The sequence below is a fragment of the Archocentrus centrarchus genome, chromosome 8 (genome assembly GCF_007364275.1).
Source record: "Archocentrus centrarchus isolate MPI-CPG fArcCen1 chromosome 8, fArcCen1, whole genome shotgun sequence".
NCBI classification, from domain to species: domain Eukaryota; kingdom Metazoa; phylum Chordata; class Actinopteri; order Cichliformes; family Cichlidae; genus Archocentrus; species Archocentrus centrarchus.
Genome location: NC_044353.1, coordinates 20,600,594 through 20,744,772, shown reverse-complemented (window position 1 = coordinate 20,744,772; position 144,179 = coordinate 20,600,594). Strand labels below are relative to the sequence as shown.

Below are 144,179 nucleotides of genomic sequence, written 5' to 3'. Positions count from 1 at the left end.
TAAGAATGACGAATACAAGTATCAACAAAAAGTACCTTTTATTTAAAAAAAAAAAAAAAGTCAGCGAATGAGTTAGCTGTGCATGTGCGAGTGAAACTCTAGTTAATAGAACAACAATTCTTTTCACAGCCTCTCTCAAAAATGATACACCAATAATGATACAAAACACAGTTCTGCGGACAAAACTCGGAGCATGGCGCTCTGTACGGTTTACATACAGCATGTCACACAACATTACAAACCAAGGCTGTAAGGAATGATATCAAATTAAGGACATAGTCAGAAGCAAGGTAACTGTTGGAGTCTCTGGAGTTGATTACGGATTGTGTGCTGCCCGAAGTTTGTTAATAATTTCATGTCATATAAAAATACTGACAATAAGCATTAGAAGGCACAAAAATGTTTTATGCGACTGCAGCAGTGAGTTGGCACTTAATGGCTGATGATAAACTGGCAAATACTCGCACACTTAATTTCACTTTTAAACCCTAAATACTCTTCTTTGAGTAATAGTTGAAAGATAAATTTCAGTAAAAAAAAAAAAAGTTTTACTTATTATTTATGTCACGGGTTATGTATGCAGCTCTTTCCCAGGGAACTGGCTCACACATGCATGTGCATGTTTGACACCGCGTTATCTCCCTGACACACGAGCGCGGATGCATGCACGTAGACATAATCTCGTGTTGTCCATCGACGTATACACAAAATCCAGCTGACATGTCACTCAGAGTGTGTGGTGTTATTTTACCCCATTTCCTTTAACCCTAGATCATGACTAATCGCAATTTGCCAAGCGTAGATTTCAGACACCTGTTCTGTCCTGGGTAAGTCTGTTGGTCCCGTCTGTTTGAGTGCAACTTGGAATGGAGATGTTTCTGGAAAAATTGGTCATTAACTGAATAATATCAAACACGGCACTTGTACTGTCCTTCACCTTATTTACCTAGTTTTCATTGAAAGCCAAACAGTACTCTAAATAACCAAACCCACATTATAAGTGTTCATCTACTTAAGAACAAAACCAATAATGCATGAACATAAATAGATATAAGACTTTTATGCCAAAATGACACTAGATTCATAGGAGCCAGTTATTTAAGACTGATCCACTGATGCAAACAGTGTGTGGCAACATGGCTCTGGCCGTTAAATTTTACTGAAAATGCACATAATTGGTCGTGTGTACATTCACAGAGTTTGGCCAAATCATTTCAGTTCTGCACAAGTCAGTGTCAGGCCTTTTCTTTACCTCAAGTGTGCGCACGCACACATGCAATCTTTAACTGGAAAGAAGGGTGTACAGGATGTAGGCGTAGGTGATATGTCCTCATGGAGGAGTCTGGCTCACCAACAACACAATTGCTCTTTGTGTAAAAAGTCTGTACAAGTGTGTTTTTGTCGCAACAATATAACTCTGTATAAAATCAGCAGGCACTTTTTCTTTTGTCTGTCTCAGGTTCAAATGGTCACATTTAGCCTACTAGCCCCTACACACACTTCTCCATCTCCTCCTTCTTACTTCCTCCGTTAGTAGTGCATCAATCTGAATGAGTCTCTGGTGCGAACAGGCTGTTTCTGGCCTCTTAAGGTCGAGACAGTGTGGTGTAGACTGGCTGGTCCCAGCTGGAGGCAGTGGGGCTGTGAGCAGGAGCCATGGAGAGACTGTTGAGAATCGGGCTGCTGTAGGGTCGCCTGGATGAATGGAAGTAGGGGTACTGGTAGAGGCTAGAAGGATAGCTAGAGTAAGGGTTGTAATAGTTAGAGCTCTGAAGGTCAGTATAGTCACACTGGGAAGTGGAGAAAGAGGCTGCAGCCGAGGCAGCTGATGTGGCTGATGTGACACAAGCCTGGCTACTGTAGGAGCCATAATCAGAGTGTGAAGGTGACCCGTGAGAGTGCTCGTTGTAGTGGCTGGGGCTCAGTTGCTCTGTTTTAATATGGAGACGGTGCTGGCCCACCTCGCTGGTGGAGGCAGAGGAAGAGGACATGGAGCTCTTTCGGCTCCACGTTGACCCATTGCTGCTTGCGTGGCTGTACGAGGAAGTGTAAGAGCTGCCAGGCAGTGGAGCCTGGCTGTGGCTGTGGTCTGAGGAGCCTGAGGCATGGCCATTGAGCGGGAGGTACTGGTCAAACTCATGAACGTCAAAGGTCTCCATATTGCTGATGACATCAGTGCTGAGCTCAGAGATGTCTACATTGCTGAAGTCAATGTTCTGCCTGCCGCTATCAACAAGACGACGGCCTTCGTGTTTCAAATCCTGTTTTACCCCATGGTGCAGGTCTGTTTTAGGAGTAGTGGGTGGTGTAGGTGGGCCATGGGGCTGCCCTGAAAAATATACAAATCAGAAATAAAATGTGAAGGTTTGTCAAATACAAAATTAATGAAATAATTAAAAAAAAATCAGCCTGAAACTACTTAGCTTTTAAAATAAAGCATAGAAGTTGCTTTCAGCATTTAATGTAAATAATTTCACTACATACCTCCATGTTCAGGATGGTGGTGTCCATCGGTCATCCCTCCCAGTCCTCCCATCCCTGGTTCAGCTTTATACATGTGATGAGCCAGTTCTGCTCCTGAGTCTGAGTCGCTCTGGCCTGGTTTCACATTCTTTCGTCTCCGAGGCTGGTACTTGTAGTCTGGATGATCTTTCTTGTGTTGAACCCGAAGCCTCTCTGCTTCATCTACAAATGGCCTCTTTTCACTCTCTGAAAGCAAGCTATGTTGAAAAATAAAATAAAATAAAGTACGGAAAAATTATTGAGCTGAACTAAACACAGACACAATCCTTAAATCTGAAGTTACTTTAGAACTTTTGTTTCCTGAGAACAAAATCGAATAAAACGTGTATTCTTTCCTGATTTGGTCAAAAACTATTTAAATCCAATCCTAAACCATTTTGACATATTTTCATATCAGTACAAAAAAAGAATATTTATAATATTATAATGTGTCCGCGTTCAAAACTGCACTCACAGTGTCTCAGTGTCCTTAGTGTTCTACTTTTATGTTAACATTTACATAACATCTTAATGAATTATATATATATATATATATATATATATATATATATATATATATATATATATATATATATATATATTTTTTATTTTTTTTTTCTTTTTTTTTTTTTTTTCTTACCGCCAAAGTTTCCCCAGCGTCTTGCTGAGTTCTGCATTGTGCAGGTGTGGATACTGATCCGCGAGCTTTCTGCGGGCCGCTTGCGCCCACACCATGAACGCATTCATGGGTCTCTTGACATGAGGTTTACTCTTCAGAGATCCGTTTCCTCTCACGGGCATCGGTACCAAGGACCAGTCATACCCCTTTAGAACCTGAGAGACAGCATCTCGTATGCAGGCAGGGAACCTTTCATCATCTTCGGAGTCCAGTTTCTTGCCCATACCGGCGAGCAGGGATCCTTGACCATCGGAGCCTGTCGGTGAAGACGGAGCATCGGAGTCGGACTCGTCCTGGGACATGGAACTGTTTGTACCCGATGGACTGCATGGCTGGTCGCCGACACACTTGTCATGCTCCTCCGTCATTTTTAACATTATTTGTTCAGTCCTTTGGAAATCGAAATTCAGAAGTTGCCACTGAGCTCAAGCGTTCACCAAACTGGCCAGTGCGCTTTTACGCGCGTTGCGCCAAAGTAAATTCCTTTAGCTGTTTCAGTCAGTGCGAGTCTGTTGTTTTTCCCCCGCTTTCCTGTTTGTTTGCCTTATTGTCCTGGGCTGTCGTGGAGGGGTGTGCGGTCGTGAAACTTGCGGTTCACACTGTGAGCTGAGGAGCTGCATGTTACAGCAACTTGAGTTGGCGTTTTAAAATCGTCACTCTACCTTCGGCCTCTGATTGGCTGGAACAAATCGCTACTTTCTCCTCATTGGTTCAGGATCTACGTGGGCTTCATTATGATAATGATTTTTTAATCGGTGGCACAGCTCTGTTTTTGTAAAGTTCCTCACGCTGTGTGACAAGCAGATATTTCAGAAATTACGCATCTCCACATTTATTTCTGAAATCAGTATAAGAAGCACAACTCGACAAATGATTGTTGTCATGTGTGCTATGTTGGTATATTTTATGAATATTTACTTTGAAAAAAGTAATGAATATTCATGTTTATATGACATTTAATTAAAATTGATCATCAGAAGAAGTTGTGACATGCAAAGAGTAAAATTAAGATTGATATATATTTGCATAAAAATACTCAATAGGGTGAAGTGTCCAAAAAAATGTTTTGAAGCATTGAATAGCTTTTAACATTAATTTACAGCACAGTGATAGTCACAGCAATAGTTAGACACCCTTCTACAATAGACAACTGATGAGTGTTTTCTTTCTTTCTTTTAGCACAAAACGTGCACTTGTTGCTTCTACAGTAAAACTCATGCAACAATGTTTAGCCAGGATCACCACGTGATATTAAGCCATTCAGAACTTTTATTTAAATTGCTGCATGTGAGTATATTGGAAGAACTAAATTTGAATCTAAACAAATCATCATGGCTCTGAAGCTCAAGTTTCATCCCAGAAGAGACCAGAAAAATAGTTTGTAGGTTTGATAACAAACTTCAGAGACCTGTTCCAACTCAAATGCAACTTTGACAAATGGTCCAACTTTACACACGGAAGTTAACATGTTCTGTTTGTTTGTGATCCATAATTCACTTCTCACCTCCAGTGAAGCATGCTTTTTATGACACAGAAGATACTGAGAGCAGGGAAGATACGAGGTTAGATTGAATCACAGCCTTTGTTAAAGGTGTCTTTGTTCATTGTGGGATGATTTTTATCACTGGCCTTCCCATGAAAAGACAAGGTATGTTTGTGCTGGACGGCAGTTTGCTTTGCTCAATGCACACTGCAGGTGGCTGAGGGAAGCAGAGAGTTTGTGGAAATAATAGAAACTGTGGTCTGGTTATACAGACAGTGTTTTTCAGTGTGAAATGCGATGGCTTGCACTGAAAGGTAAGGGGTTTTTATTGTTTGTTCTTTTATTATTAGCAAACTAAATGGTAAAATAGCCTAATCAGTGACTTTGTATTAACCTTAATGTTTGAAGAACAATGACTGTATGGTCCATGTAACTCAAAATGAGTCTATTTTTCTTGAAAATGCCATTCACAGTAGATACTGACATGCTCAGGCTTAAGCTGTCTTTCTTTCTAGCACCTGGTTTTAAACACTTAGCTGGGTTGAGTTCTCTATGTGTGTGTGTGTGTGTGTGGTGTGTGTGTGTGTGTGTGTGTGTTCAGACAGACAGGACAGCATCTAGCTGTCAGATGTGAGTGGCAGTAGCCTCTCTCTCTCGTAGCGTGCAGAGAAAAGTATTAAATATCCACAAGCATTTATGAATAAGACTCACATAGATAGAATTTTATTGCTTTATCCTTATTCACCTGTTGCTTGTCCTGGTGTAAAGTTGCTGTTATTGTTGCCAAGTAGAAAGCTCCACTAGTTCAGTCACAGTTTGTCAATTCTCATGAGGTTTAATTCTCATCACTTTTTACCGTTTGTACATTCCCTCTGGATTTCCAATCAAATGATCTTATTTGGGTCGCATAAAATGGTGTAAATTTGTGCTCTAATTCACCTTTGAAACTGAATCAAGTGTTCCTGGCTCAAGTCCCGCCCTCCCACTAAATTTCATGGAAATTCATTTTTCCGGATTGAGGTGTCCTGCTGAAAGACAAACAAACAAGCAAATAGATTTCATTGAGTATGATGTAGTTCCAAAAAAAAAAAAGAGTATCTCATTTGTTGTTTATTTCTGGGGAAAATTAGGGGATGCAATGTGTTGTAATAACATTTTAATAGCTCTAAGTTGACGCAAGTGTGACGCTAAACATATTAAAACTCACTTTAACATTTAATGAAAAGGCAGAAGAAAAATAAATCCCGAGCAACTCAGAAGCTTCAATCATCCGTTCACAGGCATGACGGTCAGTACACATCAGTAGGAGTCCAGCATGAGTGACAGCTGCCGTCACCTTCCACTTTGCAGTGGGATCGTATTAGTTTTTTGGGCAGACAGAAAGAAGGAGACAGACTTAAACAGACTCCAGCCTTCCCTCTTAATGTCTCCCTGTATTGTGGCGAAAACTCTGGTCAGAGTTTGTGGGCTTTGGGCTCTTGATTAGAAAAGGAAGGAACAACAGAGGAGAGGCAACCGCGCATGAACCTTAAGTGTCCTAAAGAATGAAGGAAGGTTTTCATTTTCCTATTTTTTGCAAGATTCATCTCAAAGGAAAGACTCGGGTAAAGATTTTCAGACTTTTGCAGAGCATGTTGGCCCATTTCTCCTGGGCCCTAGTCACTTCTACCCCACATGTAAATTATACTCTCTGGCTTCTAATGTGCATACAAAATTAAATTACACAGTCACCCACAGGAATCTTGCTTCCTTTGGTCTCTGCTTCTGTGTTTTAATACAGTTAGGCACATTTCTTCATTCAAGCCAAGTTATAATGCTGAGCAGTTAAATTGGCATAAATTGTCACAGCATTGTATCATTTAGGAAAGAGTTTTAGATGTGTAACTATGATATGAATCTGAAGTTCATTAGGTCATTGAGTTCATAAATACTTTATATAAAACATTTAAATCCAAATTTTTGTGCATGGTATATAAATCCTGCAGTACTCGAATCCTGGAAGAACTTCTTTACAATTTCCTACATGATGATCAGTTCTCTCTGCAGCCACCACAGCACCCTAAGCCTAACCCAAACAGCAGGCCTTGATTTTGTTTAATAATCTCCCTGATAACACACTGAGTCAGTGTAAACTTGGTGAACTGTGGAGACTGGCATGCCCTCCCTCTCACCCAGACAATCCCAACCACTCCATAACCACATGTGGAGCAAGCTCCTGGGCTGCTAACAAACCGTATTTCACCCCTGCACCGCATCAACCAGACCACTTTTCTTTGGTTTCACACTCCGAAAGAAGGTTATTTAGGGCAAAATTTACGGTTACAGCAAATGCCAGAGGAAAGCTGAGATGCAGGTTTCAAATATGATTTATTCAGTTAGAAAATCCAACATTTAACAGTTTTGAGGAAATTATAGGATAAAATATTTTTACATCTTCAAGTGAAGACATGCAGATTTTCCAGTTCGGTTCACACACACACAGTAAAGCAAACTCTCAGTGATGGATGTGCACACTCCTGTTTTCAGATCCATCTCTACTCATCCCACCCCCCCAGAACCTAATGACAGTGGATGTTTTCCATTTTGGTCAGTGGCCAAATGTATTTTCCAGGTTGTCTACTTAGCGAGGTCGAGGACCCGGGGATGCTTGACTCCACTGGTTCCAATCACAGTCCAACCCCCAAGACAGCTGCTGTGCGTTAGGACCTCCCATTGACCTCTGACCTCACGCTATCCTAAATTCATTCCATTAAAACACCATAATGAGGGGTTTACTGGACCAATTGCAGGTTTTATTTAAACCCATTAGTAGATGCAAAAAAGGTGCAGGCAAGGGGTTGCATAGAATGGAGTTTTGAAGAGATTTAAGGGGGAGTGTTTGAAACTGAAGGAAACAATTAGTCCAAAACATCTCTGGGTGTGTTTGGCCCACAGCCACTCTCAGATTTTAATGTCAGGAGTATAAAAAGAGCTCAAGTGTTTCCAGATTATTTCGTGTGTTTTCTCCCTGACACATAACTGCTTAGTGAGACAGTGGTTTTGCTTGTGATAGTTGTATATGTTCATATGAATTAGGGATTATGAACAGGGAGCTTTTGGAAGTGGTTGTAGTAGCCGGTTGGGAAGAATTATGTTAAGACAGTTCCTTGGTTTTTAGTCACCCCCAGGCCTTTCTAGAAATCTTTGATCTAAAAACTGTCTGTAGGTATCCTGGTTGTGCACATTTTGAGAAGTACAGAAAAGTTATCACTGTCAGCATAATAGTTTCTTGAAACTGAGTAAAGGTAAAGCTCTGGGTGGATTCCTGGAGAACAGATCAGCAAACCTCTCACACATGCACAGTAGAAATGACAGCCTAACTGCTCAGATGTTCAGATTGGACAACATTTCACATCCCAGCATATCTTGTCCCAGCATTTTCCCAGGAGTGAGGCGGTATGTGGGTTCCTTTTTTTATACTTTGTGATCTATACCCTCATGATTCTTTCTTTTTTCTTCCCTGACTTTAAGGCATATGTTCTGAGTAAAACTTGTGGTGTGCTCAGTTTTCCACATTGTCTACTTTTTTGATCCTTGATTCTCATAAATCATCTCTCTAATTTGCCTGAGAATTAGATGGTACGGGACATGTAGACATTAAGAACAGGGCTCAGGGGCGGCGAAAGAACAGAAAGCCCACCCCTTGACTTTACGGGAAATGAGAGCCTGTTCCACAATACCAAGTCTATTTAAAGGACTTCTCTGGCTTTGGGGACTTTGCTTCATAGTGTTAAGATAACTGTGGTGCATTGTTTATTATTTACAGATAATTAAAACAAGAATAAAAAGCCATTTACACGGTTCATTTATATGTCCCTGAGCTCATGTTTGCATGGGTTCGTATGCTTACACATGCAAGTGCACTAAAACAGTGTGCAGTGGGAAAACGCAGTGCGCACACTAACCAGAATGAAACCTAAATCTCTTGTGTACAGTTCATATATTACAGCATAATTTATAAGCTATTAAAATGATTGTTGGTGAAGTGGCTCAAATTCTCCAATTAGGCTTTTAGTGCACCAGCCAAGACTTTCAGTGTTTATGAGCAGCAGTTAGTCTGCGTGTCTCCAGCCTGTCTGCAACCTGATTTTGCAAAAACTAAGAAAAAGGCACATAAGTACACCTGTTGCTAACAACATGAAGAAGAATAACCGTGCTTTGATCATCTTGATGAGCTTTGTAGTGTATGGTGTTACAGCTCTGAAGTTGTTTCCATGGCTTGATGTGGGTTCTTTTAAAGTGAAAACTGGTTAGTGCTGCAGCATTTGCTCATCGGCGATTCCCCCACAGGGCTCATGTTAGAGAATATTGCATCACTTTTGTACATATTGCATTTGTAGCAGCAGACTTGCAAATTATTAACTTCTCTCTTACAGATTAACTGTTAATGATTTAGTTGCCGAGCAGCATGAAGAATAAGAATGAATATTTAAAGCTGCAAAAACACACTGGATACTTCAGATCTGTTGTCAGAAAGACTCATATTGTGTGAGGGCCATAGCATGTGACGTTCAGCTCATCAGGGTAGCAACTCATCTAGTAAAATCTGAGCTTTGTTAAGGATTGTCTGAATAGACCAGAGAGTCGGTATTGTGACAAGTAAATGGCCAACGCTGGATACATCATCAATTAGCCACAAACAGCAGAGAATAAACAATTAGCTTCAGCTGCTTCCTTATCCACAAAGGGTTGCCACAGCTGGCAGCACCACATGTTTGATTTGGCAGATTCTCACACTGGTTTAGTTTTGGTTTGTTTTTTTGTTTGTTTGTTTTTTTTTTCTTTTGCTCATTATTTTGTGTGATTTCATATTTCATGTTCCAAGTGAAGGTGAATATATCACATGCTGTATAGCTTCCCTACTGACGGTTACACAGACATCACTTGCCTCAGGCCAGGAAAGAAGGAAGCAATTGCTAACCGTTTCCACTGGTTGTAGATGCAGAGTATTTCCTGGTTACCACTTCACTATTTCTAACTGTTTGCCTGTCTGTTGCACACATGCAAAGCAACAAAGAGAGGTGAAGTCATGTGTAATATTCAGAATCACTCTCACAGTAAACTTAAACTTAAACATGGATGTGACGCCCAATAAAGTTCTTTTTGGTCCAGAGCTGGTGGTGTCCAGCTTCATAGTGTGGGAATCCAAGATCACTTCCTGTTCTCTCTGAAGAGCTGCACAGGTGTAGCTGGGGACAAAAGATTCAGTGGAAATACTTGTGTAGCAGAATGTTTAGAGTCTTTCAGATGAAAAGTCTGATATTTCCATTCCCAGAAGAATTTGACTTTCTTTAGAAGTATTATAATATTTCATGCTTCTCCACCTATCGCAGTTATTTATTCTAAATATGACTATTTGCTCTTCTCCAATAAGTTATCTATGTTTTGCCAACCTAATAACTAACCCTTTAGGAGTTTTGTATGACTCAGATCACTTGAGGCCACAATATCACATTTGGTGAGTGTTTACCCTCATCTCCCTGGTGACGCTGTTCCGCTCTTATCAGTGTGGAGATGAAATTACATATTAGCTAAAAATGGTCAAATCACCAACATTTGATTCCACTCAACACACTCACCTTGGATTACCTCTGTGTTAATGTGTCTCAGTCCTCTTTTCCTGTTCATTCAGTCACTTTTAACTTCAAAGATAATTATTTCTATTATATATATATATATATATATATATATATATATATATATATATATATATATATATATATATATATATATATATATATATATATATATATATATATATATATATATATATATAACAATATGATTTTCAAGCCAAATATTTTCAACTTTTTACTAGTTGACTGCCTACAGTATTTAAGCCAAGTTAAGAGGACATTACAAGACCCCATTTTTACCTTACCTTGTTGGTCAACTAATGACCACCCTGGGACAGCTTTGGCTACATTTAATGCAGAGTATAAATCTACTCAACTACAGGGTCCTTATGGTGATGTGCAAAAATCAGCTTCCTTGTGTGGATTATATGAAGAATATGTCATTGCTGGTTAGCTTGATTGATGACTGCATTTTTTCTTTGGATGCCTGTTTTATTGGGAATTTGTCATTATAATTTGACAAAGGTATGACACTTTGAATCCAGGCAAAAACCTAAGAGTAAAACAGCTTAATCTTCTTTCTTGTAGAAAGTTGAAATTATTAAAATAATTTTATGTGTACAGTATATTTGAATATGCATGTTTGTGATGGCATCTTTGCAGCTCTAACTGATTTTGTAGAGAGTGATTCATCCACAAATAACTCCATACTTTTGGATAAATTGGAACCAAATTTAAAAACAGTCAAGAACCTTGTCTCCCCTAACCAATTGCCCAGTTTCAGCTCCATTGGTTCCTTTATAGCCTGAAACTCAGGTACATATATTTATGATGGCTGTAAAGTATGCTGCTGTAGTTAATCTACTAATGACGTCTCTGTTCCACTGCTACCAGTAAGTCTGGGTTCAGACTTCAGGGACCAGTTGCTGGAGACAGGATGGGGGGGGGGGGGGGGGGGGGGGGGGGGGGGCATGGTCTTGATTTGGGGGATGCAAACATGGGGGGCTAGGGGCTAAAACTGAACTGCGTTTGTGGTTAAGAAAGTGGAAGAGACCAGGCCTTGCTCCATTTTTTTTTTTTTGCAGTGTGAAGTGCAAAATGACATGCATGTGACATGGCATATTTCAGAGACATGAGATCTATTAAAAGTGAGAGTTCCAGGAAGAAATTTTGCTAATGGGACACAAATGGGCCACACTTCTGAGCTCTTGTCACTTTCTATTTGGGAGGCAGTTTGTTGCTTTCTTTTTTCTTTTTTGCAGACATTCATTTGCAAAGATGCTTTGCATACACCTCATCATAATATCCATTCATCAAAGCGTGCAATCTACTTTTGCATACATGCCTGTGCACAGGTGAGTGTACGCTCATGTCATTTATGTGGATATGAGTTGGGGTTTTTTTTGTTTGTTTGTTTATTTGTTTGTTTGTTTGTGCTTGGTTGTTGCTGGTAGTGGTAAAGTACCTGCCCCTGCGTGTAACTTTGCTTGAAGATATAGGATGATGCCCCAGTGACACTAGTATACACAGAGCAGAACAGTCACTGCCTCTTCCCTCTTTCTGTCTCCACTGTCCATCTTCCCTCCTCCTTCCTCTCTCCTCTCCTGGTTGCAGTTGTATTTATGCGCCTTGGGAAGATTACAAAGAGGTGCTTTGTGAGGGGATGCAGCTGCTGAAATCCGACTAGATCCAGCTGAAGAGAGAAGGGAGCAGGTGGGTCAACAACGCCACCCTGCTGTTCCCAGAATATCAGGCTGCAGAGCTGTGCCTCCCTCCCCCACACAGACACTCTCACACACACAAACACACACACATCTTCAGTGCACCCCTACCCCGACCCATCGCACACAAACATTATAACATGTCAAAATAAAAACATAGTAACACCCACAAAACAGCAATACAGCAACATGCACATGTCAAAGGACTCTGTGGAAATACAGCCCACTCAAACAAGTGTGTTTAACAAGAATCATTCATACAGTGGGAGAATTTTGGCAGAAGTTAGAAAGCTACACAAATTATTTATTCACACATACTTAGTACTGTGCACTAAGGCCCTATGCTAATTCTAGGTCGCACCCCATGATTTAATTAGCAGTAGCAATGACATAGGCAGTCCAAGTGCTGTAGAAACCAGAGGAAGATCCTGTCAGCTTTGTGAAGCTAAGATGTTAACAGGTCAGGATGCTGCCAAAATGTTGGATTTCTGCATCACAATGGGGACATTGGTAAGATGACCCTCATCCGGCTTTGTGCAGCTCAAAAAGCGGTGCTAGGAGATGGAGAGAGGAAAGGAATGAAAGAGAGGAGAGGAAGTCATGTAGGCGAGCGTTCTCGCTCCTGGTGAAGGGGATCAGATGTCCCACCACCAACCTCACTGCAGGGGACACGATGTTGGACCAAGGTGACATAAAAGGCACAAAATTTGCTTTGTTTTTACTTCTTTTTTTGTTTTTGTCTGCACAAAAACTGGCGATACCCCAGTGTAGACACAATGAATCTTGCTGACCTTGAAAAATCCAAATGTAGATGATGTTTCCACTTTGCTTTATCATCTCCATCTACACCCTTAATCAGCTCCAGATCCAGACAAACTGCATTTTTTTTTTCACATGAGCATTCTTTATAGAAACACCAGCCAAATTATGGATGAATTTTTGTATTAACTTTGCATATGTGCTCGCTCTGCCGTCATGTCCCATAAGCAAGCTTTTTGATAATCATAAAAGAAATATGCTAATGGGATGCAAAGCAGTTGTGCTGCACTGAAAGCTGTGGGCTTTGTGAACTATTCTTCAGCTTTTTGTTTCTCCTACTGAAGTTTCTCTGTATATTTAATGAGAGTTTTGACGCACATGCCTCCCTCCCCATTGCCTCAGAGTGCCTGGCCCCCCTTCATGTGTGCAATAATTCAGCCACATTGATAAGAAGCTCTTCTGTGTCTCCCTGAAAATGCTTGAATGTCATTTCATACACCAGGCTGTACTCTGAAAGAGGCCGCTGTCCCACACACTTAATATTCTCAGCTGTCGCCGTATTCTGCATGGTTTTCCTTAAGTGAAAACCGTGCACCTCAAAAAATAAATAAATAAACATAGACATTTTTTCCCTCCAGCTGATTCTTCCACTTCTCAAAACAAAAACAAAATAAACATAAGCAGGCAATATGTCACCAAAATTATCTGTATTTCTTCCCTCTAGTGTGTCTAAATGACTTCATTTTTTTTTATGGGTCAGTTATCTTCCACCATTCATGTTGTTATATCTTCCTGTAGACTTGAGTTCAGTGACATGATATCAGCTCCATCACAATGCTGTCACATACACCCTGCAGACCTCTCACTGCCTCTTGCATCAGCGAGCAAAGAAAAAACGCGGCTCCCACTGTTCATGCAGTGCTTCAGGTTGTTATTCTTTTTTCTAATATGTCACCCTGGTTCATGTGATATCGAAGAAACAACACATTCTGGGTCATTGTGGATTTCTTTCTTGCTCAGATAACAGTTTGTGTGGGAGAGTGATCGTCATTAGAAGGTGGATCTCTGCAAATGCAGACTTTCAGCCATCTGGAGTTCCATCTCTACACATGTTTTAGAGTGTGGGAAGCTGCAAGAACGTGTCACTGGTTTATATCAAATCACTAAATATTTCATCAACTCCGAGCTCGATCGTGGGTGTGTGGAAGTTATTCTTTGAGTGGTTTTCCTTTTTTTTTTTTTCTTGTGGCCAATTACTCTCCCATCGCTGTCATTTACCTTCATTTACATCAATTCATTTGTCATATTAAATTTGTTTAAGCCGTGCAATCTGCGTCCAACCCACGTTTCTGGAGTTTGACAAAATGAAGCCATATGCTGCTGATATGGCACTAATCAGATGCGTTTAGCTTAGCACTGTCTAATGTTAACCAACTCGAGGCAGCGGCAGAAGATGAGCCAGCTCCTACCTCTCTCCCATATCTATGCTATAAGTGTAATAGTCTACACATTTCCTAGTGAAGCATCAGGCCTGATTGCCGTCATTCTCACATCTGCTTCCTGGAATAGCAGTGGGGAAGTCTCCAAAGAGCTCCCAGTGGAGTGTGGGGCATGTGTGTTCACATATGAGGCAAGAGCTTTGAGACGGGGGCTTGCCGGTGTGGTTTATTTTCAAAGGGTTGTGCTGAGGATGTGTTGAGAGGGTGAGGAGTAGAGAGAGTTCTCTGCACTCTGGTTTGGGTTTCACCTCCCCGGGACACAGCTGGGGAGTTTAGGTTAGGAACCGGGGGATGGGGTCCGCAAGGATTTCATATTTAGACAAAAGCACAAACAATACAGGATTTTATTTTATGTGCGTATTTTGGAGAGTGAGGGGTGCAACCAGTAAAGTGCACAAATTTGTTCATAATGTTATAATCTTATTGTGAAATGATTACTTAATTCTTGTTGATGCTTTTATGACCTGATACACATGGTCTTGTGTGAAATGAGAAAAATAAAAAATAACATGCAAACAACCAAACTGAACTTCAGCAGAACAGGGAAGTAAATCATCCACACCAGTGCTGGTTAACTGTCATATTTGCACCATTCATTTCCCTATTTTTCAGCAGCCACAGCAACATAGGCAGCGATAGGCATCGCTCCAAGTGGACCACTTTGCATTAAAAAAAAAGCTCTGGCAATGTGGAAAATGCACAGAGGTAAACTGAACTTATTTGGTTATTCAAAGCTGGCACTCTCTCTTTTCTGGTCTACATCACCATACATGTGTATTCTCCAGCTGTCACAGTAGACTGGGAAGTTTTGAATGCAAAATAAGATGCAAAACTAAAAATTTGCATCACTGCACAGTTTCAGTACAGAGCCGCCAGGCCTCACAAGTTAAACATGGATATTATTTAAGATGGGGTATTTAAGTATTTGGTGTTAAATGTCTAACTAACTGCTCAGTGCAATTTTGAGCAAGTGGAGCATGTGCTCCTTCATGCAGATACGCTGAGTTAAGCTTTAAGAGGAATGTGTGTATGTCAGTTTAAAAGATTCTTAGAAGAGATGATAGGAAGTAAAGCAACTTGTTGACTATAGTGTTTGACCGTATTAGTTTAAATTTAGTGGGTGGTTATTGACTGGCATTTTGTTTTGACCAACTTTTGTTGTCATCATCTGCTTGTCAGCATTCCTCCTTCCCTATGGTTGCAATTATGATTCTTTTTCCACGCTTTCATTTCTAAACCATTTTAAACATCCTATTTTACACCCACCTCCCCGGGTTACTATTGCCATGCTGTACTTTATGTTAAGAATGCATATAGGAAAGCAGACAGACAGCGTGTCTGGATATTTTTTTTCTTCCCCCTTTTTAATGATTCTTACAGTTTCTCTGCATTTGCTGCATGGTGTTGCCTGCCAAACACTGAGAGTGCCACAGTGTGCTGCTGGTGTTTTTTCAATCAGGCTGGTGCGGGCCTGGGAAGTATTGTCCGTGCCTTGTTGAAATGCAGGTGCCAAGAATATAATTTTCCTTAAGTGCTTACAACTGTAAAAACCAATGCTAAGACTGAAAGTAATTACAGATCATTTAAATTGGACAAAAAGGTGAAGCAGCGAGCTTTTTTTAGGTTTTTCGCAGAACTTGAGAAACATTCTGTGGTCTGTCTAATATATGTTTCATTTGAATGGTTTAATTTTTGACTTGGTAATTTATATTGGCTGTGTGTAATTCCTCTGGGGGAAATGCCACTGGCTGTGGTTAACCCGAGTACTACAATTAGTGGAAGATGTACTGGGCTTTCATATCGATGCTAATTTAAAAAGCAAAATGTTGAATGAAAAGGACAGGAACATCTAGTCTTTAACATCTCTTGCTGGCTGTCATTATAACTGATTGCCTCTGTTTAAACTCATCTGTTTGACTGTCTAGAGGTTGGTTTGTCTTTGCTAAGAGATGAACTTGAGACTATGTTGTTTTGGCTCAGCAGGTGGGGCTTCACCCAGCTTGTGAGAGCATGACGTTGCACCTGTCAGAGAGGAAGGCTTGTCTGTAGGCTGTGGCTAGGGAGACCCCCAGGTCAAAGTCATCTTCTGGTCTCTGGCACGCCTGAATTAAATTGTTTTATTTAAAAAGTAGGTTGAAGATGGAGAATTTCCCATCTGATTCCCCCGCCTTCTCGCTGCTCTCACTGCTCCTTGGATCTTCCCTTTTCCATCACCCTTCAAACAATTTCAGACATTAGAACATTTCTGTTTTCCCTCTTAACTCATCCGACTATTGGCAGGGTGATTACAACCTGATTCATATTTTCTGACTCATCTCTGCTGTGAAATCCGCCTTCTTGGGACTAGCTTGCCATTGGCTCCCTCAGGTCCGAAAGAGTAGAAACTGTTTCTCTGGTCTCTTTCTCTCTCCCCCTTCCACTGAATGTTGAGTCATTCTCTGGGAAAAGCAAATCAGCACTCAGCAGAGATTCCAGAGAATACACTCTCCAGTTCTGTTGACGAAGGGTGAGGTTCTTCTTCTTCTTCTTCTTCTTCTCACCTCTTGAGGCAGGACCACACAGCATGTGAAAATCTGCTCCGCAGACACACCTCGGTTTCCATGTGCAATAAAACATACATGCATGTTTTCCCACAACGAATGACTTCACATGACAAATGAGAGATACAGAATCCCCCCCCCCCCCCCCCCCCCCCCCCCCCCCCCCCCCCCCCCCCCCCCCCCCCGCTTTGTTGTAGGAATAACTCAGGATTGATTCAGTTTGTGCATATCTCTGGAAACAGGTAGTGAATGAAAGTGACCAGTACTGGCGCAATCTAAACAACTGTAAGCAAATAAAAGATTTGCCTGGAGTTGCAAAAAAAAAAAATTAAAATCTATTAAAATCAGATGTGGATGTCAAAAATGTACCTCATTTTCACTCCTCATGAACACAAGTTTACTTCAGCTGTACTTGCTTTTGTTGTCAGTTCCAGGAAGACTCCAAATTTATATCACATTAAATTTGGAAGTCAGACTCAGATAGAATTTTGTAACGTCATTTGTGTTTGCGTGTGTCTGGTGTAACTAATTGCATTTGGTTGGTATATTCAGCCACTTCATGTTTGTCAGAAATGATTTGAATTGACCACCATGGCATTTCTTGAAAAGTCAAACCCTCGATTTCATTGAACTAATCTCTTTATACCTTCCGTATTGTTCATTTTCCTTAAACGACTGTAACCACTGAAGCAGCCCAACCATTGCAGCCTGCAATACAAGATCTTAAAACACTAAAGAAATCTGAGAAACCAACTTTCTAAGAAGCAAAAAAAAAAAAAAAGCAAAGGCTTCAAAATATAATAAAGTCACAGCTTAATGAATTCCCCATGACACAATTAGAGAGAAGTAAGTGTCTTAGCCACTGTTACACAACTTTCTCCTAAAGTGGGCAGTGTAATGGAGGTGGTAGAATGGTAAATAAGCATTAAAAAAAATATCACAAATACCATGTAATGTAATATATACTGAGCCACTGTGGCTGTGGTGGTGAGGCAGTGTTTAACACTTGACTTGAAAATCCAAAGAACGTGATGTTTAATTGTGACTAAAGTCATCAAATGGAGTTTTAGGTCCCAGGTGAATAATCACAAAGCAGTCATTTCAACAGATCTCTACTAAACAGTGGACTAGGCATCAAGCATGCAGAGGAGTGCCTGCCGTCATCAGTGTGCTTCCATTTATAGTCCTCCTGTTTTCACTTTTGTCTTTCGCTCCTTTCTTTCTTTTTGGTCTTTTCACCCTGTCTTTCACCCAAGGGATGAGGTTGAAGTGGCGCTTCTTGAGTTTTATTTCCAAAATGTGCTTGTTTTGTTGTGTCTAGTGTCTGGGCTTTTGCAGAGCCTTGATGCTGAGCTGAAACATAATATAATCCTGCACTGGGCACATGGCAAGAGGTGGTTTTTGGGATCTTTTTAGTGGCTGGTGGCTTGTTTATTCTGGACACTACAGACTTCCTATTATGGGTAAAAGTTTCAAAAGTCTTCTATTATGGTTTTCTGCGTCTCACTACTGACTTTTGTCTAAATTTTCCTTAAATACAGCTTACTAAGTGTTTTAAGTTTTAGATGGAGGGATAGAAAACTTGTTGGAATTGTAATAACAAAGAAGAGAAACTGACTGCATCAATAAATATTCTACTACTGTTGGCTTTAAACCTAAAAATCTATCTGATTTTCTAACTATAGAGCCAAGGCCTCATCTCAAAGCACTTATCTCCTAACATCCTAACATCCACATAAATTCAGTGGATGGGGATGGAAATGCACAATAACTTTTTACTCTTTTTTTTTTTTGCATATTTTCTTAAAATTCAGTTAAAAATTGTGCTATATCTGGATTGAAACTTGATAATGGACCTTTTGTGAAGCCTGTTTTAGGGACAGGCCACATGATTGCAAGACACCTAAATAAAATTCAGTTCATTCATTTAATCATTCATTCAATAAAGGTGGCGGTTAAGAGTCTGTCACTTTGTTTTTCATGAAGAAACAGTATAATCTGCTTGGATCATACTGTTTGGGGTTACATTGTGTTCCAGTTAGGAGAAGTTTCCTTGACAAAAAAAAAAAAAAAATCAAAGCATTAATAAAAACTATCTGTATTTTGAATCTATTATTTTACCAAAATACAGATAAAGGCACAGCTTAGCATCAGTGGTTCAACAAAGACTACATTGTGGACCAGGAAGATTAGCAATGTGATTAGCCAAACTCATGATGGATATTTTGATCTTTTCAGTGGCAGTTAGGTGGCTGGAAATGGTTGATGGTAGGGTAAGACAAAACAAGGCAAAGGCAACAGTAACTCAAAGAACCATTTGTTAAAACCAAGGTATGAAAAAGAGCATTGCTGAATGCACAACACATCAAAACTTAAAGCAGATGGGCTACACTGGAAGAAGGCCACACCAGGTGCAGCTCCTGTCAGCAAAGAACAGGAAACTGAATATACAGTGCACACAGGATTACCAAAATTGGACAACAGAAGATTGTTAAAAACACTGCCTGGACTGATGAGTCTCAATTTATGCTGCAACATTTGGATGGTAGGATTAGAATTTGGCATAAACAACATGAAAGCATGGATCCATTCTGCCTCGTATCGACAGTTCAGGCTGCTGGTGGTGGTGTAATGGTGTGGAGGATATTTTCTTGGCACACTTTGGGCCCCTTAGCACCAATGGAGCATTGTTTAAAATTCAGCCTGAGTATAGTTTCTGACCATGTCCATCTCTTTATGACCAGCCTATCCATCTTCTGATGGCTACTTCCAGCGGGATAAAACGCCACGTCACAAAGCTCAGATAATCTCAAACTGGTTTTTTGAACATATCGATGAGTTTGTTGTCCACAAATAGCCTCCACAGTCACCAGATCTTGATCTGAAAAAGCATCTTTGGGATGTAGTAGAATGAGAGATTCATCAGATGTGCAGATGACAAATCTGCAGCAACTGTGTGATACTATCATGTCAATAGGGACCAAAGTCTCTGAAGAGCAGCACAGTTCTAGGAAAGTGATCGATGACTGTCTTTCATTGCATCAAGCATTGCTGAATCACTATTTCACAACAGTATGATATCACAATGGATCACAAATTGTAATTCCTCCCTATGAGTGTTTCTTATGACAAATTTCTGTGGCTCTGTTGATTCTGGAATAACATAAGTCAAGTTGACCATATAAAGAAATGTATACAACCACCTTTCAGCTGGATATATAATTGGTAATCCAAAGATACATTTTGGGATGGCACTTTAACAGCAGCTTCTTCTGACAGACTGCACCGCAGCTTTCTCCGTCTACCTGTTAGGCCTCAACACACACATGCAGTCACACAAAATACTGTGGGTCCCCTGGCCTGGATGGGCTGTGGGTAGCTTGTAACCCAAGTGTTTTATTAGTAACTGGTCCAACACAGCTAATTGCTTCCTGAGGGAACCGCCTCCCTTCGCTCAGTCAATGATGAACAGCCCACATTATGTGTCTCGACAACCTTGACAATTTTTTTTTTCTTCTTGGTCACAAAACTTTTTATTGCGCTGCACTGCCACAAATCTCCAGTTTTAACGTTCCCTCAAACCAGGTTTTAATTGTGAAGCAGTTAAAACATTCAAAAACGATTTTGTTGCTCTAATTTATGTTTATCAGTTTGAGTTAATGTTTTTGGTAAGTGTGTGTGTGTGTGTGTGTGTGTGTGTGTGTGTGGTGTGTGTGTGTGTGTGTGTGTGTGTGTGTGTGTGTGTGTGTGTGTGTTGTGTGTGTGTGTGCAAGACTTTTAAAAAATTATTTTTCCAAAAATACAGGATATTCAGATTTGAATATTCTGTTTCTTCATAGCTTTGCTTGATTAGCTTTTCTGTCACCTATAAATATTAGCTCAGTGTGTATGTTTCTTATTTCCAAACTGGGTCATTCAGATTCAATAGAAGTTGTTTTCTGGTTGTAATCATATTTGTCACTTACTTCTTCAAAAGCCTTTTTTATCTTCCCTTTCTGGATTGAATAAGTTTCTTATTTTATAATCATTTGCTTAGACTATTAGCTTGAACAGATATCTCCTTTTCCGTGTGTGTGGGTTGATTCACGTCACATGCAACACACATGATGTAAGCTTGCAATATTGGGCTAAAACCATGTATCATCTGGTTTTTGACCTGTTACTCCCAAAAAGAAAGTCCCCAATATATGTTTGATCATTTAATGTCTGTGTGGGTTGACATCAGATTTGTGAGGGCTGAGAACTTTGCTTCTTTATTTACTTTGTGTGTGTGTGAGAGAGCACATGTGTGTGCTGGTATTTATTTGAAATATGTCTTTTCATCCTCTCTAAAGCTTTGTTCTTGCAAATCTTAATTACAAATGCTGAATTTCTGATCATAAAAAAAGTCACTGGTTTCCGGACTCTTCTTGCTGTATGCTCGTCTCATATGTGTCTTTGATGATGCCATTGGGAGCTATGAGATGGGTTTCAAAAGGCTACTTTCCCAAACAGGATATAGATGATGTGTAGGCTCATGATCTCTGGAGCAAGGATCAAATGATGTTCTTCCACCCCCCACTGCTCCCTCCATCTCTGTAGGGTGGGGTCCGGATGGATGGCCTGAGGAAGAGGAGTGTGCTTTAAGGTCAAATTGTCATAGTTGCATCACCTTTATTTCCTCTGGCTTTCATTAAATATACAGTCATGTGAAAAAGAAAGTAGTACAGGGAAAACAAAGTTACACCCTTATTGCTTCATTAGGAATTCAAATGTAAATAGCAGCTAGGTGCTGTTATTCAAATGTGCTTGGTTAAGTGGTCATCAGCAAGTATGACCACCTCTATAAAAGCAGAAGTTTTTGCTGTTTGCTAGTCTGGAGCAATCAGGTATATATTAACACAATGTCACAATCTACTCAAGAGTGGACATCCCAGCAAATTCACCATAAGTTCAGACTGTGTAATGCTCAGAGAAATTGCAAAAAAACCCAAGATCTACATCTCAGACTCAACAGACTACATGGCTTGTTTGGAAGGGTTGCCAAGAGAAAGCCTCTTCTCTCTAAAATGAACATGGCAGCACCACTTTGGTTTGCAAAGTTCCATCTGAACAAAGACTTCTGGAACAATGTCCTTTGGACATATGAGACCAATGTGAAGATGTTTGGTCACAATCCACATTCCAGAGTCAAATATTTGGGCATCTGTCTGACAGCTACGGCTTGGCTAGAATTGGGTCATGCAACAAGACGATGATCCCAAGCACAATAGCAAATCTACAACACGATGGCTAAAAAAGGAAAGAACCAAGGTGCTGCAGTGGCCCAGTCAAAATCTAGATCTCAATCCTTGGAGAGATGTGTGTAAACAAATGCCCACAAACCTCAATTAACTGAAATAATCTGAAGAAGAGTGATACAAAATTCATCCACAACACTGTGAGAGACTAACAAAGTCAAGGTAGTTCTACAAACTATTGAATGATGAGAATTAAGTACACCCCATACTTAGTTCTCACAGGACTGCATAGAGTCCTGTGAGAACTTTCTATTTTCACATGACTATAAAATCCACATTGTCTCATTCTTGGTGTTATTTTAAAGGGAGTGTTCGGAGCAAAATCAAATTTAAATGCTTTTCCTCTGGCCTATAGCACTGTTTATCTAGACTGCTTAGGTTACCCAGTACTGGATATACTGGCTGCAGAGATTTCTGCCTTCTCTTACATATAACAGAGTTAAATGGCACTTGGATGTCAAAGTGCAAAATAAATAAACACACATCTTGAAAATCTTCTCATGACCAGGACACACACACACACACACACACACACACACACACACACACACACACACACACACACACACACACACACACACACACACAAATCCACAAAACTTGACAAGTTTCAACCAAACTACATCCACCAACCAAAAGAAGAGCACAGCATGCTGACAGTGCAATACAGCTGAGGAAGCTGTTAATATTTACATCCAGCTATGCTGTCACGAGAATGGATGCATACTTCCTTCTGCGGTGAAATAGTTGGCAAGTCTTCAGTAGAAAAATCTGAAATCCAAAGATTAATCTCTAACCTACTCGTGATTTTTGGAAAAACACAGTTTTCAAATGTGTTAATTTGCAGGTTTGACAACTGCAAGACAAGCTGCATTATATTAAAGAGAAAGAAGACATCTCTACAGCATATATCTCAAGACTAGGGAACTCCAAAACAATCTAGTTTGACCAGATGAAAAAAGTAAAATTGATTTTGGGGTGAACTAGCTTTAAAACCAAATCATATCATCTTTCTTCGGCACCTCATTTTGACCCCTAGATGCAGAACTCTTTAATTATTGTCATAGTTGCATATATAATGGTAAATCATGGCTCTGAAGCCATGTTCAGTCAAACTGTGGTAACAAATGCATATTTCTGGTTTGGATTTGTCAGGACCCCTCCTGTGCTTTTTCTCTGAAGTTCAGAACCGACATCAAATACAGAAATACGTTATTGACATGGATTTCTTTTGTGCCATTTTTTTCAGCATTTTTCTTCCTTAAACATGACAGAATCTGAGACGTCTGTCTCAATATGGACTCATCTGATGGATCTGCCCTCTGGAGTGCACTCAACATATGTTTTAGCATTTGTGCAGCTATTGTTTTATGGAGGACAGAACTGGTACTGACATGGGGAGCAACACAGTGAAGGCGAAGACTCATTTAACACAGACAGATTTCTCTGCCTAGTGTTTTGGCAACATTTTGGGCAAAGCAACTGGATGTGGTTAATAGGAGGAACACGGGAGGAGGAGAAGTCACTTTTGCATTAGTAGAATCACATTTTGAGATAGATGCAGCATTCCAGGACCTCTTTATTTGATTACTATAATGTTATAAATGCAAGAATGTACTCTGATAAATGGCAAAAGTAGCTGATGAATTAGTTATTCCCGTCAGCAAATACCCACGCTAGCTTGCCCTCCCTGTCCTCGTCCCACGGGCCACATTGCCTCCTCAATCTGCAATATGGAGCATAATTATACTAATTTCTCTCTATTGCATTAGCAAGGGCCTGGAGAAAAGAAAGGCTGTCTTTCTAAGCAGGAGTCTTGACTATGCAGTCAGACTCCTTGCATGCACCTCAGAGAGCAAGTACAGGGGGAGGCTACATGACCCCTGGTCACCCTCCCCACACACACCCACCCCTTCATTTGCCTGTACTTCCCTCTCTTGCTCCATTCCCTACATCTCTTGTCTCTTGTCCCACTTTTTTTCTCATTCTGTGCTTTCTTCCCACACTGACCCATTCATCTGATGTGAAATGAATCTTAGATACTCAAAAAAGGGCTTCTGGTACTTTTTAAACCTAAAAATTTACTTACTCTTAGTGTGTGTATGTGTGTGTGTGTGTGTGTGTGTGTGTGTGTGTGTGTGTGTGTGTGTGTGTGTGTGTGTGTGTGTGTGTGTGTGTGTGTGTGTGTTCAGCTTGTGCTGAAACAGTCCCAAAGTTCACTCCACTGCTGGAGCAAGGCATCGTTCTAAACACAGCATAAATTCATACCTATAACCCCTAAATCCAACTAAATGAATATGATTTCCTATTTCTGTGTTTCCTTCTTAAGAAGAACCAGTCCACCATGACCAGGTCACATCAGATCGGCCTGGTGGATGAGGGACTCTGGGGGACAGCGGGGTGCTGGTAGTGGGAACACTGCCTCAGTTATGAAAGACGCCATTGTCCTATCTGGCTCGCCAACATAGAAAATGAATAAATCAAAGTGGAGAGATCAAGAGTGGAGAAGAAGAGGGAACAGAGAAAAGGGGGGGCTATCTGACATCTGCATTTTTAAACTGGGCACTGAGCTCTAGAAGAATGTTGTTATCATCCACCCGCAATTGTTACAATGGTGAAGAATTGTGCATTACATTATAGCATGATCGGACATCTGAAAGGCTCTAAACCCCCTCTTTGCCTCACACTCTCTACACTCATGAGGGCTCTACTTATCACTGAGTTGATATCAGTCCAATCCCTGTTTTGGTCATGCCTATGGTTTTAGACTTTTTGCCTAAAACCATATATACATATATATATATATATTTTTTTTTTTTTTGTTTTGTTTTGTTTTGTTTTGTTTTGTTTTTTTTGTTTTTTTTGTTTTTGGTGCGAAATAAGTTTGTTACTCCAAAGTCTGTTAGGGTAAATAGGTTAAAGCTTTGATGATTTCTCTCCACAAGTCTGTAATGATCAATCAGATAGGCCAGCCAGGACGGTTACAACAGATACTATTTTTGCCTTCATATCAAGCCATTGCAGTGATGTATGCAGGCACAGTTCTATTTCTGTTGATTTGATTGGGGGGATTAGATTTTAAATCAAACATCGGTTTTCACTGACAATATTTGATGTTAGTGCTGTTGGTACCATAAATAGATAGCCTTTTCAGTGGAAAAAGCTAACAAGACTTGGATTCAGCCACTGAGAATCGTGCTAATTTAATCATCAGAACTCAATATAAATGAAAAAAATGTGACTTTCTGGTCAAAGGATTAAAGAATAAACATAGTAGCGAAGACAGTTTCTTTTTTAAACTCAAGGTAGCCATGACTGAAATTTTTTTTCCATGTATTCTTTTTCTTTTTTCTTTTTCATGTCCTACTCAGAACAGTATTTGGATGTCTGTTGTGTGGATTTCCAAATGTAGCTGACTTCAAACAGCATGAGCGGCTGCTGCTGATCCTCGGGTTTGCAGAGTGTATGAAGTCCTTCCAAGTTAAAAGACCAAGTCTTGGCCATTAGACATTTGTGTTGAATTCAAGGTCAAGTTCAAAGTCTTTCTTTATTTTTTTTTTATTTTTATTTATCTTTTTAGTGTGAAGTCCCTTATTCATTGCATAAGTCTACATCTGTGATACAGTCAAATATAAATACAGTCTATCTGTAGAGCTGCATAAAAAGATGTGTAGTATTTTTTGAGATATTTTTAAGATTTGTTAACCCCCCTTCATTTAAAGGTCATTTTTTGGAAGCCATTATAGACCACAAATGGTGGCATGTCAGTGAACTATCACCTTCTGGCTACTCTACATATGAGGGGCACACAGGGCAGCCTGTCACCCAGCCTCTGCCTGACCTCTGCAGTTGCACAGCCAGTCCACACCAGTATACTAGTAGATCCCTTTAACAGCAAGACAGCAGCTGGCTTGCTGATTCAATTCAACATTTAACACAGTGGGACTTTGCTACTGCCTTCAGTCCCAGGTGTGTGTGTGTGTGTGTGTGTGTGTGTGTGTGTGTGTGTGTGTGTGTGTGTGTGTGTGTGTGTGTGTGTGTGTGTGTGTGTGTGTGTGTGTGTGTGTGTGTGTGTGTGTGTGCATAAATGATGACCACACAATGGTCGCCCTGTGTGACCCTGTGCATCTGTGTCAGCCTGGACAAGCTCTACTGTCCTGCCTGCCGCTGGGGTCTCTCTTCAGTGTTGACGGCACGCTACAGGTGCCCTGCACATCTGGTGCTTCACACGGCCAAACATATCTGCTGAGGCACTGATAAGTTAAATTAAGATGGCCCTCAAAGGTATACACTATCAAAATTAGCAGAAAGGCAACAAAATGCCTTCAGTTGCTACTCTAAGAAGTGAGAGAAGTTAAGTGACTTTTTTTTTCAGGACCACAAATGCATTCATTATTTGACCAGGCCACAAGTTCATGACCAGACTTCTGGTCATTAATGAAAGACTGTGTTTGGGGCAGGATTCTGAACAGTCATCACACTGTTATTTCATCTAACACCCCCCCACCATCTTTCAGTACCAAACACATTCTGCACATAATCAATGCTCTGTCTAACAGCAACCTCTGTTTGCTAACTGTGGATGGGTAGAAAAGTTTGGTTGAAAGGAGCCATTTATAGATGTTTTTGTACGCTAAAAGAATATTTGTGAATCATTTGGCTGCTTCTGAAACACAGTGGCACCCTACAGTTGTAGCTGCTCATTTGTGCTTCACTCTGCATACTGCTGTTCAACCCTGCTTGGCCACAAATTGGAATATAAACTGCTCACTGGTCACAAAATGAAAAAAAAAAAAAAAAAGACATTTGAGCCTAGCCCAGCCCAGTTATGCAGTAAGCTATGCAAATAAATCATCTAAGTTTGTTGCATATTTCTGGCAAAAGAAATTGCAACGGATAGCACATCAGGGTTGGTTTGTCATACTGAAATGCAGAGGCACAGCGCGCAAATGCAGACTAAAGGTTAAGCAGTTCACAGGTGCGCTTCCTCCTTCACCTGTGTGAATATTTGCATGAACATTCAATGAGGAACCATCATCTGTGTTTAGTCTCTTCCTCATTAACCTGTAGAACAGGTTTCTTTTTTTTTTTATAGCAGAACTGTTCCAAGAGAAACTCATGGCATAACGTTTCAATGATTTATCCAAACTCAGAATACTTTAAAGGACGTTTTTGCAGCTTTATTAACAAAATCTGTGCACGTGTGTGTGTGTGTGTGTGGGAGGGGGGGGGTGGGGGGGGGGTGCCTGCGTGTGCATGTGTTTCAGGTATTTATTCATGTTGTGGAAGCCTAAATATTGTGACACAGTTACATAATGAGGGAATAACATTTTAAGCAGAAGATATGTTAGGTCAAGGTTCAGGTTAAGGATGGATAAAGGTTAGGGCTGGACAAGTAGAGTTTATGGTTAAGGTTAGCGTAAGTGTACAAGAAATTAATGAAAGTCCTGTGAAATCATGAATACAAGGCTGTGTACGTGTATGTTTCTATGCTATTATAAGTTCCAGGTTTGGTAGGTCAGGTCACAGGACATGACAGTTGGCTGGTGTAAAGCAGCCTCTAGGCTACTGCAAGCCCCCTCTCACTCTGGGTGGCCTGTGTTTACGAGTTCCAGGAGCAGATCATCACTGTGCTGAGAACATGGTCCATGCAAAGGGACTGTGATTGGGTCAGCCCCGGAGGAGCAACCAGGAATTTTTTCCTCACTGTGCACATCTTAATGTGTGTGTGCATGCTAACCGATGTGTATTTGTGTGTTGATTCAGACTTCCTGTGTGCAACAGTGCGGGGGAACTGGAGGTGGGGGTGAGCTGATCCTTGACCCTGACCACATGTCTTGGTCTGTTGGTTGATCACCCACACTTCCGCTTTGCAGAGCCTCTTTGGACTAAAGAAACCTCCAAACTCATCAGCACCACTGCTGTGATAATGACGATCATCAGCAGTGTTGTGCAAGTTCACACTTTGCAAGAACTAGCTAAATGTTTAGTCACGCTGAATAAAACTAACTTTTTATGTTCATGTTTTATAATTTAGTACTTAAGTTCACAGTCAAAAAGCAAACTAGTTCATGTTTATGTTTATCAACTGTTCTTTTTTGGTATTTCTCCACATATCCATCAGTACTATCATTCCCACTTGCCAAACTATTATACAATCAAGACAGATTACATTTAAAAACCACAAAAACTATGTAAGTATATGTTTTTCTCGTTTAAACAATGTGTCATAAATCAGAGCAATGCAAAAGGTGCTGGTGTACAAATGTAATGGAGCTCTACAGGAACTGCAGCTGTTGGATCATGGTCTTGTCTTTCAGTAATTATTTCGTGCTGTCATCAGTCAGTGATTGATGACACCAAGAAATAATGGATATTTCACAAGATTGTTCAGATGCTTCCACTCATGGAGTTGTTTGAAACTCATTGTTGATGTTGCTGATGCAAACACAATTTGCACAAAAGTTTTATTACAAAAATTTTCTCAGAACGTTTTAGCAGTGGTATCAACATAAACAGCATGTTGGGTTATGGATTTTCCAAACTAGCTCTTGAGAGGCGTCATGCAGCCATGTTGAAAATGAAGTGTTTACAGTCTGAAAGGTCACGCTGTACAGCAAACAAAAAGGCCCAATGTTATAGAGTGTGGAACATGAGCTATTGTCACTACCTTTACTCTATCATCTCTCCACAGCTGGTGTGAATCAGGTGTGAATTTGACTGCTGGTTTCCAAAAGTTTGGCTGCATATAATAAAGCAGCACAGATGTTGGAACGGTGGGGGGTGGTGGGGTGTTCCGGCACTATATGACAATCTGACATGCAATTTGGACAGTCCATAAATCCCGCTTATGTTTCAGGTCTCTGGCAGCTCCCATGGCAGTGGCTGACTGACAGTTCTGTGTCAGTGCTGTTAGAGGGTATGCTGTCAATTTCCATAGTGAGTTACACACAATGTAGCTTATAGCACAGCATATTTTGCCACTTTTTGTTTTGTTTTGTTTTTTCTACCACAGAGGGCTATTCCTCTCTAACATTATTTGTTTTTATTTTTGTTTTTGTTCTGCTTTTTACTTTTTCAGGTATTTGTAGCTCAACTTTAAACTTTCAGTATTTACCGGGCAGATAGCATAGCAAAGTCATTTAGTGGGTACTTGGTGTAGCAGCTGTGCAGATGTTGTCAGCACACCTGTATTAAACCTGTGAAACAAACAGTTGCTAAATTTTTATGGATGTGTAGTTAGGATCAAAACGAAGCCCAAATTTGGTGATTGATGTGGTCCGAGGAACAATTAGAGTAGCAGCAGTAGCAGAGTTAGCAGGTACTGTATAATCCCATCGCAGGATCAACCTAAGACAAAGTGGTGGTGATAATAATAAGAGTATATTTTTAGACTGTTTTGTAAAATACAGAGAAAGGTTGTACAAAAAATATCAAAAATATACAGACACTTACTATTACACTCAAAGTACAAGGTAGTAAGTTAGCATAAGTTCCCTCACTTTGAGTTTAGCTAGTTTAATCTGATTCTTTTTGGATGGATAAGGTGGCAGCAATAAATAATGTTGGTAAAATTTACAGTAAATGTGGTCAAATAATATGTAGTAAGCCTACATGCTTATTTATTCAGAAGATTGAATTCATTTCAGAATTCTATCTGTTTTAGACATTTTTCTTACCTTGTGTTGCCTTTTCAAATATGAAAACCTTGATAATCTGCCATGTTGCTTGATCACTGGTGACCTTTTAACCCCTGGTTTCCCTGAGAACTTGGTCATTCCTGTGCTCTCACTCACACAGCAGTAGTCACTGGCTCAGGTCAAACCAACCACAAGGCTTTCTTTGACTGGGCCTAATGAGTAGACTATGGTACAGGATTGCAACCAACATAGAGAGGTTTGCTTCCATTACTCTTCTACTTACTGGCGAGTGAATCACAGATTATTCAATTATGTACATCTCCGCTTTCCAAGGATTATGCCCACTCCCATTAGTGCACACTATTCTATTAATGTAGTTAAATACAGTTAAATTGTGTAATCACAGAGGCTGCAATTAGTGCAGTGTGCTTGTCAATAATGGGGATAGTATATCCGCTGGCAGAGCATACTCCCCCTACAACATCCCAATTCCTGTAATTAAATGCCGGGGTCTGCATTTTGGTTTATTCAATTTACTTAGACTGATTGGCCCTGGCATTGACTGATGGGTAAAACAGAGGCAGCGTGTTGGCTCAGACAGAGAGGGATCTGGCAAAATGTGTGAGCAACTATCCTATAGCTGCTAGGTGGTCATGATAATCTACCCAGAAGGTCAAAGGGCAAAGAACTGTAAAGTCTCTTTGCACCTTCAGACACAAACACCAGAGTAAATTTGCTTTTCTAAATAATATGCCTTTTTTTCCTTCAGTGCCTGAGATTTGTTTATGTGCAAAGCCAACATTAGTAGGTTGTGGGAGTGTGTGTTTGGAGTGGCATTTACTGTGTTTATTTGGTCAGGGGTGTCAGACAGATTAGCTGGTGTGTTACAGGTGCTATAAAAGTTGTTGCTTTGGACACGGCTCATGAACAGCATAATGACTCCGGGTTCATGTTAATCTCACTCTGCCTGGCTCCATATTGGGCTGCTGGACAGTTTAGTTGCCAGACTAAGGCTGAGATGACGCAGAGACAGAGGACAGCTCCACAGCATTACGCCTACTGGCACAGGTTGGGGAAAAGGCCAAAGAGGGAAGGAAAATAAAGAAAGGACTGAACAAATTAGAAATTGGATATCATAATTCAGTTCCTTATTTATTAGCTTTTTTCCTCTCCATCACTGTTCTTCCTTTTGTTATCTGCGTTCCTGTCTTCTATCTACATATATTGAATGTTTGAGATTTTAAAAAAGGTGAATTATTTAATGCAGAGCAAAGGCAAGCACAAGAATATGCAGAGGTTAGAGAGAAGAAAAGGCATAAAGGAGAGGGTTTAGTCGCTGTCTTCTCCTCAGGGGGAGGTAAGAGTGTTGTGGAGTACATGCTGTTTGTTTTATTGGCCTTTTGAGGGGGGTAGAGACAGAACAATTGTAGCCTTGTAGCTTATTTGTGGATCATATTCAACTCTTTGAAAGATCATTACAGGTCACAGATCTGTCTCTTAACCCAGCACTGCCTTTTACGATAACTTATTTTGTTTCTATAATCTTGATATTTTATAGCATAATGAGAGCATTTGAGAAAACCGGTGCATCCTTGGTTGGAGTATTGCCAGGCTGTCAGCCATGGTTCTCTAGTGAGGTAGGGCTTTTGCCTAGCCAGCACATAGACTAAAAACTTAGATGTAGTTTAGAACCACAGTGTTTACGAGGCACAACACTGGTGTAATCCAAGTAATTGTTTATTACAGGCCTCAACCTATGTTATAAGTAATTACTTTCGGGTGCCCCTACCCTGTAAAAATCAGTTTTGTTTCCTGTCTGGCTGCCTTAACACCACAATCTAAGCTCCTCTTTTTAAAACGTATGTATTTTACTGCACCTTGTGAATGACATTACATATAATTGTTGGTTTTCTGTTAGCTGCACGGTTGTAAAATACATGCATATGCTATTAAGGATCATTAGAGCTTTGATGGTGCAGAGCAATTCCTCAGTGACACTCCATCACCTGTGCCCATAAAATTCTGCGTGCCAAGCCAGTGGGGGAGGATTTTAAATGTGGCATGGTGCTCTAATAGCCACTTCCTTATGTGGACGGCTAGCCAAATTGCAGTCATGAGCAACATGCACGACATAGGTCTTGAAACACATTAAAATGAGTTAACTGGGATAGGGAGCAAATGAAGGAGGATACCATGGAGAGGAGAGAGGAGGAGGAGGTCACTATCGCACACTCACCTCGATGGGTTTGTTATCAGGCAGCTGAAGCATGTAGTAAAGCTGGGAGCTTCCAAGCTGAAATCAGCAAGGCTTATGTCATATTTAAGCCTCACAGGCATGCAAGTACTCCTCTGACATGCATACAGTAGGCATGCGTGCAGGGATAGCCAAATGTGTGCACTGAAACCCACACAAACTGTGATTGCAACTATCACACATGCGTGCACACACTCAGCGGGGGGGCAGATACTGCTCACACTCTGATTCACTCTGTTGTCCTTCTGTGCTATGTGAAACCAATTCAACAACAAGTGAGCTGTCAAGTTACTGATACCTGTTCATTTTTTATTCTGTTTTGGGCTTAGTTTCCTTTTTTTTTCTTTCTGCCTTTTATTTTCTTTGGTCAGTTTCTTATCTGTTACTCTTTAATGCTCATGAAGTAGCTAATGAACAGTCAGGGAAAATTAAATGTGGAGATCATCTTAAATTCCCTTGCCTTTTGTTGAGTAGCCATAATTCAAGAGACTTAAGTTTGGCGCTGAGGAACACACACACAAACACACAAGATCATCCACACACACACTGATAAAAGGACTGTACAGATGACTATGTGCACATTACTGTACACATAAGTGCAAAGACGCATGTGTGCGCATTCACACAGCTGCACATGCTTAAGCAAAGCCAGCATCTGTTGCAGATACATCCGTCAGTGCTTTCACATCTGTGTGCTCCAGCTCGAACCTTTGGCTCCAGCCCCCACACCCCGCGCACGTTCCCCTCAACTGGGTTTGGCCTCGAGCCACCCTCCCTTATTTCTCCAGCTGAGTGATACATACTCTAACCTCAGACAGCCATACAGTCCTGTAGCCTATTTAAAGTATTCCTGAAGGGAATGTGATACGGTAGGTTTTATTTGAAACATCTTTTTTAATTAAAGGGGAGACGTGACAATTCCCTATAACTGCACTTCTAATGGCCCTAACATGGAATGTCTTCTTTTTTTTTTCCACTGTGACACATGTTCAGAGCTTTTCTGGCATGCACACTGAAGTAGCAAATGTTGTCCAGTAAAAAAAAGTCCATCCTCTGCCTGAAACTTGACTTTTCTTTGTAACAGCCTCACAGACAGATATAAATCACTGATATTGGCTATTTAGAGCATTGTTTACAGACAGTGACTGACATTACAATGTTACAAATGTGTATAGATTTTCATTTTCAGAAAATTTTTTATGTCTTTTCAAATGTTGTTACTGAGGCATCAACGGGGGGCTGAGTTTCGACTCCTGTAATGTTGTTAGCTGGGCATCTCAAACTTACCCCTGCCCTGAGGTCACCAGTCATAAGCAAGAGGGAGAGGGAAAGACTGCAAACAGTGTGGAGGAAATTGTGCAGAATGGATCCCATTGTCGTAGCCCCACAGGCCAGAGGGTGCTGTCTCATCCAGGAAAGTATCACCATTTGGACTGCGCTCGTGGCCAATTGTGTTTTCTTGGGTGTCTGTGCATGTGTGTGTTTATTTTTCCTGTGAATGCTTGTATGTGTGTGTTTGGCTACACGTGCATGTACAGTATGTGTTAATGTGTTTCTTCCCAGACATATCACCATGGCAACTGCTCTTTTTGGTTGTTCACATGTGATGTGACACCAGCTGACACCACCACATGAGCAATGTGAAGCTTCTTACAAGCTCATTTGTAAACTTGTCTTCATCACTGTTGCATCTAAAGGTATTTCCATAAGTTGGCTGTGAAACCCAGAGAGTACGTGCAACTGCATGTGCGAGTTGGTGGGTGGATGGGTTCGTGTGAGATAGCTAATGTGAATTTATGTACTTGCGATCAAATTGATACAGATTGCTATAATCATATCTGACTGTGACATGATACTGATTTCCTGCCAGCTCTTATTCATACATCTCAGCAAACCCTTTCCCCTTTGCCTCTCCTTTAAACTGGTGTCCACTGTGTGATCATACCTGGTTTCAAGATATTTGGGTCAAGGGAAAATCAGCCTTTAATAAGTAAGGGAAAAGACTTAAACTGCCAACATGGCAGCCACCATGTACACTGTTCAATTGGCAAGCTGACAGCCAGAAAAGGAGGGATGGGATTAGAATCTAAGCAAAAGTAAGAGTAATTTTTCTCCCAGACTTGCTGTTGAAAGGAGACATGTAAGAATGCATATGTGAAAATGTGAATACTCAGACTTTCTCTCTTCTTCCTCTAATGGATTGTACCAACTCAGCCTTAAAATATGGAAAAACATTGTGGTAACAGTCTTGTAGGTTACATGACATTTACAAGCCTGCATGTATCTTTTTGTTTCCCTGCCCTCTTCCTGCTGTACCTCACGGTGTGCTTAGTAGTTGCATGTTTTGTTGTATATGAATTCTAAGTCTAAACAGAGTGGAGAGTTGGTAGGGAGGAGGCTCCAGCATGTTGGAAAGCACAGCACTGATGGCGCCAATTCCAATGAGAGATGAATTATAGCTCCAGCTTCCCTGAAATCAAATAAATAATCTCACCCTTATTTATTTACTTAGACTCTCATTCTGATTTGCAGCCTCTTAATTATTCCATTTGAGTAACTGGCCCTGGTTTTCTTGTGACACTTTGCTTTTTCTCCTTGTACACATGTCACTGCAGATATTCAGACACACACCTGTCACCTGTTTCTTTCATTTATATTGATGTCTGGATATTTCATCATCAAGGTGATTGCAGCCAGCCGGTCTATAGTAATGTAAATTCATTGTTAGAGCGTTTATGCACCAGCAGGCTTTGCTATTCCTGCTCACGAGCAACGACAGAATCAAAAACATTCAGCCGGCCAATAAACACGCACACACAGACACACTTGCACAAGTCCTAAGTAGCAACAGTGTTGCAGCTATCAGAGTCTCTTGGCCATGTGTTGAGTGCAATAATGGTAAAGGCAATGACAGGCTCAGCTCATACTCTCGGTAAGGCTCCCCAAGTGCTAGGTGTGGAAAGGTGTCTGGCAAAGCGCCTGACCACAGCACTCAAAGAGCACTTTGTCTGCTCACCTCACACCCACCATACCTGCTCGTGTTGTGGAAACAGCCCAATGTTGTCACACAGTTGATTTAATAAAATTGGATCCCCAAAATGAGTCTTCTAGTGTTTCAGGGGCACAATGTTCGTAATGGAAACACATACTCCAGCCCCACTCTCACTTTGGCTTTACAGGCACCCTTCCAGAGTCAGAATGAGCAGGGGAGACCCAGGGTAAACGGATACTTCCCTACTGTGAGCCCAGTAGTCTGGGTATGGCACAAGTAACCCCACATGAATCGCAGGCTCATATCTAGCAACAGCCCTCATCGTTGCTGCAGCTCGCAGACTTGTTAAATGATGATTACTTAAACAGAAAAAGTCTAAAATGGAAATAAAGGTAGCAGCAGCCGGGCTGAGGTGCGGCTGTGGTTTTGTAAGTTGGTTTTGGAATTGGCAGAGAACCTGTTTAGTCTCCCGTAGCTCAGACTAGTGCATGAGCTTTCAGAATGTTTATAGTAATTACATTTTATAATAAGCCCAAAGACAAACTTGACTTACTAAATTTATGCATATTTTTACAGTATATCAACCAGTGTTTGCCAAAAGCTTGGAGGATGCAGGAGGATGATCAAATTGCCAAAAGGGTTGGCAGTGGCTGAGCTTGTGAACGCTGAACACTGTGACATTATTTCTTGGAAATAAATTTACTTTGATGATGCATTTTTAAATAAGACCTAAACACATGAAAATAAATATGAAATGGAAAATATGTTCTTCATGCGCTGTGTGTGAGTAACTTTTTTAAGGTGCAGAGACAAGAAGACACCGCAGTTGTAACAGTTTATCCTGATTGCAGAGCTCCGAATCAGTGCACATATATGTAATCTTTTTTTTTTTTTTGGCAAAACCTGCAGTCAGTGTGGGGGCCATTACTCCAAAAAGTAATATATTACACATTACTCATTACTTTTTTAAAAAGTGATGTATTACTGGATTACTCCAAGGAGAAAGTACTCATTGCATTGCTTTTGCATTACTCCATAGCATGATCTGAGATGTGCTGTCGCATAATTACCAGTTAACAACACAAACCTTAGACTACAGTCCCATGACACTAGCACAAATTCCTATCCCAAGAGGACACACACAAATGATTGCTCTTTTAGTTTCTGAGTTTTAACACAAAGCTGAAAACCAGCCCAAAGATTACCTCAGAGCTATCACCACAGCAATTCTACTGTAGAAAGCCAGCAGGGTTAGGAATGGAGACTACAATGCTACAACCCTGACTGTGCATAACTGTACAGATGGTTGCAAAGAATCAAGAGTTGTTTTGGGCCTGAGCACTGTTTGCAGTTTACCATTATGCTTTTGTCCGTTTGTGCTACAAACATTAAAGTAATGTCCATAGCTCCACTTCTTTGAAGTTGTAGACCACCACACTGTTTTCCTCCTCCCTGCACATGAACCAAAATGAGCAGATTTTGGCACAAGTGCACATGGGGAAAAAACGTCTTTGACTTTTCACTCATGTGTCCGTTGTCCGTCTGCCCCGTCACAATTCAGACAAATCGTTACTCCTCCTAGAGTATTTGTCAGGTTTTAAGTAAATTTGCACACAATAATCAATTAATGGGTCTTAACTCAAACTGTGGTCAAATTCTGGTCAAGGTCACATTTGTCTTTTTATGGACACTTTTCCATTTTCACGAAACCATAATATTAATCCTCCTGATGTACCAATATAAGTCTAATATTTAATATGCCCATAATACTCTTGAATTCAAAGACTTTCATTTGGCAGTGAACTAGAATAGAATAGAATGCCTTTATTGTCATTATACAGGATGTACAATGAGATTGGAGATTAATTTTTTCTGGATCTGACTGTTTGTGAGCTTGATTTCTCAGTTTTAATTCTCATAAGTGTTGGATAAATACAGGGATGGATGGATGGATGGATGGATGGATGGATTCTTCTTCTTCTTCTTCCTCCTCCTCTTCCTCCTCCTCCTTCTGTTCCTCCTGCTCCTGCTACTCCTGCTGCTCCTCCTCCTCCTGCTCCTCCTGCTCCCTTCAGGGGTCACCACAGTAGATCATCTGCCTCCATCTCACCCTATTCCAAGCATCCTCCTCTGTCATGCCAACCCTTTGCATGTCCTCCTTCACTACATATATGAATCTTCTCTGTGGTCTTTCTCTTTTCCTCCTGTCTGGCAGCTCCATCTTCATCATTCTTTTCCAATATCTCTTATGTACTACCCCTCGTGCAGATAAGTGAAGAACCTTTGTGACTCAAATTATTATAAAATTGAAACTGTAATTGTAATGCGATTACTTAATTTAGCACAGTGTTGTAGGGCATATTTCTGTAATCACATTGCAGTAAAACATAATGTGATTACAGTAACACCTTACTTTGTAGTGCATTACACCAAACACTGTTTCAGTTTGCTGATTCAGTACTAATAGCTCTAAACTGTGGAATACGTTAGGACACTGCTCTGCATATTTCTGACCATTGTTAGGATAGGTGACATTACACATAACAGACTTCCAGTTTCACGTTCTAATAATATAGCAATTTTTATAAACAGATGATGATCCATATGTCTTTTCCACACTATTCTTCTATACATACTGTGTCTTGGAATGATTTCCTCTCTCTTGGAACACACTTTTGCCGGCAACCACCCAACACTTTATGTCAGTATGTAGAATATGGCCATTTTCACATTTGATAATGTGACTGCAGCATATTTTCTTTTATTATTATCATATCCTTTATTTAACCAACTAAAAATATCAATAACACAAAAAGCAGTGTGCGTTCAGGGATGGCTGTGGTTCAGGGGGTAGAGCAGATTGTCTGCCACTTGAAAGGTTAGTGGTCCATCCCCACCTTGTTTGAGAGAAATCACATTGGCCATGAGTGCTATAAAATATTTTCGTTAGGTTTAGAGTTTTGTATGTAGACAGATAAGAAAGAGAAATTGCAAAGATCGAGTTTTATACAATCAGTGGAAATGCTGGCAGGTATACAGAGACAGCCACTTAGCATCAGTACACAGGGAATAGTGGAGTGTGTCGTTTCCACAGCCACCATAATACATAAAGTACAACCTTATACATTAGCCAAGTTCTTGGTCAAGTGCAATCATAATCACAATGAAGTGTCAGTTTGATATGTGTCATTTAAATCAAAAGATCAATAATAACATAATAACAAATAATAATACATTGTTACCATCTGAATTTCAACTCCTTGACAATCTGAGAGTTTCAGGATTTTGGTTTGTCACTGTTGATTTTTTGAAAGAACAAGAACAAAAGGCCCACTCTGATTTGTAGGCAGGCCTCTCTTGTTCCATATGCTATGCGTTGTCTCTTGTTGTTATATTCTGCACAATTTTAATATTTGCTTTCCTTCTTGTACATATTACTAGGCGTAGTTTTCTTTTCTTTTTTAATGCATATTGTTATAACTAATACTTTAATACTAAATCTAACAACAGCGTAGACAAACATTTAAAAGAAACTGCCACTACTATAAAGTCCTGCAGTCAAATTGCTCTAAAGAGGTGGGGGTAGGATAATGGGCAGTTGGTAAACAGGTAAACACCCTGTTGGAATGTGTATTTGTTGACCCACCAAGGTGTGTTGACACGCACATATCACCACAGGGCTCTTAGGGAGGGGTGGGGTGTCAGAGGCTTGTTTATGCATCCATGTGTGTGGCACAAGACGTTAAAAAACATACATTGTGGATGGAAACTGGGTGTAACAGAGGAACCTTTTTAAAATGGAGGAAAATGACCCTTAACTGCTGGAAAGTTTCATCTAAACCGGGTACTTTTAAAAAATAAAAAGTGTGTTACTCACATAATTTCCAATTTTTCGTTCCAGATAATTATCAGAGGTTGATGCAGAGAAGAGTCTTTGATCATGTGGCTGAGATTAGAAACAACGGCACTGGCAGGAACAATCATTCACACAAGCAAAAAGGAAATCTGGCTAGAAGTTACCCAGAGCTGGTTTCATAAATGGCTTTAGCTGCGGGACAGTTTGTTGTCTTTAAATGTTTATGTGTTAAAATCAGTCTCAGTTTTGTTCTTACGGCACGTGTATGTACACATGCAGATCCATACATCACGCAGCCATCTCCAGCCAAGATGATTTAGATGGATTTGTGAGGTTAAATCTTGTGGCCTTCGACGTGGAGGTTTACTTCCATAATTACACTTTGCAGGGTTATTCGTGTATTTTATGGGTCTGAACTTGTGACCTTGGATGCATCGTGGAACAATTTATGATTCCTTTTTCTTCCCCCCTGTACATGATAAACATCTGCAAACCTCCCCAGAGTTGACAATGATGACAGCTTCAGAGAAGGAGTTTAAAAAAAAAAAACGAGAATAGCAGAAACATCCCTTTTCCTCTCTACCTCCCTTGTGCCTTCCCTGTCCTCTTATCCCTCTCTTCTTCTTCACTTCCATGTGTTTCTGTAGTGTTTGGAGTCTGGAGACAGAGTGGGGGGACAGATCCTGCTGCACATCTGAAATTTATTTGGTCTCCCCCCGGGGAGTGCGGTGAAGCTCTGCATCTCAAGGAAATTGCCAGCACTTTCTGGTCAGCTTGGCACACTCTCAAACAGACACTCACATGTATGCACACTCACACACACAAAATCACAGACACACTCCTAATCTGGCTTAATTCCTCTTTTCTCACTCACAGTGGCAAAGTTTGTCCACTCCTCCAGCCCTCAGCATCACAACCCTTTGCTGTGTCTTTCCATCTAGGTTATTTCAGGGTATGTCCCTTTTGTTGTAACATTAACAATGGGCCCTAAACCCTGAATATAAAAAAATTATATACATTCAAAAAGACGATGTCAGTGTAGGTATATTTTAACATACAAATACTGTACTGTCTGTCAGTTTGCCACGCTGCCATTTTCTTACAGAAAAAAAAAAAACAGATTTTTCTTTGTGCAAATGAGGAACGCGATTAGTTGTTTTTTGTCAGATGGGCATGTTGGATTGTTGCCAGTCTTTCTACCTCACTCCTAGCCTCATTTGTACTTCAGACTTCCAGCTGGTGGAGGGCGGACACGAAGACAAAAATTTTGCCATTTCCCCGCTCAAACATTCACTTCTTCCTTTTCCTGCTATCCTCTCTGGATCCAGCACCCATCCCCCTCTCTCTGCATCTACTCCCCACCTGGCTGTCATTGAGCTGTACGTCGGGGGGGGGGGGGGGGGGGGGGGGGGGGGGGGGGGGGGTTCAAATGCAGAGTCAGACAATGAGACACAGGTGTCTCCTCTACTGACCCGGATGTACTTATCCCCTGATGCCTGGTGACCCTGACAGGAAGTGATTCGCTGGCCAAGTGACCTCCCCTGGTGGCCCTTCCTGTCCCTATGTTGCCTCTCAGGAAGGAAGGATGCGGTTTGTTGTCCTCAGGCGCCTCTCTCTCACTCTCCCATCCTCAGCCTGACGAGAGAAACTGGATTATTGATTCCAGGCTTGTCTCTCCTCGTCCTGTCTTTTTTATTCTCCTTTTTCTGTCTGCTTCATTTTTCATCTCCTTCTCTCTTGTCTCAGCACCCACTTAATTTTCTTTTGACATCATCCCTTTCTTCTTTTGTTATTTTTTTCTGTGTCCGTAAGAGATGTGAGTAAACACTGCGGACACAGGCAAACCGCATCGTCCCCAATCCCACTCAATTACACTCAAGGGGCTAACAAGTCTTTTGATTTATAGTCTCCGCTTTATTTTATTTCTGACACTGATTTATTTATTTGTTTCACTGTTATTTTATTGCCCATACATTCACGTTAAATATGCCACTCATTTCATGTGGTGGAGAAATTCCAAGGTCAGGCTTCTGGGTTTAGTCTGCTCTAAAATGATGCAAACTGCGAATTAAAGACACCATTTGGTCATGTTTAGGACGGGAAGGGGACTTCCAGGCAGAGACACAGACAGAGACCTCACTAACAACATCAAACAGTGTTTTTGTTGTTCTTGGCTGCAGATTAAGAACAGGAACTTGAACCAAAAAGGTGAGAAGGTCATGAAAAATCATTTCCATTGTTTGTTAATTGCATATCTGTCAAACAACAATGTTCAGGCCAGGAAAAAAACCTCACCTCCTGAGGACTTTTACTGCTTTCTGTGTTTGTAACGTGAGCATAGGGCATGATGTTAATGTGGTCACATTTTTTGGGTGTAAGGATGGAGGTAGCGCAGGTTTTTGGTCCTAGTCAAGGCTGGCGGATATGTGTTTTTTGTCACTTGTTAATCACCATGCAACTGTAATCCTTGTATTCTCCTTGACATTATATTTGGTAATGTGCCTTCAGTGTGTTTATCATTTAAATAAATAAATGCATGAAAAATAATAAAGTTAAACCTTCTGTAAGCTTGTCCTAACTGTGTCTTTTAATAGTTTTAATGCAGTGAAAAGGAGTATAAATAGAAAAAGCTAACTATAGGATTCATATCAGTATGACTTGTAACAGAAATTTGCTATATTTTATCTTGTATTATTTCCTGCATGTTTTATTTATTTAAATGATATTTAAAATATATGTGTCATTGCTTTATACCTGGTTTGAGTTTAACAGTAGTTCTGCTGGAAATAGTTGTCCAAAAAAAATCTGAACATAATAACAATAAAATCGTGTTTCTAAAACAGTTGGATCTGTTTTAGAAATTACTGCAAGAAAAAACAACAAAATTGAATTTCATGTCTTCTGCCTTACCATTTTCATTGTGTCCTTAACAGAGAAAATAAATGGATTCTGCTGTTAAAAGTGTGTTCAATTCTTTGTCTTCTAAATGCCAACATAACATGTTCCAAAAGAGACAGGAGAATAACAGGACAGCAGGGAGAGAGTGTGAAGTGAGATGCTGCAGTCCCACAGGTGTTTTTCTCTCCTCCGTAATGTCAGTCTGCAACTGTATTGCCACCTAGTGGGAGAGGATGTTTACTGTTCCTAGACAGTGGTGATTTGAGTTCATTTATATCTGTTAAAACAAAAATGGTTGGCCTATGGTCTGTTAAAGTTTAGGTAAAGCTGTGAAACAACTGAGCCCAGAATAACTGTAAGGTGTTCAGATCAGCGGTTTCTTGCCATCATTGCCTATGTCAGCAAATTACTGGTCTGTGACTGTGAATTTTTCCAGCTGAGCTCCTCCGTCAAGTCCTCTAGTAAATCTCAACCCAGCGAGTTCACATCTGGAGTCTGACTGGGAGATAGACATCAATAGGCCTTCAGACGATGAGTCGGGTCTGAGTAGCGCATCCCCACTGTTGCGAAGGATCAAGAACACTCAAAATGAATAAATGTCAACAGGCAAAACTTTAAGCTGTTGTTTGGTTTGCTACAGAAAGTGGGAGAAAAATGGACAAAGGGAGGGTACAAAGACAGAAAATGCTGTAAAAGCAGGGGAGGGTTTGTTTAGCTACAATCGTTTAATTGGTTTCAGGTTTATGTCCACTGGTAACCAATGAAGTGTGTAGCTGCTGAGTTTTATGTAATTTCACCATTTTGCAAGAGAAGTAGAATGTAGGCTGCACACAACTGAAAAAGGAGAGTTAAATCAGTTAATTTAAAGCCATGCGTAACACATCCTGCCACTCCTTTATGTGTTTAACAGATGTTAGGTAAAGTGAATTTGAACCTGTTTCGTCCATTAAAAGTTATTTTAGGTTTTCACACTCCAAATGTCAAGCTTACGTCTGAAGATTTAAAAAAAACAAAAAAAGGCTTTCATTTACTTTGATATCTTCCATCTCTTTTAACCCTATCAAGTTATAAGTGGTAATCCTTCCGACCTTCACCGATCTAGTTTGTACATCTTTTTTCATAGCTGAGGAGGTATGTAGCAACAACGCTCTGCTGTGGTCAGATGGCATCTGTCCCTTTAATAATCCTGCTTTTATAACTGCACATCAAAGTGTTAAGGCTAACATAATTGAGTTAACGAGTGTGTTTGGTATGTAACCTGATCCATTTTCCCTGTTAGGATTGTGGTCACAGTGTGTTGACCACAGATAGAGACGAACACATCGAGAGAGAAAGAGAGAGAGAGAGAGAGTGAAAGGCCCTAAAGCCTTGCAACAACTGTAGATTCATGCTGTGGGTCTGGCAAGCTGCAGCCCGCTCTAGGCCAGCACCAAGCTAATGAAAAAACAACACAAGGGTAATGCTGGTGTGGAGCTGGGATCGCAGCACCGTGCACACGGCACAACTGCCCCGGTCAGCACTGGCACTGGCCACAGCGCCAGTTGTCACGGCCTTAATCCTGCCTGCTGAATGACCTCATCATTGCCTGCCTGCCTTCCTCGTATGGCTGCCATGACTCGTTACAGCAGCAGCAATGGAGTGACCTCACCGACTCAACACACTCACACAATGACATGCAAAGTAGGCTAATAGGCCGGTGCAATGCCCGAAACATGCAAAGCCATAAAGGACCAGTTTACCAAGAGTTTTTTTTTTTCTTTCTTTTTTCTTTCTTTTTTTCTTTTTTTTTTTCAAATAATTTCAGTCTTTGTTGGGAGATTTTGATCTCCACCTAATACAGTGGAGGTGAATGAGTTTTATGTTGTTTATTTTCAAGTTACTGAAAAATGATTCAGCAGTAATCACTCGTTGCATTGTTTAATCCTATTGAGCTTTTGCTTTTATTATTCAATTTACCTCCATAATAAAGTTCCAGTAGTAAATACAGAGGCATTGATATTAAACTTTTGACCAAGTGAATGCAAACAGGATGCATCAGTATCACAATACAAAATAATATTTAATAAAAAAAAGAGAGAGAGAGAGACAGAGACATACAGTAGTTCACTGCAGTCATGAAGCCTTAGAAATGGCTTTTCTGGACTGATAGATGTCAGTGACTTTGTTTCTCAGCTGTTTCTTTAGATCATGGCATGATGTGTTGCATTTTGAGGTATTTTAGGCTGCTTCACTTTGTCAGACAGGTTCTATTTAAGTTTGATTCAGCAGGTCTGGCAGTAATCAGGCCAGGGTGTGGCAAATGAAATAGAGCTCAGCATTCCAAAGAATGTGGTAATCACAGCTAGTTCTTGATTTAACAAAAGGGGGATTACTTTTTTCACACAGGGCCAGGTAAGTTTGGAAAGCTTAATAAATGAAATCATTATTCAAAAATTTGCATTTTGTATTTACTCAGGTTATCTTTGTGTTATACTAAAATTTGTTTGATGAACTGAAATATAGAAATGTACAAAAAAAGTAAAATAAATCAGGAAGGGTGCAAATACTTTTACACAGCACTGTAGATTTATGCAAATTGATCCTTTTGCTGCCCTGGAAGTGACAAGTGACAAATGGCAAAACATATGATGCACATTTACATTTACTGTACTCATATTAAACAAGATCCTGTCCTGTACGTAAAGACCAAATTATCATGAGCATAGCTATTAACAGACATAAACACAGATGTACATGCTGTCCGTGAACATATATCCACACACACACAGACACACTTGTCTGTGATGAAAATAAAGAGACACTTGCTCTGTTGGCACCTCCTGCAATCACACAGGCCGCCTCCACTCCTTCATCCCAGCTGTCACAACTGCAAAAACTCTACAAATACACACGCGCACTTTTGCATATTCACACTCACCCACACACACCACTTTTCCTGCTCACACCTTTTCCCGCTCACCACGGCACTCTCCAGTTGGTGCTCATGTGCCCACTCTCGGCTGCAGCTTGTATGTAAAGTTTATGTTTGTATGCATGTGTCGTGTCTTTTATTGTTGTGGTTCCAGCTGCGTGCAGACATGAAGAACCCACCTCTGGTCCTGAAGCACTAGAGTGGACAAAGAGTTGCCGCCTTGGAGCTGTGAAAAATTACAGCCACCTAAAGCTCAGTCTGTTCTGCATCTGAGAGAGGGGAAAGTATTGAAATGGCATTGGGCAATTTTGCCTCTCCTTGTAGTGAATGTCTGCTTTTTCTCTGCTTTACACCCCTTTATTTTTTGCTCCAAGTGTCCAACCTGATCCACCTCACCTACTGAGTTAATTTTGGGCCACTGGATCTTATGATCAGTGAAATCACTCTGGTGCTTACTATGCATGTTTTGGTGTGTATGAGTGAGTCAGTGCAACAACAAATGCTTCCTGTTTGACAGCAACACCATGTGCAAGGTCATAAATCTGATCACCAGAGCAACAGATACGGTGACAGTGTTGCTCGCAGGAAGCACCCTGGATTAGCAAGGATTTATGGTTGGACTTTGGATAACACAACCCATCACTTGTGAAAGCACCCAGTATCCTCTTTCCTAAGATGGCAGACTGGCATTTTTGTGAGTGAAAACAAAAGTGTCTTGCGACTTTTGTCTGTGAAAACACAGAAAATCTTCAGATTAAATTCAACTTGAAGTGCTTATATGCAATTGAATAGGAGAACTGAAATAAGGAGCAGATATTTGGGGGAAATTAGGCCTCTGGTAGTGATTATTACGCATGTGGAGTTTTTCCATTCTGGTTCCCTGGCTCAGTCTTTTAAAGGGTCCAGTGAGGGTTGGGTATGTCTGATTTTCAACACTTCAGATTAAACTTCTCTACAGCTCCCCGAGGCCTCACTAACGCAGACCCCCTGTTGACTTGGAGCAAAATTAAAAAAGAAAAAAAAATCGACTGTGAAAAATAAAGGTGGAAATTGCAAGTGTGACACTGGGATGCTGTGGTGACATCTTTGGAAAGGTAATAATTAACATTGTCACCTTTTTTTATGATACAGAGGAAAGAGAATTAAAAATTTTGTATGATGACAGATTTGAAGCGGGGGCTTGGCTTCATTGGTTTAGCACATTGAAAGAATTGAGGGACTGAGGGAAATGACTGTGCCATGGCAACTTCAAGCAGCCATAACACATTATTTTTGCAAAGCCCCATTTCTTTCACAATTTCTCAAGGACTTGTGTTATCGAAAGTGTACAAAGTTTGCATAATTTCCTCAGGATGAAATTCAGAAGTCAAGAAAAGTTAACAAAATGAAAATCTAATGACCCTCTTGCAGCAACAATAAACTACATTAAAGATTAAGCTGAAATATCAGGATTTGATATCAGATATTTCTGGTTTTGGTCAGTTCATCTATCTAAAATATTCTAAATTTAAGTGACTTGTTTTGTTGTGTTTGTATGATATGCATTATTGTTTCCCACTCTAGAAGCTGGGAACCTTCTAAGGATTCATGAAATACCCAAAAGACAATAAATGAATAAATAAATATACATTACTGCTAAGTTCAAATGTAAAAACATTTATATGTGCATGACTGTTACAACATATAAAGCCACAGACAAAGTGAATCACATCATTACATCATCTCTTTGCAATGCATCGCTCTGCTGGGAAACCTTAGGACCATCAGTGTTAATTTGCTACCTAACACCCACATAATTGTTGCAAACAATGACAACAGCACTCCCTGATGGCAGGAGCCTCTAGCCTCCTCCAGAAGGACGATTCACTCCATCACGCAGAGCCCAGAGCATTAACCTCAAAACTTCCTAAGTTCTAATCCACTCAAGCATTTACACAATATGCCAGAACAAGCCTGATCTACAGAGGCCCACACCCCGAAACCCAACTGTGCCAAACAGCACAGGACATTTTCAGTGGTCCACATCCATGCCCCATTGGGTAAGAGCTGTTTTACTGGCATGGGGAGGAGCTAACAATGGGTGAGTTTAATGTTGTGGCTTAATGGTGCATGTGTTTGAATTTATTTTGAAAAATCAAACTGTCATGAATATTTTTTAGGAACCCAGAAAGACGATCTTTTGAAATACTGACAGCTAATCCAAAATGTAGCAAGGTCCTGCACCATATATTTATTAATACTCTTAGGGGTCATGAGCAATGATGAAACGGTTGGAAACTACTGCATCACAGCAACACAGTGTTAAAATAATCCAATAATGCCTATTTTTTGATGTGTGCTCAATGTGTGTGTCTCCCTCACTAAATCATAACACATGGCATGTGTCCTCGAATAAAAAGCAGGATAAGATTTGTGCAATTCAAATTAAACATGTCTCATATAACTACATACAAACAACCAGTACCCACCCATTCTCCTCTCTCAGACACACACATATACACTCAGTGTGTTTTTCTCATTTAAGATGCCTCAGGGAGCGAATAAGTGCCAGGCGGTACCAGTCCACTGTTGGCTGCTCTTGCCAAGGCCTGACAAACAGGGGTTCAGGCTGGCAGGATGCCCCCTGCCCCCTCTTGTAGCACTCAGGCCACAGGCAGCTGACAGAAAGAGCAGCCAAAAGATCAACAGTTGCTGGGACTTTGGTTGAGCGACTGGCCAGGCTGCTGCACGCAGCCCAGCACACACTCAGGGCACCTGACCCTGAGTAAACTGACAAATGCCTAACCTTTGGGTGTGCTTGCAGAGTGATGTGACCCTGAGGGTTTGATGACCTTACTGCACTGGGCACACAGACACTCACGTTTGTGTGCAGTTACAGAAATCCTTTTTACACTTTTTGTTTGTTTGTTTGTTTTTTCTTTCCTTTTTTCTTTTTTCAAGCACTTGACTGAGTACATTGCAATTGCACACACCCACACAGTAATCATCATGGAGCAAATCTAATGATCCTTGCACCCGGGAAAGAGTGCTGTAATTTGTGCCTGATTACCATGTTTATGTGACTGGATGCTGTTTTATAGTACATGATACTTAAATGAATGCTCGAATTTGACGGCTGGTTTGTTACTTTTAGCAAAGAAAAAGTACACTCGCTTGATTAGATTCCTCTGAACTGCCTCCACATTTTGTGTTCGTAGGCCTCAGAACAGAAACTCAAAAACATGAGCAAGCATATGGTACACTAACTATGAATCATGGCCTTTGGATGTAAAGTACAGTCATGGGGCATATTTAACTTAGCTTGAAAAGGATGTTAATTTTTCTGAAACCAGGGATGGAGTCCAATGACCTTCCCTACTGAGGTCCCTAATTCCCTCCAAAATGCCCAGCTGTTGCCACAGTAGACAGCTGCTTTGGGGGCAGAAGGAATCTCAGCTGTTGAGGGGAGCTGTGCAAAAAGGTTGGTGGATTTTCAGGTTTGTATTCCCCCAAACTCCACTCACTGCTCTGCGTGAGGCTGGGTGGAAAAATGCTAACAGACAGCAAACTGAGGGACAGAAAGCAGGGGTACAGCTGTCCGCGTGATTACATCCAAACTGCTTGAGTCTTCTGAGCTGAGAGGTCAAACAAGAGAAATCTGTGTGCTATCATCCAGCTTGTTGCAAAATTTGCTGTTGGAAAATAAAATTAAAGAAAGGGATAGATTAAAATATCATTTTAACATCAAAAGCTTACCGTAGTTAATATTTGCCACATGGGGATCAGATGATAAATTCTAAGAAATTCATTTCCAAATGCAGTTATTTAAATACACTGACCATTCTACATAGAAGTTTATTGCTATGCTGTTTCATTCTGGATTGATTTTCAATTTTAACTTGCATATCTAAAATGTAACTGCCTCTCTGGAAAATTTAACCTGATATTACTATTAAGGACACACACTGAAAAGCTAAGGGGATAATGCAAGTTCACTTTGACTCCTTGATGTGGGTATCAAATAAAGTTTCTGTGCTATGATCTCCATTATTAGACTAATGAGCCCGGACAGTCTGGCAAATGAACAGAAAGAAAACTGCATTATGCACAAATTTCATACCGCACAACAAGATTAAAGGGGGAAGCGCAGAACGCTCATTACTAACCGCAAAGGATCAGAATATGATGAGGATTTGCTGCTTTAAATGTAAACAATATGTGGCCCACACTACAGAGAGACAGCCGACATGTTGCAGAGGGAAAAAAACATTATTCGAATTATAAAGGGTGTGGATTGAGACAGAGGGGATCGAGTGACCACCATTAACTTTTCTTGTTAAAGAAGGCCAGAGCAACCAGTAATCCTAAAGACCTACTGGGTCTGCATACAACACTAACACAGCTATAGTTCCTCGTTTTTTATTTTATTCTAAATGGTCCTAAAATCCATAAATTTTAAATCAATCACACTGATTTTCTAGAAATTAAAGCTTAAAGTGCAACTGTAAGTAATACTGTAAGTCTGAGCTTTGCTCTTCTGTTTCATCTATAACTTTGTTTTATACTGCTATACTGCCCTCGTGTGGCTCATCGTTGAAATCACAAGACAAGCACATGCCACAGGTGGGTAAGGTGTTCCAGCTATTTTTCTCCACGTGATGGTCTTGCAGGGGACTTTAATCGCTCAGCGCTTCGTTGTCTTGGCATCTGATTTAATTACCAAATTAAATTAATAGGCTTTGACTGTGTTAATCTATAAAGCTCATTTTTTAAAAATAATTTGTCTTGTCCTGCAACCACACCTCATATACACATACATACATGCTTACATACATACATGCATACAGGTTGCACAGTTGAAGATGTGAATGCCAAATAGAAAAAAATAACACTTACATGCTACCCGGGGGAACATTATTATTTTAAAATTATTATAACACGCAAAACTGGTTGGTTTAAATCCACTTGTGCTCTACGGTATAATGCAGCTTATTATGAGGGTTTCATTGAATGCAAAACTTTGCTTTGAGGTGGAAGAATTTGTTGGATACGTAAACATAGCTGTGCAGCTTATTGTTTTGTTTTGGGGGGTTTTTTTCCTTCTTCCGCCTCTTTTTCAGCACCACGGAGAGCGCCCCTGCAGCCTCGATCAGCGTAAACGGTCTTAAATAGTTGGAGGTAATACGTTTACAAGTCACGTGATTATGGTTAAACCTTAAAAGTTGCCCCCCCCCCCCCCCCCCCCTAAATCGACTTCAACGGTGAACCTTCGGCTTTGGGCAAAGTCAATGTGTGGTTGCTGCCGCTACTACACGCAGTGCTGAAGCTGCTGTCCTGGAAAGAGCAACCTATCAAGAGCAGGAAGCGGCTGATCAACAACGGAAGCGAGAGCATTTTGCAGTTCGCGACAATTTCACTCCTACTTTGAGTAGAAAGGTGTTGAGGAACATGCGTTCAACGCACAGGTGAAAAATCACCTAATTTAACTTCTTTACTGCTGCAACTTTTCGGCCCTACTTTACGCGGATTCCGGTTAGATTTGCTTTTTGTTTGTTTGATTTTGCTGAGATAAATTAAAAAAAAAAAAAAAATCTTGAGAAATGTCTCGCAAGAAGGCAGTCAAAGGCAAAGCAGCAACCAGCAGCCCGTCTGCAGGCAGCCCCGCCGGGAAGGGGACCGGGAAAGCTGCGAGAGGAAGCCCGGGCATCGTTCAGATGAATGGTGTGGTCCATCCCAGCAGACCATCCATCAGCAACAGCAGCGAGTTTTATGACATAGCTTTCAAGGTAAGGTTGCCTGGCGATGTTGTTCAGTTAAACCAACTCACGCAAAAGTCGACTGTTTTAGTACTTTACATGAAGAGATGAAAGGGTGCGGTGGGGTATAAATTTGCCAACGGTCCCACGAAGGTCAAAAACTACACATCGAGCAAATTAAATGTATATATGGGTGTTTTTGTGTGTGTGTGTGATTTCTTGAACGAGGTTAGGTATGATAAACCCGATAGTGGTCTACTTTATCCTTGCTACGGTCGTTTTCCTGTTCTGCTTTCACTGTCTTCCGTTTTACCACCACTGTTATCATTTATACAGCAGCGAGCCCGTGACAGCAGCTGTGTCAATAGAATATCGATAACCCGGAGAAGGTGCGCATCGCACTAAAACAGCCAACCACCAAATCATTTGCTCCTGCCGTGCAACCGGTTGACTGCACGTTCCTCTCAGAAGCAGGCTGAGTTTATAGTAACCAGTTGCTGGTGTATTCTTTCTATGAGCGTACTGGTTGTACAGAACTGCCACTTTACCTCAACACAACAGACAGATTTACACCCACAGATTCCCAGTGTGTACTCCCAACACAGCTTCAAGGGGCCCGTGCCACCTACTCCATGTTTTTGAAGCATCTGTTTGATGTGAGAGCAGAAATAGCTTTGTATTGCGCTTTTTTTTTTTTTTTTTTTTTTTTTGTGGAAGAATTGGTTTGTTCCATCGACACCACTTAGCTGGATTTTGGTGGGCTCAAGGGCTTTTACTTCCACATTTTCAAAATGCAGAGAAAAGGTTGGATTCTCCTGTTTCAGTCTGGGCTCAGCTTTCTACTAATGGAGATATATATACTGGCCAGCCTTTCTTCAGTAGCATCAGAGCTGATATACTGCCACACTGATCTCCTACTGCTCTGACAAATGCTTCTTTTGATAATGCAGCACTGGATAATAGTCCAACCTGTAGCTTCAAGGTTACCTATTTAGCAGGAGGCTTTTGAGAGATTACACTGTGCCTCTATCTGATAATGTAAAGTGTCATGCCATTTGTAGGGTATTGTGCCATGTTCCTGTGGTTCCTTCTGGTGATAAATATAAGAGAGAATCCAAGTACATTCTCTTGCACACTCCTGCAAACATTTGAATTATGCTGAGCCTTCTGAGGGAGAGGTCATAAAAGAAATAGAAGATTTTCAGAGATAAAAGGAGTATGAAATCCTCAGATGCCTTGCAAATTAGTGCATTTGCTCAGTGACCCTGTTGTGGTACAATTCTCTGTTCTCCTTCCTATTTTTTGTTTTTTTCTTCATATTCTCTTCACTTCCACTCCGGCCCCAGGAGACACTTTTAATTTGCATACCTCAGGTCCCAAAGCACCTCAGCTAACCTGATAATAGTAATCACATAAAACCTTTAACCTAATCACAGCTCAGAATAAAAAGAGAAATGCACAGCTCTCTGTTCTGCAACAAAGTACGTTAGTGCATACTGCATTTGTACTCGACTTATGGAAAAGATCTAAGGACATCAGCTGTTCGCAGTGAGGAGTCTCTCATTCATCCACATACACCTTCTTCACTGGCCAAGCACCAAAATACCAGGACTGATTTAGCCGAATGATTCAGATTCTCCGATGACAAACAATCAGACGCTGATAGTTAATTAAACAAATGAGCAACAGCTCCCTCCTGTTCATGCTAATTATTTCAGTTATTTCTGGCATTTAATTTTTTTTCTTTTATGATTGGCCAGTATGAAAGTGTATCCCTCACATGCCTCTCACTCACTTCTGCCTGAGTTTTGGTCTCTTAACTTACTGTGCAGGTGATGCTGGTTGGAGACTCCGGTGTGGGGAAAACCTGTCTGCTGGTCCGATTCAAAGATGGAGCTTTCCTGGCCGGCAGCTTCATCTCCACTGTGGGCATCGATTTTAGGGTGAGTTTAAATCAAGGGAGCCAAAGGAAAAGCAAACAGGAAAATTCCCTGCATGCATGCTTTTTCATACACACTTTCAGGTTGTATTTGTTTCTAAATGGGGCCATATTCTTATGGGATTTTTTTTCCCACAGCTGTTCAGTCACATTACATGTCGCAGAACTATGAGTATCTCCTGTGTCAGATATCTCACAGGATAAGATATTGATTTCCTAAATTAGTTCGACATGCTTTCGTTTTTTAGTCTCCCTGGGTAATCGCAGTGCCTGTCATGTGCCAGTTTCATGGTCCCACATGAGCAGCCAGAAAGAAACTTGTCCACTTTTTCATTTGATCGCATTCATGTGTCTGTGCATGTGACAGAAACAGGTGCCCACTTAGACGGCAATGAGACTCTGTGGCAAAATGAGCTGCGCTTAATTGTTAAGGAGTAAAACACATTGTTTGTTTCAATGCACGTAGTTCAAAAGAAAAGTAGAATCAGTGCAGTAGAATCAGAGATATCGTTTGTTAAATGCCCTTACATTTTTTTCTTTTTTTTATAAAATTGCAAATGTTGACTTTAAAGACCTCTCTTGAATTGGATCAGATTTTTGTCAGAAGTAACAAGACTGCTGCACATGTGGAAAAAATGGAATGTACCCCACAAGGCTTGTAAACATACTGTGAGGTGTGAAATGTGCACAGTTACGTTTTTGCCTGCTGAAGTGTTGCAATTTCTTGTATCCCGTGTTGTATTTATTTGGCTCAGATGACGTCTGATCAATCCTTTTATTTCTTGCATCTGTTTTAGTTTTTTGGGGGGGATGTTTGTTTTTGTTTTGTTTTGTTTTGTTTTGTTTTGTTTTGTTTTAATGTGTGTACTTAATCTTAAGTGACACAGTGTACAGTGGTTAGCACAGTTCCCTCACAGCAAAAGGGGTTCTGCGCTTGAATCCTTGGCCATCTGGGAATCTTCAGTGTGGGTTTTGCATGTTCTATCTGCACATGCACATTAGGATAATGATTCTAAATTAGCCATAGGTGTGAATGAGTGTGAATGGTGTTCTGTGTCTGTGTTAGTCCTTATTAGACTGGTGATCTGTCCAGGGTGTACCCTACCTTTTGCCCTATGGCAGCTGGGATAGGCTTCAGCCACCCCATGATACTGACTAACTGCTAAACAGGCATGTCTGCAGTGCAGAGGCTTGTACAGTACTGTAAAGCAGAATTTGAGCTTAGCAAGGTAATTTGATGTTTAACCCTGGGTTTCCAGTATTAAAAAAGCAGATCGATTCTTACCAGAGTAAGAATTGGATCATTGTAACTTATGCTGCTCTAGAGCAGGTTTGTGTTTGAGACAATAGATCAACAGGTATGAAATCACCACCTACTGACCAGTCAGTTCTTCAGAAAATAACTTCACTGATCCTGGAAGATCCCTCGGACTTTGGTACAAGGGTCTAAAGTTTTTTGTTTGGTTGTGTTTTTGTTTTGTTTTGTTTTGTTTTTTTACAGCATCTAAAGTCTTAGTTTTTCCCTGAACAACATGAGGAAGAAATGTAGATTCTTATTCCTGCTTTTTTTTTCCTGTTGGCTGCAAGCAACTGTGAAACACTCATCCTACATTTCATTAATATAATAAATAGGTCTTTTCACTTACTGACCAAAGCACTAAAGTGCACACACATTCATACATCAGTTTTAATACTATAGTCCTGTAAGCAATTTTTCAATTACACGCACTCACACACTGCTGATTTGTCTCCAGCAGCTGTGTTGCTTTCAGTCTGTATTATGTGTATAACCACTTCATATTTCTCTACAATTGTAGTTTTATTTTTCTTTGTAAATTCAGCCGGTTTGCAGCCAGTCCACATTTGTGATTGGTCAGATGCAGCCAGCACCACCACGTTCATGTGAATTCACTCACAGGTGGAATGGGGAAAGCCTGGGTTAACTTATCGCAGTGATAACCCCTTTCATGTGACTGCATATGCTGGCTGCTGATGTCAGGGTAAGTGAATCCAGCTAAGGACAAGTATATCCTGGCTTTGCTAAACTTGCTTTGTAGTACAGGTCCCAGAGCTGTGACTCACTGAAAATGAAATGAACAACAAAGTAGGTAGCTGAAATTATATTTCAAACAAGACCAGGAACATCAAAATAATAAAACTTATACATTTAACATGTCTTTGTACCATTTTTCAATTTAAAAAAAAAAAAGGGGGGGGGGGGGGTTGTACATGATTTGCATATAATTTCACTCTGTTTTTGTTGACTGGTTGCTCAACTTCCCAACCTTTTTGGGAGCAGGGTTATGATAACATTACATAAACATTACATATAGCAGTCTAGTAAAGTGTGTGTGTGTCTCTGTGTGGTGGACTAAATATCAAACCATTGTATAGTTCTGTGTGGGTTGGATGGGTTTGTGGGTGGGTGAGCGGTTGAATTATTTACTTATGCAATGTCTCTTATAACACTGTCTGTAGTGCTGATACACATTTAGGCCTATCTAAGCAAAGGCCTTCATCAGCCATCTCTGTCTGCTAATGGAAGAAAAAAAAAACGGACACATAAAGTTTAGTGCTTACTTGGCTCTTTTGCCCTATTGACTTATTATTTAATCACAGTGTGTCATGGAGCTGTATGACATGAATAATTATCTTTCCTCAAAGCTTCCTTTGTCTTCTGCATGGGTTCTTGTTAAATGGTTCAGGTCCTGAAATAGAGCTCCTGGGACATGCATGTGAAGTTCCCCTTATTTTAACTTCATGTATTGGTTTAAACAGTGACAACAGTGAGGGTTCTCTTTTTTTTCTTTTATAATTGTTTGTTTATTTTTGAGACATTAAAAGATCAGGGCTTTGTTAAGTAGCGGAAAAAACTTGAAGGTCTGTGGTGTTTGTCTTCCCATGGAGAATACACAGAAAAGGAAGAAAGACGGGGAGTGATCCCTATTTTTAGAACAGACAGTTTTGATCCCCTTTAGTTGGTGGGAAAGAAAGGCAATTTGCTTCGTATGGGGATTTGATCCAGTTCTCACTTCAAAGCTCCAGCAAGATGCAATGTTTTCTTTCCCTTCTTGTTTATTGCATTCTCATCTCATTTAAACCCCAACATGTTCTCAGGATTAGAGTTGCACTCGTACACTGTTTGGCTTAAGATACAGTGACTCTGAATACACAATATGCTGCATCACCACCCTTGTGTTTCACTCTAAATATTCTTGCAGAATAACATAATTCTCTATGCTGCATTTATGGCGATGATATGATGTCTACCATACCAAGTTAATATGGAGTGAGCTCAACAATATAGCTGCCTAATGAATCACACAAAGATGTTTATGCCACAGATTTTAATCACTGGTGTAATTCTATCTTTCAAATGAGTCCCCACTTCCACATGACTGTCTCGCATATGTAAAGGCTTATTGGAAATGTGAATGTGAAGTTTTCAGAGTAATGAGATTTTCATTTTTACTATAACAAAAGACAAATTTGCATAAAAGCAGGACAAGTGATCATGTTCAGGTTGTTGTTTAAGCTAAATGACATTCAAGAGAGCCAGAAAATACTGTACATTTGCAAAGTGAGATGCAGTTGTTGGGGTCACCAACTACTACAGTTGCTAAGCAGTAGGGGAGTGTAAATGAGTTGTCACTCGGGCTAAAAAAACAAAAGAAAACCTCTTTACCTCCAATATGATTGATCACGGGAAGAGACGTGCATCCCTTTTTTGGGTTGTGTGGGTTCTGCATCCAGCATTAAAATCTGTCAAATCAAACATGCCAAGCTACCCACTGTGGCAACCCCTTGTGAATAAGGCAACAGGCAAAAGTAACTGTTTTTTTTTGGGGGGGCGGTTGTTAAAAAAAAAAAAAACTGCAAGGCTGGAGCTCTCCCAGGTGATGAACTCCCCTTTGTGTGTATGATGTATAAAAGTGCATTCATGTTTAGTGGAGCTTTCAACACAGCCCCATAACATTTCTACTTGTGCTAAGGTGCGCTTGTGCTATTGAACAAGAAGTGATGCAACTAAGGGAAAAAAATCACAGCTTAACTACCGGAATGTGAATACAAAAAGTCATTGAAAAGCATGCGGAGCTCCACCTCTTCACATATTTGGGACTAGAGCGTGGCCGGGCCGGCCTTGTGCACCTAATTGCCAATATTAGGAGGTGCACAACAACAAAGTGCTCTGGACAGCACGTGCCATGCACAACAACAACAGAAGTGAGCATAAACTACCTGTACTGCTATCAAGTCCATCAATCTATCACTAAACTTGCAAAATATTTGGCATACCAGCCTGTTCATCTCTGTCTATCCCAATCAGATTTTCATGCACTGAGGGACCAATATCAGCTGTAATTGTTCACATCCATCATACATTAAGTTTGCTTCATTTTTCTGTCACTTCCATCCCTGGCATCCTGTTAGGTATTTCATGCATATTCTTGCTAAAAATAATGTTTTGTTTATCTTTTTAAATGCTGGAGCCTGAAGGCATGCATTTTTTTTCACTTTTAACTCAATCCCACAGTTCCAAATAGCAACAGGGAATTTATCTCAATTCAATTTCGTTTTATTTATATAGTGCCAATTTACAACAACAGTTGCCTCAAGGAGCTTTATATTGCAAGGTAAAATCCCTACAATATTAGAGAGAGAAGCCCAGCAATCAGATGATCCTCTATGACTGAGCACTTGGCAAAAGTGGGAAGGAAGAACTCCCTTTTAACAGGAAGAGGCCTCTGCCAGAACCGGGCTCAGGGAGGGGTATCCATCTGCTGCAACCAGCTGGGGGATAAGTGGAAAGAGGAAAAAGCTAGAGAAACAAAACAAAGGTTAAGAAAATGTATTTATAGCTTAGATTAAAAAAAAAAAAAGTTATCTAATTAATGAAGAAAAAGAAAAACAGAGAGGGAAATGATGCCAGAGAGAAGAAGAAGAAACAGAAAATGCTCAAGAAGAAGCCATTAATCCAACAAACCTTCCTTTTATATCTCTTCTTGAAAAACAGCCTTTCCTGCTCTTTTCTCTTCACAGTATACTTCATCTTAGGACAACAGAGAGAATTAATACTTCAGTCCCTCATTTGACAGAGTGGTTGGTAGAAGAGCATCACTTCTCACCTCTACTAAGAGACAAGGGAGCTACTCTCAGCTGTCAGTTATGTCTGCTGCACTCAAAGTGACAGATCTCTTATGTAACCACAGATTTTGCCTCTCTGCACTAAGGCTGGGCAGTATTTTCATTTTTCAACATGTCTTGATATATTTTCAAATGAGATAAAGGACATTGACATTTATATGGATATAGTTTCATGTTGTATTACATAACCCATGGTGTTCCAGTCTCTCCTCCCTCACATTCTCCGAACAGTCCCATTCCCACAACCCTCTACACTTTCCAACACTCATGTAACATGGAAGAAGTCAGAGCACAGTTGAAGAATTAATTATTATTTCAACATTCAAAGCTATATGTTGACATAAGCCTTGAATAACGTTTTCAACTCAGTGGGCTTAAAATTGATGTTCAAGAGCAACAACCGCTATTCTTTTGTATTCCTTTCGTGGTGTTCAGTGCACATACATTCACACACATACAGTAGTGTGTGTGTGTGCGTGTGTGTGTGTGTGTATGGAACATCCTTACCGATTGATATACATTACCACCCTTGACCTAAATGACAGTTCTTTCCCTGCTCCTGCCTGATGTTTGGCTAGAATGTGCAGGGACTCATCTCATACTGGCATGTGGTGTCAACCAGTATATTAAAAGTTGCCCAGTGAGCTAGTTACAGACAATTCTAACTCTAAATATGTATAAATGTTGAGTAAGGGTGATGATATCACAACATTTCAAGGAAACTTGCAATAATTATAGTTATGATGATTTAGAAAAAAAAATACTGAGTAATGTTTATTCGGGATTGTACCTTACAGGCAGCATCATTTATTAGTGTAAACGAAATGAAGGGCATTTTCCACACTACTTTTCCAATGAGCTGCTGTCAATGATGACAGATTTCCTAATTTGAAGTGTGACTCTACCAAAGTACCGGCAGCAGGATTATAATGCAATAATGTTATAGCTGCAAAGGGTGGGCTGACATCATATTAAATCCTATGGATTAAGAATGGGATGTCACTCAAGTTCATATGCATGTGAAGGCAGACGAGCAAATACTTCTGGTGATGTTGTGTAGCTGTCTAACACTTTAAGAGCCTGAACAATATTGTCACACAATAAAAACTGAAATTGAAAAATATTTTTTACCTGAGATATTGTATCTTGGGTCAGAGGTTTTAACCAGTTTCTTAAAGCCCTGCTTTTCTATCCAAACTGCATCAGTAATTTCCATCCACTTTTTTTTTTATTTTCTTCCTGTCAAATGGAGTGCAGCTAGCAAGTGCTCCAGCAATGCTCAGTTGTGTCAGTTGTTGACTCTTGGGTCGCACATCACCTGCTGCTAGCATCTCCTCCTCTTGTGCCTTCATAGCCTGGATGTACTCACTGGTGGGGTTTTTGGGGTTTTTTGTTTGGTTTGGTTTGTTTGTTTTTTGCAAAGCATTATGCTTTGTTGGAGATTGTTGAAATAATTTCCTTTTTAGGTATTAAATTACCATTGAAAGCTGACACATGGCTCTCGCTCTCAGGCATATTTGGGCTTGTGTCTTTGTGCACACCAGGGAATGTAAATGCATTGCTATATTATTGATATCACAACATGATGCCTTTTCTATCAGGTATGTCAGTAATATCATGGACTTTATGATATGGCACAGCCCTAATAAAATCTTTAATTCTCAGGATTATGTCAGTTACAACTGACCACACACTGCAGCCCAGAACAGACGAAATATCACAACACAGCCTCAGTTCTCCAGTGTTTTAGTAGCACTCTGTCTAGGAGTGGTCTATAAAATGTCTCTGACACATTTACAAGACATGAATCACATCTGGAATACTAATTCATCTCTTCCTGTTTGTAGTCTATTGTACGTAAGACATTTTATCAGTGCAGTGCAACACTGAGGAAGATGCATTTGTGAGCTTCAGCTACAATGGATGGGTCCATGTTTATCACTGAATAATAGGTGGCACAAACATTTAGCCTTGTCCTGGTAATGTTCTTGTCTAGTGATTTGTCTTAATGTATTACTGTACAGCCTTCCAAGTGTGTGAGTGTGTGTGTGTGTGTGTGTGTGTGTGAGTGTGTGTGTGAGAGAGAGAGAGAGAGAGAGAGAGAGAGAGAAATCTGTTGTTGGTGAGTCATAGAAAAGCAACCCCTATCTGAACTGGAAAATAAGAATTAAATTGTATTAAATAGGTCATGATTTTCTTTTTTTAAATAACACAACATGTTACATAATTAATGGAAGTTTGTTTCCGCCACAAAAAAAAAAAAAAAATCGGCATTCATAACACAAATTTTGCGTTAAGTCAAAATTTCAAGAAAATAAGTCAAAATTTTGAGTTATGTATCTCAAAATTTCATGTTAATAATTTTGAGTTAGTTCTGCCAATCAGGAAGCTCCGTGACGTTACGTCATTTCCTTGTTAGATGGAAGCAGGAGGCTGAAGCAGTGCTAACTTGAAATTTGGAGTTAATAGATTGAAATTTTAAGTTACAGATGGGGATTGTTTGTATGGAAACAAGCTAATATATACATAATGCATTTACAGTAATGCAAAATAACAAAAAATCCTAAAAGGTCCTTCTTCTACCTTTATAAAGCTACTTTCAGCCTTTTCCATATTGATAAGGGGTTGCCAAAGGTAGCTCCCCATGTTTGATTTGGCAGATTTTTATGCCGGATGCCCGGGGATCTTTCACTTGTTAGATGAATATGTAAACCACCTACTATGGAGCCACCTGCCTCTTACTAGTATACTACTCATTATTCTTATCTCTAATATCCTCCTCAGTTATCATTTCTGCTTACCTAGTTGAAGTCACTCGGCATTTTCACATGTATTCTAATGAACCTCAGACCCGTGTGTGTGTGTGTGTGTGTGTGTGTGTGTGTGTGTGTGTGTGTGTGTGTGTGTGTGTGTGTGTGTGTGTGTGTGTGTGGTGGGGGGTGGGGGTTCGTACCTTACTTATGAAGCCGAACTATGTAAATATCAAGTTTCCATTTTTAAGTGCAGCAAGCAAGATTCACACTTACCAGGGAGCCCCATTGATTCATATTTCACTTTCTTCAGATGTTATTTGTGGTAGTACGCAGTATGTGCAATATATTGGTGTGGGATCTGTGATACACGCAACTTGCAACTGCTATTAGAAAGTAAAAAGCGTGCTCACTTTTATTCTAATTAACTTGGAGCTGAAAACCTTACAGTGTGTATCCATTGACCTTCATTTATCTCATGTGAACTGCGCAGTTAATTTTATTGCATTAGTCATCAGCAACATTTGATTTATAATTTATCCTTTTCCATCTGTGAACAGGGCAGATGTTGAATAATTCAATGTCTAGTCTTATTATGAAGGCAGTGCTGAAGATTGGCTGTTAAAGTGATCTTCATGGTAGTGAAGATGGGTGTGTTCCACCTGCCACTGCAGAGAGAAAAGAGAGATGACAGTGGGAGCGAAGGCACAGAGAGCTGGGAGAGAGGGTTAATGGTGTTACAGAGGATTTGAATCAGCTGTAAATTATGTTGTCATGTTGGCACAGGAACAAAACATACCAGTGGGCATGAACATGTTACATAATGAGGATGATATGTAATGATTTAACGGGGATTAGAATAGTCCTCTGTGTTGTGCTTTAGTCATTTGGTCTGTGAAATGCCAGAAATATCTCTATTATAAAATAGAACCTTGAATGAATGAAATACACGAATAAAACAAAATCTTTTGACTGTTTAAAAATCTGATAATCATTTAAAATTGCTGCCATGGATCAGACTTCTTTCAACACATACCCTGTCAAAGCCAGTTTTTTTGTTGTTTTTTGGTTTTTTCCTGCTTAGACCACTTTTGGTAGGTATTCACTGTTATTGAGAGGACTGATTTGCTTCAGGCTGAGAAGCATCCCATTTTGTTCTGATCTGGTCACCTGGCAATAATGATGTGGCCCCTGCAAAAGTCACTCAGGTCAGCACATCTGCCTATTTTCCTTCCATCCTGTGAAGTATAGACAAGAACAACCGTTCTCATGTGTGCTAATTTGTTCTTTGTTTCTTTTAGTTTTAAACCTGCAATTTATGCTGTAGTATTTGAGACACACAGTGCTTAACAAAAATCATTAGACCACCTGTCATAAAAACAAGAAATCTGTCAAAAACTTGTTTAAAACAAAATATCTAAAGATTATATTGTTATTTGTTAAGTAAATAACAAACTGAACTTTCATTTTCAGACCCAAGTTTGAGCCAGCACACTGGAACTCTGAGAAGTGAGAAATTAATCATAACATTCAACCACTAAAACATTTTTTCTCTTTCAGGAATGCAAGAAAATGACTGTAATTTGGTGTCTTAATAAAAAAAAAATATGCTTTACTATTATTTTTTCTTGTGTGTGTGTGTGTGTGTGTGTGTGTGTGTGTGTGTGTGTGTGTGTGTGTGTGTGTGTGTGTGTGTGTGTGTGTGTGTGTGTGTGTGTCACACAGGCAATAATGCAACAGTGCTGTACGCCTCTGGGTGTCATTACCCCATGACTGTGTTTTCTGCCTTTTCCCCTGTGTGAAAATATTTCTCTGGATTTTTTTAATCTTTTAACGACATGATTTCCCTTCAGTGATTAAATCCCCAAATTCTTCCCAATCTGACACTGAGTAATATTATTATTAATATTAATATTAATATTAATATTAATATTAATATTAATATTAATATTAATAATAATAATTTATTGTATCATTTGCCCACACAGTGAGAGCAGTGTGGCATACACCTTACACTGGGTGGTGGTTTAACAAATCTAAATAAAATAAATCTAATACACTTTTTTAAGCAGTGTATTTCTGCTAACAAAACAGTATTATCTACACCTTATTTTTGAATTTCCATCTCAGGATACAGGTTGTGATCAAAAGCTGTGCCCACAAAAAGCAAAAATCACACATGACTTCACTGTGCTCCTGAAAGTTGAGCTAAGAACAAACATTTAGCTACACCTCAGGGGCCAAACAGCAATTTACAGTAGAAGAACCCACAGTATCCAAGCCTGAAGGCAGTGCATCAGAGCAGAAGTGCGACCACGAGCATGTTAATTATTTTTTTCAACACTGATAGGGCTGTGCACCATGAATTTGTCCCCCAAAGTCAGACTGTCAGTGTGGAGTTGTAGAACGTCCTGAGGCATGTGAGGAAGAACATTTACCGCAAATGACCTGAGCTGTGGTGCGTGCCCATGTATGTGCCCCTCACTGTTTTGAATGGTGATTGCAGCTCATGTGATAGATCTGGCTCTAAAATACACGATTGGTGTGGCTTTACTACAGAGTTGCTAATGCTTTAGACCATTTTTAACCAGTTCCCTTTTAGCTTAAATCCATTAAGTCACTGGGATGGTTGATGACCTTTGCAATACTAACTGAAACTAGAACTGTAAAAGCTGATTTACTGCCTGACCTCCATTCCTCCAATAATGCTGAGCCAGTCATCACACCCAAATGTGTTTGTCTTTCCTGTGGTTTGTAGTTGCACTGGTCAGTTGTTTTGATAACAGCTTGGTAGGTAAAATGGGCTGAAATGTGTTTAACAATCACTTCAGCAATCTTAAATTAACATTTTTAGTTTGATTATCAGGCAACATTTTCTTTCCAGGCAGATTATTGTGCAAAGCAGGCTTGTAATCTGTTAATGGGGATGGCTGTACAGATGGCTTTTGTTAAATCATAACAAGAGATGCTGGTGTGGTTTTTCTTTCATTTCCTTTCAGTCACACTTTATGCTGTGCTTTTGGTAGCTGTTATAGACATAGACATAGACACACACATACACACACACACACACACACGCGCAGTGTACAACAGCACACTGATAACAATGCTCAACAGATGTGGCAAGTGTTAATGAGCCAGGAGAGATAAACGCAAGCAGCTTTTTGCCATGTAGACGGACTGTCTTACATCACTGTTTGCACATAAACTGCAGGTGGGGTGTTCTAATGCAGCTCAAAAGGCTTTCATTTTTATAAAAAATTAAATAACCTGCAAATGAAAAACATGCTTAAGATGTTTAACATGTTTAAGTTGTGCAACTGATATTAATAGATTGGTTAATCAAAGGAAAGTTCACTGCAACAATGAATTGCCTATATTATCAAATGTGAGTGGCAGCATGGTGGTGCAGTGGTTAGCACTGCTGCCTCACTGCTGGGTTCGAATCCACCTTGGCGCGGACCTTTGTGTGTGGAGTTTGCGTGTTCTCCCCGTGTTTGCATTGGTTTCCTCCCACAGTCCAAAGACATGCAGTTACTGGGGTTAGGTTAATTGGTGACTCTAAATTGCCCATAGGTGTGAATGCTTGTCTGTCTCTCTGTGTTAGCTCTGCGACAGGCTGGTGACCTGTACAGGGTGTACCCTGCCTCTCGCCCTGTGACAGCTGGGCTAGGGGCTGACAGGGGCCAATCAATGAGTACTGTTGTGTGATTTCTATAATTCATAAGATCCATTAATATCATTATTGAAACGAATGTATGTGATTATTTGAGAACTTTTCTAAAAATAAGTACAGCTTTCAAAACACACAGCATTCACATGGCTCCAGAGACACATCCATGAACCACCATCCTTTACACCAGTGAGCCGGACCATTCTCAGCAAAGGCACTCTGAAAACGACTAAATAAGGAGAAGTATGATATGAATCATTGTGTGTGTGTGTGTGTGTGTGTGTGTGTGTGTGTGTGTGTGTGTGTGTGTGTGTGTGTGTGTGTGTGTGTGTGTGTGTGTGTGTGTGTGTGTGTGTGTGGAGTTAGGTTGCCTTTGACTTCTGCCTCGAGTGTACAAACATCATAACTGCTGATTGTTGACCTTATTGAGGACATTATTTTGCACTGCATTTTTAAGGGGCTGTGTAATGACTAAGAATTGCTTTATGCAAAGGAAAATGAAGTCATCATCTTTAGATGGTTTTGAGATGGTGACTCATGCAACAAGTAGATGTTAGTCATCACATCATCACTGTAGCTCAATTGGTCCTCAATAGAAGTAACAGCATATTTTTGATTATAATTTCACTCCAGTAGTTATTTCTGTTTTGTTCTTGCTATTATCTTTCAAGTGCAAAAATACATGTTCAGGTTCCTGACATTGGCATGACATTGTAGCTCAAATAAACAAAATCAGTCTGGCAGATGCTGGTTGAGTTTGCTGCTTTGAGTGCCTTGACTCTAGGTTGACTGCAGGTCCCTAAAAAGTCTAAAAGTTTGGGTAAGTCCTTCATGATTTTAGATGTGTCATTGTGAGAATCATTTCAAATTTATCATTGAGATTTTGACTGACTTTTTCAGGCTGTTTTTATATTTGTAAAGGGGAAGAAGAAAAAAAGGCTAACAGTTGTAGCAGGCTGTTAAAGATATATTAGCTAACTTGCCTATTTGGGCACATGCCTAAAATCCCAGATGACTGGGCCTAGGGAAATGCTGTGCTTGCAGTACACTGGAATCCATGAAGATGATTATAAACAGAAAAGTAATTAGTGAGTCCAGTCACTAGTCTACATAAATGGGAAGATGCAAGTTGAATGACAAATGGCTTTAGAATAGCAATGGATCAGACTCACTATTATTTTGGCATTAAACTACTGGCAGGACTTTAAGCACAGTAATGAAAGACTTGGATGCAATTATTTTTGTGGCTAGCCTTATTGCATATGCGTTTTCAGGAGATTATTTTTGTTACTCATATAAACATCATTTACTAAGGTTTGCAGCAGCCAGTTTACCAGCTCTCCACCTGAGTGATTCCACGCTCTCCCCCTCAGTTTCTCCTTCGCCTGCCTCTGGTTGATCTCAGTTGTCATGCTGTTTGTGTGATTTACATTGTATTATTTTTGTTTGTTGATTATGCTCTCCCTCATGAGTTCTGCTCATTTGTGACCCGTTATTTTGCAGCACTCTTGGTAGTTTGTGGTGGTCATTATTAAAATGATCTGGCTGTATCGATGTCCACAAGTTTGTGCATTGTTGGTGCATAGTAGCTTAGTAAATGTGACCCCAAGAGTCTTGGTGGTTAAGTGGTTGCCTTGAAATTCTTACAAAGCAGTCTGCCCTTTGTGTAACCTTGAGACAATGGGATATTGTTTAGGACAACAAATGAATGATATTTGAAGTTTAAAAGTCTACACCTTGCTTATACCTACAGACATGCTGCTTTTAGTTTAGTGTGCTTCTAGGGCAGAAGACAAGCAAGAGAGACATGCCAGACAAGACAAGTTGGAGCCTATCCCAGCAGCCACAGGGTGAGATGTGGGTTACAGCTAGTTTGCCAGTCTGTCACAGAGCTACGATGGGATAAACAGAAGAGGATGGATGGATGTTAAAATGTGAAACTCCTGAATGCATCGCAGATCTTGACCTGTAATACCTAATCTCTTCATGCTTTTGTTTTTATTTTAAACCTTTTCTAGATAGTTTAAACTCTCAAACATCCTCTAAACTTCTGCTTATAGGAAAACATTTTTTCTTAAGTGGTCAACATTTAGTATAAAACATAGGAGTCTGTAGAAAGAAAGCAATGAAAAGATGAAAGTGAGACAGCAGGGAGAGAGGCATCTCTGGCATGTGAGAGGATGATAACGGACCCATCATAAAAATCAGGCTGTGACTCGATGATTGCATCTTCTTTTCTGAAAGCTTCCGCTTCTCTTTGATGTATCACCTGTCAGTGTGGATGTCACTGACATTGCATTGCCTTTCTGATAATGTTTGCATCTGTCAGTAGTTTCCAGCATGTATATTTTTTTTATTATTATTATTATTATTTATTGTTTGGTAGTTTGTGTCAAGATGGCTGAGTGATTTCTCCATTATCCACTCTCCCGCCTGCCAGTTTGTCTGCCCGCCTGCCTTTTCTGAGTAGGTGGAATAAAAGTGCCAAGCATAGTCATGCACTGCGAGTGGCAGTAATGTATTTTCTTCTTTAAAAATAATTGAGATAAATTGGGGCCTAAAATGCACATTTGGACACAAAACAAGGAATAAAACAGAGACTCAATATGCATGAATATTTATATGTACAGTCGCAAAAAAGAGCAAAATCTTACTGTGAATTGAGTTAACTGAGAAGAAGGTTAAGGTTAGTGTAATACTTTGCTTTCTGTAACTGCAGAGTGAAAATAATAGAAGGGCAAAAATCTGGTGTGCCCTATGCAGCAACACCTACCCAAAGAAGACCTTCATGGAAGAGGCATCAGTAGAAAGCTCACCACAAAATTCAGCATCAGAAGTTTGCAAATTAATATCTAAATGAGCCTGAAGCTTGTTCTGTGGACTGAAGTTAAGTTTGTTTTTTGGGGGGTTTTTTGGCCACCATAAGCAAACATATGTTCCGATATAACGAGGAAGAAAGAAACACCCCACCAACTGTTAAGCATGGTGTGGACTGATCCTTCTTTCTTTGTTTCGCAGCCACTAGTATGAGGTACAATTCACCAGGAAATTCTGGAAACACTGTTTTTTAAGTTCTGGTTCTGCCATGTCCTTCACAATCCCTGGACCTAAACACCATTAGAAATTTGTGGCCGGGCATCAAAAGAGCAGTACGTGTAAAAGAGCCCAAGAATCTAACAGAACTGCAAGGCTTTTATAGGAAGAATAGGAGAAAATCCCCCAAACAAAACAGGAACTGAAAGACTTCTAGCTGCTACAAAAAGCCCTCTGCGTGCTGTGATATTAGCCGAAGGTGGTGTTACTGAGCTCTGCAAAACTTTTGCTTTTGGCCTCCTTTCCATTTTGAAACTGTAAAAGGAAAAGTGTGTGTGTGTGTGTGTGTGTGTGTGGGGGGGGGGGGGGGGGGGTGTTTTGCTTAAAAACAGATTTATGCATTTTTGGAAATCAGCTCATTATTCACAGCCTGGGGTACAGAAACATTTTCATATCACTGTAAATGCATGTGACAGTACCTATTGCTCGCTTGTCACCATTGTTATTTTAAGGCTAAGCTATTTAGCTGTGTTTTTCACAAGCCCTGGTCCCTACTAAATTAAAAGTATTGGGTGAGGGTTCACACCTGCCTAGGGATGTGTTTGTAATTAATGACGAGCAGCTTTGCCACCTGCTGCCCTAATGTCACTCCAATCTAGAGAGGCGAGCCCTGAGGAGCACCATGAATATTTAATGATGACATGAAAGAGGTGGGGGGTGAATTGTCAGAATATGGAAGCATCACTCAATGAGCGATGAGAAACAGAGATTGTTAAGAAACATAAAGCAAAGGGAAGCTAGTTTCTGTTGTATTTTGATGCCTTTTATGCCTCCATACTGGAGCTGGAGGGATTGTTTCTGTTGTCCTTACAGATATCAAATTCTTGAGAGGGTTTTCTTTGAGGGTTTTTACAAAACAGAGTGTGGATCACTGCACTTTTTTTTGTTTGTTTTTTTTTGTCTGAGCATGCTTCTATAAGTTACAGATGATGCATCAAATACAAGGCCTGATCAATTAAAAAAAAAAAAAATGGGAAAAGTCCTTCTTTGAACAGACACCTATCAAATCTTGAGCTCTTACAGTTTTTGGAATACAAATCTAAAAAGTTAGCCAGAAAAAAAGTGTCTTAAGGTGGTCCGCTGGGAGTATGCCTGTATGTCGTGCATTTTAACCAATGCTGTACGGCCAGAATTCTTTGTTATATAGATCCCAAGCTTTTTTTCATGTTCTTTGCTGTTGCTCTTTTTGTATTGCATTTTTGTTTTGTCCAGCCATAGTGTTCTGCAGCACACTGAAGAAGCATATATATAATGGTAGCAGATATAACAGTTTGCTGCAGTTTGCAGTTTTTCATCTGAAATGCCCCTAAGACCTTCTGCTCTTTCAATTAGTCTCTGTCTTGAACTTTGTCAGATCACCCAAGTGGGAAAGTCAATAACAGCAAAGGTTCTAGCTATTACACTGAATACACAGTCAGAGGTGCTTCAGGACGCGGACTTTTTCAATCAAAGTCGTGCACAAAAACGTATTTATTATTTCTTAGCCCTGAATATTTTTAGTCATTTCATGCTACTCATTCACTGCTTTGCAGACATTTTTTGCAGATTAAAACATTATTGCTGCAGTAACTATGGCCTCGCTATTAACTGTGCAGGGTCAGCAAGTTTAGCCTATCAATGAACAAATCCCATAGTTTCTATAGGTTGCACTGTATGTGTGTCTGGTGTAATGTGATTTATTGTGTTTTCTGTGTCTTCAAGAGGATTTTCATTGCATCTTAATAAGCAGTGCAATATTTTTGAATTTGTATCTTGTGGCTTGAAAATGCTGACCAAGTTGTACTCAGAATGTGGAGAAGAGAGGATCTATGTGTTCATTTATGCTTCAATAACTGGATGTCTATAAATGATCATTTATTCCCATAGAAAATGAAATGTCTGTAATCAGCCTTAAATAACAGGGCTCTTACCGTGTCTGCTTACACTTTACGTGTAGCATCTGAAGGAAATAACGGTAAATTCATAATTGCACTGAGATACGAAGAAGCTACAAATTGTCATGTAGTAAATGTCAGATATGAAAGCTGTAAGCTTCCTGCACTCACTAGACACTTTACTAGGTACACTTTCTACTGCCAGTTCAGTCCCCATTTTGCCTTCAAAGCTGCCGTAATTCTTCATGGCATAGATTCAACAAGGCTCTGGAAAAATTCCTCAGAAATGTCTATATTGGCATGATGGCATCACACAGTTGCTACACATTTGTCAGCTGCACATCCACGATAATCTCCTGTTCCACCATATCTCAAAATTGCTCTTGTATTCAATTCAGTTCAATTCAGTTTTATTTATATAGCGCCAAATCGCAACAGATACCTCAAGGCCCTTTATATTGTAAGCTAAACAATAATACAGAGAAAACCGCAGCAATCAGGCAACCCCTTGTGAGTGAGCACTTGACGACAGTAGGAAGGAAAAACTCCCCTTTAATAGGCGCGTCCTCCAGCAGAACCAGGCTCAGGGAGGGGCAGTCATCTGCTGCGCCTGGTAGGGGCTGGGGGAGAGACGGGACAAAATACAAGCTGTGGAAGAGAGCCAGAGATTATTAATACTAATGCTTAAATACAGAGTGGTGTAAAAACACATAGTGACAAGTGGTGAATGAAAAAGAAATATGCAGTGTATCATGAGATCCCCTCCCCCTCTCCCCCAGCATTCTAGGCCTATTGCAGCATAACTAAAGGGTGTTTCAGGGTCACCTGATCCAGCCCTAACTATAAGCATGATCAAAAAGGAAAGTTTTAAACCTAATCTTAGAAAAAAGGATTGATCTGGTCATAGGAGGCCATCTGAGTACAGTGAACTCATTGTCATGTTCAAGAAAGCGTCCACATTCAGAGTCACTTAAATCACCTTTCTTCCCCATTCTGATGCTCAGTTTGAACTTTAGCAAGTTTTCTTGACTTAATGTCTTTCTACAGGTCTAAATGCATTGAGTTGTTCGTGTGATTTGCTGATTAGATATTTGTGTTAAGGAGCTGAACAGGTGCACGTAATCAAGTGGCTAGTGACTGTATTTACAATTACATATTTATGATTCTGGCATGTCTTAAAAATCATTGTCTTTTGGCTGATTAAGTTTCCTGAAATCAAATTTGAATTTGAACTTGATGTTGAGGTACACCTGTTATAAATACAATACACTGTGTACTTGGCTAAAGCAGTGACTTCCTTTGTACTTTCTTTGTAGTTTCCACAACACAGATCTAACTTAAGATGTGAATTGAAAAAAGATGCAGAGAGGACATTAAGTTTTGCATTATGTCCACAAAGACAGAACTCCTCATAATCATGACCAATACATCTTTTTTTTTTTTTTTTTTTTTTTTGGAGCAGACACAAATCCATTTGGGGCTACATCCAGGGAAAAAAAAACTGCAGAGTGACTGTGGTGACCCCTTGTGAATGAGGGAGCAGCCAAAAGAACCTTTTTTTCTTCTGTTTTCTGTAGCAGACCCCAGAGAGTGTACTGAATGGACTGAATGTTTTTGCGCAGTATGTGTAAGAACATACAGGATTTCTCTGTCAGCAGAACTTAGAAAACCTGACAGCTTGGAGCAGATTTGACTGTAGAATTCTGCCTTTCTGTACTGTATGCCTGCCGGCAGTTTTTTTATCTTATTACCTCAGGGATTTTATTTCTGATATTTGTTTTGAATGCAGGGGGCCATATACACCACATTAAAGAACAGAAAAATATCTGCTTTTGATTTTGATGATAGGAACTTGACTTCTAGTCTTTTGTAGCACTTGTCCCAACTTTGGAATTGTGTCAGTGGCCTCAAATTCTAGATGATCATGATTATTTATATACTGCCTTTGTGCTGTTTTTAATGTGAATATGAAGGCTTAAAATTATTTGCAAACCATTGCATTCTCCTTTGATTTACAGTTTTTTAGATAGTGGCTTGTACTGTTTCTCTCATGCATAATCTTTTTTATTATTACCCCTCAAGACTGAAACAGTGGCTCCGGTATAGCTACAAATTATACTGAGCCATTGAGAAACCTGCAAAAAAAAAAAAAAATGCATGAATTCTGTAAAGGTTGCCAAATTCCAGAGTGTTAGAGATGCAGCTAAGCTAACAGTATGTGAAGCCTATATGATATCCGTCTTGAGTAAATACACCTATGGCATGGTTTAAAAATTGTACATGACTTCTTCTTGGGATATTGCGTTCACAAGATGTTCAGTAAACTTGACCTCTGACCTCAAAGTCACTGATTTTTGAAGTCCTCCAGGAGTTTTAGCGGATGCATCTGTGGTATCAATTTGAAAATCCTACGTTGCCTTCTTCTAAAGTTATCGTGTTCACAAAGTTGGTTGTCTACGCCACCCGCCACCTGCTGCCAGCCTGAAGGGCTGATAGGATTTTCAAATTGTTACCACAGATGCATCTACTAAAATGTACAAATATCATTTGAGGTCAGAGGTCAAGTTTACTGAACATCTTGTGAATGCAACAGCTTGAGAAGGAGGTCACATAATGGCTGCCGCAAAATGTAAAATCTGTGTTTTACATGATTGTGAAGGTTACCTTACAAACACTCAACAGTTTTCCAATCAAAAATTATGACTGGGGTGTCTGAAATTCACCCAGCAGGGTCACTGGAAGCAAATTTTTCTTTAAGCCTTGGAAAATAATAGTACTCATTTTGTAATGGGGTTGGAAGGACATTGTGACATTGTGCTCGTGTTAGTTGCCTCATGCCACAGTCATCAGTGTTTTATTGGCTCACACTTCACAGGCCCCCCCTGAAAGCTCCTCATACATTTGTAATTTATGATCCCTGTGAAGTCCAGTTAGTCATTCTGTACTGATGTGTGTTCTCACTCATGTACCATTGGGGAAAAGATTACATCCAGCATTTGACTCGTAAAGCAGTTTATATTTGAAGACATCCTCGTCTTAGAGGGTGTTTGCTGTAGCTCAGAGTTTGATATTGACCTGAAAGTAGTGCAGGCTTCTCAACTTCTCAAGCCTCTTGTGAGCCAATTGTAATTACACAGAGCAGAGCTGTGTCAGCCTGGAAGTTGTAGCTTGAGAAAGTCTAAAGTGTAAATGGTGTCAGAGTGTGATTGACCCTTTTTAATCTACAATACTTAAATTTCCTGTCCTACAAAAGTTGACTCTGTTAAACAAGCTGCTCAAATACCGTATATTTTATCCAGATCAGTCCACACTTTCTGTGATCATTAAGCCTGAGTTATTACATTCTGTTCTGCCTGATTTCCTATTAACAAATCCAACATAATTATCAGTGCAATCAAGCCTCAAGAGTAACCACCCAAAATACTTACCCCCAGTGTTTTTATTTTATTTTTTCTGGGTCACTAAATATTCATGAACCCTCCACGCACATTATGGGTAGTTTTTAGACACAACAACAAGGAAGCAGTCCTTTGAGACTCTGATTCCCATCAGAAAACACTTACAAAGTAGCTTCAAGCTCGAGTTCCCCATGAATATTTATGGCATTCCTCCTTTGTGACTCTCAGGGAGGTAGATCAGCTGAAGATGTTAACAAAGACCATATCTATTTCTAAGTGCCCTGCTGGAGGATTAGCAGCATCTTGTCAGGGCTTGAATATCTTCGGTTTCTCCTCAGGGATCAGGGAATTAGAAGGTCATCCGCAACTCTCAGAATATACCAGCGGGGACGATGGTTGAAGGAGGCTTTTGAGCATTGCCACAGCACCGGGTGACGTAATGCACATTGCCATAGTAAAACAACAAGGAACGTCTTGATCTCTTCTAGCAGACATTAACTCACAGAAAACAGGAATTCAGTGTGAGGAAATACAGTGTTGTGCAAAAGTCTTGAGCCACCCCTCATCTCTTTATAATTTGTTTCCAGACTTTGAGCCGGGCTTTGTTGTCATTTTTAAAAGCAGTCTTGAGTAATGCTGTAGTTCTCCAGGCTTTCAACAGATCTTTTAAAGTGGCTCTTTTTTTCTCTCAGTTTCAGAATTGTTTTACTCTTTATTTGTTAAGCCGCTTAACACTGACCTATAAATCATTCAAGCATAAGAAAGGCACATTACCTCGAGAGATAAACCTTGATGTTTAAATGGAAAATCATCCTCATCCTTTGATGCTTTTGATTTAACTCAAGCCCCCAGCTTAAGAGTACTTAAGTAATATTTGCCTGTAACTGTGGTGTTTTTAGTATATCTGTTATACTTGCACAAACACACACACACACACAAATGTAATGTGGTGTTTACATTAGAAGAGACTGAACCGTCAGTGCTTATCATTTTTCCCCAGGTTTCCCAAAGCAATATGGTTGGGATGAATATTGGCACCTCCCAGCCTGAGAACCATAGTTCCCACTCTGGTTTGGTGATATGTTGCTGCCTAGGTGGAGAAGTTCAAGTACATCAAAGTTTTGTTAATGTGAGTTAAACGTGTCAATTTATCCATAACCTGTGGCCACATGCTGTGTGTAGTAACTGAAAGAATAAGGTCATGGATATGGAAATGAGCTTCCTCAAAGTTGTCTCTGACTCCACCCTTAGCTGCTGTTCTTCTGAATAAAACCCAGTTACAGTGATTCTGGCATCTAACAAGGATGCCTCCTGGATTCCTCCTGTGTGAGCTGTTTTTCGTGTATGTCCAATTAGGGTGGGAGATCCTGGGGCAGAACCAGGAAACACTCAGCTGGCTTGAGAATGCTTCAGTTTTGCTGAGAGCTAGAGGAGAAAGGTGAGACAAGAAGTGTCTGGGCAGGTCTGCATAGACTCTTCCACCTGCAGCTTGCAAACAGCCAAAGATGAATGGATGGATAATAGGGGTGGCAATGGCAATCTGTTAGTTTCACCACTTTGGTCTTAAAAATCTAAAGAGCAAAGTCACTGCTGGTGCACCCAAAATGTAGAACATGCATCCCTCATGCCCCATAAGTCTGAGCTTTCTGGTTTTAGTGAAATGTATCAGTGATTACGAGAATAAATGCCACGACATTTCTTACAGACTTTTATTTCTCTCCCAGGAAGAAATGTAATAAGTCTGGTGAAAGTTGTCATTTTTATTAGATGATTTTTTTTTTTTTTTGGTTCATGGTTCAATAACAACAGAATTAATTTCATTTTCATCAGTTTCAGTTGTTGGAAATCAAAACTATTCAAATCTATCTGGCCCTATGTGAAAAAGTAATTGCCTCCTAAACCTTATGACTGGTTGTACCACTGTTGCAGCAAGAACTGCAATAACTGGAAATGAGTCTTTCACATCGCTGTGGATGAGTTTTGGCCCATTCTTCTTTGCAGAATTGTTTTTATTCAGCCACACTGGAGGATTTTGAGCATGAACGGCCAGTCATGCCACAGCATTTCTATCAGATTTAAGTCTGGACTTTGACTAGGCCACTCCAAAATTTTTATTTTCTTTTTGTTGGATTTTTTTTAGTCACTCAGAGTTGGAGTTGTTGGTGTGTTTCAGCTCATTTTCCTGCTGCGTAACCCCAGTAGCTGAAGCTCGAGCTTCAGGGCATGAACTGATTGCTGTACATTCTGGATTCAGGATTGTCTGGTAGAGAATAAAATTCATGAGCATTTGCTTTTTCACACAGGGCAATGTGGGTTTGAATAGCTTTTTTTTTTTTTTCCTTTAATCAATGAAATCATCATTTAAAAACTGTATTTTCTATTTACTCAAGTTCTCTTTGTCTAATACTAAAATGTGTTTGGTGATCTGAAACATGTAAGTGTGACAAATATGCAAACCACTAAAAAATCAGAAAGTGGGAAAATACTTTTCATGCCACTATAAGCTGTAATCTTTATCTGTCAGCACATGAGCAATGATCATGGTAGAAGGCATACAGCAAAGCTGATTTATGTTTGTGTAAATTTCTCTCATAGGTTAGGTGTGCAAATGGACTACAGTGACTAGTATTGATTATAGGATTGAAAACCACTATTCCTATAAAATAAGAGCAGCTCCTTTTATCATTTAGACAAAATAAAAACCTGATGGAAGGGTGTGAAACCTATGTGCACCCTGCTGTCAAGACATTGTCAACTTCAAACCTGGTGTGCACGTTTGGCTGAGTTTCACTGTGCAGCGTGTTGGAGCAGATTGAATCAGATCAGAGGAATGTCTCCCTAAGATAAAGAAACAGGGGCAGGCAAGGAGAGCAAAGGGGGTTAATCCTCTGGAGGAAGAAGGCAAGGCTTCTTCAAAAAGGGGCCAAAGTAAGGTGCAGACATGCAATATTGATAGAGAGTGGGGAGGAGAGTGTGGAAGGGAGAGACTAGAGGATGAGGGGAAGAGATTGTTAAGCCAGTTGTCTGACACAAATACACACTTCAGGGTGTTTCTGCCATACATAGAAAAGAGTTGTTGCTATTTGGGAAACATGCCTAAATTTAGGTACTGTCACTTACATCACTGCTTACTTACATCATTTCTGGCTTTCATTTCCAGAATAAAGTCCTGAACATTGATGGAGTCAAAGTGAAGCTCCAGGTAAGAACTCCAAAAACATCATATACAGTACCTGTCCCCACAAAGGTGCAGATTATAGACAAAAGTTCTAAAAATCATGTTGTATGAATGTATTTATTTATTTATAATAAACCAAGTGATATGGTCATTATTACAGGTCTGCTGTAGAAGTAGAAAATATTACTACCATTGGAGCCAAACACTGAGGAGAGACAGTACTCTTGGGAGAAAGACTTCATGAGCCAATTTGTCTGAAATTGGACAAATTTATATCAGCCACAGGTCTATTCAATACTATGATGCAGACCATAAAAATAAATGTGCCACAAGACATTTTTCTACTATATATATCCAATCTATGGTTTGATTTTCAAGCTGCAGATTAGGTAATATTTTTATATTAATAATAATCGATCAAATTATGTGCAAAAAGGGGTGCATGCAGTGGCCAAAGACACCTATCGCTGTCTTATTTTCCTCAGCTTTGGGGGATGTTTTAGCAGCTTCTAGCAAATAGTTTTTGTGGTATGTGGCTGGTTTGGTATCTCACCTCATAACAGCATTGTTTCAAACCTTGTTTTCAGCAACAATTTTTAATAAAGCCACTTAACACAACCTCACCAGGAACAGGCAGCACACTGGTGAAACTGACTAGCTGGTGAATAAGAAGAATAAGATAGAATTAATGTAGTACCTACATATATCAGCTATAGAGTAACACAACTCTTATTATTGCCACTGTTTCTTTGTGTCTGTACACAGGAAACAATTGGCACAGTAGCCATAACCATTTTGATATGCCAGCCGTTGGTGCTGTTGAGAGTTACAGCTTCTTTTTCAGTGCTGTGTTAGTTAGAGTCACACAGATCTAATTATCATATTCCATGATTATCCAAATTCACAGAGTGAATTGAATAGATGGTTTCTCAATGAGCACCTTCCAGCTCACTGAGCAAACATAAGGCTTATTAAAAAGATGGAAACTACTTCTTCTATTCAATGATTACCTTTCTCTCTAATTATCTGCAGATCTGGGACACAGCTGGACAGGAGCGATTCCGCAGTGTCACTCATGCCTACTATCGTGACGCCCACGGTGAGGCACTCAGAAATACACACTTTAATACCTTTCCCTGATTATTATACTAATGATTTAACTTTGCTCTTGTCAAAAAGCCCCTGTTACATGCAGTTACCACTCAAGCATTATGCAACTAAAGCCAGTGAATTTTTTCCCCCTACCCTCTGATGTATATTTTGCAGATGGCACTGCATCAGAGTTTACACGCCACAAGATCGTGTGTGCGCAAAGATGCAGTGAAAGGGAGTTTTGATGATATTTTCAAAGACATTGCATTGCCATCAAAATAAAGTTTTATGGCAGTTGTATTTCACAGCCTTGTTCGTATCAAAGTGTAGAAGAGAGTGTTTTTGTTCTGCGCTGCAGAATTGTCGGGTGCTGATGCTTTATAACACTTCAGCTGAGACAGAAGGGCAGCAATTTCAGGATTCAGGGGCTCTTTGATGATCTGCAATCAGTCATTGCATATGGATGTGAGTCAGTATCTGGTTATGTCTGCTTTATATTCATCTTGATGTCATTAATCACTATGTAAATTAATAAGAAAGCTCTTAGTTGTGACACTACATTGAATTATCATGAAGTTGGTAATCATGTTAGAAGTGTGTTTTGGAAGAGGCTTTGATCAAATGTGTATAGCCTGGTGCATGATGCACTAAATCTGGACCCTGGAAATTTTCTCCATCCATGATCGCATCCTTACTAGTAAATAATGTTAACCAAGTAATTACTGGATAACACTTTGGCAATAAAATTCTTCTGGAAAATTTGATTTTGCACAGTTCAGCATTCCTAGCAGAACTAACCTTTCTTTGAGTGGGCAAATAGCTGCTCTGTTTCTTTTTTCTATTTGGTATTCACTGAAGGTTTCGGTATGTGTTTGTAATTTTGTGCACTCATGTGAATGCTTCACTTCCTTTCGTCTTATAATCTCTGGGCATTCAGGGATTCTTGTGGCATCAACCATCTGGATCAGTGTGCCTGTTTAAATCAATTTGAGTTTGTGGAACTTAAGCTGGGGTTAGGTTTGGTGTGTGACCAACTATGCATAAATGATATAGCAAAATCATCTGTTTCCGTGTATTATCTATGCTAGGGTTTGGCGGTCAGCCTGCATAATTGCACCAGGATTTATTTCACAGAATTGCCTCTGTCTCCTGTAATAAAGGGGACCCTAACAGACTTTCAGCAGGGTGAGTTTCAGGCAAGATGCCTGGGGACATGTTGTTGTTTTCTGAAAACCACATCACACATCTCTGGAGTGTAGCCATAGTTGTCTTTTTGTCAGAATGCTGTTATTTTTCCATTACTGCTGTGGAGTAAATCATAGGATGTTCCAACACCCTAATCAACTTGAGATTTTTTTAATGTCGCTCTAAGAGCTAGTGTGAGACAAGAATTCAATAAAACCCTGTTTATGAATGGAGAAAAATATCCAGGATGTGATGTGAATATTCAATTTTTGTCTGGCCATTGTAGCATTTAATAAAACATTGACAGGTTCATTGAAAGAGTGTAGATTTTCTATTAATCAAATTCTTTCTTTGTGCCTAGTGGTACAAATAAAGTCTTTCACTCATCGCTTCAAAACTCATGTAGATACCAGGCCCATAAATGCTGCTGACTGTGAATCAGTGCAACGCTGTTTAGTCTGAACAAAGTCCCGTTTCAGCACTAGACTGTCAGTCAGTTTTTGAAGCCTCTGAAGTGTTGTGCAAAGGGTCTGCTATAGTGGTTCCCCAAGCTTTCAGTATTTTCTGCAAACAAAAGCTCGCACACTATAATCTCCCTGTCTGTCTTTGTGCTGTGTTCTGTGCTTCCCCCAAAGCCTGCAAACAAACCCAAGTTATTTGCAACAGTGTAACTTTTTTTCTTCATCAGGCAGCTGCTGTAGATTTTATGTTATTTCTGACTATTTGAAGTTCCTGTCTACATCAAAGTACTGCTAGTGCCAAGAGACCTTAAAGCAATGACTTAAATTTTTATATAAATGTTTAACTGCTTTATGCCACAGGGTGTTTCATTTTATTTTGCAACCAAGCTGTATGCTAGAAGGTCTATTCTTCATTATCATATTATAATGGCAATTAAGTGATGAGCATTCATCAAAACAATTTTTTCTTTTTATTTGCATGCAGTATTTCTTACCTTAACTCATTATTTGCACAACTGAAGTATACGAAACATTTTAAATTTTATGTGGAAATTTTTAAATATTTAACATCCTGCATTAAATTGGTTCCTAATTAAGGTACTTTCCTTGGGCAGCTTCACACCACGTACACAGCTGCTGCTATTTTTTTGGATCACCCTGTGGAAGTCCCGTTCTGATCAATTGTTTGCGTGCTTCTGCAATTTCACCTCGAACTCGCTCAGTGAAGAAATCTCAACCAAACAGCCGTCTTCAGTTGAAGAGTACAGTTTTCAAGTCCGAAGGCAGCTCTCATGCTCTGTGTTTATTTCCAAATCCTCCAGGGTCTGACTTTTAATGTTTCATTAATGCTACAGTTCTGTTTTAACATCACGAGGCATCATTGAGCACATTAAAATAGCAGTTTGGGCCACACAATAATCACTATCTTCCAAACTGGCTTTCTGTATCAGCTTCCCCAAACTGAAACTCACAGAGTGAATCACTGAGGCAGTGAGAATGGTGCTGCCATGGAAAGCAGCAGCAGCAGCACCAGCTGGAAACGGACAGCAGGTACACAAAGAGGCAAGCAAATGGTTCTGGCAGAGTTACAGAACTTTTTGAACACACCTCATACTATGTCTAACATCAGCAACCACACATGAAAATCTCCACAGGGTCCCAAAAAGAGCTGATCAGATGTAGAGGTCACTGTAACTGTTTTTTGATATTTCTTACATTTTGACTAATGACCCATGGATTTGTACTTCATTCAGTGTGGAAAAGTTAAACACTTATTCCTTCACCCTGTTTACATACAGAGTGTATATGCACTCCTCTATGATGCTAAAGTGGACAATTATAAATGGAGCCAATTGTCACTGGCATAATATTTTGGGGACCAGAGCAGAGCTGCAGCCAGAGTCTCCACAGCTAAAGTATCACTGCAGAGAGAAAAGTGTAGGAGGGACGAGGGACTCTGAATTAGGAATTGCTCTGCTAGAGGACATGGAGAGAGCAGCATGATGAAAGGATTATTTTAGATGGTGGATAGGCAGCATACATCAGGTTTTTTTCAGTTCAATTTCTGCAAAAATCTGTGATTACTGTTTCAGCATCAGGATGTTTTCTGTGGTTTACAGTGTATCACAAAAGTGAGTACTCCCCTCACATGTCTGCATATATTTAAGTATATCTTTTCATGGGACAACACTGACAACATGACACTTTGACACAATGAAAAGTAGTCTGTGTGCAGCTTATATGACAGTCTTCATGTAGAGCAACAATTCGTCTTTTAAGATCCTCAGAGAGTTCTTTGCCATGAGGTGCCACGTTAGAACTTTCAGTGACCAGTATGAGAGAGTGTGAGAGCTGTACTACAAAATTGAACACTCCTACTCCCTATGCACACCTGAGACCTAGTAACGCTAACGAGTCACATGACATTTTGGAGGGGAAAATAACAAGCAGTGCTCAATTTGGACATTTACAGGTGTAGTCTCTTAGGGGTGTACTCACTTTTGTTGCCACTGGTTTAGACATTAATGGCTGTATAGAGTTATTTTGAGGGAAGAATAAATTTACAGTTATATAAGCTGCACACAGTCTACTTTTCATTGTGTCAAAGTGTCATTTTGTCAGTGTTGTCCCATGAAAAGATATACTTAAATATCTGCAGAAATGTGAGGGGTGTACTCACTTTTGTGATACACTGTAAATCTTTATGTCTTGGTTTATCTACACATGCACTGTAGTAAAACCAAGTTCAGAACAAATTATGAATTAACAAAGACAGACAACAGAACAGAATAGGTGGACCATAACAGAGGACTTCAGAGCATTTCAGAAATTCTGTCCTTTAATGTTAAAAACTTTATTGAAAATGGTTTGTGTTCCCCTGTTAAGTTTTCATAACTATTCATTTGTCCTGATCCAGACTGATAATTGGAGCTTTAAATATATACCATTTGATATACGGAAGTGAAAACCAGGGATTAGTTAATCAAATTCTTTGAACATATTCAGACTGAATAAAAATTAACTCCTCACACACTTGGGGCTGCTGAACAGTCATCCCCAGTCAGTAAGGCAGAAATACATTTTTACCATTATGAGATAGATCTAGGCTAGGCCTTTTCTGCCTAGTGATGGACAATTTTAGACCAGATTTTACAACAAAACCACCAAAAGGCTGCCATTTCACAAGTACAAAGTCATATAAAAACATATAAAAACTCATATTTATAAGCGTAGTGAGTCCACAATCTATGATACAAAGCAGGTGGAGCACAGGTGGTACCCCACCTGGTTCGTTGATTTGGAAGATCATTTAAGGTGGCACACACTTCACATGGACAGGAAACCAAACCGGTGTTTGGAGGGAGAGGGTGTAAGGGCCATGTCAGAACTGTGTGTCTATATACCCACCAGGGAGAAGGGTAATAATGCACAGGTCAGACAATAATGAGGGTGGGAAGAGAACGAATATAGAAAGTGAAAACACAACCATCTGAAGGAATAACCTTCAAAATATAACAGGAAGCAACAGAAAAGAATAAATTCACATAGACAAACAAGAACAGCCAGACAGGCAGGAAAACAACTCAAGGGTAGAGCCAATAAAAGTCTAAAAACAAAAATGTTACAGCATAAACCGTGATATGAAAGTTGTGAGTATGCTTTCATAATAAAGGTTCCTCCATTTATTCCATTTTTTTGGAGCCACATTAATGAGAAATGGTCCCTTATTTCATCTGAATGGCTTAGCTGTTTTTCTTTAATTGTTGTGTTTCTTTCCCTGCATCTGTTCTCTTCCCTTTTTCTATCCTCACAATCTCTTTATTTAAACCTTAGTTTGACTGAGCTATATGTCTCATATAAAGAATCCACTGTTTCCAGTATTCCAGTAGTATTATAACAAAACAGTATGCTAACCAGATATCTGAGGCTGACGTTTATTGATATTTAAACATTAGTATTTGAAAACAGCTGGACAAAATGTTGAATTCAGATGGCAGAAAGCCATCCATACAGAGTGTTGCACTCTTAGCAACACGACTAGCTGGTTATGATTTTTATGTGTCCTGACTTCAACCACTTAGTGGTGACCAATTGCAAAGGAGTGAGAAATTCCTGCAGCACAAGTCTAGCAGACCTCAGCTTTGTTACATCGCTGTCAGTCTGCATCATGTTCATCCCTCCTGGGCCAATTCCTTTCTCAGCTGCCTCTTGAGTACCTGCACTCTTTAGGTAAACTGCTACGTAGAGGGAGAACAATTTAGGGCTCTCTGCATTTAAATAAAAAGAGGAATGGCTTGAATAGCAGAAAATTCAATCACCATTACATGCAGTATTACTTAAGCTGCTAAAAAGGATGCTGTAAGGTCACTACTTAAAGACTTAACTGTCTGAGCTGTCTGTGCATGATGCATTTAAGGCTAAGAGAAAGATCTCAAACTCATCAGTCTTGTGCCAGCAGTGAAAATGAGAGACTGATTTCATAATTTCATGGACTTGAAGCATCAAGGTTAAAAACTGAAATGAACATTTGCAGAGATGTTGCTTTAATGCCAAAATGTTTTACACAGGATTTTTTTTCTTTTCTTTGTTTCTTTCAGCTCTTCTTTTGCTGTATGACGTCACCAACAAATCATCTTTTGACAACATACAGGTTGGTCAATCTCTTTATTAAATAAATGTATTGGTAAAACAAAATACACTCACTTTTAAACAGGTATAAAGAATGATTATACCACTGTAATCATTCATCATTAAAATACTGCTTGGAGGTTCTGCCCATTGGTCAGGACTTTGCAAGGAGTGAGGACAAAAGGTCACAAGGATGACGGGAAGCTGCTGATGAAAGCCGTGGACACCTCTGGGGTACTGGGGTGGGTCAGAGACGCAGGTTTCTGTGCCTAACGTGCTTTTCACTAGCTTTTAAAAACTGAAAGGTTGTGGCTGGGTCGTGGCCACAAATGTCACAAAATCATCTGTGAGGTCTCATACATTATTCATTATCATTAGATCAAGTGGAAGTACAATATGACTATGTAATGCTGAATAAAATCACAATGAAATGGCAATCGATAAAAGGGAGACTGATTGCTATGTCATTGTAATTTGGAGGGGGGGGGGGCTTATGGAGTTCTTCTTATTCTGTCAGGTAGGGATCTGTACGAAAGGGGAGAGTTGAACGTAATAATAAATCAGATCAGGAAGATGGAGGAAGACTGAATGTTATCAAGTGAGACAGTATGGAATGGCTGCCTGATGGTCTGAATTTTGTGATCTTTCTATGGAGCGTAGGGACTATTTGAATCTAGTTTATTAAACTGAAAAATAGTGGGTTGTTTATGAGTCACCGGGGGGTATCTTTGGCCTAATCATTAAGAACTTAGGCCAATATCTTTTTTTTTTTTTTTTTTTTTTTTTTTTTTTTTTAGCCTGTCATGTCTGGTAGATCTTGCAAGCAGAACTGTGATCTGAATGCATTGTTGTGCCAAACATATTTGCTATTTCAAGATGAGCTCTATAGGTTCTCAATAGGCTCTTCTTGTTGTTGTTTTAACCCTTTATTTTATTTATCTGAGTTATTTTTCCACATACTATGTAACAGCCAGAGCTGACAGGCTGAAGAAGAGGAAAATAAAGAGAAGAAAAAGGGAGAGAGAAAGGGAGCAAAAAAAAAAAGGGGAAAGAGCACAAGTCTATTAATCAGATACTTCATCACTTTAACATATAAAAAAAAATACTATCAATACTTGCAAAAATAAATTTGTGTGTGAAAAACAAAACTAACAAAGCATGTTACGCACACCAACAATTTTGTTGAGTTGTGATTGAGTGGGCGTTTGTGTCTGTGTCATGTTTGTGTCTGTGTCATGGAACGTACTTACCAATGAGGGCAAAACGCTGCAGCTCCACCCATCAGAAGCCAGAGGCAGGTACGGAAAGCCCCCAGAACCCCAGGCCACCAGCCGCCCACCAAGGGCCAGGAAGACCCCCGGCCACTCAGGCCAAAGACCACCGCGCACCTACCCCAGCAGACGGGAGAGGGTGGTCTCAGACGGAGCCCCCCCAGTCGAGGAGCGAGGGCTCCAGGGAACCCAAGGCGATGAGAAGCCAGCCCCCCCCCCGCGGCCAGCCCCCTGCACTGGCCGGCGGCAGGGCTCCCGGGCCCACGGCACCCAAGGACCGCCCGACCCTCCACAGAGCCCCCCCCCACGCCGAAGAAGCCAACGCAGCCCCGCACCGCACCCCCAAGGGGGGCAGGCCAGTACCCACGCCAGAACACCCAGCCCCACCCAGGAACCCCGAGGCACCCCCATCCCAGGGGGGTAGGGGGGAGGAGGCAACCAGCAAGGAGCGGCCAGGAGGCAAGGCACAAGGCCCAGACCCAGGTCCAGCCATACATACAAACACACCCAGACACCCGTGTACACATTTATACACAGATACTCATACATGCCCATACATACTTACCCACACACAGATATGCCATACATACACATTCACTCACCCACCCATACTCACGGAGACGGTGACAAATACACAAAGACACACATTCATCCATAGCTACCCACCCTCTGAAGGCGGGGCAAGTGGAAACCACCCCAGGGTCAACAGCGACCCCAGGACGCCACCAGCCCGGTCCCCAAGGAACCACCCGACCCCTACCCCGGGCGAGACGCAAGAAATCGGGGTGTAAGATGACCCATCCACCCCTCCTCCTCCCCAACTTGTAGGTCTATGTGTTAATGTTTGTGAGTGAATGAGGTGTATAGGGTGCAGTTAAAATTGAGGGGACAGTTATGCCACAAGCGCCAACTGTTGGTCGTCAGCGCTTGCCCACACTGCCCCCCCAAAACCCTCCATGTCTAAAGTGCAAATAAAATTTGGAGACAGACAGTGACGAGGATCCGAGTGGGGCCACCTCAGCGGCCCATCTCATCAACCTCTGAGTAACATGCCTGCCCCAAAGGTCCTATGTGTATCAGGGTGTAAGTGTGTATGTGTTGTGAGTTATAATGACTAAAGTGCAATTAAAACGGAGAGGCAAGTGGTGGTGCAGCTCTCCACGTGGCCTCTCCATCCTACATCTGTGAGTGATGTGTATTCTGTGTGTGTGTGTGTGTGTGTGTGTTTGTGTATCTTGATCAGTATCAGTATTCTTACAAGGTCATCTTAAAATGCTCTCTGTGGGTACCAGGAAATTATAAACATAAGAATAAGAAAGCTACAGAAAGGTCCCAAGTTAGCCCAACAAAGTGGTGTCTGTTCAGCTTGTTGGTGCAGGCTGTTAAATGTCCATGCTTCATGCACTTTGACAGCAAGAGCACTCAAAACAGATTAGATGATGAAGGATGAAACTGATAAGAATCACATGACCACCTGTTTATATGAAACCATTCATTACTGTTTTTATAATGAGATTAACTCAATGCAGAACTTGCTGTGAGCATATAGCTTTGTTTAAGCACAGTGGTTGGGCACAGCCTGTCTCATATACCACAGGTTACAACTCAAATTACAGTCTTGTCTTTTTCTGCCCAGTTAAATTTTCATTGGTTCAGATACTGTAGGTAAAAGAAAGTTCAGTACAAAACTGAGAGGAATTTCACAGATCTTATTTTCTGCCGTATATTAATTATGATGTTTTTATTTACAAAGGAGCAAGTTGTTTTGTAATAGGTTTACTCCTTAAATTGCTAACTTATGGTTCAGTCACACTTGAGTAAAAATAGGACAGCAACCTTCTTGCAACCAAGAAAAATCTGTGATTACCGAGTGATGGATGAATGAATGAATTTGTTTGCATTTGGCAACCAATTGCAAGAAGTTATAGCAACTGCAACTGCAATCAGTCCGAGTCAGTCTTCACTAATGAGTGCAACTCGCTTGGACCCAACTGGTTATGTTCCAATATAAAAGCAAGGTTGCAGGGTGTCATGTCATTTTGCAATTAAATTGCTGTCCTGCAGCAATTTGTTTCAGATCTAGGAGGTTCTAGCTAGAGTTAATGTGAATTTTTGTTTAATGTAAATTTCTGTGTATGTAGGCAGCAACAGATTGCCTTTTTCAACTATTCATCACAGTAAGCAAACTGATGGACTGACAGCAGACTGACTTGTCTTAATGTAATTTTATCATTTTTTTCTTGACACACATAAGTCACCAGAGACAGCAACTGACTGCAAGTGTTTACAGACCTGGTGCCCGTCTTCAAAGCAACCATTTCGAAGGCAACATGATTGCAAGTTCATTGCATACGGTCACAATAACTGTGGTAATACCGTGGTCTCCAACCACTGTAGCATTAGTTGTTCAGATTTTCTGCTCTAAATTTTGTGTCCATAAAAAATAAATAAATAAAAAAATAAAAAAAAGCCAAAAATACAAAAACAAGCAAAACTCTTGGAGTTAGAAAAGACAAAGGAATTGCCAGCAGCACAGCAGGGGAGGACTAAAAAGATACACTTAGTCTATAAAGAAATCAATTTGTTCCACTACTTAGATGGGAAAAATGTTTTCATTGATTTTAGGAGCACAGGCTGAAAAAATACCACTCTTTCCTTTTCTAAATATAAATCATTTCACAATTTTGAACAAGTAAATGTCAAATAACGATCAGGTAGAGCTGCAAAATGGCAGCTTTTATAGAAGCATCTATTTCACCCATTATCCTCCTTAATAATAACTGCTGTCAAAAGGGATAGAGCTGTGCCAGCTGGTGTCAGTTTATGATCACAGGAGTTGTTCCCCCCTATGTAATAAGTATAACCTGCAATACAAAGGGAGGCAATTTGCAATTGCTTTAATTTACAGTGGCCCAAAAAAAAGGAGGAAAGAATCCCTTTATTGGTGCACCAAAGGGCTTGTTAAGACAAGAAGAGCCTGTTTGTTACCAGCCTGTGTCAGAGAAGTGTGATGTGCCTATCTGCCCTGTGAGATCATTGAAGCAAGAAAGATGCTTCTCAAATCCAGATTTGAACAACAGCTAAAGGAGAGAGAGAGCAAGAGAGAGGGAGGGAAGGGAGGAGGAAGAGAGGAAGGGTGTTTGTGTGAGTAGAGAATGCAGAAAGGACTGATATGTTGGGCGAGCAGTAACACAGGGGAGTACGAGTAGCAAACTGTCAGCCATTTGACACAAAATCTAGCCAGAGCAAGCCTTTGGCCCTTGTCTTCATGGTTCAGCACACAGAGCTTCAGGCAATTTTTTTTTTAATATAGAAGTCTTTTATTTCCCCAAATCTCCAGCTTAACATACTCTGACACTGATGCATACTGCTTTATTCCTCTGCATCATTCGGTGTGTTAAAATAGATTTTTTACAACATATCTACTGTATATGCCATATAGTAACACTATTAATTAATAAAAACTGGACAGCCAATCAATCAATGAAAATATGCTCTTTATACAATCAACTGTACCCCATGGACGCATCTAATGATTATGTTCACTACCACTTGATTAAATAGAAGCATACTCAGTAGAGCGCATAACTCGCCCACCTCAAAGTGTTGTCATACTCCATTAAAAATTGCTACATCGCAAAGACAAGAAATTAATTTTATTAGCCTTTAAAAACTGTAAAATATAATTTTTATATTTTTATTTAAAAAATGAGATCCACATGAACAGATAATTTGATATATAGTCTGATATAGTTTATTCAGTTTATGTACTCTAATAGCATCCTCGTAAAAAAAACTAAATGAGAAAAAGAAAAACAAACATTTGCAGGGATATGAATTGTATAAGGGTGAGTAATTTTTGTATAGGGTTTGTAGTTCACTTTGCTTTATTTTAAGTATTTAAATTTAAAATGTGAAAAGACAATGAATTATCCACAGTTGTTTATACCTGAGTACCAAATTTTATTCCGATAGATGAAAAATTCATTGAGATATCCTTCGCATAATTTAAAAATTCATAAGATAGGATTTTTTTTTTTTTGAAAATTTGCATTTTTGGGTGACCTTGACTTTTGACCTCTGACTGGATCACCAGGGAAAAATAATCAATTGTTCCTTGTACTACTCCCAACAGCTCCAGAAACTCCAACTTTTATCAAAATCTGTTCATAATTTTCTGAGTTATCCTGCTAACAAACAGACAAACGCTACCCAAAACAGAACCTCTCCACCTGTCGGTGGGCGAGGTAATAATACCTGTAAATCTACTAGATATAATGGCACAAATATCTTATCACATTGGCTTTAAAATTTCTTGAACCCAATGTGAGGCCTTCTTCCATCGCTCCCAAATCCAAATTTATTCATTTAACAAAGATAAAAGACATAGACAACCCTCAAATTTGAGAATCTGGCACCAATGAACTCTACAATCTTCCTTTCTTTAAAGAATCTAATATGATGGTGATAGATGTTTAACGTACAGTAAAAATAAGCTCTTGGGAGGCAAGTTGAATTGTACTGTACCATGAACTTGCACTTTTCATTGCAGAAGTGTTCTGTACTTTGAAAGATTGTGCACAAATTGCTCAATGAAACAAGTATGCACAACTAAATCCCTGTGGGCAAAAAATACAGATAAAAGTAAATAAACTCTGAGAACTTGTGTAAATTAAGTTAAATGCAGTTTATTTTAATAAATTAAGTCAGAGGACTGTTTGTGTAGACTGAATGTGGAAAAAGTAAGACATAATGTATTTATTTTTTTAAGGCATCTCAAACATGTTATCATTTATTTTGTAAATCGACAATTCACTATATATGATTATTTTTTCTTTATTTTTTCTCTGTTTAGGTTATGATTTTTATGATTATTAGGTTATTGTTTACTGCTGTGGCCCACTTTGTTCAACTTAAATGGTATGTTGCCTGTGAATAAAAATTAATTTGACATCCCTAGCTTGGTTACATTGTAAACATTTTCTTTAGACTACAAGCCTCTTTAAAGGAACAGTGTGGAAAATCTCACCACTAGATGTCAGCGTCAAGATGTTGATTGAGATTGAACAGAAAGCAGGAGACTTCAGTGTCGCTTTTAAAATCCTTCTCTCTCTGCAACTCCTTCCATCTGGGAAAGGCGACCGTGCCGATATTTACTCAAGCTTTATCCCAGCACGGGTCGTGTTGTCTCTTTCCTTCCCATTGTTCTTCAGTGAAGAGGACCCCTTCTTAGATGATGAGACATAGGTATGAGCCTTCATATCTTGAGCCTATACAGTAGGTGCAGGCACAAATTAAAATTTGCCTCCATGGCACACAAACACCTACAAGTTCTCTTCTCCTCCACCTACGTATGTTGCCACATACTTAAAATGCAGTTAAGCGGTACAGTGATGTCCGTCTTGGCCACTGTAATCAAGATATAAGGGCAGGATGGTGGCTTCTACAAACCAATACCCTCTATGTATTTCAATGGATTAATTCCAAGTTTATAAGAATCAGTTACTGTAAGATATAATTGCACATTATTCAATGTGCAATAAAAAAAATAAAACAATTAAATGTGGATTGTTAAACATTAGGTCTCTCTCTTCCAAGTCCCTATTAGTAAATGATTTAATAATTGATCAACGTATTGATTTATTCTGCCTTACAGAAACCTGGTTACAGCAGGATGAATATGTTAGTTTAAATGAATCAACACCCCCGAGTCACAGTAACTGTCAGAATGCTCGAAGCACAGGTCGAGGAGGAGGATTAGCTGCAATCTTCAATTCCAGCTTATTAATTAATCAAAGACCCAGACAAAGTTTTTATTCTTTTGAAAGCCTGACTCTTAGTCTTGTCCATCCTAATTGGGAAAATCAAAAACATGTTTTATTTGTTATTATCTATCGTCCACCTGGTCCTTACTCAGAGTTTCTGTCTGATTTCTCAGACTTTTTATCTGATTTAGTGCTCAGTTCAGATAAAATAATTATAGTGGGTGATTTTAACATCCATGTAGATGCTGAGAATGACAGCCTCAACACTGCATTTAATCTATTGTTAGATTCAATTGGCTTCTCTCAAAATGTAAAGGAGCCCACCCACCACTTTAATCATACTCTGGATCTTGTCCTAACATATGGCATAGAAACTGAAGACTTAACAGTATTCCCTGAAAGCCCCCTCCTGTCTGATCATTTCTTAGTAACATTTACATTTACTTTAATGGATTACACAGCAGTGGGGAATACGTTTTATTACAGTAGAAGTCTTTCTGAAAGTGCTGTAACTAAGTTTAAGGATCTAATTCCTTCATTGTTATGCTCTTCAGTGCCATGTGCCAACACAGTGCAGAGCAGCTACCTAAACTCTGCTCCCAGTGAGGTCGATTATCTCGTCAATAGTTTTACATCCTCACTGCGTATAACTTTGGATACTGTGGCTCCTCTGAAAAGGAAAGCTTCAAATCAGAAGTGCCTGACTCCGTGGTATAATTCACAAACGCACAGCTTAAAGCAGATAACCCGAAAGCTGGAGAGGGAATGGCGTCTCACTAAATTAGAAGATGCTCATTTAGCCTGGAAAAAGAGTTTGTTGCTCTATAAAAAAGCCCTCCGTAAAGCTAGGACATCTTACTATTCATCATTAATTGAAGAAAATAAGAACAACCCCAGGTTTCTTTTCAGCACTGTAGCCAGGCTGACAAAGAGTCAGAGCTCTGTAGAGCCGAGTATTCCTTTCACGTTAACTAGTAGTGACTTCATGGATTTCTTTACAAATAAAATTTTAGACATTAGAGAAAAAATTATTCATAACCATCTCAAAGATTATTCTTCATGTTCGGCTGCTTTCAGCACTGCTGGTATTTGTTTAGACTCTTTCGCTCCAGTTGATCTTTCAGAGTTAACTTCAATAGTTACTTCCTCCAAACCAGCAACATGTTTGTTAGATCCCATTCCTACTAGACTGTTCAAAGAAGTCTTTCCAATTATTGATGCTTCAATCTTAAAAATGATCAATCAGTCTTTATTAGTTGGCTATGTACCACAGACCTTCAAGGTGGCTGTAATTAAACCTCTGCTTAAAAAGCCATCACTTGACCCAGCTGTCTTAGCTAATTATAGGCCAATCTCCAACCTTCCTTTTCTCTCAAAGATTCTTGAAAGAGTAGTTGTAAAACAGCTAACTGATCATCTGCAGAGGAACGGTTTATTTGAAGAGTTTCAGTCAGGTTTCAGAATTCATCACAGTACAGAAACAGCATTAGTGAAGGTTACAAATGATCTTCTTAGAGCCTCTGACAGTGGACTCATCTCTGTTCTTGTCCTGTTGGACCTCAGTGCAGCTTTTGATACTGTTGACCATAACATTTTATTACAGAGATTAGAGCTTGCTATAGGTATTAAAGGTACTGCACTGCAGTGGTTTGAATCATATTTATCTCATAGACTCCAATTTGTTCATGTAAATGGGGAGTCTTCTTCACACACTAAGGTTAATTATGGAGTTCCACAGGGTTCTGTGCTAGGACCAATTCTATTTACATTATACATGCTTCCCTTAGGCAGTATTATTAGGTGCCGTTTACACGAGACCGTTTTCATTTTGAAACGGTGTCGTTTTGATGCGTTTCGGCCTTGCGTTTACACGACAACGGTGTCGTTTTGATGCGTTTCGCCCTTCTGTTTACACGACAACAGAGTGAAAACGATGTGTTTCAGAAACGGGGTCCAGAGTGGAGCGTTTCAGAAACGCACCGGCTTGCGTTTTCGTGTAAACACTTGAAACCGGGGTGATTTGAAAACGCTCGACTCGCACATGCGCACTATGGTTGCGACGGCCAGTTTTTCGCGCACGCGCAAACTGATAAACAGTACTCACGGATTCACGAGTGCTTCTTATGCTTTTCCTGTGTTTTTACCATTTTGTAATTCAGCGTTGTGTGCAGCAGCGATCCAACCTCATCATCGGTCCACACAAAACCTCTCACATTGGCCGTTTTGTAAGTAATGAACAATTTGCCGCACTACCTACTGTGTCACTCCACGCATGCGCGTCTTGCGTAAACAAACTGCAAAGAGAAAACCAACGCCAGCTTGTGGCCTGGCATGGGAACTACATCGTTTTCATCGTTTCACATGTCCTCGTGTAAACGCGGATCGTTTCTGAAACGCCATCGTGTAAACGAAAGGCTGAAACACATCAAAACGACACCGTTTCCAGTGAAAACGGCTTCGTGTAAACGGCACCTAAGAAAGCACTGCATCAATTTTCATTGTTATGCAGATGATACTCAGCTTTACCTATCAATGAAGCCAGATGACACACATCAATTAGTTAAACTGCAGGAATGTCTTAAAGACATTAAGGCCTGGATGACCTCTAATTTCCTGCTTCTAAATTCAGATAAAACTGAAATTCTTGTTCTCGGCCCCACAAATCTTAGAAACATGGTGTCAAAGCAGATACTTATTCTGGATGGCATTACTTTGGCCTCCAGTAACACTGTGAGAAATCTTGGAGTCATTTTTGACCAGGATATGTCCTTCAATGCACATATTAAACAAATATGTAGGACCGCTTTTTTGCATTTGCGCAATATTTCTAAAATTAGAAACATCCTTTCTCAGAGTGATGCTGAAAAGCTCATTCATGCATTTATTACTTCTAGGCTGGACTATTGTAATTCATTATTATCAGGCTGTCCTAAAAGCTCCCTGAAAAGCCTTCAGCTGATCCAAAATGCTGCAGCTAGAGTACTGACAGGGACTAGAAAGAGAGAGCATATTTCTCCCATATTGGCTTCTCTTCATTGGCTCCCTGTTAAATCTAGAATAGAATTTAAAATTCTTCTCCTCACATACAAGGTCTTGAATAATCAGGCACCATCTTATCTCAAAGACCTCATAGTACCATATCACCCCAACAGAGCACTTCGCTCTCAGACTGCTGGCTTACTTGTGGTTCCTTGGATACTTAAGAGTAGAATGGGAGGCAGAGCCTTCAGCTTTCAGGCGCCTCTTCTGTGGAACCAGCTTCCAGCTTGGATTCGGGAGACAGACACCCTCTCTATTTTTAAGAATAGGCTTAAAACTTTCCTTTATGATAAAGCTTATAGTTAGGGCTGGATCAGGTGACCCTGAACCATCCCTTAGTTATGCTGCTATAGGCCTAGTCTGCTGGGGGGTTCACATAATGCACTGTTTCTCATTCACCTTATTTACTTTGTTTATACTCCACTCTGCATTTAATCATTAATTGATATTAATCTCTGGCTCTCTTCCACAGCATGTCTTTCTCTCCCCTCAGCCCAACCGGTCGCGGCAGATGACTGCCCCTCCCTGAGCCTGGTTCTGCTGGAGGTTTCTTCCTGTTAAAAGGGAGTTTTTCCTTTCCACTGTTGCCAAGTGCTTGCTCATAGGGGGTCGTTTTTGACTGTTGGGTTTTCTCTGTATTATTGTAGGGTCTTTACCCACAATACAAAGCGCCTTGAGGCGACAGTTTGTTGTGATTTGGCGCTATATAAATAAAATTGAATTGAATTGAATTGAATTGAATGTATATCTATAAATACAATATTCTGATTTTCCATTAAATAACCTCAAAAACAGCTGACTGTACTTTCAAAATGTTTAAATTTAACTCAGCAATTTTCCAGCTGAACAAATGGAGCAATTCGCATTATGGTCTTCCAAAAATCAAGAACTCCACCACTGTATTCTCTGAGTCTCCCACTTGTGTTCCCTCTTAGCTAATTAAGAGTCCTTAAGACTATCTCTACTTGTTAGGAGTATAAATGTAGGCGTAAATAGTATGATAGGTGAAGTTCATTTAACAGCTTGAGTTTGTTTATTTTTGGTTGTCTTGTATGATGATTCACAGCTTAGTGGAGTTTCACTCCCGAGACTATAGAAGTTTATTTGATACAGTTATAGTCTCCTACTGATACATTTACACTAATCTTCGGCAGCACAGATTGACAAGTCATTCCCCGCCTTTCTCAGCCTTCTCCCTCCTCCTTTCATATCCTTCCACCACTCTCACACTCAGTCAGTGTCTATTACAGGCAGGAGATATGTTGGCGGTAAGCTGCAGATGCCTGCTGGCATACTGCTGCCTAATGAGCACTAACTCATGTTAATGAACACTAATGGTGATGAATGCCGCTCTGAAGGAGAAGCAGAAATGAGAGAGGCAAATAGTTCTCCCTTTCTTGTGCCCTCAGACCCGTTCCTCTCTACAGCGTTTTTGAGGACACAATTATAGCAAAGCATTAACATCATTCATGCTGTCCATCATGTCAGGGAGGAAGAGATCTTGTAAGGCAGTAGAGGCTCAGTCCAATGTTACATTTGAAATATCCAGCCACTTTCATTTGGATAGTGCAATTGTATTTTAAGTGGTCTGAAGACAAAGCCATATTCATTCACAGATGAGTGTAACTTTTTTTTTCTTGGATGTGTGCTGCATCTTAAACATCTGGCTGTTTCAGAGTTACTCAGGTGTTTCATGCTGTCCTGGCAAGCACTATCAATCAATTCTTTGTTTATATAATACACAATGGCAAGTAGTGTGTGCCTTTATTTTTGCAGAATTACACAACCCATTTAATAAGATGATGAATGCCTTTTTGTCAGATGTGGTGCTTCGGGGAGACTATAAAAGTCTATTTAGACCTCTGCTGCAAATTATTTGTCTGTGCTTCTGTTTTAAATAGTGCCCTGGCCCCTGTGGTGCCATCACTTATGAGTAAGATCATTTGGTGTGCATGGGAATTAGAGAGAGTGTCCAATCAAAGCAATTAACTCCTATCTGTCCAACCTGAAACACAGCTTGTAGCAGTGACAGCTAACTGGTCTGGTGATAAGAGGTTTCCTGTCAGCATTTAATATCTGGGGCTCAAAAAAAAGTCAGTCTAAAAATAGATGTTAGCATTGTTAGACCACTATTACAGCATGAGGTCAGGGTAAATTGCTAAACAAAGTACTGTCAGTATGGGGAGTGTTTGCATTTTTTTCCCCAGCTCTACATTTTTATCCTGTGACTCCTCTAAATTGGCGTTGCATGATTCACAGTTAAAAAATAATAATTCTTATGAACGCCACTCATGCAGCCTCTCTGTTAATCATCTGTCCTAAGCAAAGATACTTTAACTTCTGTCTCCTAAAAGCTCACCTTCTAATTTGCTGCAACAGAACCTGCTGTTTGTGAGCACCACGGAGGTTCTGTAAAGTAATTGTAAATCTTCTAAAAAATATATTTTTTCCTACATAAAACAAAATTCATACTTTCATTTACTCACTGCAATCACGCCAATACCGTTTCCACCTGAAGGATGGATCTGCCAGTGAAATACTTACACACCTGCTTAGATACACGGGATACATAAAGTGCAGCTGTTAGGTAAACTAACATAGCCTCATTAGTCTTCTGTTACAGTTACCACTTTTACCAATTACAGTAAGTTATATATGTAAATAGAGCCCTCTGTGACATAGATATAGCACCAATTCACAACAGTAGCTGTCTGAAGGCGCTTTATATAGTAAGGTAAAGACCCTACAATATTAGAAAGAAGCCCCAACAATCACATGGCCCCTTTAAGCAAGCACTTGATGACAGTGGGAAGAAAAAAAACTCCCTTTTAACAGGAAGAAACCTCCAGCAGAACCAGGCTCAGGGAGGGGCAGCTATCTGACGCGAACTGTTGGGGGTGAGGGGAAAGAAAAGGGAGCAAAGAAAGGAAAACTATAGTACAGAAAGCCAGAGTTTAATAATTGCTAATGATCAAATACTGTCTTTTCACACAGAGAGTGAAAAGACATCAATGAAAAAGAAATGCTCAGTGCATTATGGGAAATAACCAAGTAACATTGCAGCATAACTGAGGGAGGGTTGAGGGACACCTGATCCAGCCCTAACTGAATTAGTTTTTTTAGCATGACTCTGAGAAGGGATGTTTTTTCATTTCAGAGATTTTTTACAAATAAATGAAGGCAGTTACAAATTTGCTTAATGAGCACTGAAGGACATATCCTGATCAAAAATGACTCCATGATTTGTCACAGTGTTGCTGGAGGACAATGTTTTGCCATCCAGAGTAAGTATCTAGTTAGATACCATATTTCTACAGTTTTTAGTATCTTTAGATGTTAGTGTCATGGCCGGGGAGGAAACGGGCGAGGAAGGACAAACACGTAGGACTCCAGAGATGGGTATAACTAAAGGAATTTATTGGGACCGGACAAAAAGAAATACAAAACCTTTTGGGAGGAAGACGAAGGGAGCACAGGAAACACTGGAACACGGGGACACGTAGGGACACAACATCAATGATGCGACAAAGAACACATGGAAACTGAGGGCTTAAATAAACAATGGGTAATCAGGGGAAGAGGAAACAGTAGGGCACAGCAGGTGAGGCAAATGAAACTAATAACACAGAGGAAGCCAACTAAACGCAAAGCACAGGGAAAATCACACTGGCAAAATAAAACAGGAAGTGATAAACCAAGGAACACGCAGACGAGTCACAACACGGGGAACAAGACAAACATACTGGGAGGAGAAGCTCAGGAAATAAACTAAACACAAAACGCTGGGCAAACGGCCCAGGACGTGACAGTTAGATGTTAGATTCAACTCATTGTCATTGTGCACACAAGGCACACAACGAAAGAGATCTGCGGTCATGCAGCCAGAGACCAGCATTACCTTTACTACTTTGTGTCGCTTCTCATTTTTTTCTGAGATGGAGCAACCACTACACTACACTCCCTTCTCTTCCCTTTCGTGCATTTGCTTGGCAAGCAAAAGGTTGCTCGTTCGATTCCAACCAGAGACACAATTCTCCTCGGGGTTGCATCAGGAAGGTCATCTGGTGTAAATCTAAGCCAAATCAAACACACGGACCTACCCACTGTGGCGACACCTTGTGACAAAGTCGAGCCAAAAGTAGCTTTTGAGTTGGGCTCAGAGGTGGATGAACTGGTAACAGAGTGAGCAGGTAATAACAACTAACATGTGCTGCCATTTATTTCATAGGGCTTCTAAATTTGTTGATGTGTGCAATCATTCAGTTTTGAACCTCTTCTAATGCTACATTTTTCCTTCAAACTTAAAATATAAATCCCACAGTTTTCGATAACATGATAACATCCGATAACATCCGATAACATTAGAATTGATCAGCCCTCAGGCAGTGATCAAAACTAATCTGTCTCAAAAGGCACACAGTCTCTATTGGTATATTGACTATGCAGATCGGTAGCTCAAGCCTGGATTGAAATGCATTCTCTGCAAATCAAATATAATATTTCTCATTGAACAGTCTGGCTTCAGTGTTGATCATTGAAAGATTTATTACCATCTAACTGCATTTACACGGCGGATGTCCAAATGCTTAATCATGTTTACATGTCTGCGTAGTAGAATCGCAATGGAAGCAATGAGGGGGATTAAACCTTCATCTGTCTGTCTTCATTCATCTCTTTCTGTCTGTCCCCAGGGCATGGACTGGCTTCAAATGAAATGGCCGCCTGCCTACCACATTGCTGTTAGCTAAATGTCATGGCACCGCCGCACCAGATGGTGATGACGGAAACTGTCATTAAATAATGCAGTGATATGAAGTCAAATACCACTCATTTTACCCTCTGTGCAGACTTTTGGCATTTTTGAAATGACTTCTTTCAGATTTGCAAGTGTTTTATGTCATTGTGTTTTTATATCGTTCTGATTATTCTGCACAATTGGTTTCTCTACAAGTTGGTTACCTTGTCACTCAGACATCACCTTTAAATTGGTGTCCTGCATGGAACATTATTAGTATGTCAGCTCCATTGCTTCTGCAGATTACTGTAGTCATATATGCAGCCAGTGAAGCGTGGCTCTGCAGACGGGGGGGGGGGGGGGTGTACCATTGTTCAGGCAGCTGCTTCCTGTGGACATTTCCATTTACTTTGATGTCAGCCACAAAGTGACAAAACAAATGGGGGCACTTACAGCATGTGTGCACAAACAATGCAAGATGAATGAAGACTCAAGATTTAAGTGGCTTGCTTTTTGTTGTTGTCGAATCAATTCAAGAAGACGTAAGATGACCAAAACCCCAGCGGATGAATTTTTGTTACAGGTGTCCTGTTAAAATGGCTTCAAAATGGGTGAATCTGTTGAGCTCAGGTAAGAAGGATGGCCTTTTTTCTCTCCCTCGTCTCACTGCTTTTTGTTATATAATACAGCATATCTGCTCACTCACCAGAAAGTGACTTTTATGTTCCTGTGAGTTTATTGAAACTCTGCAGAAAGAAGCTCTTTACCTGTGAGGGGGCTGACAGGTCAAAGGTCAAAGCCGTTCATACATTTGCAGAAGTGAAATATGATTTGCTAACTGTCTCTGTCTCTCCTTTTACTGCCTCGAAAAGCATCACAACCCATATAGAATTAAAAGTCAAGAAAACAGCCCAGTCATAAATGAAAGTGCTTGAGTCTCCTTTCTGTTATATCAAAGACTGTACAAGATGTACAGATTCGTGTTGGCTATATTGGTCACACTTTCCTAAAATATGTTATTAATCAAATCTAAGTTTGTCTGAAAAGAGAGATAATTTATTTATGATGTGACTCTAAAGATTTTTTGGTTAAGAAAGAGACTCAACTTTGCATCAAAAGAAGCAACCGAAGTTGATATATTGATTAAATATATATATATATATATATATATATATATATATATATATATATATATATATATATATATATATATATATACTGTATGTGAAGAGTTGCTTCAGGGAAAAAAAAAAAACTTTTCTATAATCTCCTGCTATTTTAATGCACTGAAGGCATATTCATGTTTGATGTGCAGTGATTACATGCGGGACGCAAAGCAGTGGCGCAGGGTCTGTGCAGCTTTTCACACACACAGTGTGCGTTCTTTCTTTCTTACTTTCTTGCCCTCCTTTGTCTGCTTCTTCATGTTCTCTGCCTGCATTGTAGTGAAGAAGAAATGTGCGCAAAAATTTCATTTGCCCTTTCTTCCATTGCATATAGGCTTATACAAGCCTAGAATTTGTCAATTTTTTGCAAATGTTTTACTCCATTTATTTAGAACTGGCTATTTTTTTTCACAGATCATGCTGCAGCAACATATGGCTGCATTTAGATGAATCATGGTGCATTTATGTCACTCAGAAATGCATACTAAGAATATTAAAGATCCCAGACAAAGGGTTCGGAAAAATTGCGGGCATGGTTTTTCATTGTGTTCTGTGTGAAATATGTTTGCCCAAGGTGAGTCATGCAATTACTTTGTACATTGTTTCTCTGTTTCTGTATCATTTTATCTTCAGTTACAGTAATGTCATTTTCTGTCACACTGTCTCTTTTGTCTTTTGGAGTGTTAGATCGCTACCTGGCATGAACAAAGGCAGAGGTGTCATTGTGTTTGCTGTGGTTACTCTGGCTTTTTATCACATTGCTGCTGCCCTTTCATGATCCAGACAGAAGGACTCACATTTTTTGTTTAAAATAGATTTCAATTATTTATATAAGCAGAAAGAGTTTTCACACACACACACTCACACACACACAAACCCATACATGAATTTGTGATGATGTGAATTTGGAACAACACTGTTAAGTCACTCTTAGCACAAAAACAAACAGCAATCAAAATGAAATTATTAGCACTCCACAGGCTGATTATCCAGTGTGATTACAACATTGTTTCTGGAACAGCTTGTTGCTGTGCAATAAATGAAATTAAATAGACTACTCCCTTAGAAAATGAAATCCAAATTATTCAAATTTACGCACTAACATGGATGACCTGAAAGTTGAAAACTCGATGGCAGATGTACAAAAGAATCCCTCTCAAAGGCTTTATAGAACCAGAGCAATTAAGTAAATTACAGTGTGGTACATGTTTGGTGCCTACCACCTACAATATGTGTTTGCACAACACAGCTTGTTATTAGAATGCTCTCATTGTCTCGTGTGTTAATTAGCCTGCAGCATGCCAAGACAGCAGGACCGAATCAAAGATGATGTTCTGTCTTTAACAGCAGAAGTAGCAGTATCTCAGCAGAGGTCAGATTCCTCCCACACTGGTTGACCCCATATTAATGTCTCAAAGTCAGCTAAATTCATATGTGGCTTGAGGTGTTTTCTGAGCTTTTCTGCACTTCTAATACTTTGTTTTATCCTTTCCTATCACATTAACTTAAATAAAATTTGTCTAGAGACAGTTTTTTCTCTTTCTATTAAGAACAGAGCTCATTTTGGGCCAAAGGTCACTTAATAATTTTTTAAAACAAAGAATTCTGCTCACAAACACTGACAAGGAAAAAGCCTGATGGCACCACGGAGCATCCTCTGACACCTATTACGTGTTTCTGAGCCTGGTTCTGTTAAGAGAGTTTTTCCTTCCCACGGTCTCAAAGTGCTTGGTTGTTGGTGTTTTTGCCAGAATAATGTAGGGTCTTTACCATAAAGTGCCTTGAAGCAACTTTTCTTCTGACTTTGTGCATATAAATGAACCTGAGTTGGGTTTAATAGAATAGAATTGAATAGAACTGGGGAATTACTGCAGATCTAATTCCTGTCATGAGGTAATATCAGTTCATTATAATGAAAATCTAGAAAAGTGGCACATTTGCAGATTGATGACTTCTGTTCTTTTTCCATTGCAGCTTTGAGAACTTTAATCCCTTTTGCTGTGAGTCAGTATTTTACTGGCACTTATCATTTTAAACACTCTATTTCTTTCTCTTCAGAACATACTGAAAACCTTAAATTACTTTCATATTCATTATTCATGTATGCATAATTAGAAAAAACATGGATACAAGATTGGTGCCGTAGTGTGCACTGGCAGGGTTTATGAACTGATTTAAATTGCTCCTCCAATAACTCCATTTTCATAACCGCTTGTGCAATTCAGGGTGCTGAGGAGACTGGAGCCTACCTCAGTTGTCATAGGGAGAGAGGCAGGGTACAACATGGATAGGTCACCAGTCTCTTGCAGGGCCAATACAGAGACAGAAAACCATTCACACTCACATACACACCTATGGCCAATTTAGAATCACCAGTTTAACTAACAAGCTGTGAGACTGTGAGGAAACCTGAGAGACAGGAAACCGTGCTAACTACTGCACCACTTTGATTTGATCATATGTATCTTAATACAGTAAAACATGATTATCTTTAACTTTTGCGCTTCACACACAAAAAACAAAAACAAAAACAAAAATGCTGCTGAATCACTGACAACTGGTACTATGTCTATATATGAAATCAAATTATTACATCACAATAGAAGGTTTCACTTTCTTTTATAATACAGAAACACCCAGTAGCAAAATAAAACTCGTAACTGCTTAGCTGAGTTAAAGCCAGCATTTTCAAATTATAGCTTAGCATCCTACTGAACTGAAAAACTGACTTTTCATTATAGATGTGGCTGGTTGATTAACACTCCGGTAACTTGGGGGAAAGAGTCACGTACATTCACTGGCCATTTGTTCTTCTGCTTCTTAATTCAAATTTCTCAATTTAAAACTGAAATCATATGGTAGCAAATGAGTGCATTTAAGCATGTAGACAAGGTCAAGACGACCCACTGAAGCTCAAACTGTGCATCAGGACGGGGATGAAAAGTGATTTGGGTGACTTTGAACGGCTTGGATGTTGGTGCCAGATGAACTGCTGGGATCTACTGGGGTTTTCCCACACAACCATTTCTAAGATTTACAGTGAATGGTCTGAAAAAGAGAAAATATACAGAAAGCTGCAGAGGTCAGATGCTAGAGGTCAGAGTAGAATGGCCAGACTGCTCTGAATTGAAAGGAAGGCAGCAGCAACTCAAATAACCTTGTGTTGTTAAAGTGCTTATTCGATCAAGGTATGCAGAAGAGCATCTCTAACTGCATAACATGGCAAAGTTTGAAGTAAATGGTATATTTTTTTTTTCTTCAATGATTCAGGTTGCTGGTGGTGGTTACCTGAGTATTGTTGCTGACCATATCTATCCCTTTATGACCACAGTGTACCATCTTCTGATGGCTGCTTCTAGCAGGATAGTGCATCATGTCACAAAACTCAAATCATCTTGGGCTTCGTGAACATGACGATAAGTTCACTGTACTCAAATGGCCTTAATCCAAAAACCTTTGGAATGTGGTGGAGCGGGACATTGACATCACGAATGTGCAGCCAACAAATCCGCAGAGACCATTTGATGCTTTCATGTCAGTATGAACCAACATCTCTGAGAAATGTTTCCAGCACCTTGTTGAAGCTGTGCTACAAAGAATTAAGACTGCTCTGAAGGTAAAAACGGGTTCAACCTGGCACTAGCGAGGTGTGCCTAATAAAGTGGCCAGTGAGTGTGTGTTTGAATGTTGGCTGTGCTTGTATTTTGAGATCTTGCCAAGAAGTGAAATGTTTTTACTAGATGCATTGTTTTTGTTTTTGTTCTAGGGCAACAGGCCTTCATTTGCTGAGAGTTGATCCTGTTTCATTCTGTGCTCAGTAATCAGTTTTAATTTTGTATTTTTGCCTTTGTGCTTAGAGGGCCAAGCTGAGTCCCATAAATGTTTTTTTTAAAGAAGAGATTCAATAAGTGGAAAAGCAAGGTAAGGTAAAAATGTTGACATGCTTTCCTAAATTCACTTTCAATCTATCATATACAAGTGGTTAGAAGTCTTAAACATGAATTACAGGAGATAATGCCACTGCCCAATTTCCCTGTTAAATCACAGTAAAATATTTGCCAGCATGAAACGTGACTCTTTGGTGTACCTTGTGTAAAATATTAAAGTACTGTGCTGTACAGAGTATAATTATTAAGAAACATGTTATCATCTGTTTGGCAGCCATTATACCGTTATGTTAGTGTTCCTGCTGTGTTCTCCAATTACAGTGTATTGCTGGTTGCTGTATACTAATTGAACCTAAACACTGGCAGTTTAATCAGTCTTTGCACTTATCAGCCACACCTCCTCAGATGATGTGAATATTTAACCCCTATTAGACACAATTTCAGCAGCAGTTTGGGACAATGTATGCAAACTGAAAACACACAAAGGTTAAGGTCAGCAAATATGTTTCTCATCTCCAGCGCAAGAACAACTTGGAGGAGCGCATCAGTCTTACTCATGCTCATATCCACTATGACTGCAGCTTTTCAAAGCACATCAGTCATCTTGACATGTCTCACACCCATGTTTGCTGGCAGATGCACACGTCAGCTGCTCTTTTATAAACATGAAAGCCTTTCTCTTCCCTGTCAGGCTACAAACGTCAACTTACAAGCCTGTCATTTTCAGTGTCCTTTTTTTTTTTTCTTCCTTTTTTTTATTGTCAAGTTTTATAGCACAGCAGTTGTTTGCTAAGCTTTCTTTATTAGATAATCTAAATAGCGTGTGCATTTACAATCTAAAGACGATGGCACATTTGCTACTGTAGTATCATCATTATTATTATTACTATTATTACTATTATAATAAATCACACATGCATGCAGATTTGTTTCTGCAAATCTGCGTGCACGTGTGTGACAGGATTGCCCCGAGTGAGACAGGATTTCATTGTGTCTTCCTCGTGTGTCAGGCGGTGACACAGTGTCGCTGTTTAGCGCAGCTGCATAAACCTCCTCTCAGGGGAGAAGCCCTACTTTCTCTTTGCACTCCTCTGGGTTGGCTCAGTTTGACTCTGCCTGTTGTTGGGAACAGACTTCTCCCCTCTGTCTCTTGGTGTTATGCTCTGATCAAAGCTTGGCAAAAATAGCATTGTCACCCATAGCAAATCTGCTTAGACAAAAGTGCAACAGAGGGAAAGTTGGGTCAAACTACAAGGCTCCTTGAGGATTGTAATTCACCTTCATTATTATATGCAGTGAGATTCTGTATACAGTATTGGGAATGGCTTTTTTGTTGTTGGTGACAAGAAGACATCAGCGAATTCAAGGACAAATTCGGGTTTCTTGTTAATCCGAGTTATTTATTACATGGGTTGTTGGGCTTTTATTGTTGTTTATTGTGAAAAGTTTCCCGCTGTTCCTGATTTTTTTTTTATTGCACCATATGTTTCTCTTTCCATCCATAAAGTGACAGATATCAGCTCCCCAACAAAAGGCTCGACCTAAAAGTGTGCATAAAAAACAATGTTCTGCTGAGCTTTCGTTTGACTTAAGTATAGAGTTAAAGGCCACATGGCTACACTGTACTTTAGCTTCCTCCCACAGTACAAAGACATGCATGGGTTATCCATCCAGGGTGTACCCCGCCTCTCACCCTATGACTACTGGGATAGGGTCCATGTATGTAAGGTTTGCAATGATACTAAATTTTAAGAGTGCTAACTTTAAGCAGTCTTTTAAATGTACTGATTGTAAATTTTTAATTTTAGCAGGCTGGGGATTCTTGTAATGAATGTTGATATTCTGAACAAAAAGTGACAACCACACTGGTCACATGGTCGCACCACCGCTGTTATAGTTGTTAATGGATGTTTATCTTTGCTGTAGCACACACAGCTGACGCTTATCACAAAAAAAATGTAAATACAACAACAGCAAAGATACAGTTTTTATAAAGATGCCTGACAAATTCAAATCATAATCTTTATAGAGAAGAGAGAGAATGCACAGCTGACCTGGCAGGTCCAGTATCCTGGAGAAGTGCACAACCCTGCCATCTCCTCTGACAACAAAAGAAAAAGAAAACAGATGCAACATCAGAAGTACCCTCACATACTTCTGCCAGTGACAACTTGTCTTTGCCAATGTCATGATGCAGCCACCAGCATCCGTGTGCCTGGCTTTATATTTTCCTTCCTCTTTGATACAGATCCTTTGGTCTTTGTCTTTTCATTCACTGTCCTTTTCTCTCTGCATCTTGAATCCTGTCTCACTCTCTCTACCATTGTTATTGGCTCTTCAGTTGTTTGGTGAGGCTTGGCATTTGGCATTGTAGCTGTATGATAGATTTGATGGCAATAGCAGGTAATAATTTGTTGCCCAGGGAGTTTTAGAAACCAGTGGGCATTTTTACATCATTAGAGCTCAAGTGAACAAAAATCAGAGGTGCTATTTGTGAAACGGGAATCATGTTGCTCATTTTGACTGGGTTGCTAAGGCTCCTTACAAACAACAAGCAAAACAGAGAAAAACCCAGCTGCATCTGATTCGTCACATCATTTGGGGACTTTTTAATGTCAGGGAAACAAACAGAAAATGCACTGCCTCCTCTCACGCCGTGCCACGCTCTCATTGACATTTGGTTCCCTGAGCATTTGACCAGAGATCCTGGTATTAGTCTTGAATAAAAGATGAAGTGAGCCCTCAGTCTTCCCCAGCAGCCACTGACGATATTATTTTGAAGCTGGTATTTATCTGCTTAATATTTAATCAAATAAATAAATGGATTATTTTCAAAAAGTGTTGCACTACCTTCACATCTGCCTTGATGCTGGTAGGAACTAATAATGTATCAGTATTAAGTACTAACTGCTAGCCAGCATTTTTTTAAAGGCTTTGTTTACATGTTGTATTTTGTTTGTGATTAGACTTACAGTGCTGTGCGAAAGTCTTGAGCCACCCCTCATTTCCTTATGTTTTGCTAGGAAAATGGGAAATACATGCAGGGATTTATTGAAAAATGCAAAACTAAATGGAAAAAGAGTATTTATGCAAAGACATAGTACACCTCTAAAAAGCTTGAAAGTATTTGTATGACCACCTTTATTCTTCAACACAGCCTGAACTCTCTGAGGCAGCTTTCTTCTCATTTCTTTAAGTAGTCTTCAGGAATAGTTCTCCAGGCTTCTTGTAGGACATTCAAAGCTCTTCTTTGGATGTTGGCTGCTCTTTGTTTTGTTTTCTGCCAATGATCCCACACTGCTTCAATAATGTTGAGGTCTGGACTCTGGGGAGGCCAGCCTGTGACTGATAGTGTTCCATTGTGAGTTTTGCTAGCCAGGTATTTCCTGCATTGGTTATGTGTTTGGGATCATTAACATTTATAAAAAAAATGAAGCTGTTGTCAATCAGATGCTTCCCAGATGGTATTGCATGATGGATTAAATTTTAATGCTATTTTTCTGCATTTATAATTCCAACAATTTTGACAACATCCCCAACACCACTGGCTGAAATGTAGCCACAAACCACGACAGAGCCATCACTGTCTTTTACATATGGCTGTAGACATTCACTGTTGCACCTCTCTCCTGACATCCTCTGTACATATGGACAATTTGAACCAAATATTTCAAATTTGGATTAATCCATAAAACCTGCTGCCACTGGTTTTCAGTCCAGTTCTTGTGTACTTTGGCATACCTCAGCCTTTTCTCCCTGTTTTCCTTCCTGAAGAATGGCTTCTTAACAGCCACTCTTCCACTGAGACCATTTATGATGAAGCTTCAGTGAACAGTAGATGGATCAACTGAAGAGCCAGATTTGCTGGATTTTTTTTCCCTGAGGACATGACTTTCATCTGCTGTAGATAGTTTTTTTTCTTTTTTTTTAAGGTCATCTTCATTTCTCAACTTATCTAGTTAGCTCTCTTTTTAAGAAAACATGACACCATGCTGACATATGCCAATAGCTAATAGCTCTTTGGTAATAACCTTGTTGGTGCAAAAATACTATTTTTATGCCTGACAAACTGTGTTATCATTGGCATTTTTTTTTTGAAGAGTCAACTAAAGAAATGGAAACAAATTATGTGGTTTTTCTGACAAGCTGCTAGTAACAAAGTGCCTAAGGATAAATTTTAAACTACTTTTTTGCTAAGGTGTTACGCGTAGACAGAACATTAATTCTTTGTGTGAGTTAGGTGCCTCTTTTATCCTTGAAAGCTTCATAAGATCAGTGTTAAGTGGCTTAACAAACAAAAAAAAAAGTCCTGTAAATGATCAGGTACAAGGACTGGACTGAAAATGAGTGAAAAAGCAGCCAGTGTCCAAAGAAAAACTGTTCAAGAGCACTTAAAAAAATACAAGAGATTCTGGCTCCATGAAAATAAAATGTTTTTAAAATGACTCAAGACTTTTGCAAAGTATTGTATTTACATCAGATGAGTTTTAGTAACAACAACAACAAACAAACAAATCTTTCCTCCAGAACAACTTGTAAGAATTTTCTGACATCTGTTGGGTCGAGTTTGGATTTTGTACCCTCTTTCCAGTTTCCATTTCTAGGCTGACTGCATGAAATTTACATTCAGATAGTATTAATATTTCACTGAACTGTTTCTTCATTCTGTTTGTGTTTTGTTTTTTTCTGTTCCACTGATAACCATGCACATCCATAGCTGAATATGCCCATCCCTGTACTTACCAGTTGGTAAAGTGTATTTTAAATTTATGTCTATAATGTAATTGTGGCCAAAAGGTTAACTTTAAAATTTTTCTGTTGACAGCACTTTTGTGTATTTCTTTCAGATATTTTATGCTGATTGTTTGTTTTGTTTTTTGTTTTTTGTTTTTGTTTTGTTTTTGTTTTTTGTTTTTTTTTTGGGGGGGGGGGTAGGTGTGAGGTGACTTATATGTTTTCTGAGAGCACTGCAGACTGGAGCAGTGTGTATTTCCACTGTGTCAGCATAACCTTCCAGCAACTCCTCGCCGTCATGAGGGTTTGACTTTGCATTTTTGCTCATGTGTTTCTTAATAATTTTTATTAATACATCTTTGACTTCCAGTGTACTGTTCTTTTTGCTCTTTCTGACAGTGGACACTCTTTAATATACTGTAAGCTTTTATAGGCAATTTCTAATTCCCTTTAATCTCTAAAATGAAGGAAAAGTCACTATAGCCACATGAATGTGTTTTATGCCAGGTTTAATTAACAGTTACTGTCCTTTAAGGTGTTTAATATTTTATGCCTAACTTTTGCCCCAGTCATCTGCAGGCAACTCTCGCTAACTACAAGTTCTCTGGCACTCATAAACTGGAGCGTTTTAGCTTCCAGTTGCACTCTTGCTGTTGAGCGATGTGCTGTTTACAGTTGTTACAGCAGGAGCTTGACATAAATGTAGTACGGTCAAAAGCCCCTGTTGCTGCAGCACCAGTTATGTTACATGTACATATGTTACATGTCATAGACTTGTCACTTATTTAAATGATGTACTATATTACACGCTGCAGCTGCCTTTGCAAGGTATACTGTTGTATGCAGAATACATGCACACACTGAGGACACACTGTTTCATCAAATAACACTATGCCTTGAACTTTGACACTCTTGTTGTGGATGTAGCTGTCACAGAAGATTGTATTTTAGAATGGCACAAATGGCTTGCATAATGGAGACAGATGCAGTAGGACATTCTGGTATTTTGACAGTGTATATTTAGACACACTAAATCACAGTTTCTGGAATACTAAATTCTGTGGTAGTATGAGTATTGAAATGCACCTAGAATCTATTGATTTACCACATTTTGCTTTCTGTTGCATTTTTGCATGCATATTTCTTCTTTTGCAATGAAAACACAAAAGGACACTTCAGTTCTCCAGGATGAAAGTGACATCATGATCGATAATTATATCTGTGAAACAACCCGTGACAGGATGCACTATGAACAGCCAAATGATCTAATTACAAGCTATGGTTCATCACCAGTAATCGCAGCATATGGAGAGAATCACTCAGAGGCAGGCTGTCAGATTTTATCCTGCAGAGGGTTGCTTGTACTTGTGGGAGGATGAAAGTTTGCAGGGTTGGGAAGTAGATAACAATAACCAAAGGCCAAATGTATGAGCCAATATTTTTGATAAATATTGTATTAAAAAACAGGTTACATCATAAAAACATAAACCACTTGCACAGAATTCAAAGCTGCATCATTCTCAGAGACGATCAGCTATAGCAACTGAACTAGATAAGCAATGTGTGAATGATAGGAAACCTTGACAAAAAGGTGAATTATACATGAAGCAAGTGATTAGCTACATGGAAGGAGTTCCTCCGAAACAGTTCACCCCCTCAGCACTATGCTGAAACTCACTGTGATGGAAATTCAAATTCAGCCCAGCTAGGTCTTTTTATCTTTCTTAAAATAGCTGGAGGGCTCAGGGCTCCGATTAAAGAATCTAGGAGCCACGATCAGGTCTCTCAAATCACCAGACCTCACTGACCTCATTAACTCTGAAGCTCATCAAAACGCAAATGTGATTCAGCATTGATTTCAAGACAGCCCATCAAACTAGAGTACTGGTTAGAGGACAAAGGTTGTACAGGTGAACAAACGGAGTCTGTTCCTGTAAAAATAGCTCTTGTGTAAAGCTGTGGCTTACATAGCTTTTACCAGCTCCCACAGAACAGTTTTCTAAATGTAACAGACAAAAATCACTGCTCGGTCAATTAAAATCCACAAAGCACTGTGGTGTCCGTTATTGCACTGATCATATACATCACTTCCCATATACTAAGAACCTTCATTGTTTTCAACCTGACGACATTTCTTCAGTATTCTTTTGTGATGAATAAGACCGTGCTGCAAATATACTAGTATTTTGACTTTAGGCGGCACAAATCATAAAATGTAAAGATTCTAATGCCAGGAGGCTGAGGGGTAGCACTGGCAACCGCCAATATTTTTGAAAGTGTGCAGTAGGATGAGATGGGAGTAGAGAGTCCCGAGGGCTGACAAACTTTACACTACAGCAGTGGCAATGTGCAAGGTTTGTAATGAGTAGGAGAGACCTGACCTGACCTCCTCTAGGGGACTCCATACGACTCAACTCACTCCAATTAGAAGAGTGAATAATTCTTTTTAAATAAGTGTAATGACAAAAATGAGGGGGAAAAAACAAAAATAAAAAGATTAAAAAAAGAAAATGGGTATCCTTCTGGGATTGAAAACAGAGAATTAACTAATTAAATGCTGCCAGTCTGGTTTTAAATGTGGGAAAGAGACACAACACAACTTCAACTGCCATCACATTATTTCTTTCATTTAGATTAACATTAGTTAATTTAGCTAACAGAGCAGCCTAGTGTGTTTAGCTCTGCTGGCCATGATGTGACCAAATCAAGTGTGCACGTGGCTGGGAGTCAGAGTTGGGTAACAGTAGCAGTGGCTTTATTAGCATACCTATCAAGTTGAAAGAACATAGAGGGTAGTAGTTACAGTATTAACACTTCATAACCAGTATACTTGGCATGGGCATTGTTAGTGTAATAAACATGGTCTCTTCCATCTAGAGTAATGTTTTATCTGTCATTTTGGAGGACTGGTGGTGGTGTCGTATTATGTACAATGTAATGGTGATGAGCAGTGGTTGGAGGACTCCCCTGTGAATTTTTACTACTGTCTGTTTTACTACTATAACTTAAACTGATGAGAAGATTTATGAGTTAAACACTGGAGTGAATGATTCTCAGATTCATTTAATATGAAAATCTCACTCAATACGTTTTGAAGTTCACTTAATATGCTGCATGTAACCTGTGTGGAAAACTACTGCTACCAGCATTATTGTGTACCTTAGTGAGTGAACTCTGTGTACCCCTGCACCTTAAGAATTGTATGCCTTATATCTTGCCTCCAGCACAGTAGATGGGCCTTGAAAAGGAGGTTGTCATGCAGTCAGTGGGCTGAACAAACTGGGAAGCACACTGGACATGCTGGGAGTACCCAACCCTGATGGGAGGTTTTATGTTGTTGCCATTCTGAACATACAGTGGCCCTGAGAGGCCCTGAGGCCCTGAGAGGTGCACCGCAACTTAAGTAAGCACCAGCAATTAGAGCAGTGCTGCAAAAGCACACAAAACACAATGGAAGTTGAATAAAAAATAATGGAAATATTAAAAAGGCTGCAAAAGCTCACAAAAAAAGAGAGAAAGCTCACAAAACACAACAGAAGTTGAACAAAACACAATGAGAACAGAAAAAAATGCTGCAAAAGCTCACAAAAAAGGAAAACTCACAAAACACAATGGAAGCGGTTTTGGGGGAGATGGAACAGCTGCTGAAGTGGCAAGCTAACAATAAATGGCTACCGTATTTTTCGGACTATACGTCGCTCCGGAGTATAGGTCGCACCAGCCAAAAAATGCATAATAAAGAAGAAAAAAACATATATAGGTCGCACTGGACTATAAGTCGCACTTTTTTTTTGGGGGGGGGGGGGGGGGGGGGGGGGGTTGATAGAATCCGAGACTCAGAGCACAAATTCCATCTTGAACGGCAATTTAAAATAATAATGGATTAAAGAACAGGACGAACACGGTTACACCTACGTTATGCTAACGTAGCACATTCAGCTACATGACGCACAACGAACACGTGTTCGGTATTGTTACGTTGTAAACACACTTCCAAAGTCGGCGATATTCACAACAAAGGTCGTCTTTATTAACAGAAAAACGGCTGCTGTAGGCCACAGCCACGCCAACCACAACTACAACAGCGGAACAGCAACACACACACACAGGCAAGCTCTCGGTCTTTTTCTCTCTCTCCATGCTGCCTTCACGAACCTCCCGAACAGTCCGAAATCCCACAACATCAACACGCTCTCTAACTAAGAGAATCGCTACAGTATGTTAACGTAACATTAAGTTATTCAGATAGCCATAGCATAAAGAACATACTAACAAGTTAACCAAACCATCAATCCATTGAATTCTTCATCCTCGGTGTCACTTCTAAACAATTCCGTACACTCCGTAGACGAAGCGCCGCTTCCTCTTCTGTGTCGCGTTAGTCAGACTCGTCGTCAGCTGCAGTTCCAATTATTCCAGCCTTTCTGAATCCCAACAGGATGGTTTGTCACTGAAGCCCATGTTTTCTTGATCCATCCAATGACTTCCAGGAAATTTGGGTGGCGCATTCTCCCAGTTGCCGTTAAGCTGTGCTCTCCATCCACTGCGCCCACAGGTTACGCAAGACTGCCTTAAAGCTGCAGTTCACGGAGATGTCAAGTGGCTGGAGTATTTTGGTTCATGTGTTATAAATGTCACATATACGTCGCTCCGGAGTATAGGTCGCACCCCCAGCCAAACTATGAAAAAAAGTGCGACTTATACTCCGGAAAATACGGTAATAGCAAACATGTATCTACAGTATTATATGAATCATGTGATTAAAACTCACATTACCATCCATGTTTTTTCTTCCTCACAACGCCGATGAATTCTCCACTTTTTTCCCTCCTTCACACATTTTGGTTTCTGCCACTTCCGCGGCTGTTCTGTCATATCTTATTTCTCCACAGAAACACTTCTGTTGTATTTTGTGAGATTTTGTTCTTTTTTTCCACTTCTGTTTTATCCGACTTCCATTGTGGTTTTTCTTCTATTTCCGTAACTTTTTAGTCAACATCCGTTGGGTTTTGTGTGCTTTTGTGGCGGTTTTCTATTTGCTGGTGTTTTCTTATGTTGCAGTGCATTTGCCCTCTCAGGTCTACCTTGGGATGCACTGGAAAGGCTGAGTTATGCCTGATCTTTGTCATGTGAGAGATGATTCAGTGTAACCAGCATGTTAGTATTCACATATTGGGTATGCTTGTGCACAACAAATGTTTTTTTTTAATATATATTATGCTTAAGCAACAAAGAAAGGAGGAGTCAGTGTCTCCTGTCTCTCTGTCTTTCTGTCTTTGATCTCTTTTGTCTGTCTCTCTCACTCGCTTTGCTTGCTTAATGCTTGACATCCCGGGGTCACTTTGCTGCCGCTTCTGCTTCTTTGTTTTGGTGACTCTGCTCTTTTTGTAGAACCTCAGTAAACTGCATTGGAACAAACTCTTCTTTTCTCCAGAGATCTTTTTTTTTTTTTCCACAGTTTTTAATTTTTAATAAGATCTAAAAAGCTGAATCCAAAAGTGACTGACCAGACAAAGTTTATCATTTTGGCTCAAGATTTTTGATCCAAAAACAATTTTTGTTTGTTTTGTTTTTTTTTCAGTATTTATTGTATGCCATGAAAGCAAATCAAGGAAGCACATACTGTTTATGATCATTTTAACTGAAACTTGCTTATAGTCTCCCTCAACCATATGCTGGCACTCACAGAGCCAGAGAATTTCTTTTACAAATACAGTGTCATCAGCAGGTTTCATTGCAAAGGGGTTGTCTGAAGGGAAGCAGCTCTGGAGCAGGACCACTAAAGAAAAAATGGATTGATCACAGCAAAAAAAAAAAAAACGAATCCCGAATAATTCACTGTGGGTACAATTAGGCATTGTGCTGAAACGACGGATATTATTTCAGCAGGTGTTCATTTGAGCTAACTAATTGCTCATTAACAGTGAATAGATGGTTCAGCAGCTGTCATAGCTCATACAGTAAGAAGAGCTGTTTGTTCCCCTGGAAGACTTCATCTCTCCCCACTGTACATATTACAGTTAAAACAAGATGCAGCTCATAGTGTTGACTTTAACTGATGATGATGTTTGTTACAATCTTACTACAGTTTGATACAGTCCTGCAATATTGCCATTCCTCAGACTCTGTCTTGTGTCTATACCCTTTATTTCTGTGCCCTTGCTTTAATTTCATACTCTCCATTTCCTCCTCCTCCTTATGTCATTAGATTTAATGCTCAGGCTTGTCCTTGTGAAGTCCCAGACAGGGTTTTCTTTTTCTGAGCCCTTCCATATGCATACCACATATTTATCCTTGTCTCTTCTTTTCTTGTGTTTACCAGGCATGGCTGACTGAGATCCATGAATACGCCCAACAAGATGTAGTGCTCATGCTGCTTGGAAACAAGGCAAGGCACTGAAATTCCTTCAGATCACTGGCCGTTCTTACACATGCGTTGCAATCCTGAACTTTTCTAGACATTACCTCAGTGAGCTGCCAGTTCCCATGTACAAAACCCATGTGACATCTGATTACAGGGATGTGAGAGTTGCATAGGTAATTGTCTTGAGGATTCACAGTGAGTGGGCATCTGAAAATACTTTAAGCAAATGTAACAGACTCGTTCCTTCTGCGTGTTACGAGTCAGAAAGGACAACTTTGGACAATAACCTGGCCTGATTTCTGTGTGTACAGCACTCAACCAGACACAACAAGACGCCACAGAGAAAACCATCGTTTTAATACGCACTCTCTGGCAACATTTGCACACAATTACTATAGCAACTAATGTACACTATGCCACTGCTCAAATTAGCACGTGACAGTGACAGTGTTGGGTATCGGCTTGTGTCTTACAGCCATTAATAGTGCTAGAAAGTAGTGAGGGACAAACTAATATGCACTTGATTTTGCCTTTCATGGAATTTGTTTAAGAAAATGAACAATTTCTGTATTTCTACTTAAACTCAGGTGTGTTTTTAAGTATGTTTAACAGATACTTGCTGGGTATCAACTACTGTCTATGTTTAAGCACTAGCTGCCAAAGCTGTTTGAAGCTCAGTCTGTTGATTTTTGGTGATATTTGCTTAAAAACCTGTTTTTTGCTTTTTTTTTTGCTTTTTTTTTAATGTATCCTTTATTTAGCCAGGAGGGTCCAGTTGAGATACAACATCTCTTCTGCCAGGGAGTCCTGAGTCATACTGTGTGCGCACACATCTAATAACTGTCAATCAAATTTGCAAATATTAGTGAAACACATTTTCTATAACTGGCATTCTCTCTTGAGCAGAGAACAGATGTCTCTGGCTCAGAGCTCTGTCTACTTTCAGTCACCCAACATGCCATATCAGCCTCTAAATAGCATCCCAAGACTCTTTAGCTGCCATCAGATCAGAAAGAGGCTTGTACATGACAAAATGCCTGCAATTGGTGGAGGCATGTTTGGCATTGCTGATGCTTGCTTGATGGTGGTATGTGACCTCCTTTTTTCCCCTTTCTCATCAGGCTGATGCCACTCATGACAGGGTGGTGAAGAGAGAAGATGGTGAGAGACTTGCTAAGGTAAAGAACTAAGAAAGTGGGGAAATGTGCACCAGGATTTGTTTCACTGTGTCAGAGTATGAAGGTCCACATGGTATAAGCAGACGTTTTCCTCCCACATTTTAAATTATTTTATAATCTTTTTTGTGACCAGCAAAGGCATTCATTTGTCTATCCGTGTGCTTTTCCAAAGGGATTTGTATGACTGATTGGATTTTTTCATGGCAGATAAGAGGATTATAAATATTATCTAGCGATAATATATTATAGAGATAATATAATAATTTTATCTATTATCTAGAGATCAGTTTGCATTTTCAGTCTGGCTCTTTATCTGAGATTTCCTTCTGCTGTGAGAAAAAGAAAGATAAGACTTTTCTCTCAGGTCACAAACTCAGATGTATTTGCACCCCTGTAGATAATAAAAATGTGATAGTTGGTATTTACTCTGTAGAATTGTGTCTTATGGGTCATCATGTTTTATGTGTTTCTGCATACCATTTATCGACTGTCAGTTGTCCCCAGTTTTATAGTTCTTATTCAAATACTAGCACTGCTTCAAAACACAGCGCACTGAAAAGAAAAAGAAAAAAAGGTAAACTGCCAAGCGATTCTTTTTTAGAAATGGCAGCAATAAAGTGGCAATAAGTAACTCAGTGCTCTGCCTGGAAGGAATAAGACACCTCAGTTATCATCTGTGTTTGCTGAGACAAATTTGCCTGCAGAGGGAAAACATGCAGACAGCTTTGGAGTTGGATTATCTAAAGTGAACAAGTGTGAAGCTGCTGGGCTAAATTTGTATACAGTTTTTATCCAACAGCCACATTTTTTTTCCATTCAAGCATAATTCTGTTGTTTTATCTTCTTACACATACACTACACTGACCATTCACCAACCACTTCATTAGGTGTTCAGCTGCTCATTAACACAAATATCTAATCAGCCTTTACCATGTCTACATGCCTAAATGCACTAAGTTCAAACTGAGCATCAGAATTGGGAAGAAAGGTGACTTTGAATGAGTCATGGTTGTTAGTGCCAGAGTGGCTGGTGTTTCCCACACAGTCATCTATAGGGGTTACAGAAAAATGTGTGAAAAAGAGGAAATATCCAGTGAGTGGGAGCTATCTGGGCATAAATGCCGTGTTGATGCCAGAGGTCAGAGGAGAATGCCCAGACTGCTTTGAACTGATAGGAAGGAAACTATAACTCAAATAACCACTTGTTAAAACCAAGGTATTCCTGAAAGCATTTCTGAACACACACAAATAGGCTAGAGAAGACCACACCAGGTGCCATTCCTGGCCAGTAGGAACAGGAAACTTAGGCTACAAATTATATGGGCTCACCAAAATTGGACAGTGGAAAATTGGAAAAAATATTTCCTGGACTGATGAGTCTTGATTTCTGTTCCAACATGCAGATGGTAGGTTCAGAATTTGGTATGACAAGATGGAAGCAAGGATCCAGCCTGCCTTGTATCAAGGAATGTTTCCTGCAATGTTTCTTGTGAGGAATGTTTCCAGCACCTTGTTGAATCTGTGGCACAAAGAATTAAGACAGTTCTGAAAGCAAAACGGGGGTCCCACCCAGTACTAGCAAGGTGTACCTAATTAAGTGGTCAGTGAGTGTATGTTTGTGCATAGTTAGGGTGACAGAGTGAATAAAGCCCCTTTAAGGCATAAACTTATTTACGTCAATCTGACAGCATCTGAATAGCACCCTGGTAACTTTGTGGGAAAATGTCACTACAGCAAAATTCAGCAAGTTCAGATCCTGCTGACATTTTCGTATCAGTTTCAACACAGCAAATGGCTGAATGCTTGCCATCACATTAATGGATAGGCTTTCGGATTACTAGGACTGTGAAGATCTCTCTCTCCAGTGTCTTGAGTTCCTCAAAGCTGCTCCTTTGTTTGTTTGTGAAAATATTATTTTGTTTTTTGAACATGAAATCACAGAGAGTGCAAAAAAAAACATTTTGCATTAACTGTCATCGCTTCGGCTCTGCAGGAATTCGGAGTTCCCTTCATGGAGACCAGCGCCAGGTCAGGTCTCAATGTAGAGCTGGCTTTCACTGCTGTAGCCAAGTGAGTATATTTCTCTTTGCAAGTGTTAGCGATTTGGCAAATGAAAACATGGTTTGTAGTTTAAAATGTTCAGTGTTGTCATATAAAGATGTGGAGTCAAAAAGAGGATTTGTTAAGCATGTCAGTCTGTTTTTGAAGTTGGAAATGTTTCAATAAATATCTCAAGTACAGATCCAATTAGTAGTATCACCTTAGTTGTGTTTATTTGGGGTCATATGTGACTGAAGGGATGGCAGGAAGTACAGTGTCTAGCACTGTTGCATTACAGTATTCTGCATGTCTGCCTGGGCTTTAACCCACAGTCCACAGACATGTATTATACGTTAAGCATTTACTAAATTGTCCATTATGAATGTGTATGCCCTTCTGTGTTAGCCCCTGTGTTAACTGACTGGCTACGGTCCAGATTTTACTCCCTTATTGTCAGCCTCAATAGGCTCCTGATCCCCCCCATGATGCTAGATGGATAAGCTGTTTAGAAAATGGGTTAATGTGTGTGAAGATCCTTTATCTCAATATCCTCTTCCTTTTCCTCAGGGAGCTGAAGCACAGGTCCATGAAAGATCCCAATGAGAAGTTTAAGCTCCATGAGTACGTGAACAAAGAGATGAAGGGCACTGGCTGCTGCCGGTCTTAAAAGCCTGCCTCAGTCATTCTCTGGCTCTGTGTGTGAATGTGTGTGGACCACTTATTTCCATACCATATGTGTTCATATGTGGCCTGATCAGAAATGAGGAGTCAGCTCCAGCGAGGTATAAACCTTTTTGACCTTCTGCTTCTCCACTTTCAGACTTCGTTGTGTCAGTACACACAGCCTCACTCTCTTGTCCTTCACTAATCTCGCTGCCTTCCTGCATCATGTGTATGTGCAGCTTGCTTTTCCGCACCCATCTCCTTCTGTAGATGTAAATGTAGCCCAAGATTATAACTGGCATTTGTTTTGGTTTGTTTGTTTTTTGCAGAGATAAGATGCATGTTTTGTAAAGCCATTTATTTTCTGCGTATAATTAATGTGTAGTTAATCTGTCATTTTCTTTGAATGTTATGAATGAACGTTCAAATACTAATGTTCAAATACTAAATGTGTAGTGAAGTGTCCTCTGTTCACGTTTGTGTTCAAATCAGCAATTTGACAGGCTCCCTGGAGCCAGTTTAGCTCACCAGCATAAATTCAATCTAAGTGTTTTTATGGCTCAGCTGTGGATTTGGGGGGAATTTGTATTACTTTAACACACAAATCTAGTAAAAACAAATAGGTGTTGCTTTTTTGGATACAAAGGTAGTGAGTACAGATCATCACTGACAGCATTCAGATATAAACCATGTTAGTATAATGTTGAAATAAATTTAGATGTGTGGCTCATGCGTGGGTAACAGAAGAGTAAAATCTGTTTTCAGACTCATTGGTATTTTTATCAGTAACAAAGGATTGATGTTGATTTTTGAAGATCCGTAGTGCATCCACTGTTCTTGATAATCTGTGTTTTATGTTTGCTGAAATTATTTAAAAACAGTCAAACACACTGTGTGCAATATACAGCAGATAAAATGGGCTTTCAGTTCATATGGTGTAAATACTACTTTTCTCTCTGGATGTAAAATAGTTTGGATAGAACAGCACTTTGGATGGGGAAATAAGAGCATGGGTGTGAGTTGGGGAATAAGGGGCTGTAGTAACCTAAAATACTGTATATGAAACATGTAAATTTCTGGTTTTTATTTGATTGTTTTATTCGTAGTCCATGCAAATCATAATAGGCAAGTCTTGAGCCAACCCTCATTTCTTTATATTTTGCTAGGACACCGGGTAATTTAAAAAAAAAAAAAAAAAGCATGTGCATCAGTTTATTGAAACATTGCCATGATATATGAAAATACAGTATATGAGACAAAAACAGAGTTTGTACACTTCTAACAAGCTTGAAAGTCAATATTTGGTGTGACCACCTTTATTCTTCAGCACAGCCTGAACTCTGATGCAGCTCTTTAATTTCTGTAAGTAGTCTTCAGGAAGAGTTCTCCAGGCTTCTTGAAGGACATTCAAAACTCTTCTTTGGATGTTTCTGCCTTTTGTTCTGTTCTTTGTCAAGATGACCCCACACTGCTTCAATAACGATGAGGTCCAGACTCTGGGGAGGCCAATCCATGACTGATAATATTCCATTGCCTTGGCAGCTTGTTTGGAATCATTGTTATGCTGAAAAATGTAGCGGTTGCCAGTCAGATACTTCCCAGATGGTATTGCATGGTGGGTCAAAATCTGTTGGTACTTTTCTGCATTCATATTTCCACCAAACCAAGACAAATACTGCATCGTGTTTTACACACAGCTGTAGACACTCACTGCTGTACCGCCCTCCTGACTCCCTCTGTACATATTGATGATTTTAACCTAATTTGTATTCAGATTTGTATTCATCATGTCATAAGACCTGTTACCACTGATTTTCACTCCAGTTTCCTCAGATTTTTTTTAAGGACACATTGCACACCATGCCAAGATAGCCAAAGTTTTTTGGCTAATAGTTATTTCGGAACTATCTTGTTGATGCAAAAATGGTATTTTTCTGCCTAACTACAGAAATGGGAACAAATTATGTGTTTTTGCCACTGCAGGCTAAAGGCACAGTTTAAAATTGGTTCTTTGACAAGTTGTTTTGTGTAGACACAGTACTGGCTCATCCCTTGAGTTAGGTGCCTTTTTTATGCTTGAATGATTCATAAGTCATTGTTAAGATAACAAAAAAAACAACACTGAAAACTTTACTCTGAAACTCTGAAAATCATGGAACCAGGACTGCACTGAAAATTTGTGAAAATGAAGCCAATGACTAAAGAAGAAATTACAGAAAGACCTGCAGAAAGTCTGGAGAACTATTACTCAAGATCACTTTAATACAAAGTCTGGCTCCTTAGAAGCAAAATAAAAGGAAATGGGAGATGGCTCAAAACTTTGCACAGTACTGCATGTATGTATTTTCTATACATTCATATATTGGGTATATAGTGCCATGTTTTCTTAACATTTTGAGCAGTATGTTGCTTTTAATCTATTAACAGTATTTAACTTTTCATATAAGAAGCACAGATGTCTTTTCATGACTGTTGCTTAGACTTCATCTCAGTCACAGAAACCACAAACTGTACTGCACTTACTGTACATCCCCATGTTTCTTTTTCAGAGTAATGTTTATTGGTTTTACTACCTTTCAATGTTTCTTGTATCTTAAATCTAATAAAAAAAAAGTATATGTTATATTTCAGATTCTCTTACACAAATCCTGTTCTTGGACAATCTACACAAATCGAAGCATGCAACTACAGCAGAGAGCATGTGCGTGTTCACATCAGTTGACTTCAGCTCTTCAGGTTTGAACAAAATGTATCGCTGTCCAGTGAAAGCAGTGCTCAGACCTCCTCGTGTCTCTTTGTTAGGGCTGTTTGCACAAATCACTTAATGTGTAGACCTGTGCTCACTGGTGTGATTAGATCAATGAGCCCGCCGGAGCTTTTATTAGTTTAAAGCCTTTCCTATGTCTCCCCCTGCTGGATTATAACCCATGACATAAAGGAAATCTTTAAGTATTTCTACAAAACAAAAGACAGTAATGGGAGCCAGTACTTAGCTGTTAGATTAAGCTCAAAAATGTTAACAAAAAAAAGCAAAAATGGTATATTCTACCTGCGTGGCATATAGAAAAATAAATACATTCAGAATTACATATATTTTTACAGAAAGTATAATGTCAAATAATGTATAACACCTTACTGAAGTTGCAGTTTTCTGTCAGATTCATTTGTTTTGGTCTGCATATAACTGCTCAGAAATGTAACGTCAATTCAGTTGTAATTAACATCTCAATTATGCAAGAATTGTTGCTTATATTACTGATTACAGAGCACTATGAGCAGCAGCAGATCTAACTCAACGTATACACATACACACATCTCTGCACATTCACTGTGACTGTCCTGTTTCAAGTATGAAAGTAAGTCAGACCACATAACAGACGACTGAGTTAGCGAACATTCATGACCCTCCACGAAACCTGTCTGGCACATCATATAGGTGAGGCTGACGAAGCCGGCAGGCAGAGACAAAAGGAGTAACTGCAGGAATGGCAACTGGTCAAAGCTGTCTCGCCGTAAGCTTCTTTTCTGTGCCAGCCTTCAGTTTTTGGAAGTGTTTCTAATATAAGATGTCGAGGTTCTTCTTCCAGCTTCAATTTCTATTCCTTATCCCACACAAGACTTCTTCAGGCAGAGTGTGCATCACGGTTTGTGTTTAAAATACGCCTCCACTGTAGAAAGGGAGCAAAAAATACAGCTTAATGAGTGATGAAAATGGTAACTCCTGTTCTGACTTTGTTATGTACTGAAAAAATGTTTACAGTGTTGTGCAAAAGTCTTGAGCCACCTCTCGTTTCTTTCTATTTTGGTTCCAAGGAGCCAGACTCTCTTGTAATTGTTTAAAAGTGGTCTTGAGCAGTAGTTTTCTCCAGGCTTTCTTAAAGTCCTTCAAAGATTTTCTTTGGACATTTTCACTCACTTTTAGTTCAGCCTTTGCTCCTGACCAGAATGTTTATTTGTTTTTGTTTTGTTAAGCCGCTTAAGACTGACCTGTGAATCTTTGGAGCCTAAAAAAGCCCCCTCTGTTGTGTCTACACAGACAACTTTTCAAAGAACTCATTTTAAATTGTGTATTTAGGCACTTTATTACAGCCTGTCACAAAAACATAATTTGTCCACATTTCTTTAGTTGAATCTATGAAAAATGATAACACAGTAAAATAGTTTTTTACACCAACAAGGTGATTCTCAAAGAGCTATTAGCCAAAAAAGTTGGCATATCTGGCTGTGCAGTGGGTCCTTAAAAATGTGAGGAAATCCTCAAAATCCTGACATAGGATCTCAGATCCTGATCCTGGCCCTACAACTCATCTATCTACTGTTCACTGAAGCCTCATGAGAAATGTTCTCAGTGGAAGGGTGGCTGTCAAGATGCCATTCTTAAGGAAGGAAATTGGAGAGAAAAGGCTGCGGTATCCCAAATTGCACAAGAACTGGAGTGTAAATCTGTGGCAACAGGTCTGATGGAGTGATGAAATTTGAAAATTTTGGTTGAAATTGTCATTATATACAGAGAGGAACAATGTGAGTGTCTACAGCCAGGCTCTGTCGTAGTTTGGGGCTGCATTACGAATGCACAGAAGTACAGTCAGATTTGGATCCACCACCTGGAAAGCATCTGATTGGCGAATGCTTCATTTTTTAGAATGATAATGATCCCAAACACACTGCCAGTGCAGTAATAGAAAAAAAAAAACACAGACAATGGAACACTATCAGTCATTGATTGGCCTCCCCAGAGCTCAAACTTTAACATTACTGAAGCAGCGTGGGATCATCTTGACAAGAGCAGAATTAAAGGCAGCCAACATCCAAAAAAAGAGTTTTAAATGTCCTTCAAGAAGCCTGGAGAACTATTCCTGAAGCCTAAAAGAAATTACAGGAGTGCTTGCCTAAGAGAGTTCAGGCTGCATTGAAGAGTAAAGGTGCTCATACCACATATTGGCTTTCAAGCTTACTAGAATTATACAAACTCCGTTTTTGCCTTTTATTCTGTATTTACATTTATGTTTGCACATTTCAATAAATTATTGCACCTATTTCCCATTTTCTTTGCAGAATATAAAAAATGAAGGGTGGTTTGAGACTTTTGCACAGTACTGTATATGTTTTGTAACTTTTTTTTTTTTAACCTGCATACTCCTGTGGCAGCATTGGTCTGTTAATAACTGTGTGGAAAGCAGCGATCCAGTCTTTCTGGTCCTCTTCAGTCTCACATGCAAAGAGGAACTTCCTCTCTGGGGTCACTATCATTATTCCAAATGGCCAATGGTAACCCTGAATACTGGAGGGAAGTTCAGGCAGCACAGTGTAACCATTTTCCTTACTACCAATGAAGACCTCACCACGTGCATAGGCATCCTACAAGCAGAGAGAGAAGCACATTTAATGTTCCTGAATCAAATTTAAATTCGGTGATGTTGATCAATATAGAAAGTTGTGGTTTCATGAAGGTATGAAAACATATTTGTGAATAAAATTACTGCAGCTATGTCATGTTCTGAGGGGAACATTTCTGTTCTGGCATGTTGAACAGCATAAACCAAAGAAGCACTGCACAGATTCCAAGAAATAGGTGGATGGATGGACTATAGAGAAACATCACAGCAGCATCTGCTGGTCACAGTGTGCAGTTACAGTGTGTTTCACATGTTGCAACTTTACTACCAGTGGATCTTTGAAGTACATGAGCCTCCTGTCGTCCATTGTAAACCACCTCTTCTTGAAGCCCTCAGTGTGCTGCAGGACAGAAACAAGAGACTGAAGTCATCTCGAAGGTGTCACTGTGAGCTGCAACTCTCTCCCTCAATATATGATCAGCAATTCATTTACACAAAATGAATTCACCTTTGGGCCAGTCTTCTCCATGTAGCCCTCTTTTATGTAGTTTCTGGTTAACTTCGGCAGCAGCTGGACAAAGAAAAAGAAACATTCACTGAAACAGTGAGTCCTCGTCAAGAGTTCTCGAATTTAATTTTACCAAGTCATCATTAAAGGAAAGCATTTGCTTGCTTTTTTTTTTTTTAACTTTCCTTTTATGTTCGTGCATGCATGCATCTGTGTTGTTACACTGATTAAAAGTTAATTATATACTGGTTACAGTTAAAATATGTTCAGAATTGGCAATTTGATTTCTTTGCTGTTGTTATACATTCCCAGCAAACTGATGGCATGTCCTTGCAGCTCCTATACTTGCATTAATTTAAAACTTTTATGTCAAAAATGAACTAACATCTATCACAAAACACATCTATAACTTGGTCACTTTTGTTGTTTGTTGCCTTGGGAACATACTTAGAAAAAGATTTAACATTTTGTAAATTATTACAGGTAACTGAGCTGTACTGAAGTTAAACCATCACTGCAGCATGTTTAAATTAAACCTCAGAAACGCTACATGTTTTTCTTTTGCCAGGTAGTTTTCTCCATTACTCTGACACCTGCAAGTCCTCCATTCAATTGAACTGAATTGAAACTGACAGGGAAAACAACAGGACTGTCCTTGTCTTCTTTTGTTTTTGCACAGTGAAGGCAGATTCATAGTAAACTAGTCTAAATGCAGATGCTACCATTAAGAATTCATATTTCCTTCATAATTACAAGTTTAAAAAAGTGTAAACACTTGACTTTAGCCACTTTAGCTATAGTTGCCTTCATCCATATGCCCACATAAGAGCAATTACTCACCTCAGAGTTTGGAGTGCCGGGAAAAGCCACCTGCAGGTAGTGAAGCCGGGCTGCTCTAATGGCATTGAACCAGTCCACTATTTCCTTCAGGGAAGGACATCGGGAAGTACAATGAGTTATACAGTAGTCTTATGTCATTTAAACCATCAGTCATTATGAATCAAGGTGACTTATTAAAAATTATTTGTATGAGAACCATCTGAAAGTTGTCAGTCACTGGGATATATGATGTTCATCATTTTTCATTTCCATGTTGACTTGTAATTACCAACTATTTCCACTAGAGGGATACATTAACGTTCTCCTGCATCCTCACCCAAACACACTCATGCTCATGGTTTCCCATTTGAAACCCATTTCAGAGGCCTGTCACCTCACCTTTCCATCCTCGTGGTAAACAAAGACATTCCTAGTACTGTTGTCCTTTAAATAGGTTATCTGCAGGCCATGGGCAGTGCCCATTTTAGATGGCTGGAAAGTGGCATTCAAAGTATTGATCTTCATTATCGCTTTAGGCTCTTTGGCCTGCGGAAAGTAAAGATTTTTTGTCAGTGATATAGTGTCATCTTTGTGTCTAGAAAAAAAAAAAAAAAAAAAAACATCTTTCTGTGCATGGAAAAAAGGTTAATTATATGAAAGATACAGATGATGTTGGCAATAACCAGTGGTTATGGTCCAGACAGACTCTATCGAGCCTGTTTTTAGACTGAGAGATTATTACATTTGCCAAAACACACAGATTCCTTACTTATACAACCGCTAATGTACAAATTATATGTTGTGAAGAGATTGCCTGAAAACTCTGTGAAGTGACACTGTGCAAGAAAAACAGAAAGAACTCACATCATGCTTGTTAAAGTACTTAAGAACACCCTCCCGCTCGGACAGAATAAATTTCCGGCTGAGGTATTGTCCGTTGTCTCGGCCTCGTTTCCACAGAAACCCTTCCCTGTAGCCTGCCAGGAGGGGAGACACACAGGTTCCAGTTCAAGGCAAAACAACTTTCATCGAACCTAAAGTATATGGTTTCTGCTGCTGCTAAATGCTTTACCAGTTAGTTCCTGCCATTTTAGTACATTTACACCTAAAATGTTCTGAAGAATTGCGGGAGTTGCACAATACTCAAAGCTATAGCCACTTTCCATAAAAAATATTGACTCATGCAACCTTACACTCATCACTGACGCTTTAGTTCCAGAAATCAAGTACGGAAATCCCTAAACTGGAACTATACCCACATTTTCTTGCTAAATCTATACCTAATGCAAAAAAAAAGCATACATACTTTACACATTATTTTACAAACACCCCTTGTGGCTATTCATCATTGTATTGTGAGTGCACTAAACATCTAGTGCACAACCCAGTGAGCTTGAGAGCTCTCTTACCTTGTAACCAGAAACAATATTGGTGGAGACCACTGAAAGAAATGCTGGTGACCTCGTGCTTGTGTGTGTACCTTTTTAGTATCTGTGGTGACCATTCTAAGGACCTCAATAATGGTGGGAGGAAGAACTGCTTTCACTATGCATGAATAATTCAGCTTCTACTGATCTACAAGCCTGAAAATGACTCAAACAAACATGTACACACCGAGCACTATTGTTTCATAGCATTTATTTTCCTCACAATCGGGAGCAGTAAACAAGTCTAGTAATTTTTAATCATCTATAAATAATGTACGATGTCAATCATTCATCTATTTGCTCCTGCCCACAAACACACAGACCTAGTTAGTCCTATTCCTGACCCTGGCCACAGACAAAAACCATAACATTATTCTCATATAAACAACTAAGACAGAAACACTAAGCAAATATAAAATGCCCCCAAATAATGGTGAGCTAGATGCTGATGCTGAATTCGATATGAAAGCCAAAAACGCTCGGGCATTGTTCCTCAACTGTTGCTCAACAAGCACTGCCATGTCACAGTGCAATAGTCATATTCACACATGAACTACAAAGTTTCCTTATTCCCAAATGTAAGCACTCAGCAAGCTAATCAGAGAGCCAAGTAGTTAGGGGACACACTATGTGAAGGCAAATGCCTTTAAAGGAGTGAGCCCTAGGTTTCATTTTCAGCTGGCCCGGACCTAGCTTTTTCACCTCCTCCCCGCCTTAACTGTCTCTAAAAGGTGAAAAGAGCCCCCCCAAAAATCTTTTTTTCCTCTAAGTAACTGGTTTTGTTCATACAAAGAGTACAACAGGGTTGAGAAGACGTGACACAGACTTACCTCCTGGGAATTCTCCAAATGACCTGCTTTATTCTTAAATGGAGTCAATCAAAAATATGAATAGCTGTGTTGCTCGCATATTAATATATTACATTGCAAGGAACCATACAAGAAAAAAATGGCCTCAGTCTTCTATTGCAGTACCTAGCAGTAAAAGACAAATACCTGAAAATGAGAGGAAAATGTACCAGAAAATTACAGAGCACTGCTTTCTGGGGAAAATGTACCTCAAATTAAGGTACATAGTATTATTTGTCCTCTTGAATACCTGCATCTTTCTTCTAGCTCCTTCTTCACTTTCCTACTTCAATAACAGCAGCAAATTTATCATAGTTTGAGTCACAGGCAGTAGCAAACTTGTGGCTGACTAATAGCTTCATCAATAATTTATGAACCAGAATGTTTTCTTCCACCTCTGGGTTGGGGTCAAACCATCCACGATGACAGAACGGGATTACAGAAAGTTAAAGATTTGCAAACCACTCAGGAATGCAAAACGAGTTTTGGACGGCAGGGTCCGTCTCTCTCTAGGTCCTGCATGGATGAATGCTGGGTGTTTTGGCATAAAATCTGCGTGCACTGTCATATACAACGCTCGCACACAAAAGAGGGCATTCTTCCTTCATGGCAGGCACGCATAGCCACATGCTCGTAAACCTCTGCACAGCACAACACAAGGAGGCATTGACAGTGAGACAAAGTTTGACTGTCATGAGACTCTGATAAGAGCGCTTTATATTCTCTACCTGCAAGTGAGATGACTTTTGGCTTCTGCATGTAAATATCCACACGTGTGTTAGGATCTCAGCCCAGACGCAAAGCTGCAGTTTGCATTTTAAATATATGTTTAGTTTCTCTGTCTAATATGAGAGTGAAGTAATTAGTTATAAATCCCTGTTTGTGCTGCACATCTATTCTGCAACATTAAAAACGCTGTTTTAAAGTGTAAGCGGATAAGGTCATTTTATTAAAGAAAATTGCACCAATCATTTCAATCTTTAATCACAGACTGTGTATTAAACATGCCTTCTATAGTTTACTTAAAAGGGAACTGTGTTGATTTTAGGCATCACATTCTGTTTCCTCATCATGTGGGCTACAGCACAGCATGTGAACTTAAAACCTTTGTGTGAACTGCATAGCACTGAATTCTAAGAGACAATCACACCCGTAGCTTCTGAAAATGAGGTTTTGAGTAACAAAGTATTGTGTTATATAATGCAGAGGAAGAAAGAAAAACTAGATCCTTTCTATCGGGTTGAACAGACTTTAACTTGCCCAATTTCCTGTTTTCCACACAGAAGTTACCAAGGGAAGCAGTCTTTTAAGCATGATAGTATGTATGGTTCATGGCCATCATTTCTTATCACATAACATATAGACATGTCTGACAGTCTCCGGTTTCCTCAGACTTTTCTGCAGCTACTCAGAGAAGAATGAATTTCTTAAAACTTAACAACACTGTAACACTGGCATTACTGTGATGATAAAAACATAAATAAATAAAACATTTTAACAAGGTGCAGGTTGAAAAGCAGTAGGTCTATCCTTTACTTGTGGCCCCTTTAAATAGGTATGTCTGCACAATCCCAGACCCCCAAAGCACTAAAAAAAAGACAGCCTGCTCTGAAGTAAAGGTTTAAACACATAAAAAGAGAGACTTGAAATGACTCTGTTGTATCCATTGATTTATTTCAGTAAGTGCTGGGTTAATTATTCACACTTCAGTCTCAACCCTTCACCCATCTATACCATTTACAGTCTATATGTAAACATTTAATAAATGGTCTGTGATCCAATAGCAGCAAATATTTAAATAAATATTCATATATTGTCATTAATACAACTGCATCTCTTTTTCTGGGCAAAAATTTATAGAGGCTGGTTAAAACCATCCATACAATTTTATAAATATGCTTATAAATATCAAATATTTTGCAATTGTGGCCATTGTGCAGCTCAACAGATGATCGTAATGATGCAAAATGAGAACTCTAAGTTCCACTAATAAGTGCTTTGCCCATCATCATAATCATAGCAGCATTATACATCTGTGCATATATAAGATCCTAAAATCTTAATAGTCATAACAGACAGACTCATAATAGTCCAGTCTTAGCATTTGCAAACTCATTGCCAGTCAGTTTCAGAGGCGTCCGTTATTGATTAGCTGAGTCTGGTTTACACTGGTGCTTCTTTCTCTCTTATGAGGCTGCACTGGGCAATTAGCCAGATGCCCACTCACATAGGGGCATGATTCAGCACAAAAGTCAGGGATGAGGTGTTCACACATTAAGTTAGAGCTTAGATAGATAACAAAAATACGAAAAGGGTGATATTGTAATTAAGGAGGAAACAAGAGCAGAATAAAAAAGGACAAATCTGGAGGGCAGAAAAAGACCGTTTTCTTCTCTTAGCAAACTCTCATTGTCTCTTCAACATTAGTCATGCTGACACATCACCTATCTGTAACAACAGGCTAATTGGGCTGGGCTATGTAAATCAGCTCTGGGTGATGGTGCCTCGTGGACCATAATTATTTATTTCCCATTCCACCCCTTGAAAGTATGATGCCATTACCAGGCCAAACAGCACCTCCTACAACAACTGCACCTGCCAACATCTCACCAATTACCATGCTATATCTAATTTCCTTAACACACACAAAAATAAAATCTGAAAACAGCAATATCAATCAACACTGAATGGGTGCTGCTGTGTGATACGCAGAATTCCTTCTTGTCTTGAGCATGTAAAAGGTAGAGATGTACAGAGACATGTACAGAGACATGTACAGAGACATGTCGCATTCTTACCTGCCGAGTACGGCTCCTGCTTTTCCACACACATAAACTCCTTCCTCTCGTACTTGGCTCGGATCCACTGATCCCGCAGGACCCTGCAGAACAGTGGGTGTTAGACACTCAGCGTTGGGTTTGATGTGTACTTCATGCATCAGATAATTTGCTGTAAACATCTCATTAACCTGCACAGATGCTGACCCTCAGGGATTCATTTTGTTCAAACTTCTATCAAACACAACCTCATCATCTTGTGATGATCATTTTCGTCTCCCTTGTCCTATTGCAGTTGTGCTAACGATTAGATGGTGTGCGATCTTCTTTGGTTTCTCACATTCATCATTAATTCCTCCCCCCATTTCTCTGTATTTTTTGGTTCCCTTGATAAATAGGGTTGCATATGTGCCCATCTTTAGCATCCAATTTATCTAAATATGCTGGAACGGCTACGTCACTTTCAACAAATCACCTCATTCTTTAATCGTTTTGTGTTTACTGTAACTGTTTTGTGTGTACAGTGTTTCACCGAGTGCTTCAAGCCCTTCACAGTTAACACGTCTGCCTTTCTCTTTCCTATTTTCTTCACTAGTCAGTCACCCCACCCCAAAATGCAATGCATGTCTGTTTAGGCATTCTGACATGACAGGTCAGTGTGGTGCTGTTGAAAATTATTTATATCACTGGACGGTTAAGAAGTAACCCTCGTACTGAACCGCTGCTTCCTGTTCATACTGCAGGAACTTGGCATTCTTATCAGTGAGGAGTTTCTACATGTCATCCTGCCAAACCAAAACCATTTGTTAATGAAGACATCCATTTATGGAGCAATAACTGCAGTCTTAGAGGTGCCATTGCTAATATTTACTGTTTATACACAAAATAGCCATTAATATGGAGTGCACCTGGAGAGAATATAGTGATTGTGAGCGATTATTAAAAATTACACTAAATCTAAAGTACACAATTCATGTTGCATCCCACTACTTTGCTGTAAGAATATGCTGAATCTATGTTACAGTCATGGCAAAGAGAGAGCAAGCCCTTTTTCAGTTCACAGGTTTTATATGTCAGGACATGAAAAAACATAATCTGGTCCTTAGCCGGTCTTAAAATTAGGTAAATGGTCGAGTCAGTAGCTGCAAGACGCTCAGGTCCTGTGGTTGCTTGACACCATGCTTGATAGCTGGAGAATGGTGGTTGTGCTGATGTGCTGTGAATGTTTTTTGTTTGTTTGTTTGTTTTAACCAAACATAGTGCTGAGCACTGTGGCCACTGTGGTTTGTTCAGATGCAACTTTGCAAATTTAAGCCTTGCCGTCATATTCTTTTCAGAGAGAAGCGGTTTTCTCCTGGAAAACCTCTCTAAACAAGCCATTGTTGATCAGTTTTTGTCTAATTGTGCTGCCATGAACTTAAACATTTAACTTTTTTTTTTTTTGCACTGTATTACTGCAGTATTATTGCTGGGGCATCCACTCCTGGGAAGACTGGCAACTGTCTTGAATCTTTTCCACTCTTGAATAATCTTTAGAATGATGGACATCAAATCCCAGACTGATGAGTAGCAGCAATTGCTTCCTCTAAGATCTCTGCTAATGTCCTTCATCCTTGGCATTGTGTTAACGCACACCTGAATGCTCTAGAACAGCAAACTGCCAAAGCTTGTGCTTGTATAGAGGTGCTCACACTTGCTGATGATCACTTAATCAAGTACATTTGATTAGCAGCACCCAGCTGCCACTTTCCATCTTAATCCCCATTGAACCACTAAGGGTGTGTTTTCACACACTGCTTCTGCATTTTGTTTTTTTTATTTTTGCTAAATATAAAATGCTACAACCTGCTGAGGACCAGATTATTTGTATTGTGTCCTCATATAGAACTGAAAGAGGCTGCACTGTCTTGATGTTGCTCAAATGTAAAGGGGGTAAAAGAAGATGGATCACTTACATGCAATCCTTGAATGTGGGACAGTAGTAGAAGGCGGGAACTAACTGTTCATATTTGGCTTTGGCAGCATTGTTACCCACAGAGTCGATAAACTGTAGAGGAGGGAAAAAAAAAAGAAAAACACCACTGATGTTTGTATGAGATATCTGTGTGTGTTCACATCTCTCTCTCTCTCACACACACACAAACACATACACACACACATACAGAGAGAGAGAGAGCTATATATAAAATACAATGTTTGCAACTCAGTGTTTGTATGGCTGACTCTTTGCCCAAAGTTAAACTGCTGCACTTTTGTGTCTTCATATTTAAAGCCAAAGACACTGCTCAGCACACAGAAGTATACACACACACACACACACACATACACGAAAGCACAACAACGTCTTTGCATACATACACAAAGAAGCTGGTTGTGTCTGTCAGCTGCTGGCTCATTTCTTTCGGGCCAAGCTCAACTGATATAGATGACCTTTATTATTCTTTCAAGCAGAGACGCAGGGGCAGAGCCAGAAAGCGAGATGCTCACAGTGGAGCATGGGTGGGTAAGAGCAAGGCCAGAGGGTGCAGGTGTGATTTCAAGCCAAGCCTTTAGTGATGGCTGATCCTCTCTTACCAAACAGAGGATCTTCTACTGGGTTTAACACTTCTCACCTCCAACTCAGAAGGGGTCCAGGGATCCAGAATAAGAGATTTGACCCTGCTGATCTGAGCAATGTTTCGATGGAGGCCTGAGCAGCTGTGACACACAAACACGCCCAGGGTGTACGATGCCCACTCTGGGTCTGCAATGAGGCATAAAGAGGTATATGAGCACACAAAACCACTTTTAACTGTAACTGATCACACTGAAATGCTCCTGGACAGACTAATGGCTCCAGATAGCAAGTCGGGGGGGTATCACAGGCAAACAGAAGAACCGCACTGGGAAAATCTGACAAGCAGCAGATAATAAAAGCTTGAATGTTTGCTGTTGTTTCGGCATCATTCGGCCTCCTTGTCTTTAACATAAAGCTGATCACCTCATCGGTGTGCCTAAAATGAATAATTTACACATATGCTCACAGTACAGTACAGACAGGAAGTCGCTAGAGCGTAAGGTTGTTTCTAGGATCTAAATTTAAACAATGTACATACTCAGTATTTATAACACCACCCCATATTTATCATAAGTGTTTGTATGTAGGAATAGATGCATACATGCACGCGCCGTTCACCTTCAACATGAATAAATACTGGTTAAGACATTTGCTTAAACGAGGATATGTATATGAGAAAGAAATAACTTCACAGTTTTATATGTACCACGCAGCCTGCTTAGTTTTTTGTTTTGTTTTTTTAATTGTTCTTTTTTAACCCATGCAGTATTTTTATTTTTAGTAAGGTGTGCAGACACTGAGCAGGGAAGTAACACAGTGGAGGTGTGAGCACTTACAGACATGTTTCAAAGTCTAGTTTTAGCATCATCTACACTGACTAGCGCGAGGTGATATTACAGCTGTCATTGTGGTTATTTTGTAACCGAGCCACAGATTCTGGGGCAACAAGGTTAGTGTCAGCATTCAACCATTTCTGAGGAAGACAAAGTGAAAAGCACTTCTACCACACACACGCAAAGACACCATGAGAACCAAAGGCTTCATTACTTCCTTGCGTGGCATTTAAAAACAGTGCAAATGCAGGAACGTGTATCTGTATCGTCGACACAAGATCACTACGCGTGGTTAACCAGTCCCACCCTGACTCATCCCCCGGTCTAACACAGACGTCATTCATCTTAGAAAATGTGATGCACACAGAGCTCCAGTTTCCCGTGGAAAAGAAACTGATGTAAGCACACACACACACACACACACACACACATAAAAGCTTATATTTATTGTTGGTATTTATGTCCTCATGTATTTATGGGCTTATGGGCTTTTGCGTAGGAGCATGCATGCATTTTCAGATTCATGCATGCTCCCATGTGCTGAACTGCAGACGTGTGCCCATCAGGGTGTGTGACCACATGTCAGCACGCTGTAGAAGAAAACCAGCCACCGACATAAACACCTGTCTCGCCTCTCAGTTTATACAGAAAAAGGCGTTTCAGAATTTCTCCCATTTTCGGTTTTAATGAAGTTAAATGTTAACATTAAAAGTACCGAAAGCCTCCGACTGCGGGCATTAGTTGTTCTTTTATTACCGCCACAAACGCACCGCTCAGCCGTGAGGATCTTCATTGTGTCAGCTGTTTCACGGTTATCATAACTGTCCGTGAAGGTCAATTAAACAGTATACTCTGGTGTGATTCAGTTAGGATTACCACAGGATGTATGAACACATAAACATACTTAAAACCGGCTGCCCAGCATCTGCGAGGGAATCCCCTCTTCCAGCCTACCTGCAGCTCCACAGTCGGCACAGTTCCCATTCCCAGGTTTGTCCAGAAGCGCTTTCACACGCTGCCTGATCATTTTGTGATCCGCAGTCATGTAAGTTTGATCTGTTGTGCTCCGACGCCTGATCAGCCCCTAAAACCCTCAAGCTGTCTTGCATCGAAAGTAGCCGAGTGACTCACTGAACTAAACTTGGAGCGCGCCTGGCCAAATAAGAGCGGCGTAGATTTAGGTGGAGGCTTAATGAGAGGGAAAAAAAAGGGAGCGCCGTCAGTCTTGTGTAGATGCTGATAGTGAAAGAGCACTTGTGCAAATGCACAAGTGCTCTTTTTGTTTATTTGGAGTGAGACCTCCAGTGGTCATAACGGAGACGCTCGCAGAGTGGAAACACCCAAAATTGCGCACAAAATTTAAAACAAAAATTTACGTCAGTTTATCATAATTAATTTAATTATGCTGGTGACATTAACTCACTTTATATTTTTTATGTATAATAACAACTGCACTCTGTTTAGATCTGTTCTAGAAGTGCATGCTGGCTCACTAGCATTGCTTACTGGGACACTTGATTGAGTCACCATTAATGAAATTAGCTGCAGCCATGCATTTCCTGTTAGACAAGCCTAAAGCTCCGGTGGAATAGCCCCCCCCCCCCCCCCCCCCCCCCCCTCCCCAAAAAATGACCTCTTATATCTTTAGGTTAATCTCGACGGAAATTGTCACGAGAACCAGTAAAGATGTGAAGAAGCAGCCTATTTTTAAAGAGAACAGCCCACAGAGAACTCATCTGCACTTGCACTAGATCCAGAGCCCATTCAAGGGCTCCTATGCTAAAAAAAGGTAATAAAGGAAGTAATGAGGAAAGTTTCCTTAGTAATTAGACATGCTGACTCAGTAATGCTGTCATAGAGATACTTCTGGGCGATGTCCCTCTGACAGGAGCCTTCGTAAGCAAAAGTGAGTATTCAACCACAGCCTGATTGTCTGTTACAACCTCTTTTTTCTTGTCCCTTCCTCTTTGCCTGGAGCTGGTAAGGTTTGGTTCTTGAGACATGGGTTAATAATTTTCATGGTTCAATTTACCTTAATAGTCGGAGCCTTTCAGATTGTTAAAAGTTTTATTTTTCAAAATGTCTAAAAATTCAACACAGTGTAAAAAGAAGACACACTTGAAACTTATCGGGCTAGCTTTCCAAAAAAGGACACAAAACATGTAAAGGAAAAAAAAAAAGAAACTTTGCATAAAGAACACTATCAAAGAGAAGTTGGCTACAATTCAGATGAGTTAATTCTGGTGTGGCCACATAAAGACTGAGGAATCAAAAAATTATCGAGAAGAGTTGGAGCTGGAACGAGAGCGGTGACGCCTGCGACCGGGAGATCTGGAGCGAGAGCGGCGGCGTGCTGGGGATCGCCTTCTTGGTGAGCGCGACCTGCAAGGGCAAAAAAAATACATAAGTGTTGTGAAAGGACAAGAAGGCCTACTAGACTTAATAAAAATAACATAAAAAATGTCAGATGCAAATGGAAACAGTTACTGGTTGAATCATAGTACCTTCTCCTCATGCGCGGTGGGCTGCGACGCCACATGGGTGGTGGTGGGGGCATTCTGCGAGGCGGAGATGGTCTACGAGGTGGAGGACGGACTCGCTGAGGCAGCACAGCACAAGCAGTGATTTCTTGTCCATCAATCTGACCTATTAATAAGAATCAGCATAGAGTTATCCAACATTTACACATACTGCACATGTCTGTCTAGATTAAAGCACTGAAGTGCACACACACCTCCATCCATGTGTTTGAGTGCCTTCTGGGCCTCCTCGGGGGTCTCGAACTCCACATAAGCACAGCCCCTGTGCAGGTGTGGGTGGAGTCTGTCCATTGGCATGTCGACCGCTTTGATTGTTCCATAGGTAGAAAAGATTTCCTGGATGTGTTCCTGTTAAACAAAGACACAGCTGTAAAACATCTGCGCCGGCAAATAAAAAAACTGAACCTTGCAAGAGACAAAGGTGGAAATGAGCAAGAATTTTGTCACCAATAAGTCAAACACCCAAATTTCACTCTTAGGTAACTCTCTGTAGGTTGATATAAAGCATTTTGATGGCATGTAGTTTGTATTTCAAACTGAATAGTATCAATATGAATGTGAAAAATTCAGTAACGTGTTTACAGGTGCCTTAGCTTTACAACCCGATCAATACAGAATTTTTCAGACCAATATCAATATTTGCCAATTTAAAACTCCAATATATCAGACACACAAAACATAGATTTTCCTAGTATTTGTTGTGTGCAATTATTTATGAGTCCTTACTAAGATAATATGACAATGCAGTTTAAAAAATAAACTTGTTTTATTGTCACAAGTTGTGGATTACCCATTTCTGTTCTCCCTGACTCTGGATCATCTGGTGGTTGTATTTGTGGCTTCCAAACAAGTGTGTTCCCAACAGGGAAGTTGCAGTGCCCTCTGGTGGACAAACTATGCAATGGCAACATTCATAATGTGCTTAAAGGCTGCTTCTCCTGTCTGTCACTTATCACTGATTATAAATGCAAATATAATCTTTTTGCTGTTATACTGTATCAGCCAATAATATCAGCTCTCCAATATATCAGCTGAGCTCTACTTAGCTTACTGCAGCATCTTGCCACCCTATTGTGTGTTTTTGTTAAAAGCTAACCTTGGTGACATTCCTGGTGAGTCGCCCTAAGTAAACTTTAGTTGGCTTGGGTGTTGGGCTTCTTTTCCGACGTTCCTTGTCATCTCTGGTCTTCTGTGTTTTGGAGCTGCAGAATCACAAGCAAAACACTAAATAACTTCATCACAACTCAAACGAGAACATCCAATAATCATGGTACTAAGTGGTTGTATTAGATGAAGTGACTCACACAGAACGGGAGCGGCGACGGTTATCGTGGCGTCTCCGGCTGGGGCTCGGAGAACCCGAGGAGCTGGAAGACGAGGAGGATCGCGAGCTAGAAGAGCCGGACCGGCTGGAACCAGACGAGCTGGATCCACTTGAAGAACCTGAGCTGGAACCAGAACTGCTGCTTGAAGAAGAGCTAGATCTGGTCACAATCAATAAACGGAAAGATCTATCAGAAAAACAATTTTATCTTCAACATGAGTATAAATGACCCCGTTAAAAGAGGGCAAACCTGCTGCTGCTGCCAGTGGAAGCACTGCGGCGTTTCCTCGCTTTGTCTTTCTCTCGTCCTCTCTCCTTCTCTCCTTCCTTTGTTCCAAGCTTTTCTTTGCCTCTGTCTTTTGTTTTTTCTTCCTCCTTCCGCTTTGTGGGTGAGGGTGCCCTTAGGTCAAGGAAAAGCCGCTGTTACTTTGATATTTTTACACTGAGAATAATCTAAGATCGCAACTTAAAATTGTTTCATTATAAATAAATAGCTTTGTAATTAAGCATTTAGTCAGAAATATGACAGAAAGCAGAAACAAACAATTGTAAAGACAAAAGCTTTTTGAGCAGATGAAACAAAGGGTATTTTGGGTTATATTTTCTGTCAAGTAGTTACTGTTTTAGAACAAAGTAACACAAGTAACTGTACTGATGAAATGTAAGTTTTTCTGATCTTATAATACTTTAACAAATTTTTTAAATCTAGAATTAGAGCAGATACACCTTCTTGATATATGCTTGAATCTATCATTTTGCCCATTTTCTCTACAAGCTTTAATTTTTTCCCCAACAACTACTGGAACCTATCCCAGCTGCTGCAGGCCAAAAGGCGGGGTACACCCTGGATACCCTCACATTCACACCTATCGCCAATTTACAATCACCAATTAACCTGACTCCAAGCATGTCTTTGGACTGTGGGAGGTAAGCTGGAGTGCCCGGAGAGAACCCACACAGATACAGGGAGATCATGCAAACTCCACACAGAGAGGCCCCAGCCAACCAGCGGATTCAACCTGAGGTCCTTCTTGCTTCAAGGCAACAGTGCCTCAAAAGCAACCACTGCACCACCACCTGTGTCCATTTATTAACTGTTCATTTACAACTGTGATTTAATTCTCCTGATACGTCTAAGTAGTGACTGTGGTTGCATACTGGAAGGTTCATCAGAATTTAATGCAGATGTGTGCAAAATGTTATGTTACTACCATTACCACCAGAGGCATTGTTGTTTTAGATTTTTCATCACGTTTTTCTACCACTTTTTTCTTCACTTTTTATTATTGTTTTCAATTCATGTTTTACATATCTAGTTCAGTTTAATTTGAGCTGAGCTTTTTTTTGGCTGCTCCCTTTAGGCGTCGCCACAGTAACTCATCTGCTTCCATCTCAGGATGTCCCTAGCATCCTCTTCTGTTACACCGACCCTCTGCGTGTCTTTCACTACATCTGTGAATCTTCTCTGTGGTCTTCCTCTTTTCCTCCTGCCTGGCAGATTCATCTTCAATATCCTTTGGCCAATATATCCACTATCCCTCCTCTGCACATATCTAAGCCATCTCAGCCTTGAACTCTGTCTCTCCAAACCACTCAACCTGAGCTGTCCCTCTGATGTGCTCATTTCTAATACTGTCCCTCTTTGTCAAGCTCAACATATTCAACTGTGCCACAACACCACTATCTCAAAACCATACATCACCACACATCTACCATCTTGTAAACCTTCCCTTTCACTCTTGCTGCTACCCTTCTGTCACAAATCACCCGCCACTTGTCTCCACCCTGCCCACACTCTCTTATTCACCTCTCTTGTGCACTGCCCATTGCTTTAGAAGGTTGACCACAGGTATTTAAATTCATCCACCTCTGCTGCCTCTATTCCTTGCAGCTTCAGTGTTACACCTGCCTCCCTTTCATTCACGCACACGAACAGGATTACAGTGTAAACAAAATTTTGTTGGAAAAAAAAAAAACAAAATAAGATCAAAGCCTCGTTATGCCTTGTGTTGGCAAACTGAAATTAATGAAATTTAAATTATTTTGACCCCTAATATTACTTATTACATTTCTTTAATCAAATTTCTATGATAACATTGTTTATTATGCAAAAAAACAAAACAAAATTAGTGAAATTCCCTGCTAACATTTTCGATCTGAGCAGGAATCCGCCGCCATTGAAGTCATTCAAACAAGGGGAAGGCAGCCAACGGGCTGCTGTTTCACCCTAAACTGGCCTCATCTGCGATTACAAAGTGTTGCACAATTTTCTGCATACGATTAAATATCCTTTGAGGTCAAAACCAGCTCGACTGAAGCTTAAAAAAGAGGTTAAAAACTTACATCTCTTTCACACAAGCTGAGCCCTGTTCGACCACTTGCGGCCTGGGAAAACGTCGCACGGCGATGACGACGAGCGGAAATTACGTGACCACCTGAGCGCCACTTACAACTCATTTGTTTATTTTACATTTTTGACGATTAAAGGTGAGTTTATGAGTGCGCGCGTGTGCGACGCAGCGGACGTATACAAAATCTTAGTGTTTTATCGAGCTGCGTGAAATGAACTAAGCGAACAGGAAACGCCAGTCGAGCTTCCTTTTTGTGGACCAAGTGAGTGCATCACTTTATAAGAATACTGTGCTAGCTGTTGGTTACCCTGCTCAGCTAACACGGAGTTACTGTGCAGCACTCCTGCAATTACAGTAAAATGTCGGGGTTTTTTTGGTTGTTTTTTTTTTTCTTTAAACTAATCATGCACTAATAATTTTTTTCATCTTGAAGAAATTATGTCCACAATAACCACTAAGCATAAAGCCTTGTTGCTAGAATAACCTGCATAGAAAAAAAGGAGGAAGGAAAAGAAACAGGTTTTTTATATTCTGCATTTTTACAGTGTGTTGTGTTTTATACTTCTATGATAAGACAGTGTTGGCAGTGTTCTCAGTTTACACACTGGGTTGATCTTTTTGGTGTCACAGCAACATTTACAACACTAGAAAAGTTTTCTGATTTATTTGTTTACCATTCATAAAAAGATCAAGATAAAACATGATATAAAGTCTATAATAAAAAAACTCTTTTCTGTAATAAAAAAAAAAAAAATCTTTTCAGGTTGTCTAAATATCAGCTTTTCAGGTCACTGTTATCATGGCCAGAAGAATTCATAATAATGTACAAATGTTAAGAAGCATACAAGAAGTACAGTGTACTATATTATAATATGTGTTTAATTAACATTACAGGCTGTGAAAAAGTATTAAGGTAAAAAAGCTGTCCAAACCTACCTGGCTCAATGTGAAAAAGTAATTGTTCCCTAAACCTAATAACTGGTTGTGCCACACTTGGCAGCAAGAATTGCAATCATTTGCAATAACTGGCAATGAGGCTTTCACATCACTCTGGAGGAATTTTGGCCCACTCTTTGCAGATTTTTTTTTTTAAATTCAGCCATATTGGAGGGTTTTGGAACCTATCACAGCCGTTATAGGGCGAGAGACAGAGTACACCCTGGACACGTCTCCAGCCTGTCACAGGGCTAACAGAGAGAGACAGACAACCATTCACACTCACATTCACACCTATGGCCAATTTACAATTACCAAGTAATCCATTAATTACATGACTTTGGACTGTGGGAAGCCAAAGTACCTGGAGAAAACCCACGCAGACACAGGGAAAACTTGCAAACTCCACACAGAAAGACCTGGGCCAGTCCAAAACATTTTTTGAGCCATTGAGAGGTAGACTTTCTGCTGTGTTTTGGAGCACTGCTCTGCTGCATAGTCTAACTGCATTTGAGCTTCAGTACATAAACTGATGATCGGACATTCTCTAGGATTTTCTGGTAGAGAGCAGAATTAATGTGTAACTCATTACAGGAAGTTCTGAAACCACAAAACAGCCCCAGACCATCATACTACTGCTACTACTACCACCATGACTGACTGTTTTCTATGATGTTCTTTCTATGAAATAGTGTTAGTTTTATGCCAGCTCCTGGAAACTTTTAAGTGTGACAGAATGCAAAAACTAAAATCAGGAAGGGGGCAAATACTTTTTCACAGCACTGTATATGGCTTTACAGTTTTCAAAATGTCAAAGCTATTGCAGTACTGTATAACCCTACACCTCTAATATTGTTATATTGATCCCACTTGTTAAGTATTAAACATACGCTAACTTTCAGTTCATTTTTTTTATAACTTTTCCAAAGAGAGAACACTCTCATTCACCATGGGCCGGCTGGATGATGCAGCAAAGCACAAAGTGGTAGAGCTGAGGAAGGCTGGCCTGAGTTTGCGTAAAATCAAAGCTGTGCTGGAGCTGGACAACATCAAGGTTTCTGCTCAGGCCATCTACCTGTTCCTGAGGGAGTTCCAGGGGAGGCCGCCAGGGAGGGTGAGACCTGTGGAGCCTGGAAGTACAGCACAGGGGCAAACTCAAACCGGGGCAGTACAACAGAGCTGGAGCAACATTCAGATCCAAAACCTTCTACCGTCTCAACATGCTGGCTTTGCAGCAGCTGCTGACTTTGCCAAACAGACTTCCACCAACTCAGAGGGTACTGCAACTTCCTCTGGGGAGACCAATGGAGGCAGCAGGAAAGAACAGCAACCTCAGGCAAATAAGGAAGAAAATGACATCCAGATTGTTAGTGTCACATCACTCGCACAGCAGAGCCAACAGAGGGCTCCCCAGTCCACTGTACCAAGGTCAGAAACTGGTGCTATAACTTCCACACCAGCCACTTCTGGAGTATTTGTGCGGCGAAGAGTCACCCCTTCTCCAGCCACGAGTTCGATCTTGGCAGCTCGAAAGAGACTTTTGGATAAAGCATTATCACACAGAATGAAGGTACCTCCCTAAGCCTGAGTGTATTTGTCATAATCCCAGCTGTAAGATTTGTATTTCTTCAGTTGCAGAAACCTTTGAAAATACCATAGATTAACATCCAAATATCAATCAGTCTTGTATACATTGCTTTTCAGCAGTTTTCAACAGTGGCATCATTGTTGAGGAGAGATCACACAAGTGTCCAAGGTGCTGATCTGAGGAATGCTGTGCCACAACCACCTGAAACCTATGATCTGACCACTGAAGAGGTGAGAATAATTTCATCACTTAGATTTGTAATCAGTTTTACTAAACATATGGGAGTTTATCATTGTCAAAAAGTACCTGCTAAATCCCAGGTTTTTTCTGCCCTTACTCCAGTGAATTTTTCTCCTTTTGAATTTTTGCTGACACTTGAAGGGACGTGGTATTTTCTGGTCTTGAGACTCTTTATAGCCATTATTTTTTCTCTTAAAATATTTCTGTGTTTTGTATTTGGTAAATCTTATATAATAATTGGCTCTTTTCTCACCTGAGTCTTGGAGCTTGGCCATACTAAGACTGTCTGTAGTTGAATTTCTTATTAGGGAGACTGCAGTATGAACACCATTTTAAATTAAAATTTTCAATGTTACACAGACTGTTACAGGGGGTCAGCCTGGAAGTGGCAGCGCCCCTAGACGTTCTCTCACCCAGAGACCAGGGCTAGCTGTCCGTTCTCTTCCTCCTGCTCCTCCTCCTCCTCCTCCTCCTCCTCCTCCTCCTCCTCGAGTTGGGATTCGTCTTTCTAACCGGCCACAAGTACCTTTGACATCTGCATCTCCTGGGGGCGCCGTTATCCGCATACAGGCCCCTGGGGGTCAGGGTACCCCTCGTGGTGAGGGGAATCTGAGTCCTCAGCAGGTAGTCCAGGATGCTGGAGTCAGAGGCGGTTTGCAGGATCAGATTCAGAGTCTGGGCTCTGAGGTGCGTGGCTTGGGCCTGGCTGTAAAGATGCTTGTGGAGCAGCAGTGCCGTCTGGAGAGGGAACAATCCCAGCAGACCCAGATTCAGAAGCAGATCCTCAGCACTCTACAGACCATTGCCTCCAAAATGGGACATTGTAGCAGTGTTCAGAAGCCGCAAAACAAAACTCCATCACCCTCTGCTTTGCCAGCAGCTTCTGCCTCTACCTCATTTAGTCAAGACACCTTCAGTTTTAGTCAAGGAACCTATACTCAGTGTAGCCAAACCCAGTCTAGCTACAACTCTTTAGAAAGCTTAGAAAATGTAGAGGCCTTTAAACTGCCAGGACTCAGCCCTACAAGCATGAATGGGTTTCCACCATGTAGCAGTGCTGACAGCCTTCCTCTTACTCACACCCCTCCTCAAACACAAACTTATGCAGCTGCATATCAAACCAGTCAAACACTCATGCCTTCCTACACACAACCCTATGTCTCGACATACAGCATAGAGTCACATCCTCAGACGTTTAGAGCATTAGATAGTAAAACATCTGATTTCCAAAGTAGTTGCTCAGCACAGCCTTTCCAGGACTGCAGTGTTTCCACCCAAAGAGCGCTGAACTCGAACCACTCTTCACAGGATCAGCAGGTCAATATTATAAAAGTGGAAGGACCTTAGAGGGCTTTAGTGTTTGAGGACCACAAGGGCTTTGATGTGCTTTGTTTTCAGAGTGACTGTATCGTTGTGAACATGTTTTACATGTAACAATAAACGATGTAGCAATTTTTAAAAATGTATTCATTTTCAAAGTACATTTTCAGAAAGTACAATTAGCAATAGGATAAATTGATTACAGTCATTTAGTAATATAATTTGTATTTACTATAGGCAGGAATTACATAAGTTGAATTACATATTTATCTTGTATCACTATGATACAAGGCATTATCCGCTGTTAATTTTCATACATCTGTGCTAACTGTTTAAAAAAACACGAGGACCTTATTATGATCCAAAGCATGCTTCCATTTCAGTATGTTAGATCAGACAAGCTAACATATGAAACAATGCTTGAATAAAAAAAAAAAAAAAGAAAAAGAACTGATTCTTATGACGGACAATTCAGCCCAAAATTTTTTATATATATATATATATACACACACAATCCCTCCCATGGCCCGTGGCAGCTACTTATATTTTTCAGTCTAGATTGTTTTAGTTTAACTTTCCCAGTTTTTGATTCCTGTCTTCTTTTGAATGTAATGGAAGAAGGTTACTTATGATGCTCAAAAAAGATTACCAGTAATATTTTTGAACACTTTCTCATAGGAAGTATTTTCTTCCTGCTGTCTACTGTTGTGGTCATCATGGACAGGAATGTCTTGCTAAATTGGGGCTTTTAGTGATTTCTTTTTCCAGGGTGGAATGATTGTACATTATCTATTTTTAATGACTTTAAAAACAAAAATTAGGTGCACAAGTTTGATTTTTTTTTTTTTTATTTTATCCACACAGGGTCAAAAGTATATATACAGACTTAAATGTAGGCATGCACTTTAATTTTTTAGTAAGTGGTGGCAATACACATTACCAGTTTATCAAATGTTTTACTGTACATGCATCTTTAACTATAGAAAACATCTGCATAACTCGACATGACTAAAAATACTAATGCTTTCATGCCTTCTTTTAACATTACACAATACTGTAAAACTGTACATTGAAGACAATTAGAGATACTGAACAACTGAACACAGGAGACCAGAGCAAAACCCAAAATCCAAATCTTTAATCAAAGGTTGATCAGGCTCTTGAGGTCAGCAGTCATTAAGGCAAAGAGACAATAGGAAAGGTTCAAAAAGCAAAAATAAAACATTTTTTTAGTGTGAGCTGCACAGTTTTGTGCAATTCAGTTCTATGGAAGTCTGTTTTCTTTGATAATTATGGAACCAGGTGACACTTTAATTTGGTGCACAAAATTACATTTGAAAAGATCATGCAAGAATTATTTTTTTCCTACTGCCAGGCTTGTGTGCAGTTAGCCAGGATTACAGCTCTGCTTCACATTCTGTCACAATGTAACTAGCAGGACCTTGTATTCAGGTAGTCCTGATTCTAGGAAAGTTGATGTGTGTGTGTGTGTGTGTGTGCGTGCGTGCGTGCGTGCGTGCGTGTGTGGTGTCTAACCCAGCATCCACCTCAGTTCCTGTCTCATGGGATGGAGATCTTTGTGAAAGCTTAGTGGGCAAGAAACAAAATGATGTTTCTTCTGTGTGTCGAGGACATACAGGTGGCAGGGAAGGTC

At 39.9% G+C, this 144,179-nt stretch overlaps 5 protein-coding genes across 8 annotated transcripts; 2 read left to right on the top strand and 3 right to left on the bottom strand.

Moving 5' to 3' along the window:
• Positions 1–21: 21 nt before the first annotated feature.
• LOC115784235 (transcription factor Sox-8) lies at positions 22–3,768 on the bottom strand. Of its 3 annotated transcripts, none has more exons than XM_030735383.1 (4): positions 3,143–3,768; positions 2,485–2,720; positions 1,547–2,329; positions 22–898 (listed from the first exon to the last, which is right to left on the bottom strand). In XM_030735383.1, exons 1-3 carry the CDS (start codon positions 3,556–3,558, stop codon positions 1,587–1,589), a joined length of 1,395 nt encoding a protein of 464 aa, XP_030591243.1. In that variant the 5' UTR covers positions 3,559–3,768; the 3' UTR covers positions 22–898; positions 1,547–1,586. The 3 variants fall into 3 exon arrangements, with proteins under 3 accessions (XP_030591243.1, XP_030591244.1, XP_030591242.1); XM_030735384.1 differs by having other exon boundaries at positions 22–1,690; positions 1,865–2,329; XM_030735382.1 differs by having other exon boundaries at positions 22–2,329.
• A 46,148-nt stretch (positions 3,769–49,916) lies between these two features.
• Positions 49,917–118,319, top strand: LOC115784523 (ras-related protein Rab-26). Its single transcript, XM_030735777.1, has 9 exons — positions 49,917–50,393; positions 52,196–52,306; positions 75,396–75,437; positions 76,446–76,512; positions 82,249–82,301; positions 113,199–113,264; positions 114,362–114,418; positions 116,412–116,488; positions 117,026–118,319. The coding sequence occupies exons 1-9, from the start codon at positions 50,208–50,210 to the stop codon at positions 117,123–117,125; spliced, it is 759 nt and encodes a 252-aa protein (XP_030591637.1). The 5' UTR covers positions 49,917–50,207; the 3' UTR covers positions 117,126–118,319.
• A 1,055-nt stretch (positions 118,320–119,374) lies between these two features.
• LOC115784522 (arf-GAP with dual PH domain-containing protein 1-like) lies at positions 119,375–133,453 on the bottom strand. Its single transcript, XM_030735776.1, has 11 exons — positions 133,181–133,453; positions 131,449–131,579; positions 130,792–130,883; positions 128,858–128,940; positions 124,649–124,761; positions 124,184–124,330; positions 123,806–123,889; positions 122,966–123,028; positions 122,786–122,857; positions 122,251–122,479; positions 119,375–120,789 (listed from the first exon to the last, which is right to left on the bottom strand). The coding sequence occupies exons 1-11, from the start codon at positions 133,269–133,271 to the stop codon at positions 120,761–120,763; spliced, it is 1,134 nt and encodes a 377-aa protein (XP_030591636.1). The 5' UTR covers positions 133,272–133,453; the 3' UTR covers positions 119,375–120,760.
• An 854-nt stretch (positions 133,454–134,307) lies between these two features.
• On the bottom strand, positions 134,308–138,536 carry LOC115784639 (RNA-binding protein with serine-rich domain 1; the record flags this gene model as incomplete). Its single annotated transcript, XM_030735945.1, is given in 8 exon segments — positions 134,308–134,608; positions 134,731–134,872; positions 134,961–135,114; positions 135,863–135,968; positions 136,071–136,250; positions 136,341–136,490; positions 138,434–138,506; positions 138,509–138,536. Coding segments are annotated over 8 exon segments (939 nt in total), but the record flags the coding sequence as incomplete, so codon positions are not given.
• Positions 138,537–138,570: 34 nt separating this feature from the next.
• On the top strand, positions 138,571–142,751 carry LOC115784638 (ecdysone-induced protein 75B). Of its 2 annotated transcripts, none has more exons than XM_030735943.1 (4): positions 138,571–138,703; positions 140,307–140,947; positions 141,085–141,195; positions 141,566–142,751. In XM_030735943.1, exons 2-4 carry the CDS (start codon positions 140,327–140,329, stop codon positions 142,550–142,552), a joined length of 1,719 nt encoding a protein of 572 aa, XP_030591803.1. In that variant the 5' UTR covers positions 138,571–138,703; positions 140,307–140,326; the 3' UTR covers positions 142,553–142,751. The 2 variants fall into 2 exon arrangements, with proteins under 2 accessions (XP_030591803.1, XP_030591802.1); XM_030735942.1 differs by having other exon boundaries at positions 141,082–141,195; positions 141,566–142,749.
• The last annotated feature ends 1,428 nt before the right edge of the window (positions 142,752–144,179 follow it).

Bases quoted from the DNA above. Each gene is read 5' to 3' on its own strand.
- LOC115784522 (XM_030735776.1), bottom strand. From the start codon at position 133,271: ATGACTGCGGATCACAAAATGATCAGGCAGCGTGTGAAAGCGCTTCTG. The intron at 124,762-128,857 runs GTAAGAATGCGA...CCCTCCTGGCAG, and splicing joins GCAGGAGCCGTACTCGGCAG to GCTACAGGGAAGGGTTTCTG. The intron at 120,790-122,250 runs GTTAAAAAAAAA...CCCTTTCTACAG, and splicing joins GCTGCCACAGGAGTATGCAG to TGGAGGCGTATTTTAAACAC.
- LOC115784523 (XM_030735777.1), top strand. From the start codon at position 50,208: ATGTCTCGCAAGAAGGCAGTCAAAGGCAAAGCAGCAACCAGCAGCCCG. The intron at 76,513-82,248 runs GTGAGGCACTCA...TGTTTCTTTCAG, and splicing joins CTACTATCGTGACGCCCACG to CTCTTCTTTTGCTGTATGAC. The intron at 113,265-114,361 runs GCAAGGCACTGA...CTTTCTCATCAG, and splicing joins TCATGCTGCTTGGAAACAAG to GCTGATGCCACTCATGACAG.
- LOC115784638 (XM_030735942.1), top strand. From the start codon at position 140,327: ATGGGCCGGCTGGATGATGCAGCAAAGCACAAAGTGGTAGAGCTGAGG. The intron at 140,948-141,081 runs GTACCTCCCTAA...ATTGCTTTTCAG, and splicing joins CATTATCACACAGAATGAAG to CAGTTTTCAACAGTGGCATC. The intron at 141,196-141,565 runs GTGAGAATAATT...AATGTTACACAG, and splicing joins ATGATCTGACCACTGAAGAG to ACTGTTACAGGGGGTCAGCC.
- LOC115784235 (XM_030735382.1), bottom strand. From the start codon at position 3,558: ATGTTAAAAATGACGGAGGAGCATGACAAGTGTGTCGGCGACCAGCCA. The intron at 2,721-3,142 runs GTAAGAAAAAAA...TTTTCAACATAG, and splicing joins ACGCTGGGGAAACTTTGGCG to CTTGCTTTCAGAGAGTGAAA. The intron at 2,330-2,484 runs GTATGTAGTGAA...TATATTTTTCAG, and splicing joins CCACCATCCTGAACATGGAG to GGCAGCCCCATGGCCCACCT.